This window comes from Dryobates pubescens, chromosome 4, assembly GCF_014839835.1.
Source record: "Dryobates pubescens isolate bDryPub1 chromosome 4, bDryPub1.pri, whole genome shotgun sequence".
Classification (NCBI taxonomy): domain Eukaryota; kingdom Metazoa; phylum Chordata; class Aves; order Piciformes; family Picidae; genus Dryobates; species Dryobates pubescens.
This window is the reverse complement of record NC_071615.1, coordinates 13,149,781-13,265,019: the sequence shown is the minus strand read 5'-3', so window position 1 is coordinate 13,265,019 and position 115,239 is coordinate 13,149,781. Positions and strand designations below refer to the sequence as shown.

General features: G+C 39.4%; 3 protein-coding genes across 7 annotated transcripts; 2 read left to right on the top strand and 1 right to left on the bottom strand.

Annotated features, from left to right (window-relative positions):
* Nucleotides 1–12,439: 12,439 nt before the first annotated feature.
* On the top strand, nucleotides 12,440–29,122 carry CIITA (class II major histocompatibility complex transactivator). The gene is made up of 18 exons (XM_054161344.1): nucleotides 12,440–12,572; nucleotides 12,905–13,033; nucleotides 13,465–13,524; nucleotides 15,607–15,690; nucleotides 16,247–16,306; nucleotides 17,108–17,257; nucleotides 18,437–18,571; nucleotides 19,117–19,170; nucleotides 21,173–21,238; nucleotides 21,657–23,358; nucleotides 23,473–23,646; nucleotides 24,474–24,545; nucleotides 25,074–25,154; nucleotides 26,567–26,659; nucleotides 26,990–27,073; nucleotides 27,761–27,844; nucleotides 28,314–28,397; nucleotides 29,029–29,122. The coding sequence occupies exons 1-18, from the start codon at nucleotides 12,446–12,448 to the stop codon at nucleotides 29,099–29,101; spliced, it is 3,312 nt and encodes a 1,103-aa protein (XP_054017319.1). The 5' UTR covers nucleotides 12,440–12,445; the 3' UTR covers nucleotides 29,102–29,122.
* A 4,903-nt stretch (nucleotides 29,123–34,025) lies between these two features.
* Nucleotides 34,026–41,415, bottom strand: DEXI (Dexi homolog). 3 transcript variants are annotated; one of them, XM_054180617.1, is made up of 4 exons: nucleotides 40,998–41,415; nucleotides 39,948–40,297; nucleotides 37,083–37,271; nucleotides 34,026–34,679 (listed from the first exon to the last, which is right to left on the bottom strand). In XM_054180617.1, exons 1-2 carry the CDS (start codon nucleotides 41,329–41,331, stop codon nucleotides 40,173–40,175), a joined length of 459 nt encoding a protein of 152 aa, XP_054036592.1. In that variant the 5' UTR covers nucleotides 41,332–41,415; the 3' UTR covers nucleotides 34,026–34,679; nucleotides 37,083–37,271; nucleotides 39,948–40,172. The 3 variants fall into 3 exon arrangements, with proteins under 3 accessions (XP_054036592.1, XP_054036593.1, XP_054036594.1); XM_054180618.1 differs by lacking the exon at nucleotides 37,083–37,271; XM_054180619.1 differs by lacking the exon at nucleotides 40,998–41,415 and having other exon boundaries at nucleotides 39,948–40,982.
* Nucleotides 41,416–43,151: 1,736 nt separating this feature from the next.
* On the top strand, nucleotides 43,152–96,839 carry CLEC16A (C-type lectin domain containing 16A). 3 transcript variants are annotated; one of them, XM_054180614.1, is made up of 24 exons: nucleotides 43,152–43,372; nucleotides 47,877–48,005; nucleotides 49,301–49,434; nucleotides 50,132–50,280; nucleotides 50,910–51,015; nucleotides 52,916–53,039; nucleotides 53,524–53,698; nucleotides 55,264–55,317; nucleotides 56,925–57,038; nucleotides 62,588–62,816; nucleotides 63,283–63,412; nucleotides 66,650–66,750; nucleotides 70,420–70,542; nucleotides 72,060–72,169; nucleotides 72,663–72,707; nucleotides 74,042–74,092; nucleotides 76,280–76,408; nucleotides 79,581–79,701; nucleotides 81,274–81,425; nucleotides 82,120–82,324; nucleotides 83,111–83,278; nucleotides 86,632–86,775; nucleotides 90,253–90,372; nucleotides 94,677–96,839. In XM_054180614.1, the coding sequence occupies exons 1-24, from the start codon at nucleotides 43,293–43,295 to the stop codon at nucleotides 95,012–95,014; spliced, it is 3,231 nt and encodes a 1,076-aa protein (XP_054036589.1). In that variant the 5' UTR covers nucleotides 43,152–43,292; the 3' UTR covers nucleotides 95,015–96,839. The 3 variants fall into 3 exon arrangements, with proteins under 3 accessions (XP_054036589.1, XP_054036591.1, XP_054036590.1); XM_054180616.1 differs by having other exon boundaries at nucleotides 90,249–90,372; nucleotides 94,677–94,791; XM_054180615.1 differs by lacking the exon at nucleotides 90,253–90,372.
* Nucleotides 96,840–115,239: the final 18,400 nt, after the last annotated feature.

The following is a 115,239-nucleotide window of genomic DNA, read 5'->3' as shown; positions in this document are numbered from 1 at the left end:
ACACAGAAGAATTCCATTGAATGTTTGTGAAAGACTGGCAGCAATCCTGGATCTCCCAGCCTAATAAAAGTAGAAACCAAGGTCATTTCTGCAGAATGCCTTTTGAAGTTAGTCTATCAGGATTTTGCAAAGCAGGCACCTAACCAGGTCTTTAGTTCAGCCTGCCTTGCTCCAACAGCCTTCTGAGAATGCTTGTCCAAAGTTCTGTGGGGTTGTGAATGACTGCAAATATTTGAGGACGTAATCTTTCTTTACACCTACTAAACTGGAAATTCACAACCTTTTGACTTCCTAATCACAACTGAGAAAATTATGTTCTGGAAAAGCTGCCAATATGACCCAACACCATTGTAGTGCATCACCTTGTGCTCTGTGCCATGTCTCACCTGCAGTGTTTATGCTGCACTATCTTAGCACAGTATTTGGAAAATAATATGGTAGGTGTGGGCATGGAAAGATGCTGAAGGACTGTTACACATCAATGGAAGCACAGCTAGTTTCTGAGGTGAGGCAGAAGGGATACTTTAAAAACAAGCTCTGAGGAAAGAAAAAAAAACAATTTAGCTATCTAAAACACACACCTTTTATGTCAAAATATCTCCTATAATACCACACCTGTACTTTCCTGCGGGAAGTTATTTTCATAATAGGCATACAAGATTTTAGATTAACAGCTGTAAACCTTGGCAGAATTAGTTAAGAAATCCTGTATGAGTGTGTATGTCTGACTGAAGACACAACATTGGTAACTAAAGTCTCCATTCTAAGATTTACTCAAAGTTTTGGGGCCCTCAGCACACGATACACATGGACCTGTTTGAGCGGGTCCAGAGGAAGGTCACAAAGGTGGTTACAGGGCTGGAGTACCTATCCTGTTAAGACAGGCTGAAAGAATTGGAGCTGTTCAGCCTGGAGAAGAGAAGGCTCTGGGGAGACCTTTCAGTAATGGAAGGAGATTTACAGAAAGGCTAGAGAAGACTGTTTAGAAGGGTTTGTAGCAATAGGATGAGAGCGTATGGTTTTAAACTGGAGCAGGGTGGGTTTAGGTCAGACATAGCAAAGAAGATCTTTACAATGAGAGTTGTGAAATACTGGAACAGGTTGCCCAGGGATGTGGTTGAGGCCCTGTCCCTAGAGACATTAATGATCAGACTTGATGTGGGCTAGGCAGCCTGATCTAGTTGAAGGTGTCCCTGCTCACTGCAGGGGAGTTGGATAAGATGGCCTTTGAGGGTCCTCTCCGACCCACTGCAATTTGTGAATCTGTTCCTGCAGTACAGCTTTGCAAAAAACTAACAAAGTTAGGTGATGGCAACTAGTAACTAGGTACTCACCAAGAGTAGCTTTCTCTAGTGCTCCTGGACATTGCTGTTGCTTTCAGTAGATAGTATTGCGAATGAACTGTACTTCCTTGAAAATTCCTTTCATGTTGTCTGAGCTGTTAGCTCTGTCTTTGAGCTCTGGTTTTCCAGTCAGCAAGGTGTCTTTGGCTATAAATTGGATTCAGTACCAAGATTTTTGTTTGGCATTCCTTCTGTCCAGGCTGAATAGATTTGACATACTGCTGGTTGAGCAATTTTCCATAGACTAGAAATTCTATTTAACAGATTTGTCTACCTTCCTATTGCAATGGCTCAAGTCAGTATAATGTATAGGCATCAGCCTTTCACTCCTTTGCTCCACAGATGATTTTTTGTGTTCATCTGCAGAACTTCTCTTCCTGTTCTAAGCATGCTCCTTCACTGACACACAGTTTATGTAGGTTAGAGTGATGTTTCATAGCAGCTGCATCTCTTTTTAGGGATCATCATGGTCATCTTCCTCTCAAAGTACAAAGGTGTGGTGGGTTGAGCCTCAAACAGTCACAAAAGGAAAAGAGATACCTTAGCTACAGAAAGTGCTAAGCACTAGCAACATAAGAAACAAATAGCAAAAATGTACAGGCTGCGTTAGTTCTCTTTTTCACACACATTGTTTGTGCTATGATATGGTTTAAAGCGGAAAGTGAGTTAAAAAGGAGAACCCGTGCTTTTGAATTCTCTGCATTGAGGGGAAGTATCATTTCCAAGTAAATATGATGCTGCTAAAAGTCTACAGCTAATTTTAAAATACAAATAATCTTAGTAAAATCTTAGCAATTCATTTCACTGTTTCGTCTAGGAGCAATGAAGCAGCTTTAAAAGGGCACCAATGTGTGTCAGGTTACATCCTTCAGTACCTGGCATCTGGTTATTTCATGAGCTTTAGCAGATTTTGATCTAATGTGAAGATAGTAAGACTATTTATTATAATCATTATTTATACAAATGCAAAACCAAAAGCAGAAATAGAAATCATATTAGATTATTTTCTCAAAATTGTAAATTGGGACTGTAGCAGCACTAAAGCTTGTGTCAGGTTTTCCAATCTTAAGCCATTGTAGTTTTCTTTCCCTTATTTTTGCCTTAGCTACAAGATAATAAGTTTTGAGGTCAAAGGCAGAGTGCTTCCAGCATATTATTGCTTGGTATATTTGCCTACAGCCCAGCAAAGGCTGGAGACATCTGTATAGAAACCACTCTTCTTTCCAGATGATGATCCTGCAGATCTTTAAAACATGGGAAGAATAAACCAGGAATCAACTTGAAATCTTTACGTCTTATGTAAATGCACTTTGGGGCTGTCTGAAATCTAAATGGAAGAAAAAACATTGTATTAGGGGTTGAAAAGCCTGTAACCTCCTGTTCCTGGTGAACTTTACCTGGGCACATTTGCATGTGTTAATTGCTTAATGTGTGTAACACTTGCAGAAAACCTGCTTTTCTCAAGCTTAGTTGGGAATCACAATGACATACCATCAGGTATTTGCTCACTTGCTTGTCTGCTTCTGGAGGGAGCTATCCTAAGGATGGGGTTCTTTGCCCACAGAAAGAAATCCACCATTCCCACATTATTCTATCCCCTCACAGTCAAGCATGCTTTTGCCTTGCAGAACTGAGCAAGGCTTTCTGTATCTGGCTTTTGCAGAGCTGTGGTGCAGCAGGTCAATGAGTTGCAGAGACAGGCTGAGGACTGCAGTTTAAATTGAGTTTCTTCTTTTAACACACAGCTTTTTGTGTAGCTTGAACTCTTCACCTCCCATCAAAGAGACTTCTTAGTCTGGACAGCCACTGCCTGAAGGGCCTTTGAATGTGGCTAATGATGCTGCGAAAGGTTTCTGAAAACTTCCCTTCTCTTCCCTTCCCTTCCCCTTCCCTTCCCTTCCCCCCCCTTTCCTTCCCCCCCCTTTCCTTCCCTTCCCTTCCCCCCCCTTTCCTTCCCTTCCCTTCCCCCATTCCAGAGCATGCTGATTGCAGAAGAAGCTGAGGCTGTTTCCAGTTACCCAGTCTAAAGACACCCACTCTTTGTTTTGCTTCCTGGCCAGGAGAAAAAGATCCACCTATACCAATCCTTCTGTAATGTGATAAATATGCTGTGATTGGAAAATTGTATTTAGGGAACACTTGGAAGAATTATACTGTTGTGTCATTTAATCAAGACATTATTTGTTGTTGGAAATGTTATTTCAAAGGCTTAATCAAATGAGGAAATATCTCTGCTATTGCAGGCCAAAGTCTCATAGTGGTGTTTTGGGTTTTTTTCACTTCATCTTTTTGATGCAGAGTCTATTGTTTGTTTTTTTTATTGCACCAAAACAGTTGAGATTTTGCTCATCCCTCCTTCAAACATCTCCAGATGCAGGTGTGAACCTCTTTAAGGAGATCCTGCCTCAAGTAAGAAAGGTTTTTTCAACTGCTGCAGATTCTGATGACCACGCATGGCTTAACATCATGCTGAAAGAAGCCATGATATCCAAGGAGTACCATCAAGCCTTGCTCCATGAAGAAGACAGAGAGGATCTTGTAAGGAAGATACCTCTGACATTTGTGGAAAAATGGGACCTGTGCTTGAACACTTTGCTTCCCCTCTGTTGTTTAAACCTCTATTGCAGTAAGCCTCAAAACATGACAGACAATGAGCCAACAGGAAGCAAGAACATTTCTGGTAAATCAGCTTTTTTTTTTTCTTTTTTATTTTGTTAAAGATTTACTTTTGTTTATTGCATTTTGAGATTGCGTTGTGGCATAGTGCAAAGTACATCAGTGGAGAGCAGGTAGACAAGAGAAGAGAGTGCAATACTGTGTGGGAGCAGCCAAAAAGAAATCCACCCATTCAGGGTAGCTACCAGATACCCATTTTCATAGCCAGGTCACAGTAACAGTTGTTCTCTGCCACCTTTTTGCAGGACCAGAAATTCAAAGTATATTAAAAAGATCATGTTAAGGTCAGTTCTCAGTTGACATATCAGCCATCGATAGTCTGAGTAGCATTTGTTCATGGCACATGCTGGGAACTTACATAGGGAAATCTCTTTTTTAATCATATGTGGGAGGAACACTATCCACTTTAAATTCTAGTTGTCTACAAGCAACAGAATTGCACTGTCTACAACAGACTGCTGCAGATATAAGGAGGAGAAGTACTTCATGACTTGTAAGGTTGGGTTTTTAGCAGGCAGCAGGAGGGATAAAAACTTAGACATCTTATAATTCTGAGGCACTGAAGTAAATTTTTAGTCTGAACCACTAAAGGATGAATGTATCTGTTGGAAAACAGGGATAGCTCTAGGATGATCCTAATGTTGCCCATCCTATGTAAAATGACAGAATCCCATATTAAATTACAGCATTCAGAATGACTTTCACAAAACTGAGCAACTGGAAAAGGAGAGTAGAATACTTATTAGAATAGTGGGACAGTCATGTAAAACTGATGGAAGGACTTTGAGCTGTAGTGTAGTGAGGAGTATAAATTGTTTCCTCTCTTAAAATACAGTACTGGACATCACTTATCAAGACATGGATGAGGAAATGCTTGGGGGATATTTAAGATAGTTCATGAGAGGACAAAATACCAACCCAGAAGACTTTAGCTCTATTATTATACACATTCCAATTAAGGCCAAGAATTAATATTTTCAAGGTACAATATCATAGTATATGGCCTAGTGTCTCTTATGTTGGGAGGGTATATACAGTCTGGTTTCCACTTTTAATTAAATCCCTGAAGTGCTTGAAAAGATACATGTTTCTTCTCATTTTTGTAATGATAGCACCTAACATTTCCATTCAAAGATCTTGATCCTGTCAGTTCTGGCTCTCTGTCTCAATCACAAGGTCTGCTTTTATTTCAGACATGACAGAGGGAAGCTGAAGTGCATCAGTCTTTATGCATCACATGTTCATCCATTCTCATTGTTCTCTAGAATTTGTAGTAGAGATGGGCTTTGAAAAAAAAAAAAAAAGGTTTCAAAGACATTAATCCACCAGGAGATGACTCAAATTGTGCTGGAGGCTTCAGCTTCCTTTGAAGCAAATTATTTTCTGACTTTCTTTTTGAAATTTGTTAATTTTTTTCAGTCATATATTCAATCATTGTTTCACTCTGAAGAAACCTTCCAAAGAAAACTCGGGTCACAAACAGATTGATAACAGCAGGCTTCCTAATACACCTTCAGTCTTGCAACTGTTGTACCACAGAACAGATCTTTACAATTTAGAATAGAATAGAATAAACCAGGTTGGAAGAGACCTTCGAGATCATCGTGTCCAACCTATCATCCAACACTACCCAATCAACTAAACCATGGAACCAAGCATCCTGTCAAGCCTCGCCCTGAACACCCCCAGCGACAGCGACCCCACCTCCTCAGGCAGCCCATTCCAGTGGGCAATCACTCTCTCTGTGTAAAACTTCCTCCTAACCTCCAGCCTAAACCTCCCCTCATGCAGCCTGAGACTGTGTCCTCTTGTTCTGATACTGGTTGCCTGGGAGAAGAGACCAACCTCCGCCTCACTACAACCCCCCTTCAGGTAGTTGTAGAGAGCAATAAGGTCACCCCTGAGTCTCCTCTGAACAAAAATGTCCCAGATTTTCCCCTCTTGCAAAGTGCACTGTTGACAGCAGTTCTGCAGTGCTTCCAGTACAAATCATGAATGAAGTTGGTTTTCAAGAGGTTGTTTGTCTTACGCCTGGTAGGTTCTGGCAAGGCAAGCAATGATTAGATGAATAAACATGCTGTCAGATGCTGCTACAAGCAAACCCTGACCACTATGTATAAGCTAGACAAGATATGAGCTCCTGTTTCATAGCACGTCCTACCTATAATTCTGGACCAATGGCAGGAGACACTTGCCCAAGATACCCAGCTAATTTTGTACTGATAGAGGCTGTCTGTGACATGTGAAAGAAATAGTTTCACTTCTGTTACACCAAATGGAGCTGCAAGGTAAGAGAGTCCACATGCTGCTTGCTTTCTTCTTACTGATGGATTATTTAACAGCATGAGTTTGGGACAGATTTGATCTAGAAGAATTCTGGGGAACACTGGAAATTGTTCCTGCCAGGTGTCATCCAGTTTTGGTTTCCAGTGGAATAAACCAACCTGGTCCCGACTGGTAACAAAGGCAAGCTCTTCTGAGGGGTGACAAGTGACCGGTAAAGGTAGCAGTGCTTATTGTGCAGGGGTTGCTAGAAGGGAGGTTATTCTTAATTTTTCACTTTGGAATTCCCCTTGAGCCTTTAATTTTTTCTGCAGTGACTGATCTGGTTCATTTCCTCCTTTCTGGTGTCACTTTCTATAAGCCCTGGGCAGTGATAGCGGCTCTCCTTGTATTCTGGTACTGAATCCAGAGTTGAAGAACAGGAACTGTCAGGTTTCCTAAGGTCAGTCTTTCCTCAACTCTTGAATGCATTGCTTTTGTCATGGTAAATTCATCTTACCTTACCTTCTGTACATATCGGTAACTGCAATGTTTCGGTACCTGGACATGTATTGCTTGAAATATTAGTAGGCTGACATCTGAATGCAAATGAAATTTTGGAGGATCTTTAGTGATTTTGTTTGTGGCTAGCCCTGTTCCTTGCACAAAGGGTCACTGTGGCTTTTTTCAGACTTTGTTGAGAATACACTTGATTTTTGGTATAAATTTTGCTCTTGTAGAAAGTGAAACTGAGGATCACTGAAACAAACTGGCTTATTCACAGATCTGGCAAGACAGCCTAGAACTTTATTTTCCCATTTAGAAGGGCTGAGATTCTGTCTTGAAGAATGTCTGTTTGTGCAAATGTACTTTTTCTGCCAAAGAGACTTATAGGCAAGGTGTATGCTGTGCTGCTCTATTTCATCTTGCTGGGACGGGAGACCTGGGCACAGCTGTGGCACACGAGGTGATACTGGGTCTGAAAAGGCAAGTTCTGCTCACACATCACAACTCTGACACCTGCAGGACGGTGCATTATTAAACTGCCTGAACTTGGCTGTCTCCAGCCCAAGGCTAGTAACATTTCTCCTATCTGTTGTATTGGTCATTATATAACTATCTTCATTGAAAGGCAGATGCTCCTTTTACCTGATGTTTATACATCTAACTTCTTCAAATTCATCTCTAAGAGAGATGAAGGAGAATGTGGCAGGTTTTCCCAGCATTAGCTCTGTTCTTCCTTTTTTAGACTAGAAAGCCCTTGGAAAGTAACTCACCACTCCCTTGACAAGATAAAGACTGTTGGTAAAAGTAGTGCCTTTTGTTAAACTGAACAATGCAACAGGAAAAGTTCAGCCAGCTTTCAGATGCAGAAACCTCTCAGGGATCTGAAACAGAAATTAAAACCTTCAAAGCTAAATATACATAGGGCATGAATACTTGCAGTTTACAAATAATCAGGCCACCCTTGTGAGGGAAATCTGGTAGAGGTGAAGCAGAGAAATTGTTAATGATATATTTGGAGAGTGGAAAGGAAGACAGGTGACTGCAGCATGGAGGGGATTTCATCCCTCCTTACTGCTGGCTTGCCCACTTCCCAGAGAACATTGCCTTGAAACACTGCCTGTGACAAAAGACAGGAAACACATCCCTGCCTTCTGGGGTGTGTATTGTGCACAATAATCTAATGTTTGTGGGGCACAGAAGGAGAGAGGACTTTCTAAAGTTGTTTTAAAAGGCTTTCAAATTGTGGCTGCTGATATTGAAGTTTTAGGTCAAAGTACCAGCATTTCACTGGACTCTCTTACTTAGAGTTTGACATAACCTGGGTTTAGGCAGCTTGGTCACTCAAATTCATGTGCAGCACTTAATGAGGTGTTGCAAGAAAATAATATTTCTTCAACAATCATTGTGTTTATTTTATCAGCCTCCTTTTTTTTTTCATAACAGTGCCACTCTCATATTTTTCTGTAGTCTAAGACTACAGCTGTAATGTTATGTCATCCTCTGGTTATGAAATATGTGATGTGCATGGCACTACTACCCTATTCTATGAATTATCCTCTGCTTCCTAAATTGGGACAAAATTAAATTGTGAGGGGGGTTTCCTCTGTTCCTGAAATGACTTTACATACTTTCATTTTCTTAACTTCCATACTCACATGGGAGATTATTTTATTGCCTGTCAGTACAAATGTCAGCAGTTTTGGGAAGGAAAATCCCTAACAAATCTCCTCACAAGAATCCACCTGATTTTTTTGGAGTAAATGCTACATTACTGTCTGTATAATCCTTCTCCCTTCTCTTAGATACCATTTGATTTTTAGTTAGTAGCAGACTTCATTGCCTGGAGTCTTCAACATGCTGATCCTTTAAAATACAAGACATATTAAAACAAATTGCTGGAGCTAAACAATAAATCACAACCACCACCCTCGTCATTAAAAATCTAAAATGCCCCATCTAACTCATAAGGCTTGTATGTGATTTAAGTGGACCACCTCCTCCTTCATTAACTGGTACAATGATGTTAACTACTTCTTTTACTACCTTTCCAGCATTTTTGATTCATATGCTATCACTTGGATTCTAAAAGAACACTGGAAAAACCACTGAGAGTCTTACAAGTGAACCATATTGTTGTAGTGTATATGCAGAATACAGCGATAAAACAAAGGCATCCTGAGTAGAAACCTTGCTGTAGCAGGTATACACTGGAGCACTGCAGAGGTAATAGGAATAGAATGGAATGGAATGGAATGGAATGGAATGGAATGGAATGGAATGGAATAGAATAGAATAGAATAGAATAGAATAGAATAGAATAGAATAGATCAGGTTGGAAGAGAACTTCAAGATCATCGCGTCCAACCCATCAACCAATCCAACCCACCTAAACAACTAAGCCATGGTACCAAGAGAGGAACACAGGGATGCAGCTGGATGGTATAGGCTGCTGGAGAAAGGAGGTATCATTTAAAGATTTAAAGAAAAATATTTGTCTTAACCAGTGTCCACATAACAGGGATTTGAACCTTCTGAATGGCAAGGAAATACATTTGGAAGAATATCCTGTCTTAACCCCTATCCAGCACATGCATTTTGTGCATGGAGGCTTAACACACAGGAGAGTAACAAGCATGCCTGGAAACATCAGGCCTTTATCTTTCAGGGTTGTGTGGAGTTTGTGTTCCTCCTGCTTGGAGCTGACTCTGGTGTTTGCAGCCCTAACACAGAAATTATTATGGCGTGTTTTAGTCCTCTGATGTGAAATGTGCCAAACACTTATTTTTGTCAGCATTGTATGAGACCCCAAAGGGAATGTATTATCAATAAACTAAGTAAAAATCTTGTATGGAGGGACAGAGAAAGTGTTGAGCAGTATAGAGTTTATTCATCTGTGGTCTCTGACAAGGGACAGTTGGGAAGCTGTGAGAAAAAAGGGGAAGCCCTAGGAAAGGAATTGCTATTGTAAACAAGCTTGGTAGTGTCTGGTTTCATTTTCTATGCTTCAGCTGCAACACACAGTAAAAGACTTACTGTCTCTGAGGTGTAATTCACCTTGCCTCTGGCTCTTTTGGTGCAGAAATTTTCATCTTTCAAAATCTCCCTTCCTTCTGGCACCCTTGGACAGAGTGCTGTCTATAGAGGCACTATGATTTTAATGCAGCAATGCACAGGCACTATTGAAAACTTGATGGTTCAGCTACACAAAGAAATCACAGCATCCCTAATCCAGTGTAGCCAATAGAAAGACAGCTAAATGTAGCTTTTTGTCAAACCCAAAGAAATGAAGCGAAAAGGGGGTAAGGTGATGACCATTCAGACTGGTGAAACAAAACCGACAAGTAATCAAGTTTTTAATTCTTGAAAGAGGGGCAATCTTCATTCCTTCCAAGGCAGAATGCTAAGTTTGTCTCACTGCTGTGCTCCTGGGTTATAGCACCTTTTATGTTCTTATTTTCATCTCTCTAGCTGGACCTAGCAACAGCAAGACTTTCTCCTGGTCGCTTCCCAACTTCCTGACCATTGTAGCTGAAAACATTTTGCATTACTTGTGTATTTATCCACAGGGAGATGCTGTTGAAAGGAAGGTTTAAAATCACAAAAGTTCTTGTAACTGTGCCTTAATTAAAGGTTATTGTTCTCATGAACATTAGGTAGGCCTTTTTAATCTCTTTCTGTAGTGCTTGTCCTTTTCTTTGTCTGCTGTCGTCAAGCAGTTTACCAGTCATTGAACTTGGAGAGATGCATTTGTCTGTCTTCTATTCACTTTTTGGCTTATGTCCAATTATTTTTCTGTCTCAACCCCCTAAACTATTCACTCAGAGGTAATGTTTCAACATGTTATTCACAAAATCAAGCAACCTGGCATTCTGAAAGGCCCAACTTTGTTTAGATTTTACATTAATTCAAGAAAGAACAGGACAAAGAAAAATATTGCAACAAAGTGAAAATGTAATCTGGTGTGTTTATAACCTCATCCTTGGTACTCATGCAGGTTTGTCAACTTCTGCTTTCCATTTATAGCTTGACAGGCAATAACATCAAATTTTTGTAATCTTGGTAATGTAATGAGGCCACACAATATGAAAAAGGAGAACTGCCTGAGGGTAGGTTATTTCTGCTTGTGTGAACTCTATGTGCCCACCTGTAGATTCTGATGTCTTCTGCAGCAGAACACAGAGAGGTCCATTTTCAAGATGATCTGAGGGACAGCCCCTCAGAGGGGTAAGAGGAATTTGTATTAGTTTATAGCAAAGCAGCACCTGGTGGTAAGTGACTAGGGCTACTCTGCCTTCTTTCATCAGAGCTGCAGGATTAGCTCTATTTCTTTCTTTTCATGTTGCAGGTGGACTTCATGATATAGCAGGTTGCTCCACATTTGCCCACCTTATGAAAGCAGACCTGCAGCCAGGGACACCAATGGCATTCTGCTAAAGGCAGAATATTTCAGACCTGTATCATAGCTATCCTTCACTGCAAAATAAGGTGCCTGATGCCAAGTGGAAACTTCATGGTCACGGTCTGTGGACACTCATTGTCACAGGATATGATCTGGAAATTTTGGTGGTTGTTCATTTCAGGCTGCCATCTCAATATTATGATGGAATAAATTACTTGGATCACCAGCCCAGGTGACATTCATATCAGTGATCTATAAACACTGAGAGTCAATATTTGATTTTGAAACAGTTTGATAAAGATGATGAATAGCCAACAAGTAATGTTATTCAGCTACCTGTGAAATATCCAGGAGGGATGTTTGAGCTTATTCTAGTGCCTGCTGCAGTAACTGGAAGGAAATAGAAGGGATTTAAAATGAGGTGGAGGAAGAGATAAACTTTATCAACAAATGTAGCTGCAGCAGCAGTTCAAGCAATTGTTACAGAAACATGGGTGACTGGAGCAGGTAGCACCTTAGATTGGCCAGATTTCTCTGGATACTGTATAGCATTCTGCTTGTAAAGCTCATGAGTGGGTACACACTTGAGTTCTGAGGGGAAAAGAAAATTAGTTTAAAAATAATTGTGACAGATTCCAAAATGCTAGGGAATGCCCTGTTACCAGAAACTAATTTCCAAGGTGACCAATGCTATTCTGTACATGAGCTACTGTATGGTTTGGGAAAGAATCATTAACTAAGTGTTGTACCTTTCACTGTTCCCTCTGCTGCTGAGGGTACATTGCCTTGTGTCATCTCTAGAGCTTGGGAATTTGGCGCAGCAGCTGCTTCCCCCAAGAAGAAATTGTCCTGACATTAAAGAATGGGATTCTCCTTTCACCCTCTTCATTGCAGACTTCCCATTTCCCTGATACCTGCTGGATCTGTGATTTGCATCACTTATATTCTGATAAAGACATAGGAGTTGTGACATTCAATACTTGGCACATTTGGTCCAGATGGTCACACTGCAATATCCCTCTCACCTGGCTGGAGGAATAAATAGCTAAGTCTCATTGCAAGCTGTATCTGGATCTGTAAGTCAGGGTTATAACTCAGTGCAAGACTTGGCAAGCTATACTAGCTCTACAGCCTAAGACTTCAATGTCTTCTTAGCAGAAAGCCACAGTGCAGGATTTACAGTTTTGTTTGACAAAAGCTGTGGTTTTGCCATATCTGACTGTTTTGCGGTTTGATTTCAGACACCAAGAGACAAATCATGAATTCACCATCTGTGTCTGAAAGTGGCTATCTTGATTTGCTGCACAGTGATATTGATCCATTGCATCTGTATACTCTCCTTGATCCTAAGTCATCTGGAAATGAAGAAGGTGACTTCTCTGCAGGTTAGTAAAAACACTGTATCCTGAAGAGTAAGCACAGTGGTACAGATCAGTCCAGGCCATGCATGTAGGCCTCAGTATCATAAGTTCTGGTGCTGATTTCTTTAGTAGGAGAGATGAAGTCTCAGAGTTTTGCGAAAGAAAAGCGTTGATTTCTGAGTGCCTATAAATTACTGAGAGTTCTGTTTGAGCCCTACTTAGTCAACATAAAATGAAAAGCTAAAGCCTTGTGCTGAAGTAACAAATCTGCCTTTTCTGCATGTCCTACTGTTTGTGGTTTTTACTCCTTGGTTATGGCATTCATTGAGCCAGTGTCTACTTCTTTTTAATTCTAGACCCTGAAGCTGATGCCTGCAACTGCGATCAGTTCAATAATATGGATTTCCTGTGTACAATGGAAAATGGTGAAAATGGGGATGAATTGTATCTCTGTTCCAACACTGTAGAAGCTTATGCTAGAATAGGTATAAAACCACTTTTTGATTTTTAAATCTTTATTTTCCAATGGCTTGCTACAACTATTTCTTACTAATCCTGTTTTCAGCCTAAAGCAGTGACATACACTCAAATGGCCTCATGCATGGTAGATCTAGCAAGGGCACCTAAACCTGTGCATTGTGGGGAAACAGATGAACAGTAACTTGTGGTTGTTGGGGGGAAATCTCTCTATTAATGGCTTCTTCTGCTTAATGCTTCCTGTCTCCACTTCTCCTTTCTCATGTTCTTTGTTTCCTGAACAACAATCTACAAGAAAAATGTAACTCTTCAATTTCTCTTCATCCGCAGAATTCTGTTACTGAGGGTAAGCTTACAAGGGTTGTACTGCAGAATTTACTGTGTCATTACTGTGTTCCTGTTCTTTTTTTTTTTTTTTTCTTTTCTCTTTCCTCTCTAGCTGAATTAGCAGAATATGTGCTCAAAGATCAGCAGGAGAAGCAGGTGGAAGATGCTTTTGGTAAGATTTATGTGACTAAGATTAATTTTCTCCATGACAGTGTTCTGGCTAACATCTGTGCTGTACTTCATCCCCACAGTTGGAACCCCAGTAGGGTTTCTATACATCTAATATCCTCTTCTTTCCCCCTGGGAGTTATGCCCCAGGATTTTCTTGGCCAACTTTGAGGATTTTCTGTATTTTTGTAGGCCTTTCTCAAAGATGGCAGTTTCATCTCTGACCAAGCTGCTGATCATGTCACCATGGCCATAGTGTATGTACAGCTTCACTGTCTAGTGCAGTATATGCCCACAATTAGCATCTGACTGATTCTGAGCACAACACAGATAATATACATAAGTTCAATGAACCTGACTCACCCAGGGGACTCAGCATACAGTTCATGCTCACATATTTCTGCCCAGAATGCAGAGAGCTGCCTGAGGAAGTATATTATATTTTACCTCTCTCCCTGAATGGTATGATATGCCTGTAGTAAATGATTCATTCAATGTGTGACCAGAGATAATTGCTTGGCTTTTGGTACAAAGTAATTCTTTTAGAGGTGGCACAAATGCAGCTGTTCATATTTCAGTACATGAATACATTAATGTGTGGTTGTTCTGAAATCTGTAGAATCAGAAAGCCTCGCAGAATATCTGTATACACTGTTTTATGTTTAAGTGAAGGAATTTGGAATAACTTACCAAAGATCAGTTCTTCCCTAGGACAATTTTGACTAGATGAAGCTCACATGACTTTTCAAATGTTTTTTACTACTCCCTGCTGTGTTTAGAATTTGGGGGGGGTTGCACCTAAAGGCAAAATTTATGTTGGCTTTAGCGGAAGCAGGGTACAGTATTAGTACTTAAGTATTTGCCAGTAAAAGAATGGTATGGATAGCTCCACAGTTCCTGCAACACAAAACACAACTGTTTGAACCCTTTACTCTGTCTCTTAAAGGAGCTAATCCTTTTTGTACATAAAATAACTTGACTAGTACTAAGATCACACTGTGATACAGATGTGAGGTTTTATCCTTTGCTCATCATTAGAGAATTGAGATATATTTATGTTTTATTAACCACTGAATTTATTGCAGTAGATGAATATTTTGCAGTGCTTAAACTAACACAGGGTGGCAGAATATGCATTCTGAGCACTGAGAGCTTTCTAAATTGTTATCAATCTGGGTATGTGCAACACTACAAGCTTGGGGAGAGAGGCTGGAAAGCTGCCCAGTAGAGAAAGACCTGGGGGTGTTGACCAACATCTGGCTGAGCATGAGCCAGCAGTGTGCTCAAGGAGCCAAGAAGGCCAACAGCATCCCAGCCTGTATCAGGAATAGCGTGGCCAGCAGGAGTAGGGACGTAATCATGCCCCTGTATTCAGCACCGGTCAGGCTGCACCTCAAATACTGTGTTCAGTTTTGGAGCATGTCCAGGGAAGGGCAACAAAGCTTGCAAAAGGTCTGGAGAACAAGTCTTATGAGAAGCAGCTGAGGGAGCTGTGACTGTTTAGTCTGGAGAAGAAAAGGCTGAGGGGGAACCTCATTGTTCTCTACAACTATCTGAAAGGAGGTTGGAATGCAGTAGGTGTTGCTCTCTTCTCCATAATATCAGGTGATCAAATGAGAGGAAATGGCCTGAGATTGTGCCAAGGTGGGTTTAGATTGAGTGTTAGGAAAAATTTCTTTACTGAAATGGTGGAACAGGCTGCCCTGGGGGATGGTGGAGTCACCAGTCCTGGAAGTGTTCAAAAACCATGTAGACATAGTACATTGGGACGTGGCTTAATGGCCATGGTATTGTTAGGTCAGCAGTTGGACTTGGCAGTTGGACTTGGCCAAGGTAGGGGGGTTGGAACTAGGTGATCCTTGTGGTCCCTTCCAACCCTGACTGATACTATGATACTATGACTTGATGATGTTAGAGGTCTTTTCCAACTGAAACAATTCTGACTCTGACTATCGCCTGATTTGGGTTATATATTTTATTTGGAGCATCTTTGCTGCCTGTTGGTGTGTTTCTCTTGCTTTTACCTCTTTCTGTAATCTTTCTAGGGGAGCAAAGGTTGACATTTGGCAATATTTCATGTTTTTAGCAGGAAATCTTATTTTGGATGAAATGACTGCTGAAAACACTGAGAAATTTACTGACATAAAGATGCAAAAATGTCACAAACGAAGTAAGTGAAAAACAGTGAGAGTCTGAAAGGCCATAGATTTCTAAGTTTGCATGGTGGTAGTTTGGTTTTAACACATGCTCAGTGCATCTCTCCTGCAGCTCCTCACTAATACAACCACATATGCTTCCTCTGACTTGGCTCATCCTGTGTGGGAGCACATTTTTACAGCTTGCGGAATCTGTTGTCCTGTAACATGACATTAAACATGTTATATTTCTTCCCTTTTTAAAAAAATCTATGTAACAGTGTTAGCTTTGTTTTCAGTGTAACTATAGCTTAGCAAGCATTAACTGAATGATTCCATCTTTAACAGCAAGAACAGCAAAAATCTTTAATTACTGGCACAAGAATCTGCAGCCTAACTGAACGTTCACAGTCAGAGTAAAATAATATGAGGCTCTTCACATTCATACTTCATACAATGGACCCACACAGTTCTGCAATAGCTGAATTGAAACTGATAACCCATTCTAAGTAAAGTTAAAATAAGGTACCACAGTGGAAAGTTAAAATTACCAAATGACCCATTTTTGTCTCTTATTATCCTTTCTTTCAGCCTTCTTGGCCTCTGCAGAGAGTTGCTCTGGTGCTTCAGAACCCAAATACAAGAAAATTGGTAAGTTATTGGCTGAACAGGAGAATATTATTGAACATATATTGTCTCAGGCTCCAAAGTCTCATCCTCTCTTAAGCACTGAAACTCTACCTTCTAGAGAAAGTTTGCTCTCCTAGATTTGTACAGCATCATCATGCATTTTCATGTTTGCGCTTCCACCAGATTCACTGTAGAATCCCATTCTTACACACCTTTGACTAATTCATGATGCAACAAATTCATGTCATCTCAGGAGCAGTTATTAAATTATGTGTCTTAGGACTGTTCCTTTGGGAAACCCTCTTAACACAGGCTAGTGATCCCTACAAACACTGTATTGTCCACGTAGAGAGTCAGGGTCCTCAGTTTATTTTACTTGGGCCTATCTAATCACAGAACTGTCAGGGTTGGAGCAGACCTCAAAGATCATCCCAGTTAATCTTGTGCAATATTAAGGTAACAAACCATGCTTGGGAAACTTAGTACAGTCAATGTAGGATCTTCTTGTGCCCTGTCAGTCATCTATACATAAGACTGTTTGCAGCTAAACACAGCTGAAGAACACATAAAGAAGACAGGCCAGTAAAGATGAAGAAAAAGGAAAAAAGAGGCTTACTACAGAATGTCATAAATACATTTTAGATTTTGAGACCTGGGTAAATTTCAGAAAGTTATTGTGATTGTTCTTGCTTTTGAAAAATCAAAACACAACTAATCAGAATCAAGGGGTTTATGATATCTCTTGAGATTTCTTCTTTGACCTCCTTAACTTCTTGCAATGAAATAACTTTTTCCTTTCATTTTACTTTCTTTTTTTCCAAGTGGACATCCCTGCAGTGTCTACAGGAAATGGCAGTTTCTTAGCTATGCCTCTCAACAGCCATGCAGCTAGCTCCACCTCACTGACTAGCCAGCACATGTCCTTTCTTGTTCCTGCTACCAATGCGTTGGAAAGAAGTTTTGTATTTCCTGGTATGTATGGTACAGCTACAGGCGTGCACCTGTACACAGATTGATTTATACAAAGGGGAGATTCCCTTATAAATCTGATCAGTGACCATGAACAATGGTGGGAAGACCAAGTGTGGCAGCTCTTTCAGTCAAGGGTGGCACTCACTAAAAGAAGGGAAAATATTCAAGGGAAATTAAGCTTGCATTTCCCCTATTGAAACAGAAGGAGTCTTTCATTTAATTGCTGAAGTGCAGGTTAATAATAAGAGAACAGAGTTATTTACTATATGATAACCAAAATAATTACTTATTTGCATTAAGAGTAGGAAGTTACAACATTTTCATTAATAAACTTTGGTTTAGTTCCAACTTCTTTTACTTCCAGAGGTTTGTAAAGAACTGTAGGATAATTCTATTTGGAATAGTAGAGCAAAAGCCAGGTTGGAATTCTGTTCACAAAAGCTGAGTACTAATCCAAGTAATGAGCTGTGTAGTTTCCTTGATTTGATCATGATGGGTCTCAGAAGGTTCTTATGGCACACTAGCAAGACACAGTACAACACCTTTCACTGTTAAATCTATGCTGGAAAAGAATCAAGAAGCAATAGGTAAGTTAGAAGTTCTGAAGCATCTGATGTTAGGTGAAACAGCACAAATTAGCAGAAGAAAATCTGTCACACCTACAGAAACTCAGATTTATGGCTGATTAAATTGCAAGCTATGCATCATCAAAAATATTTCCCAGCATGGATTCAGAGGGAGGATGCTTGCTAGGTGCTTGTACATCTGTGTGATGTATAGTTTAAGGGGAAATGTGTAGTGCAAAGGATGGCAAAATTAATTCAGACACATAATATCCACACATTTTGTCTTCTGGATCTCTGTTCCATAATTCACAGATTTTGCCTTAAGCCTTGTATTAGTATAATTTCTCTTTAGGCTATAGGAAGCCAGTAGTCAATAAAATGTGGGTAATTCCTTGTGTTTCACATTCATTGTACCTTTTAAGAGCTTTTGATTAATGGATTCTGTGGACCTCATGTGATCCTACCAATTCTGGTTCATAAACTCTCCACTGGGGATATATGCCCAGAAGCTGCCAGAAAGGATAAGCAGCTTTTAGAAATCTTCTTTCTTAAAAACATTTAGAAACAGGAGGCTTTTAAAAATAGAAGAGTAATTATTCTGCTCTCATTTCAGGATCTTCAGCACCTTTGATTCCAGAGTGTCTACTTGTCGGCATGAACCAAGAGAATCCAGGCTTTGCAGATCCTCCTCAGCAGATACTGAACTTTGTTCTTGGAAATGGCATATCTGATGTTATAATATATCCAGGTAAAAGCAATAATCTTTTATACACATAAATAGACAGAAAGTATTGGAAAATAAAAGCTGTCCACAAAGTAGTAAGTTCCCTCATTTCAGTCACTGATGGCTATGATATGCTGAAAAATGTCAGAGAATCATAGAATCAATGCGGTTGGAAAAGACCTCAAAGATCAAGTCCAACCTGTCACCCAACACCTCATGACTACTAAACCATGGCACCAAGTACCACATCCAATCCCCTCTTGAACACCTCCAGGGATGGTGACTCCACCACCTCCCTGGGCAGCACATTCCAATGGCAAGCAACTCTTTCTGTAAAGAACTTTCTCCTCATCTCGAGCCTAAACTTCCCTTGGTGCAGCTTGAGACTGTGTCCTCTTGTTCTGGTGCTGATTGCCTGGGAGAAGAGACCAACCCCCACCTGTCTACAACCTCCCTTCAGGTAGTTGTAGAGAGCAATAAGGTCTCTCCTGAGCCTCCTCTTCTCCAGGCTAAACAATCCCAGCTCCCTTAGCCTCTCCTCATAGGGCTTGTCATTTCTTTCTCGCTAGTGCTGACTTCCACGGAAACACTGATATCCCCAGGTTTCCCAGTGAGTTTATGTGGTAAGTAAAAAATTTATTTTATAGATATACAGTACGTTGGATTGGGAGAGGGAGCATACTTCTCCCCTCCAGACATTACTCATATTGACTTCACTGAGGAAAACAAAAAAATAATGGTATTTCCGTCTTTACATTGATCACTGGCTGCTTTGTCTAGCCCAAAATATAGAGCAGATAAGATGCTGTAGAGCTGCAGGCTCAGCTGTATATTTCCAGCCAAATGCAAATGCCTTTGCCGTTTTATTCTGGAAGAAGCCTTCTTGTCCAAATAAAACAATACAAAAGCCCAGCCTGCTTGAGCACCATGAGAAGTGGAAGTTGTGCTGGTACTGGCATGGCCTGAGCATCTTAAATGTCCAGTGCTGGAAGCCAGACTGCAGTTAGCTCACATGAAAGGCACCCAAACCAAAATGATGACAACTTATTTAAATAGACAGTACAGAAACCTATTATACAGAATGGCTGGTAAAGGAATCAGAGCTTTGGTCCCACCTGTGATAGCAAACTTTCCTGAGACACTTTTCTTTCAGCACTCAGAGAGGTTTTGGAACAGGGATTTTGATTGCAGTGGGTGTTTCAATAATTTCAGCGGCCTTGCAGTTTAGTACCAGTGGTTTGTTGCCCTCTGCTGGCTAACACCACCCGAAACAGCAACATTTTAGAGTGGGGATTAATAATAGGCAAATACCCCTGTGCTTGGAGAAGCATTTTGTAACTGCTATCAACAATTCCAACTGATTTACAGCAGTACAACATGTCTGAGTATGCCACAAGCCTCAGAATTCCAAATGCAGCAGAAAAATAGCACATATATGACCAAGCCACTCTCTTTTCCCTTTAAAAACATTATTATCACCTGATTGATTTGATCAGTGCTGCTTCCCATCTTAATACCTCATTGCAGCTTTTCTTGGGTTTCCATCTGGTTGTTTCTAGGTAATAAAATAGTTAGCAAATCAAAACCAGACCTTTGCCTGAAAACAGGCATGTGTCCTGTTTATTTAACATCGTCAGTTGATTTTTCTTCTGCAAGGAGAACTGAATATTAAAGGTGTTCTGGAAAAACAACTTGTTTATTAGAAGTTTTGTGGGGGATTCCCTGCTAGAAGCAGCTCGGGACTAACTACTCCATTTGTTGCTGGCATGCAGAGTAGGAATTGATTTCCAGATCTCTGAAACCTGAAGATTTGTATTTTTTTAAACCCCATTCTACATCAAGATAAACCAAATCTTATGGTAATACTTATATTTGTACAAATCTTGGGAGATTAACCTGGTTTATTTTTTTCCACTTCTACAATGAGACTGGATGAGGTTGGGGTTGTTACAGACTGTCAATTTAAACTCTGTCCTGTGCCTGTAAAGCTTTTCCCAATCAAACTTTTGTCAAAACTAGTTGTCATCAGCAGTCTACAGAAATGTGCTTTCTCTGAAAAAGTCCCAATTTCTTTGTATACGGCAGACACTGCTCATCTGACCAAGGGCAGAAGTCTGCAGTAGTTTGAAAACAGACAAAATGAAAGAAAATTGGACAGTGGCAGTAGTTTTTCAGGAAGAGCGAAGGGTAAATTCTGATACCATTAAGTGCTTCTCTGTGACTTTCATCCTTAATGCTTCAGTACAAGGTGTAGCATAACAAAAGGAAGCTATTAATTTTGATGTTGTAAAGTGCAATATGTGAATGTGAATTTATGCAAACCAGTGACATTTGAGAATAACAGTGGAAGCCACCTTGTTATGATAGGTCATCTGCTTCATATAGCAGTCATCTTGCCTGGTGTCATACTGCCTGCAACAGTGCATGTCAGCTGAATTCTACTTGTGTGAGGACATTTTTCCTTGTCTTTGTAAAATCCAAAATAATGACTTTCTCTCTGGATGATACATAAAATATGTTGCACTGAACTCAAAAATGTCCATTAGCTGAGCCTGTTAAAATTAGTGTAACTGAATCAGTGACTGTCTAGATGTCTTCCTCAGGTATATTGTTTTATTTCTCCAGGTTTAGAAATGTTCAAAGAAGTCCAAGTTCCTGTAACTTCTCCTGAAGTACCTTTCAAAAGACCAAGTGAGTTTAGATATCTTAAACTTAAAACTTCCAGTATCTTTTGGCTATTTTTTCTGTTTATTTCCATATAGAAAAGCTACTTGTAGGAATTGTCATTCAAAATTTGTGAGCTGCTCCAAGTGTCTGAGCACCATTCCTGGTTTTAAGATTTCACTTGCAGGTGTAGTACCTACTTAGGGCACTGTACTTAGCTGGTTTAATCACGGGCATAGATCCTTCCACAGTCTTCAATTCATAGGTCTGAAAGTGGCTGTTGTGCCTGCACTCTACTTAGGGTAGCATGGGATAAATCCAGACCTACATGCATTATGGGAACTGATGTGTTTTGACCATAGTACAATTACGTACTTAAATCATCATGAGGCAGTGTTGTAATTTGTGGAGTAGTTTCTTCAGTGTGTGCTTTTCATTTCCCTAGAGCCAGTGGAAGCTTTCTCTGCATCACTTATGGATTACTTCCGAGATGTGTGCAAATCTGTGGCCATGGAGCGTGAAGTAACTCTTGATCACCTGTTTATTGATGGAACACTTGTTCAAAGCCAAGCTGAAACCAAGATTGGGAAGAATAGTGTAAGAGCAATGGAAAAGGAGATGGTAACTTGCAGTTTGCAAGGGAAGGAAAGGGCAGTCCTTAAAAGAAGCCAACTATTTCAAATCCCAGGAGGTAAAGACTTAGACACTAAAGTAATTGTGGTGCTGGGAAAAGCAGGGATGGGCAAAAGCATTCTTGTTCAGAAGATCTGCCAGGACTGGTCCAATGGAGAGTTTTCTCAATTTAAATTTGTGTTTTGGTTTGACTGCAAGCAAATAAGCTTGCCTGAGAAGCGATACAGCCTGAAGGATCTGCTGCTTGAGTTTTTTGTAAAACCTCAAGAGGGAAGCAAAGAGATCTTTGAGTATATATTGGAAAATCCTGCTGAAGTCCTTCTGATTTTTGATGGCTTTGAAGAGTTGCATGATCATGAGACTTTTTCTCGTTGCTCAGCCAGCCAGCCTGAAGAAGACTTCTGCAGTATAAAGGAGCTGCTTTCAGGACTCATACAAAAAAAGATACTCCGTGGTTGTACTTTATTACTTACATCAAGACCAAAAGACAAAGTATACCAGTATGTGTCCAAAGTGGATAAGACTATTGAAATTGTGGGATTTTCCCCTCAGCAGAGAGAATTGTTCATAACCAAGTATTTCCAAGGCTCGCCCTACAGCAGTAATGCACTGAAATTAATCAAAGATTCTGAGTATTTGTTCAGTCATTGTCACTGTCCTGTTATGTGTAGATTTGTTTGTTTTCTCTGTGAGACAGTACTTGAAATGGGAGAAAAAAGCCTTCCTTCAACACTTACTACAATCTTCCTGAAGTTTGTTCAGCAAAAGATCATACCTAGGCAAACAGATGTTACAGCTGCACAGAATCAAGAGAGTCTCACTGCACTAGCCCATATAGCCTGGTACCTGGGAGAAAAGCACCAAAGTGTCATCAAAAGTGATCTTCCTTCTAAGAAAGTTAAAGAGTTTGCTCTGAAATATGGATTTTTCCTGCCATTTACTTTCCCAAAACATTCCAGTAGTGAAGAAGAGGAATTTGGGAGCACATTCTCTGATTTTGTCATTCAAAATTTCTTGGTTGCGCTTCACCTTATGTTAGCAGAAGACATCAAAGATAGAAGTCTAACAAAATACCTTTCCTTTCCATCCAAGAAAAAACCTCTAAACTGGTTAGATCTAGTGCCTCGATTTTTGGCTGGGTTGTTGTTCCTCCAGGATGACCCCTACTTCTGCTCCTTTTCAAAGAATGATGAAAAACATCCAACCAAGAAGCAGAAAACACTCTTGAAATATATTAGAAGGCTGCAGATAAACAGGCTCTGTCCAGAGAGGTTACTTGAGCTTTTACACTGTGTTTATGAAACACAGAGCAATCATCTTTTGCAACGTGTGGCCTTAAGGATCAAGCCAGAGCTCTCTTTTCTGGGTGTAGTTCTTACCCCACCTGATGTCCATGTACTGCACTCTATTTTAAAAAGCTCAAGAAAAGAGTTTTCCTTGGATTTGCGAAACAGCAGCATTGACATGCAAGGGCTAAAAGACTTGGTTGGCCTGAAGAATGTGACATCATTCAGGTTGGTCATTCTTTGTAGATAGTAGTGTCGCTCATAGGACTGTATGTAGCTGACACTTAATATGCAACAACAGCAGTCATATCTCTTGATTTTGTGCATTTTGTCACTTCACAGGGCCTCCCTCAGCGATACAGTCAGGCTCTGGAACTCTTTAAAGCAGACAAAAGACTATGAAATGCTGAGAGCATCAACAGAGAAATTTGTTCTTGATCCCTTCAAGGCAAAGACAATGAAGGACATCAGTGACCTTTCAGAACTTGTGGAGCTGCAGGAGACAGTGATCAACTGGTAGACTCATTTATGATCAAAAGCCCTCTTAATAGAATGGAGTCCTCTGCCTGTCCAAAGGAGAATTAACTAAGGCAGTAAAGCTCTTGTATTGTCTCAGGATGTTCTCTTAACTTTGACATGTGGTGGTTGTCACAGAAGGGAGGAGCAATGACAGCACCATGCAGAATATTTATCAAAACTGCCAATAAAAAAGGCCACCAGATTTTTTTTTTCTCATCAGATTTCTTTTCAGTCTCTGACTATGCTAGCTTGCAGTTGCTTTCACTTACAGAACCTAGGATAATTGATTGTTTTCCCTCCCTGTAGCACCTGGGCCATAAAGAAGGTCTCGTTTTACATCTGTCACAAATGACCTGAGTCAGTCCTTTAGCTCAGGAGGCAAAAGCTTGTGTTATGTGATCTATAAACCCAGGTTTTCATGCTTGTGCATGATATGGCTAGGGGACTGCTTGCAATTAAAGGCATGCATATATATTTTGATTGTTTGTTTTAAATAAAAATGGTAATTTCCATTTCAACATGGGCAGAGAATTTTGATTAAAATATAAATAAGTTTCATGTTTGACAGGAAAAAAAATTATTTGGAATAATGTCTTTCAAGTTTTAGTGGAAATAGAGCAAAGAACTGCACTATGAAAGGCAATTACCAGATTGAAATTAATGAAGAAAGGTCAGAGCAGAAGTTATTCTGGTTTTTCCTGGTTCCTTTGTTAATGCAGCAGTGGTTTGTTTCCTGCAAACATTTATTGAGAAAATTATTTTTAAAGAACTGTTTTCATTGCTAAAATATTCATCATACTCTGGTTTTACTGTGCTTTATTTAGTGTGCAAGATGCATCTGGTTGCAGCAGCTATGAAATTCCTGCTATCAAAAACCTCAGGAAACTAGAGTTTGCGTAAGTGATGGAGCTCTCTGCTGATTGATGTATGATTGCATTTAAGACTGAGAAAAGATGGATATTGGCTACAGTCATTGAACTGATGGATAGCTTGGTTTTGGTAAAGCTTTTAAGTAAACCCTATTTATTGCTCTTTTGCTTTTCTCAACTAAATTTATTAAGTTATGGCCAAAACTCCAAAAGCAGTTCTGGTCCTGCAGTGACAAAGGTCAACATGGTTCAATTTTGTTTGATTTTACTCCAATTTAACTCCTTATTACCAGATGTAGATTCTACGCCACAGGCTAAAAAATATTTTGATTGTGATCCAGCTCTCTAGGGAATATTTTTTTTCCCCACAAACTCTAAGGAGCTTCCAAGGCTGCTTCAAATATCCTGCCATAGCATGTGAATTAGTTTGGGCAGCACCATGGAGAACTCTCATCAGGTTCTTCATTTTTCTCCTGTTCTTCATACCCAGTCCAATTTTGCTGTTTCTGAGCATATGAAAAAAAATGATACATGTATGTATTTGTTTTTTTCCAGGCTGGGTCCAGTATGTGGCCTTCAAGGATTCCTAAAACTTGTGGAAATTCTTGCAGCATTTCCATCACTTCAGCATTTAGAGTGAGTAATGCTGAAGATTAACTTTGTTAATGATGTTCCTCAGCAGACCTTGATGATGTGGGAAGCTTATTTACCCAAGAAACATTTTATTTGGCAGCAAACTGCTTGCTTTGCTGAACAAACTAAGCAATAAAAACAGTCAGAGAATGTAACAGCAGACTAAATGCTATCATGCTTCATCCTCCCTGAAGACACTTGGTAGTGGTTTTATCTGATACCCCTTCAGTCCCTTCTCACATGTTTCTCAGCAGTTAAAAGCTTGTGGGAAATGTTTAGAGCCCAACTAGTTGCTTGCCCTCCCTGCTAGAGCACTGACCAACACTGCCTATGGATTACTTCATTCAAGCTCCATAGCATGCCTGAGCCTCAGGCTCCTTTGTGGTAAGATTCCTGAGTAAGTCACAGTTGTGTCTGCCCCAGGAGAGAATGGGCTCTCTCCTGAACCAGAAGCAGTGTTAAGTTTAGGAGTTAACACCAGTATTTGTACCAGTGCTGTGCACCTTCTGGTGCCAATGAACATCTTGAACTTCTGGTAGAACTTACAAGAGATTGAGCTTTGTGGATTTGATTAATATCAAAGACATAAAAAAATCCATGCTTAGCCAGTATCTGGTTTTGTTCTGCCCACCTATTTTCACAGTCCTCCCTTCCTTTATGAGAAGCAGTATTAGAAACAGAGTTTTAAGAACTCCGCTTCCTACTAATTCTCTTGTATCCATGACAAACTAGCCGTCTCTGAATTTTAAGCTTCTTTACACTAGAAACTATTGTAGCAACAATAGCCAATATTGTGCCATCACCTCTGTGGGAAGATTACTGGGTGTGAGAGGGACTTTGGCTTCACTGGCTCATCCCATTGGCCATTTGTATGTATAGTATCTGGCCTTTATGATTATATCTGAGGAAAACAATTGAGCTCTAAAATTTGAATGAGACCAATGCATCTCAGCATTATCTGTCAGATTAGAAAGAGATCCAGTACCTAAAATTATGACTATCTAAACCCCTTTCCATCTAGATACCTGAATGAGGAAAAAAATCTTTTTCTAATACTCCCTATCTGGAGAAGGAGCCATTTAGGCAGGGATTTACAGCATCTGTTGGGATTTTGTCGGTTCTGCACAGGAAATCTCATTTCAGCCTAGCTGGAACACAGCTATTTCATAACCATTTAAATAGTCTTGCATATCAAAGAAAATGGGTCAAGCCATTTGACTAGTAGGAAAAAAATAATTCTTAGGCTGTAAGTTCAGGAAGCAGAAATCTGCTTATTAGAGAAGCTGTAATGTGTGATGCTTCTTGCTGATTTAGGTTATAGCAGAGAATGAACTTCTCAAGACAGATATAGTCCCTAAGGTGAATAAACTGCAAACATTTAAAGGAAAGCTAATTCTGTCCTTGTTGTCACCCAGCCTTGATGCTCTGAGTGAAAATGGCATAGGAGATGAGGGAGCAAAGAGTCTATCAGAAGTCTTTCCAACCCTGACATCACTGGAAACATTAAAGTAAGTGCAAGGTTAACAGTTCTTGGAAATTTTGAGAAAAAATAGATTTAACCTAGAGCCTTCAGGGACTGTGTGTTAACAATCATGGGCACAACCAACCCATGGGCAAGGAGGATTAGTGAGTCTATGGACATACTGTACATTCATGAGAAATGGGTTAATTTATGGAAATGCCTTGTTTCCCATGAGAGCCATAATTTGTCTTTCTCCCTGCATTTGGTCAAAACAGACTGTCTAAATTACATAAAAATAGACATTGAAAATGAATTTTTCTCACACTGTAATAAATTGGAATAAATTTGCTCAACTTACAAAGCAATCTCACTGTAGCTTATCGCAGAATAAGATAACAGACGTGGGAGCGGAGAAACTAGCTACAGCTCTTCCTTCCTTGTCTTCATTAAAGACACTAAGGTAAGTAGTTGTATCTTCTTCAATTTCTTTATACAGCACACTTTGCTGCCCTGTCAGAAATTACATGGACTATGTACACTGTGTAGCAGCCAAGTTTTGTACTTCATTCTTGCATAAAGACTTCAGAGAAAAGAGAAGAGAAATGTATGACCCAGGATATCTCAGGAATAGAACGAGCACTGGAATGATTTTCAAATCCAATCCATAACACTCATTTCTGAATAATACCCTGCACAAATGTGCATTCAGGGGCATGATTACTGCAAGCTTAATGTGAAGCTTGCTAAGCACAGTGCTAAGCCCTAAGCCAGCAACAAGGTGGTGTGTGTTTGCTGGTGTGGAACCAGTGGTCCATCCTACTTCATTAAAACATCTGAATGAAGTGTCTCAGGAGGAAGTATAAGAAACCATGCTATGCAATTCAGGAATGATTTGCTCACCTGGAAAAGTTCTCATTAGTCATTAAGAATCTAGACCTATTTTTGCTGTAGCTATGCTAGCTGAAGAAGAGATGTGACTGTCTCACTTGATACAGAAAATACAAAACTGAGTTTTAATCATTAACAGCATAAGGATAAATTGGAAGTTAAGATATGCTAACCATATATGAAATTCCTTAATCTAATATATAATCTGTTTACATTATTCATTATTTCATTGTGACTGTACTTGTTTGGGTCTCTGCAGCTTATACAATAATAGCATTTGTGATTTTGGAGCAGAAAATCTTGCGAAAGTTCTCCCTGAGATGGCATCTCTAAGAGTGCTAGAGTGAGTATGAAATCTTCTGAGATGGCCCAGGAAAATGTACTTGCTTGAATACTGAACCTTGAAATCTTCTCTGCTGAGGGTGGAGGAGACAGGAATTGAGAGAGGAAGACAATTTCAGGGAAATTTCACAGGGAAAATGTGCTTATGCAGAGTCCAGATAGTCAGTGGTCAGAAAGGATTACAGTTCACCATAAAAAATGAAAAATGGGGAGTTGGAGAAGGACCTCAGGTACAGAGAATAAGGACTCCCTCAGATGAACTAACTTAAATTCCTGTTTGACCTTTTGAATGTTTTCCTACAGATTTTTTTAACCAAGGACCTATTTGTTTTGTTGTTGTTATTTTTCTTTTTCTCTTTTCCCCCAACTGCAAATAAGCTTGAATAGTATTTTTGTGTTTTGAATTAAATACCTGATTACACCACTGCATGATGGGATCTGGCTTAACAAAATTGTTTTTTCCCCCTCAGTGTTCAGTATAACAAAATAACTGGAGTTGGAGCTCAGCAGCTGACTGACAGCCTACGAAAATGTCCCCATATAAAGAACTTGGTGTAAGTCTCTTGATGATGCTGTCTGCTGTATCCTTATTCTGTAAACTGGGTTAGACTTCACGCTAAAGCTGTCCTGTATTTGTCAGCTTTATAAGAGGCACAAAAGAAGACATCACCAAAATTCAAAAGCAGTCACAGCAATGTTAAAAATGTTGTCTCTAGTTTCAGTGGTGTTGATCCCCAATTGTCCCAGACAAGCAAGCTTGTTCTGCAGTAAGCAGAGTTTTCATTGAGCCTCCCTTCTAACCTCCCAGAGTACCTGACCTGCTCTGTGCTGCAGGACTTGTATTTGACAGACAAACAATGAGCAGCCAACACTAGAGGTTAAATAGACTGAAGCTGCCAGGACACATTGAGGGGAAGGGAGTTTGATAGAAAGCTAAAGAACAGTTAGGAAGACAGGACTACAATGTGTACTATAAGCAGTCAGCCAGGTTATGGAGGAGTGAACTGCTTTCCTGTAAATTAAATGCATTTTCATTTGTTCCAGAGCTTAAATACTTTTCTAAAATGATATTCAAAAGGGAAAGGAACTTAAACAAAACCAACAAACATACCAAACACACCAAAAAAACATTGAAGCAAATTATGATTCTGAAAATCTCTTTCCTTTCTGAATTTGCCCTTGTAGGATGTGGAATCCCACCATTCCCTACGGCATGCTTGAACACCTTCAGCAGATGGATTCTAGGATCAGTGTGTAGACTCAGATGGTCCCATAAAGGTAACATAAGCTCCCTGAGACAAGATTTGTCTTTGTGACAGCTGTTGATTCTGGTCTTGCAGACAGCAGGCCATGAGCATCATCAATACAAAGAGATGCTGCCTTAGAGCAGCACAGATCATTGTCACAACAGGACCCCTTTTCTCTGCTGCCTTGCTTCCCCCACCTGCCTGGCACCAGCACTTCCAGACTGCAAGAGCAGCATCAAGAACAAACTTCTAGGACTCCTGCTTTAGCCCAGTTCAGTGACTGGCAACTGACCTGCTTCCCTTGTCTTTTCTGTTGCAGAAAACTAAATAGCTCTGTATAATTCTCCTGTTTAATAGATGAGTTCTTACTCCTTAGAGGTTGGTTTGTGTTGATTTTTAGTAAGTCCTTTCACTTCCTTTGCTTAATACCAATCCTCAACAGCTGCGTGCCTCACTCTGGCACTATGCCTGCACTGTATTTGGAGCAAACCATTGGTTCTACATTCCCTGCTCTCAGTCTGGTTTTTATGGCTTAGCCACTGGCAGCCACTTTTATTTCACTGATTCTGCCTGCACAATTTTAAGGATCCATGAAATAATTGCATCATTTGCAATTTGCTAACAGTTTGCTGATGAACCTCACCAGACTCTGACTGCCTTGACACTCCTGGATGGAAGGAGCTGCAGCAGGCACAGAAAGTTAGGGGTTTGTGTAAGATTTTGGCTCTCAGTTTTCTGCCATGTGCTTTCTCTTGCTCTTTAAAAAAAATTTAAAATAAAAAAAAAGGAAATCATCCTTGTGAAGAATAAGAAGGTACAGATACTAGATGCCCTCCAGAGTTCTTCAGACAGCAAAAAATACATTGCAGAGTGGTTGCTAGCTGCTTGAGCTGTGGTTTGAGTGGTCCTGGCAAAAGCTGCAGTTGCCAATGGCTTCCTAAGCCATTTGGTGAGCCCAGCTCTTGCATGGCTCTTGCTCTGAGTACAGTAACCACTGAGTGCAGACTGGGCTATACATATGCACTAATCAGGCTACAGATTGTGGAAGACTCAGGTGCCATACCAGCTTCACAGACTAGATTATACAGCAGCAGTGAAAAATTGTAGTGATCCTCAGTAGCACACAGTACAATTTACTCTTTGTCTAGTTCAATGACCATACCTGCTTGGGAAAGACGACAGGGATATGAACACTGCCAGGAAACCTTACAAAAGCAAAGCTTTGTCTTAACATCCTGTGTCTAATCCAAGGTGAGAATGTGACAAGAGTAGCTGAATGTGTAGATCAGCTTCCAAATGACTGTGGTTTTCCCTGGGACACAGATCAACGTCAGACAGTGGTAGACAGCTCCACTCTAACAAAGTCAGTGATCCTTGGACGCTGCTCAGATCTTACACCAAGATGCCGTTTAATGTGGCTCTGCATAAACTTACATCTCCCTTCACTGATGTCTGCAGCTCGTGCCTTTGGTAACAGTTACCACACTAGTATTGCATGAGTATGTGAAGAAACATTCTTCATCCTTAGCACTGAGGATTAGTAGCAGGAAAGGCTGGATCTTATCTCTCACACTTGAAACATCCAGCATCTACCAGTTTTCAAAATACATCAAATGTATGGTTTGGCAGATATTAATAGTGATTAAGCTGATGGGCATACATCTAATACTCTCTTTTCATCATTTCACAGGCAACATAAAGAAGAGGGGAAGGTGTCCTATGTGTTTTCCTATTTTCTTTATGCTTTATGAATTGGTTGTTCATTTCCATGAGTGGCAAAATGAAAAAAGGGGAAAAAATAAAAGAAAAAGAAGTTATATTTAAGCTTCTGAGTGGTGCTCAAAGTGGATGAATGATGGGATTGCAATTTTTTAAAAGGCCATTTAAAATGCTATTCAAAGACCCAGCTGTGTTTCTAATGAAGTTGAAGTGATGAAGAGTTAAGCAACATCAAGTTTCTAAGGTGGAAAGAGCAACCGCTGAAGGTGACCAGGAATCATCAGGATATTGACAGTGTAAGATTCCATCATCAGTTCATCAGAGTAGACTGCAAGCTGCTGGACCTGCAACAACTATAGTACTGACAGATCAAATCTAATTGTTTCATGGTCCCAGTGATAACTATGATCAAATTCAGTTTGATGATTTTGGACTTCCAGGGCTCAAAGTTATAGATGCCGCCTGTCTGTCTGGACTGATTTGAAGCATTAGGGCCAGAAGCATAAACAAGAATGATCAATCATACAAAACAGCTATTTTAAGATTATCCACAAGGATAGTGGCTCTTTTCTTGATGCTAATCACCACATCACTTGATGAAGAGAAAAGTATTTTTTACCACTCTCTTGTTATGGAATCTTGCAAAAAGATTATGAGGGGGGAAAAAAAAAAGAAAAGAAAAGGCAGTAAAGAGAAGAATGGAATTCAAGCTAGAAAAGCATTAAGGATTTTTCTGACACCACAGAAATCCAAATGCGGACAAATAGCTTCAGTTTATTGCACAATAATCCTCAAAGTGGCAATCTTCAAACTCTTCAAACTGTTACTCTGTTTCAAATGAGAACTTTAAATTCATGTATCTGGACTGGGATTTAGTTTCTCACTTGCAGGTAGCAGCACATAGGTACAAGTATCACTTTTATACTCCACAATGAAATCACTACTGTGTCTTATGTTTCTTTTATAGTTATGAATGCCTGGGCAATGACAGACAGTAACATATTTCAAAGTATTACCATGTGTCTGTGCTACTGGACTCAGTTATATGTGGGCCAAATACCAGTCCTGCTGACTGCCATTGCAAACCCCTTGTCTCTTTTCTTATCTTTTATTTCAGCTCTGTGAACATGCAGAGTAGAGAGACAATTGTCAGGACTAGCACTCTGGCTTCCTGTCCAGAGATAGTCTGGAGACAAAAAAAAAAAAACAAACAACCAAAACAAACCCAAATATCCATAAAATAAAAAAAAAAATTAAAATAAAATAAAAATCTAGGAATATTTGATATGCCAGAAATTGGGAAAGGAGGTCTCTACTTCATGAACAGTTCAAGTTTAGTTCAGCAACCTCCTTCAAGTCTCTTCTGCTAGGAAGCACTGACAATACTGACCCAAGGATATATGCAAACTGGAATCTCTTAACTAACCTCTCAAAAACTGTTACTGATTTTTAAAAACACCCCAGTTCAAACCCACAATCTTCATGTTCTTTCCAGCAAATCATACTTCTCTGCTAAAGTTTCAGTGCCTGCAGAATCTTGATAGCAAAGATGAAGGATGGACAAATTAAAGAAGGAAGAAAAGAAGGTTTGATTTGTTGTTTCTGTTAATCAAAGGAGAACAGGGAGCCAGACATACTGCATGAAGGAAACAGTGCAAGAGTTCAAGGTGGAAAAGTTCCATGGAAAATATGATTATAACTAGAAAATGGCTTTTTTTTTTTTTAACTATCTGCATAGTTCTTTTTTCTAGCCAAATTCTAGCCAGAGTCATGGAACATATCTCATTTACACTCCCCTCTTTCTGCTGTTCAAATGGGAGGTACTTTGAGCCCAACCTTGTGTGACATTCACATCAGCCCACGGCACTGCAGCTATGCAGATCTATGGTGAGCCCTTGTCTTAGGTTCCCTTAACTAAGCTTTGGATGACAAACACCCCTCTAGAGACATATTTTGAAGCTATGCTTCATTGTGACAGTATCTGAGAATGTGCTAAATATTACACAGACAGCTGAATGTTACGGGACTCTGTCTGGAGTGATAAAATCATGTTGGGTATACTGCTGTTCTTCTAAGAGTTAGTGGGATACGTGTGTTTAAAATGTACGGATTGTAAATTGTCACATGGTGCTTTGCTTGTCTTTATACATTTTTTTTAAGTATTAATAAAAGTGAGTATTCCCTTTTACAGTAGCTTGTAGAACTTGTTGAAAATGATATTGATTTTTCTCTTGGAAATGCTATGAAACTACTGCTGGCTTCTGAGCATGATACGCTCAGGGCTTTGCATTGCAGGCTAACAGAGAGTACTGTGTTTGAGGGAAACAGGCTGGTCCTGCTGGCACTTTACCAGTTCAGTGGTTTGGAAATGAAGAAATAATTCTAACAGACCATGGAATCTTGCAATACCAACTGACAGACTGTAAGTCTGGAATCCAAAGATACAAAAGTGCTAACTAAAGCCATTAACAGCAAAAAGGTTATTTTATCCTTTCAGAATTTTTGACCTTAAAAGTCTAAAATTAATCAAGCTTCAAAGTCTGGATATCCTTGTGACATAAAGCTCATCCAAAATGTTTTTGTCAAATGAGAGCTTTTTATATAGAGGACTGAATTCACTGGCCACCCTAAAAAAGTTGTTGTGATTAAATCTGTGCTCAAAAAATCTTTTAGGATGAGAAAAATGCTCCTCTCTTTACACCCATGCTTTTTGTTGTCAAAGCAGCCTTGTTTCCTTGTTTCTTCATACTGGCTGTTAAAAGACTCATGACATGAGCGGTCTAGATCCAAAAGCCTGAGCTGGGAGCAGATGGTAGATACATAGACTGCTGAGGACAGACATAATGCAGAGGTCAGGAGAAATGTTTTCAGTTCTGCTTTATGTATAATCTTCTCAGTACACCAACTTGGTTTAAAAACTGCACAGACATGAGAATTAGACTTTTCTTTTTAAAAAAAAAAAAGAGAATAAGACAAAACGAGTACAATACTTGCTCTCAGTAACACGTGAGTTTTTCCCTCCACCATGGTGTGCAGTTTCTGCTCTTTCAGTTCGAGTCTGATTTTTTGTTCATGAAAACTACTTCCTACAAGCTGGCCACCTCAACAATCTGGAAATATTTGTGGCTACCAAGAGGAAAACTGTCATTTTCTGGAAAGCATATTTTGGTAATTTTCTCTTCAAACTAAAAAAGAAAAACTCCAACACATGACTGCTTAACTTTTTCATGGAAAAGGTCAGTCTTTATTATATTGCTTTCATATCTGTACATAGGAACATGAGCTTAAACAATCTGCCAAGTACTTTGTGTTAAGTAATGAATCCACCTGACATATAAAATTAACTCTCTGATCTATTTCAAAATTCACAATTTAAATAAAATATCTTACTAGCACAGCTCTTGCTGTAATGCTGCCCTGAACAGAACCTCTTTGCAATCACTCATGCATATTTTCCCCTGAGAGAACACCATCTTTGAACTACTGGCTGGTAGAGTTTTCAATATGTGATTGTAAAACTTGCTTAAGCAGTATGTAGTGCATGTCCATTTGGGTGACGTGGTATTTATTCAAAAATTTATCAAATCTGAGTAACATCTTGATTTTATGTTATAATAGAACATAGCTTATATTACTTGTTCATACAGTTCATCCCAGAATTAATTACCTATGGAAGCCCAGTGCGTGAATCACTGCAGTTAGTGCACACTCAAGAGGCAATGGCCGTGGAGAAATCACAACTGACAAGGTCTGATGACAACTGTTCTTGTCCTCTTGTCCTTCTTTTCATCTCTACATCTCAGAGAATAGTTTCTTTCCATGACTTGATCCATTACCCTGGTCATAATCCATTTCACGTGTTTAAGGAATCTGTTTAAAAGAAAACACACAGAGTATGAACTGTGAAGTCACCGAGTATGGTAGATATAGCACCATGCCATTGACTTAAAGCCTTTTGTGACTATGGACAATTCTTAGAGAAGACCTGAACCTTTCAGAGAAATCAGGGAGATTGTTAGTACTCCATATCATAGATCAAATTCTAGGCTGACTTAAAAATAGCATAGCAAAATGTATTGGGCCCCCAAAGCAAAGCTGTCTAATGGAAGTTTCACATATTGCTGTGGACTGTTACTCTAAGACTGTAATTTGTAGTGGCAGATATTAAATGGTGTGTGAATTATACAATTGACCAGAATATTCAGTCTTGCCTTTCTATTCAGCTGATTAAAAGTCTGTCCTTCAAATCTCATGTGAACCTATTTTTAAGAGAAAATTTCCAAAAACAAGGGAAAACCAAAAGGTAGCTAATATTTTAACATCTCAGAACTATAGTCTTCCAATAGCTTAAATGGTACTGTAAATATTTAACAGTATGGGCACTACAGCATAACTTCAGCATCAAAAGAAGAAACTCAAGTCATGATATTTTGCTAATTCTGCCTATGAAGTTATTGCTCTTCACAACTCAGGCTGGACCAAAGAAAACATGGTGACTCTGCTCGGCATCCTTATATTGCTTTCTGCTTCCTGACTTTCTGCCAGAGTGTGTTCTCATACTTCACAGGCTATTTAGGCTCTATTCTGAGCAAGCCTTGGGTGTTTCTTTCTAGCCCTTTCAAAGGGTATATAGCCTTAAGTCTATTAAGTGAACTGGGGCTTTACCCAGCAACAGATCATTCAGTGTACATCACCATTTTCCATTACTGTTGTCTTCCATATATGGCTGCTATTAGTCTTTACCCTTTTTATCGCATATATTGGAAATGCGTTCATGCCCTCAGAGAGCGTCATTCAAACTACTCAGCTATTTTTGCCCAAGTTTGTGGCCAAAGTACTTAAAACTGAGCTGGGAAAAGACAGTTCGACAGTTTCCCTGAAGAAATGGGAAAATGTAGCCACTTCTGTGTCCCATTTAAGTCTTTGGAACAGTTGTATTCCATATAAACTACAACCATTACGAAAGAACAAATGCAAAGAGTTGGACTGGCCAAGTATACAAACTAAGTATCTCTAAACAAATTACTCTTCTGATCTCAGATTGCCAGTTACTAGATGAGCCACAGTGTCACTTTGCTCCCACTCCAAGGGAAACAAACATGGAAAAATTAAATTGGATTGGTTTCTTAATTCCTATTGACAGTTTAACACTGATATTTTGCTATTGCCACCTAAGGAAGCAAGTTGATAACAGTAAGCACCACTTTTGCAGGATGTTCCACACACAAGATTTCTATCCTAAACTGAATGTCTCTATCTTCTATGCCTCATTTTAATTCATTTTATTAACAGTAGTTCTTGAAAAACTTTTTTAAAAAAAGCTGCCTTCCCTCTTTGCATGACATAAATGAAAGCATTTGGAAGAAAATCACTTCAGACTGTCCATGGCTGTGGTTAATGAGTCTCTATGGACAGTTCATCAGCTAACTAAGATTTTGTCTTCCTTCTATTTCAGATGGAATTCCTGTTGAGAGTACAGAAGTTTCTTTAAAGCAGAGCTGTCAGGTGAGCTTGAGCACTCAACTTCTATTCAGTTCTAAAAATCACAGCTATTGCTCTTCATTCTGTTGTTAATATAACTCACAGAAAAACAACTGACTGATCTGTATCACAGAGTCAGCAAGCCCCCTTTTTTTTTAACATGGAGATTTCTACCAGTAAGGGAAGAGCATGGTGAAAAATGCCAAGATAAAATAAGTATTGGATCACTGTCCTTACTATTTTTAAGATTCAGAGTCTGAAAAGAAAGAAGTGATGAGGTGGATTCTGACATATTTATGTGTATCCTGACATTGCTAGTGATAACATTCTATTCCTTTCTGTGGCATGTTTTAAAGATGGAACAGAGACACAAGAGAGTTAAGCTCACAGAAGACATCAGGGGCAGACATGGGAAGGAGTCCAGCACTGAGCCTGCATTTCTAATTGGCATTATTTTGATGAGCTACTGAGTAAAGCTGTTTCTTTGATTCAGGATTTAGATCCTGGCGTTGAGCAGAAGTGCTGAGTCACAAGGTTTTGAGTGCTGGATTCTTCTCACTGAAGACATTCATCATAATTTACCTTGATGAAAAAATACAGGCAATGCTTGTACTGTACAATTAAACAAATCCAGTCTTTCCTATTCAATTTTCATTATTGATTACTTTTGCTCATTTTCTTTCTGATTACTTTGTGATGAGTCACATCTGATTTTAAGAAAGTACAATGAGAACAGTTTGATCACCTTATTCCAGGGGACTCCAAATATATTAAAGAACCTGGCACACTCACACTAAATCAGCTGATGACACAAGCAAGCACAATTCTGCTCTGTTTACACAGATGGTTTTCTTCATTTGAATAGGGTTAAGAAGCTTATTTCAGCTGCTCAGTTGTCCACGTTCAGTCTCTGCCACCAGTTATGCTCAGAAACCTGGACATAATTTTGCTCCTGTTGATTTTTTTCAAGTAGGGGTTTCACTGCAAGAGAGAACAGAGCTCCTCTGATCCACATGTTCTTTTATTCTTACATCTAAATTAGCCTTTTCACATTCCACAGAATCACCTCTGGGGATTTCTCCCCTTTGTTTTCCTGTCATGCATGCCATTCACCTCCTGGGTACAAGGCATCACTTTCTAAATTCAAGGAGCACGCTGCAAGGTTTCACCTAAGCCTAATCATAGCATTTTAGTTGCTCTCAGTAATCACTGGTGAGTCACATGAACACTCCTCTTATATATAATGCAAAGATTATGTCTATGTATTTTTCATCTCTGTAGGTAAAACTGAGACCCATTCTTCCTGCAGTGTCTTATGAATCCTCAGCACTTCAGGGTGTAAGTACATAGGGGAGGTGGGCAGACTTCCTGGGCTTTTAGAGAGTATGGGCCAACACAAAGAGCTTGGGTCACTGCAGACTAGACACCAAAGGAATTTAAATCTTCCCTTTCAGTGCCTTCTGCTCCCAAAGCAGAAAACACAGCTCCAAATTAGGTCCCTCTTCTGCCTGTCTTGCTAGGGAACTTGTGAGGAGGAATGGCACAGAATGGTGAAGAAACCTGTAACCAGGATATTGACACAAATTCCTTTTCCAGGCAACATGCTGAGTCTTTGCCTCGTGGCTAAATAATTCCACAATTTGTAGTGTGGTTGCTGCACATATGAATATAAATATATAAATAAGAGATTTGTGATTTGATTCTCCATGGAAATTGCCATCTAACGTGACAACTTACAGTTAAAGGATGAAGGCTGGAGCTGGTAACTGCAGAGCTCCATTAGCTCAAAGTGAATATAGACCGAGACATACTTGGGAGCTCTGCAACCTCTTGCATTTTGATTCCTACATATAAATGTCACATGGTTTTACAGTTAAAATACCAAGATGTGTACAGAGCTGTTTATCCTCTTAATATGAAAGAAAATTTTAAGAAGCCCATTTATCTACACTGAACAGAACTCTGCTCAGATCCCATGCTTTGTCAAGCTAGGTGTTCAGGAAAATTATTTCTGTTGTTCTTATGTATTCCTAGATGCAACCCACCATGACAAATCTTAGTCAGCAAAAAAGTGATTATAAAAAATAATTTATTTCCTAAATTAGATGGTGTTGGGAGTTAGGTTTGGGGTTTGGGGAAAGAAAATGGCTAGGGCTTTTTGCACCAAAGATTTTGCTTAAATCTTCATTAGTTTTTATGAACTTCTTTTCTGGAATACAGAGCAAGTGTGTTATTTGCCCAGCTGAAAAGGGTTTAGGATACAGTCACAAAAGTACCCAACACTCTTTTGTGGGAAGTTTAGTTCTGCTCCAGACCTTCTGTTCTAGCAGAAGTGATTCTAATCCAGCTGCTTGGACCACCAAGTGCTGGCACAGACACTTCCATTTGCAGTAACTATGTGCAGTGAGATTTCTTCAGTAGCAAAGATCAGTTCCCTCCATCGCCCCACACACTTGTTATGCTCCCATGTGCCTTTGGCCAAGCTTTGTTCAGCTGTGTTACTGCAATCAATGTTGCTCCAACACCAAAAATTTCCATTTTTTCCTATTAAACTATTGTCCAAAATCAGCTACTATTGCTTCATATGGAATCTGAATAGAAATATTTAGGAAATATTTTTAACCTGTAACAGGGCCAGCACTACAGGAAAGGTTTGTTTGCTTTTTGATTTGTTTCTTTTCGATTAGAAGACTGATTAAAATCACTTGATGTCAAATAGTATTTGTATAGTATGTTCTCCAAGCTTATGTTTGTAACTTTACAACAAAATTTCCTATCTCATAATTTCAAATATAAAATGAAAAGACATCCTGAATAAGATTTCAGATTTACAGACAGTATTTTGCTTAAGAAATCTGCTACTGGCAGATTTGCCAACACATTTTAATTTAAACCATGAGTGTTTTCACTAACACACATTTGGCACAGAAACTCTCAGCTAGAAATAGTGATCTTCTTCTCAACTGCATTTCAGTGTTTAAAAATGATAAATCCTTATACAAATTTTGGTATCACTCACAACTACAACTATAAATTGATCAAGCAAAGCCTCGTGTTAAAATTAACATGAGGAGAATGGTAAACTGGATAAGTTTCTGATTATCCAAGATAGATATTTTAAAGGGCTTCTGATTAAGATGTATTTCTGGCTCAAATGTTCATTTAAATTCAGAGCTGCTTTCCAGACCGAATTAGCAAAGTTGTTGAGCAGCTGTAAACACAACACCCAGTGTAACTGCTGCAGTGGCTCAGAACTGTGAATCAAATTAGTCCTTAGGGAAGGCGTTCTCATTGCTGCGCGGCAGAGGACACAGAACGGGGCCCTACCATCCCTGGGCTCTGCGCAGTGGTACCGGGCGGGGAAAAGCGCCGCGGGCGGCCGGAGAGCGCCCAGCGTCCGCGAGCAGCCCGCCACCGACTTCTGCACGCAAAGCTCGCCTGTGCTGGGAGCTGCGACGGTGTACGTTCCCGGTAATGAGTCCGCTCACGTCTGGGGAGGGCTGTCTGCAGCCCTGCCACCGCCCCCGCGGGGGAACGGGTCGGCCGGGCGGCCGAGCCAGGGCACGGCGGGCCCGCAGCGGGAGGACGGGCGAACGGAACGGCGGCGGCAGCACCACACGGACCGCTGCCCAGGCCGAGCCTGAGGCCGTAACTTACTTCCCTGGCGAGCCCTCTGCGTGTCCGCGGGCGGCAGCGGGTCCCGGGGCCCCCAGCTCGCCCCTGCGCCGGAGGAAGGGGGCGCATTTGGAAAGGAAGATGCTGCGCAAAGTGGCCGAGATGCAGCGAGGGCATCCCGAGGCCGCGGCGTTCCCTGAGCTACGGCCATGCCGGGACACCCGTCCCCAGTGTCACCCCACGGTCGCTTCGGAGCGCCCAGGGGCGTCACTCCAAGTATCCATCAAAGACATCCACTTCGCTGTCCGTCTCGTAGAGCACAGAGCCAGGATCGGAAAGCACTCCCAGATCCACCAGAGCCTGGTCCATGTCCTCGGGCAGGAAAACGATGCCTACATTGAGAACGATGTACTCCATCAGGAAGGCATAGTACAGGATCAGCACGTTGACAAAGAACAAGCCCACGTAAAACATATAGGGCAGCACCAGCAGCGCATGGAAGGCCCAGGACTCCAGGGAATCCAGACGTGCCGAGACCGCGGCGGGCATGCAGCCGTGTGGGGCCGCGGTGGGGGCAGCGGGCACTGACCTGACCGGCCGGTGCAAGAGGGGCGGACAGCAGCGGCGGACGCCGACGCGATGCCGGGAGCGGGACGTGCAGGACGGCACTCTGCAGCCCCGCTGGCAGGACAGGGCAAAGCCCGAGAGCCAGATCCCGACCCTGGGAAGAGGCGAGCCCCGCAGAGGCGCGGGGGCAGCACCTCCGCAGAGCGGCCGGGTCGGTCCCTTCCTTCCCCGCAGGAGGAGGCGCCCGGCAAGGGCTTCAGCGGCTCTGCCGCAGCCCCGCCGCTGGCAGGAGGTTCCGCAGGGGCATCTCCAGTCCGGCTGCGGCAGTCTGGTCGCGGCTCCCCTCCTCCTCCCGTCCGCAAACTTTGCGGAAGGAGCTCGCAGGCGCGCTGTGGCGGTCGGCAAGGAGCACTTGCCGCCGTCACCGTGCCCGGCACCCCGGCGTGCACCGCAGGACCCTCTCCCGCCCGCCCCCTCGGCTCCCCGCCCCGCCGCCTGCCCCCGCCAAACGGCGCGGCTGTTTACCGGCGCAGCGGCCTCGCATACCGCCGCCCGCGGCGCTGCTGTTCGGCCTGGGGTGGCCGTGAGTCACGGACACCGGCAACTCCGCCGCCGACTTGACTGTCAGCCGGATCCTGCTCCGCCTGCCCGCCAACGGCTCGCGTCGGAGTGGAGGGGACAGGAGGCGCCTTGCGGTCCCCGAGCAGCTCAGCACCTCCGCAACAGCCGGGCGTACACTGTGGGCGGGTTGTCCGATTCCTTGCTCGTGGGAGTGGTTTCCCGTGCCTCTCTTGTGGAAGAGGGCCCTCCTGGAGCAGCCGGGCAGGCCCTGGGGCCCTTCTGATTTTGGTGGAGCCATTTATTTGCTGACCAAACTTTTACCTATATAAAAATGTAACCAAAAGCGTGATTTTAAAGTTGGGCTTTGAGGGGAGGTGTGGTGTGTGCTTTTTTGTTTGGTTGGGTTTTGGGTTGGGGTTTTTTTGGTGGTGTTTTGTTGTTGGTTTTGTTGTTGTTTGTTTTGGGGGGTTTTTTGGGGTTTTTTTACGCTGGCTGGCAAATCTGTCACTTTTTACTTTAATTTAATTGTATGGTTAAAGGAAAAAAACCACCATGACAAAACCCAAAAACCTTAAAACCATCCCACAACAGACATTAATGGTCTTGTTCTCTTGGTTCTGCTTTAGCTTAGTTTTTAAACCAAGTTTTAAACTAGTCAAAACTAGATGTGCAAAAACCTTGGCAAAAGGAATGTCAGCAGAGGAATTTCCACAGCATGTTGCTCTCCTGCTCAGAGCTGGCCCCACCAGAACTGGATTTTGAGTTGTGGAAGGTGGAAAAAGGATGTCAGGGCAACGTTTTATCTCAAATGACAATGTGTTTGAGAGGTATGTGGACATGCAAAAGGTTGGGTTTGATTTGATGTAGGCTAAAATTAATCTTTCACATTCTTAAAAGTCCTCTCATGACCTGCCAAGATTTAACTCCTAACTGCCAAAGAACAGGAGGGACCTGTGTGTTCTAATCAACAAACAGCAGAATACAAGCCAGCAGTGTGCCTAGGTGTCCAAGAAAGCAAATGGGATCTTGGCTTGTATTACAAATGCTGTGTCTAGCAGGAGTAAAGAGGTGATTGCCCCCTTGTACTTGGTGCTGGTGAAGCCACACCTCAAGTACTGTGTTCAGTTTTGGGCACCTCAACACAAGAGTGCTTTAAAGGTGCTGCTGTGAGTGCAGAGGAGGGCAACAAAGCTGGTGGAGGGCCTGGAGAATAAATCTTATGAAGGAGGTGGGGCTGTTAGGTTGAAAAAGAGGAGGCTGAGGGGAGACCTCATTGCTGTCTACAACTACCTGAAAGGGCATTGTGGAGAGGTTGGTGCTGGTCTCTTCTCACAGGTAATTAGTGATAAGAGAGAACAGCCTCAAGCTGTGACTGGGTAGGTTTAGACTGGACATTAGGAACAAGTTTTTCACGGAGAGTGGCCAGGCGTTGGAATGGGCTGCCCAGGGAGGTGGTTGAGTCACCAACACTAGATGTGTTTAAAGGTTGCTTGGATGTGGTGCTTGGGGATATGGTTTAAGAGTGAACCTTGGAGAGTAGGGTTAGCAGTTGTGCTTGGTGATCCCGAAGGTCTTTTTCAATCTGAATGTTTCTGTGATTCTGTGAATTAAATAAAAAATTATAAAAATGCAAATAGGAAATAAGAACAAGCCAAGTGCTCCGGCGGCAGGAGCTGCACGTCCCTCAACCCCCGGGCCCACCGCTGCCCTCCGGCCCTTACATGCCGCTCACGCTTACATGGTGCCAAGCTCTGCCGGATGCTGTGTACCTCCAGCAAAACTGCCCGGGCTCGGCCCTCGGAAGGGGGCGGCTTATGGCAAGCGCTCCCGGTCCCGTGCAGCAATCCGTACAGGAAAGGAGCAAGCCCCCGGCTACCGGGAACTCGCTCGTTTCCTGGCAGGTGGGTGTCAGGCCGCGGCAGGTGCCTTTTCCACAGCGGGTCTCGGGAGAATAGACGTCCCCAGCAGGACCTGACTATCCCCCAGCAAACGGAGACAGGAACCTGAGGTGTGCGCACAGCGCCCGCCGCGTTGCCTGCTGGGACTCGCAGTCCTCAGGATGAGAGGGTGAGAGGCTTCACTTCCCATCGTGCCCTGCCCGCGCATGCGCTGGGCTCTGGTGTGCGCCGGGGCCGCCGCTGCTGGGTTGCTTCCCGGTCCTGTGCGCGTCCGGGCGCCTCTCGACCCCGCGCCTGGTCTTCCCTGCAGGAATATGAAGCGCTAGAGTCCCGCAGGCCCTGGAAACCGTTCGCTGCCAGCATGTTCGGCCGTTCTCGCAGCTGGGTGGGCGGTGGACATGGGAAGGCCGCCCGCAGCATCCACTCCTTGGACCACCTCAAGTAAGCGCAGAGCCGGCCGCGGGCTCGAGGAAGACTGTGAGGGGAAGGAGAGTCGGGGCTGGGGGCTGTGGCCGGGAGCCGTGCTGCTCTCCCTGATGGCGAGGACACTTGGAGGAGTCAACGCGGGAGGCACTAGGCAGACAGGCTCTCGCTGCAGAGCTGCTCGGGGCAGGGTTTTCCTTCGCAGCAGAGGGCTGTGAAGCGGGGCCGGGCGGCTCGGCGACTTCCCTGAGGAGATGGGGTGAGGAGACAGGCAGCTTGGCAGGTGACGCTCCCCAGGCGCTCGCTCTGGCTTTGGCTGCGTGCTCTGGCGCAGCTCTCCGCAGTCGAAAGCTCCTGGAGCAGTGCACCAGCGGTGAAGGAGGCTCTGTGCGATGAGGGCGAGTGTCTTCCTCAGGGACACCTGCCTCTTCATCCCCAAATGCCTTCAGAGCAGACACAGTTCCATGGTGGTTGACGTACGTGTTTGCTTGATTGTATGATATCACAGACACTCAGTGGAGTAGAGTGTAAAGGGTGATAAATGCAAGAAAGATGACATTTCTCTTGAGGGAGAACTTTGATTGTGTACTGCTAGTGACTAAGGCAGGGACCAGGTCCTAGCCTGTAAGCATAACAGAGCTTTTGAGGGGTAGTCAGGATGGTGGTTTTGCAGCTCCAGGACATGCACCCTTGTTAAAGGGCTCAGCCGCTGACACAGAAGTAAAGTTGTTGAGCTTGAAAATTGTAATGTTAGCCTCCAGAGTCTGATATCCTTGTGTTACTGCTGACTGCAGAAAGTGAGATCGTTTTTTCTGGCTCTGCCACTGGAGGGTTGGAAGGGTGGCAAGGGATGAACCAATTTTAAATTCTCTGCGCCATATTCTGAGAAAAAGGAGATCCACTGGTACAGCTGTTCTTCCTACTGAACAGGAAAAGGAGGTCATTAAGGGGTGAAGTATTTTCTGAATGAAACCACTGTGAATACATAGCTCATTGAGAAATAAGCATCTGGTAGCTTTCAACAATTAGTGAGATTACAAAGAGGACATGAGTGGGGTCCATGAGTAATGAGGAGGGTGCACTTATACAAGATTTGGATCTTGCAATCCCTTTATCAAGAGGACTTCTGGGTTCTGGCCCTTGTCTCTAAGCTGGAAAAATGTTCCAAACCAGCCAGGCTAATTTAAATATATTATTTTTTACCAGAGACAGGGAAAACAAGTCCATAAATACAAAGCTGATGAGGCAGTAGCACTGCAGAAAGTAATGTTGAAGCATGGTAGGTCAAACTAGTAAGTCAACATGATTTGGCATTGCAGGAAAAAGGGGAATAGTCATGCTCAGATACAAGTACAGGAATGTTCTATTTAATCTACCAGGTGTAGTCACTGGGTACTACTCGGTGCTAGTCGAGCTTTAGATCTGCCTGCTTTTGATACTACACTTGAATATTATACAGGAATGCTAATGCATGATGAAATCCGAAGAAGCAGTTTAAATTTAGAAAAAGTAGGCTGGTGAGAGGGAGACTTTAAGATGTTAGAATCTTTCAGGCCAGAAAAATGTTCTCCTGGGTCCACAGAGGAGGGGGAAAAAAAAAAGTGATAACCTATTTGATTTGTAGCAAAAGAAAATTAGGCTATAAGTGTTGTGGCTTGCACTTGACTTCTTATCTGAGAATTGATGTATATATTTCTCTACTAAAGTATAAGCTTTGGTTTGTTTGCTTTTTTCTGTATGTGATTAATTATGAAATCTAACATGGTATAAAGGACAGCAAAGATCTTTCATCTGTTTAGAACATGCATATTGTAAGTGTTTGTTTAGCCAGACTGTATGAGTTTCAGTTTATACCTACATGCCAAAAGTAAAGACTGATACAGTCTTGACTAGCTCACCATCTTGTGCTCTGTCTGCATTCTCATCTTTTCAAATCCGTGTTGTGGTCCATATGAATGAGTTGAGTAGAACACACCAACCCTGCTATTGTAGGCTAGCTTAGCCTATAAAAGGTGTATTATGCTATTTTACAAGAGGTAGATTGTTCTTTCTCCTGTGGCCTGTCTTTGGTTGTAAACCAGGTGTTCTTGTGTAGGTCAGAGTATCTTACACTTATCTCAGACACTGGCTGTGGTAGTCATTGTATTCTTCCTCTGTTGCTCCTCACTTTGTGAAGTATGGTTAACATACAAAAAAAAATGTATTGTATTGCACAGATGAGGGTAGTCTAACCTTAACAGGTGCATGCTCAACTCTCCATGAGAGCAGCATAGCTGTGTCATCTTCCCCCATCAGTCTACCAACTTTGACTTTGGATTGGAATGGATCAGGAGGATGTATACATTTTTCTAGTATTTCAGTGGTTATGTCTTAACTATTCCTGATATCTCTGGTGATCCTACTGAAGTGTAGCTAAGTTGCTTTAGTTCTAGATGCTAATATTTTTTTCTACTTCTGTAAGACATATTTTACATAGCCCTGTTCTTATCTTCAAGTATGTTTCCCATTGTTGCCTCTGTGCTTGGTATTTTAATTGCATACTGACTACACACAAGGATTTATAACATTAGAGTTGTGTGTTGAACATTTCTCATGGCTTGGTCAGATGAAGTGTCCATAAATGTGTATGGTTGAAGACTTGTTTCACAGCTGATTCATTTCCTGAAGTACTGTCCCTGAGATTCCTCTGTGAGGACAGTACATAATTACATAGTTACAAGCAGCATGGAGGAGCAAATCTGTTATGGTTAAGTCTGGCGTTCTTAAGTTAGAGTGCTTTGACTTCCTAGTGTACTTCAGTGAGTAATAAGTAGGAAAATCATTAATACATGCATTCTATATTAATGAGTTACTATGTGTAGTCCCTTTGAGCATAGTCTCTTACCAGAAAAATGTGCAGAATTTTGTTTGCCTTGTTAAGTTGCTGACAAAATCTCCCACTGATTTTGATGGCATCAGGTGCATTGCTGCTTTCTCTGTGTGGGTTTTTGCTAGGCTTTTGTTTGTTTGAACCCAGTCTTCAGATACAGAGAGACAGAGATGACAAAAACCTCCTCTTTGAGGATTTAGCATTTTGACTTAACAATCAGCATTTGAAGATAGGTTTATTAGGTTTATTTAAACATGAAAATACTGGGTTTGTATGATACTTTATATTCTCATGATATGTTGCATGTCTGGTGAGAGAAACAAGTATATACAGACAGTATCACCAAGGTTGGAAGAGACCTCAAAGATCATTGAGTCCAACCTGTCACCACAGACCTCATCTCTAGACCATGGCACCAAGTGCTGCATCCAATCCCCTCTTGAACACCTCCAGGGATGGTGACTCCACCACCTCCCTGGGCAGCCCATTCCAATGATGAATGACTCTCTCTGTGAAGAACTTTCTCCTCGCCTCGAGCCTAAACTTCCCCTGGTGCAGCTTGAGACTGTCCCCTCGTTCTGGTGCTGGTTGTTAGAGAGAAGAGACCAACCCCTTCCTGGCTACAACCACCTTTCAGGAGTTGTAGAGAGCAATGAGGTCACCCCGAGCCTCCTCTTCTCCAGGCTAAACAATCCCAGCTCCCTCAGCCTCTCCTCATAGGGCTTGTGCTCAAGGCCTCTCACCAGCCTTGTTGCTCTTCTCTGGACACATTCAAGTGTCTCGATGTCCTTCCTAAACTGAGGGGCCCAGAACTGGACACAGTACTCAAGTATTCAAGTAGATAAAGGAATAGCACGAGAATGAAGTCCAGGTTTTCTCAAAGTGTATCAGTGTGTTATCAAATCAAGGAACTTTGCAGTCATGATGATATTAAGTATGTTAATTTGGAGTCAGTGTATTCCTGACTATTAAAATTTCTGTAATGCTTTGTGTTGTATAGACTCCCAAGGTGAGGTAATAGTGTATTGTTCTTTCTGTTGCTTCCCATTCCCAGAGTTCTGCTGCTGGAGTAAAGTCCATTCCCAAGTTTGCATACTACAACTTATTAATGGGAAAAATATGTTCACAGGTGCAATAATCTATATATGAAGTAGTGCAGTATTAATTACTCTCTTTAACTCTCTCAGGAAGAATACTTTTAGAAAGATCTGGGAGTTCTCACAGGTGGTCAGACATAAACTGAGCTGTCTTCACTCTGAGCTGTCACATTGTCAGTCCCCATAGAAGGAATCTAGAACTCTGATCCCCGGATTAGTTGAAGAGGATTTGCAGGTGCTCTTTGTGTTGCTGTTTAGTGACTTCTCTGATGGTATGACACGTGACCAGGCAGTTCTGCCTGTAGGAGATGGCTATGAATTAACCTTTTCTGGGACAGCTTCAATCTGAGCCATTTCTATTCTGGGTTTGGGAAATGAGTACTGTTTCATGATATGATTTATTTTTCTTTCTGCACCTGTATTACAAGGAAATGTTGAGATTTTTAAATTGTGCACTGATTAGACAATGTCTACATTTTTACAGTGATGAAGGACAAACACAGCGCGTGTGCAGCTGACAGGGTGGCTTATTATTTGACATTGTGTTTTGTTTTAGGTACATGTATCACATTTTGACTAAAAATACAACTGTAACAGATCACAACCGCAACCTGCTGGTAGAGACTATTCGTTCTATAACAGAGATCCTTATATGGGGGGATCAGAATGACAGCTCAGTATTTGAGTAAGTACTTCTAAGCAATTTTGACTCTGGGTTTGGTTTTGAAGAGCAATTAGAGTGGCATAGAGATCTAGTTCAAAAGGTTAACTCTTCCAAGACTGTTTCATGAATGTATGTAGAAAGCTATGTCCTATAGAAGACAGGTAAACAGGATCATATTCTTGTCATACAAAGAAACTTGCTTCTCTTAACAAAAGAAGTGTTTCAAGTTCAGACCCCATTCATGTACCACTTTTGTTTTACTCTGAAGTTTTTGATTTAAACCGCAACCTATTTTAGGGCCCAGATTGATTCATTGCATCTATTAATAACATATTACTTTAAATGTTCCATTTATGTGACACTACAGATAATTGGTTTATCTATGACATATAGGGATTGTGTCCAGATGTTATTTTAATCCTTATAAAATAATGTGATAGAAAAACTTCAAAACAGATATTCACCATTGCAAATCTGACTTAGTGCCAATTGCATGGCTGTTTGCTTCAAGGCACTTGCTCTTTTATAAAGGCAGTTTTAGAGAGAAGTAAAGCTGAAGTGATCTTTTTAATTACTTATTTAGAGAGTGAGTTTTATTTCTACAACATAATTTCAACATCATTGAGTTATGATGTGGACTAAGAAAATTGTTCTGATGGTTTGTATCTGTACTGTAGCTGTGTCACATTCCTTACTGTCTTCTCTGCTTGGGAAGATTTTAGGAATGATTTTTTTTCCACAGTTAATGTAAAAAAACCTTGTGATGTCCTGTTTATTTTAAAATTGCATGGATATCTGATTTATAAACATTGGTAGCATTCACTGCTGTTTGAATTGTGCAATAAAACATGAAATGCTTGCTTCTAATGTGGAAAAAATAATAATGAAAGTGGATTAAAAATAAGGTCTACAGTGTCCAAGACAAAACAGTCTGTTAGCTTAAAAGGGACAAGTGAACAAAATGTATTCTTCATTCAGAGGCTCTTCCCTTCAAAATTATGATTGCAAGGCAGGGAAGGGGCCTGATAAATTGAATATACTAAAAATAACAAAGGCCCCGATTTCTGGACATCCCTTTTCTGCACTTAAATGTTTAAGTGCCTTTGTTAGTATTTAAGGGAGGTTGTTAGTATTTAAGGGAGGTTAGTATTTGGAGGGTATTCTTCTGTGATACAGATAAAACTTTCCAAAAGCATTCTTCATAAATGTAAAATGTACTGTTTGCCAAACTTGCCTAGTATAGTCCCTGCTCCTCATAAAATTATATTTGTGTTAATTACAGTAAGTGACTTAATTACACCTCTGTTTTATTACAGCTTTTTCTTGGAGAAGAATATGTTTGTTTTCTTCTTGAACATCTTGCGTCAGAAGTCTGGGCGTTACGTGTGTGTACAGCTTCTGCAAACTTTGAACATCCTTTTTGAGAACATCAGTCATGAGACATCACTGTGTAAGGCCATGCTTTTAAACTGCTAGGGCTTCAGCTGTCACAATTGGATTGAATTATTTCAATTCTTCTTCACAGAAGAACTATATGAATGTCTATCAGTCTTTTAAAATGAAAATTACTGCAAATACCTGTTAATCTAAATTTTCAGTTATGTGATACTACTAAAACACTGATTTAATGTGTTTCAAAGGTTTTTATAAGTCCACAAATTGTGGTCTGAAACGTTCACCTTGCTGCTACAGGTATGTGGTGGAACTCTGTTGTGCAATTTGTACTGAAACCATTCTGACATCACTGGGGCTGGCATGCAGTCACTTGGGTTTACTTCAAGGATTTTAGAAACACATAAAGACAACAGACAATTAATAGTTAAAGTACTCCACAGCTATCATGAAGAGTAAGTTCTTATACAATCCTTTGAGTGTTTATAACTTTTGGAGGAAAGAGAGTTTGTTTGTGTTAGTTGCAAAGCCCCCATAAATTGAGGGAAACGAAAGTATGTTCTCAGTTGTCTTGCCCTTTTGAGCAGAGACCTTTATAGGGAACAATTCCCTTATGTTACTGCTTGAAGCCATCACTTAAGTTGTTTGGCTAAAACTTTGGATCTTCAAGCATGAGGTAGTTTATTGCTAGCTTTAAATACAGCTAGTTAGCATAATAATTTTTGTTAACCTCTGTGATGTGTCTTATTTTTCAGACTACCTGCTCTCTAATAACTATGTAAATTCTATAATTGTCCACAAATTTGACTTTTCTGATGAGGAGATCATGGCATATTATATATCATTTTTGAAAACTCTTTCCCTGAAGCTCAACAATCATACTGTACATTTCTTTTATAATGAGGTAAGTGAAGAAAGGTTGCAGTATCAGAGGACTTTAACTAGAATGATAGCAATTTGACATGTATTTCATTTAGTCTCTTGTCTCAGCATGTCCTGCATTTATTTTTATAATGTTAATGCCAGTGATTGAGAATTCCTTTGTGGTGATCTCTGCCAAAGTATGAGAAAGATCTTTGACTTCATACGACCATGAAGTTAAGTGATACATTGGACTCTTTCAGTAGTTATGAAGTCTTCTTTTCTGAGAATTCAACTTGTTTATGGCTTGTTTTCATGTGGTTTATATAAGCAGGATCTTTTCCGTTGCATCACTTGTTTCTAAGAGGCTTAGTCAAAGTCTAAAAAGCCTGAGTAATCAAAAGCCAGAGTTAAATTGGAGTTTTCCTTGGTCCATTCCAATTTCTGCCAGAAGAGGGCATTAAAGAACTGAATATGTGCGGTGCTAACATGGAAAGCTCTGACGCTTAAAGCAAGTTTATTTTAATGCAGAGCTACAAATACAGCCGACTGTGCATTGTAAAATAATTTCAGTTATCTAAGATGTAAATACCAGTAATACATGGAGAACGTTTTTCGTACAGAATCCCAACAAATATTCTGTTGTAATTACTTTCTTTCCTCTTGTTACAGCACACTAATGACTTCGCTTTGTACACCGAAGCTATTAAATTTTTTAACCACCCAGAAAGCATGGTCAGGATTGCTGTTAGGACTATAACTTTAAATGTCTACAAAGGTATGCTTTTTATGTATTAAAAAAGGCACATGTCCACAGTGCTTGTTTCATTGTAGTTTAATTTCATTATTTACATCTGATGATTTTCTGACTGGTTTAGAGATTGAAAAGCTTAGCATATTGCCATGCTTCAGATATGCGTTTTGGGTTTTATGAACAGACCCCCAAGCCTACAGTGTTTATTTGTCAATAGTATTGTTTCCTCACAGGTGAAGCTGTGTTTAAAAACCCAAACCAGTATCAAGCGTGTGCAAGAAACTTCAGCTTGCCTTTCAACACAGATCAGAATGTGTCTGTATTTATGAAACAAACCCCACACCACAAAACAACAAACAAAAAAAAACCCAACCCAAAGTGTTTAAGAATATAAAGTATTTTTTACTGATGAACTTGAACTTTATGATGTATGAAGCAGTAACCTTCCTGGCTGCATCACTTCCTTTTGGATTTGAAGTGCATTAGAATATGATCATAGAGCTCCTACGTGTTGCAATCACTCCAGTTAAAAGAAGAGCTAGACCATTCCTAGAGGTGCCCATTGGAGGCCAGAAGGCTGCAGTCACAAATTCCCATCTGGACATTCCAGCAGCACATAAGGGAAAAAACCCCGGAACTTTGCTGTGAGAATAGTTAAGCATTGCAACAGATTTTCCAGAGAAACTGAGACATCTGTGTAGTGTGAGATCTTCAAAATTCAATATGGCCCTTAGCAGCTTGATTCAACTTTGAAGTTAATGCTACTTTGAAAAATGGGTTTGGGTATTGTCTAGTCCAAACCCCAAAGTCACTTCCCCCTAATTTTTTCTTGCTGTCTATGAAATACGTAATAGACTGAAAATTGTAACGGTGATCTCTGTAGAAGAAATGGTGCATATTCAGAATGCCTGCCTCTGAAATCGGCCTGCTGTAAGGTAGTATGTATTATGGAAAATGTTCATGCAAGACTTCTTATTCATTAGTCCATTTTAAATTAAATAATATTTTGGATTTCTACAGTTTACTCTCTTTAAAGAGAAGTGACTTAGTGGCAGTCTTCATCATAGACGAATGTAAAATCATTTTTAAACAATGAACAGTTGGATTGCCCATAACTGGGTAGCCTGCATAACAGGGTGGGTTCTTCATAGCGTTGACTGCAAGGGGCAAAATGTCTGTCTTTTGTATGTTGAGAATGGGCACCTGATACCTGTTTTCTGCATCAAGGATAAATAAGAGCTCATAAAAAAGAGCAAAGTGCAGGCTTCATCTCCTATTTGTTATATATTTACGTAACTAAGTATTTTAATGTTAAAAAAAGTACTTGACCAGTCTTTTTAAAAAGTCTTTTATAAAGGCTAGAGTTGAAAAATCACAGCTCTGATGTTCAGGTTTCATAATTTTCTGACTATCTGTTTGCATATGTTCTGATCTAACACCTACCCTGTATCTTTTAGTTTAGATGCTTTGTGCTTTAGCTTTTTAAACCCATTTGGAGGATGTCACTATCCCGGTTCCTAATCCTGTTAACTGTTGTCTGTTTCTTTTGCCCTTCCTTCACTGATGATTCCTGTGTTCCTTAATGCAGTGTCATGTAAGTCTAACTAGCTTGGCTCTCAGCATTACTGCTTTATTCTTGCGCTTTTTTTCTCTTCTTTCTTATTGAAGAATGTGCTAAAAAAATAATCTGAATTCCACTACATTTACCTTCAGACCTATGTAAATATTGGGCTCATTCAAGTGGAAAAAAAGAAAGTGATGTGATGCTTTTTTAGATAATTCATTTCATGCATAAGATCATGTCAGGTGTATACTCATATGAAAAGCTAGCATGTTATCAAAATTCAGAACATCCTTTGTGTTTTGTAACAAGGAATTTAAATAAATTTGCAGCTCATTGTTCTTTTTAACAATTTCTCTTCAGTGGACAACCAACCTATGCTGCATTACATTAGAGATAAAACTGCTGTCCCTTATTTCTCCAACCTCGTTTGGTTTATTGGAAGCCACGTGATAGAACTGGATAACTGCGTGCAGACTGATGAAGAGTAAGCTCTTAAAACTGCTGAGTGTTGAATGGAAACAATTTTCCCAGATGTTGATGCTCTACTTATTTTGGTTTTAGCATTCCAGTTAATTTAGTTTCTGAATACCTGTTCTTGCTTTTCATTCTTGCAAGGCCTTTTAGGGATTCTTTGAATTAATAAGAGCACAGACAGGGCAAACAGCACTGGCTAATATCTGTACAATTGGTGTTTGGCAACATGCCTTTTCTTCATCTTTGTTTTCATTATGTTAAATTTAGTAAGTATCTGAAAGACACACAAAGTATTGGGGGGGGCAAAAAACCAACTTGCCATGTGCATCCTAGGGCAGGTACAAGCCTGAATACTGTTGGCTAGCTGTATTGGTTGACTGCTGAAAACGCCTTTAGACGGCTAATCTGCAGAAGGGATGATCTTTAATCCTTGCCTTCAGTTTTCAAGGCTTTGAGAATTCATTTAATCTGAGACTTTCTGCTCTCTCTTTCAGGCACAGAAATAGAGGCAAACTGAGTGATCTGGTAGCAGAACATCTTGATCATTTACATTATCTTAATGATATCCTTATCATTAATTGTGAATTTTTAAATGATGTGCTGACAGACCACCTACTTAATAGGCTCTTCCTTCCCCTCTACGTGTATTCGTTAGTAAATCAAGATAAGGTAAGATAATACCTGCAAATAATAAAGTCTTGAAGGTGTTACTTATTTCACTATGCATAATGATTTGTGTAGCAGGTGGATTCTGTAGTGAGATTAATACCATCAGTATCTGCATCTGTTTTACATGCAACAGCTTAATTAAGGTGACTGTAAGGAAAGTATCCTGAGGCTGAATTTAACAGCAGAATGGATGAAACTGTACTCAACAAGCACACACTGTTTGGATGACATGGTTGTTAAATGCTAGCAGTAATGGGACACTGGGGGATATGTGATTATGTTTTCTGATATGGTAACTTGTCTCCTGGCAAAAGCAGATTAAAATACCTTTTCTTGGTATACACATGGATTTTCCATGGCTTAAAAAAAAAATCCACTCCAGGTAGAACAGGTGAACAAGGGAAAAAACAGGTTGATTCTTTTATATATATTTTTTTTTTATTACTTGATTCTTTTATTTGCAGATAAGGGGTGTTTGAATTTTGAATTTGTTGTTGAAATTACTTTAAATTCGGTGGAAAGCTGTTTTTTAATCAAATAGGAACTGTACTTTTAAAACTCTACAGGTTCCTGTATTTACTGTAAAAAAATAATTCACTGTGCAGTTTGTTTCTGTTTTGGTTATCTTTTCCCCTTTATTCTTTTTTTTCCCTTTTTATTTTCCCCTTCTCCCTTTCCCCTTTTTAATCTTCTGTAGTAGTGTTTGCTGTGAAGAAACACAGTGCTCTGTGAATTTCTTTCATTAACCAAAGGTCAGGTTTCTTGCAAGTTAATGCATTCAGTGTATTATGTGTGCACTGAAGATTGAATAACAATCAGCTTCTTGTCTTACCATTGAGAAGCAGACTTCCTGACTTTTTTCTTTGCTTCAGCTCTTCTATCTCTTCCCATTCATGCATGTACAAAAATCTACTTGTCCTCCTGTTTTCAGGCAGGTGTGTGTCTATTATCATGAGGTCAGAGATATTTGCAGTCGTAAAATTGGGCTATTTTTACCTCTTGAGATAACTGAGGAATTGATTTGCTGATGGTTTTTAAAGTATCACTAATTTATTTTTAGAAATATTTTAATTACCAGTATATAAATTGAGCATTGTGTGCACAATTTATGCTTCAAATATTTTAATCCAATGTAATTTACTTGATTTAGAAAAATGTCTATCAAGAGCATGTTTTTATGTGGGTAATACTGTTTCTGAACAGACAGTGTTTAGAGGAGACTTGAAGGAATGTTAACTGGGAAGTACTTTTTGAAGGAATAGCAAGATAGTGAAAACCAACATCTTTCTCAGACACTCAGCTATTAAATTTAAGTTACCCAAGTTACCATAAAAGACAGTAACTGATGAGCATCATGATGAGTAGGGGATATGCTTACTCAGTCTTCATTTGAAATAGTTTATAAGAAGTGAATGTTAAATAGCATGATGCTTTCTGAACACTTTGTAGAAGGATGTAGAACAGTACATTAAAAGTTAGGTTTTAAATACTATATTAAACAGTATCAATGCTTTAATTTTTTATTTTTAAAAAATCAACATTTTTTACAACTTTTTTTTCTGTAGGGTGGAGAGCGTCCCAAAATAAGTCTCCAAGTTTCTCTTTATCTTCTTTCTCAAGTAAGTATTTGAAGTATGTTGTCCTATTTCAGAAAGCGTTTTGCAGCAGTGTTATGAATTATAAATTACTGTATTCTTGTCGTGTTTTGGCAAAGCCATTAAAGAGAATTGCATATGTTGACCTCTCTTAACCTCTTGGATTTCAGCGGAAGCATTGGCTGGGTATCACATCAAGCTTTGCATCTGTGTTCTTTGTTGCTTTAAATAAAGAAAATGGAACTTTTAACCTAATTGTAGAGAACTGGGAACGAATTTTGTTTGTCAGAATAGCATGTGATGTAGGAAATCAAGCTAATTTTCCTCTCACTGGCAGAAATGTACCTTTCCACTTCTTTTTAACCTAGTGTCTGTCTTGGGAATGGAATCTGAAAATTTGTATGCTGACTACCTTAAAAATGCTCTTAACTGCTTTTGACACCAGGCACTCACTTCAGGCATTACTTGTGTATTAGAGACAAGGGCTTGAGAGACTTCATACTAGCAGATGAAAATTTCTGCTATGGGTTTTCATTCACTGTTCTCAAAGTGAGCACATAATTATGCCAAACCATGCTTGTGTGCAGCTGTGATTTTTGGGGCTGTTCAAAGTATTTTTGAAGTGTTGCAACTTCCCAATGTTTTACACAGGTCACCACTGTATACTAATGTGCTTATTCACATCACTTTTGAAAGTCTGGAATGGTTTAGACTTAAATCAGAAAATCCATGGAGATCATATTTAGATAAACATTGTCAAAACAATTATTAGGTTTACTAATTTAGAAACTGTCTAGGGATTTTTCAGCTAGAGCCACATATTGGGGATCCAGCTTTGATATTTTTGTGAAGAGAATGGATATAAGTTGAGATAAAGATATTGCAGCAGGACCTGATTGTTTGCTGGCTGAACCTTGTAAGCATTGCCTCAAAACAGAGTAAACAAAAAACTCTCTTAAAGAACCAGAGCACTTCTGGATAAGTGCTTCAGTATCATAGGCAGTATGGTCTTTGTTGTTGTGTGATGAAGCTGTTTTGTAGCTAGACTTAATTCATTGAAATTTCGTAAGCAGAAAAGCTGCTTCTGATCCAGTTCAGCCTCTTGAATGACATTTACTCATGAATCACTGCAAAGTAATTGTGTCACAACACAGAGCTTACTGGACTCCTGCCAGTTGTTGGCATACCAGAAGGTCAGTGGATGCTCTGTACCCTAACAAGTTTGTGTAGCTTCTCGGGAAAAAAAAAAACACCAAAAGAGGAGAAAAAAAAAAAAAAAGGCAAAACAATTTTCTGGAGCAGTTTTAATTTGTCTTTCTTGCTAGAATATCACATGACTTTTGTCTGAAAGCTAATGAGGAGAAAGAATTTGCATTTCTCAGGAGGAGGGAAGAGTATGAAGAATATTAAAACTGGGTAATATAAACATCAAATACCTATAGAGTGGATTATGTTCTCCTGGTTTGGAGTTGATTTCATGAACTATCAGTGTTACCAGTTGTACTTACTGCATATGTAAACTCAAAATGCCAGTTTAACAAGGTCAAAGAAGTATGTTCAGTTACTGAAACTGTGAAGCAGTATGTATTCTGTGATATGTCTAATATTTCTTTCCACCCTTCTTTTAATAGGTTTTTCTAATTATACATTATGCCCCTTTGGTGAACTCCTTGGCTGAGGTTATACTTAATGGTGACCTCTCGGTGTTTTCTTCTAAAGTTGAGCAAGATATCCAGAGAAACTCAGTAAGTGGCCAACTAATCTTTAATTTTTCAATTTTGTGGGGAAGGCAAAGAAAATACTTAAAAATCAAAATAATGTGTGTAGAAATTGGTAAGCTAAGGTCATTGTGTTTAGGAGAGAAGAACAGCAAGAGGAGATTCTGGCTTTTGTTGTTGTATTTGATAGCAAAGAAACACTCCATGCAACTTAGAACATTAAGTGCTTGGCATCCATATGTATCATAGGTGGCAATGCAAGAGTGGGTAGGACACAAATTAGAATACTTGACTGCTTCTGTAGGAATCAGACACTGCAAAGCTTTCCACCATTTTGATGGGATGCTTTTGCAATCCAGTCTTGTGTTCAGTTTCTGTGTTACCAGGTCTTTGGTAGTGGAATAGAGCTGAATCGTCACAACTGTCCTGTGAAATTATTTGTGAAAACACCTGGCCTTATGCTAAATTCTTTGGATATAGAAGGAAATAAAGGTTTTTGTCTGAATATTCTCAATGTTTTAGCAGTAGAAGTGTGCCTAGGAGAATATAGACCAGCTAAAAATAGATGGGAGTGCTATCACTTTGTGATTGCCCTTGAATGTTCAGATTTATCCTGTGTAGATATTTCAAGATGCTCTTGCTACTGTTTTTTTTTTTTTTTGAGTATTTAATTAATTACTACTTTTTCCCTTTTGTTTTGGGTTTCACAGTTTTGAGAAATGCTGCTTGTAACTTTTTAAAGGCCTGTTTGGGTATGGTAATAAAGGTCTGTGGTCTTACTTTGATTACAAGCCTTCTGACTGAACTGTAGTTGTGTCTGAAGATTGAACGTGTCCCCTAGTTTCTTGACTGGTCAGCAAAGTGTAACTGACTGAATGTTTAATTTATAACATGCAGCAGATAGGCTCTCCCAGTAGTGGCTCTGAGAATTTCAAGGACATGTGCTTCAACTCTTGCATCATACAAGTCAACTTTTCCAGATTCTTCCTATTGTGCACTGCAAGCTGTGTGGACTGGTCTTAGCCAGTAGCTTCTGAGTTCTGGTATTTGGTACTGTTGACCTTGATATTTAGAATCTAATTTTCTTTAGAAAAAATTCTGGTGGAATGGTAGAACTGACTGAGATAAAGCAATCTCCTTCTTGTGCTAGCAAACATCTGACCTTCTGCCAGCTGCATGCTGAGTGTCTTGTGTGTTACTTGTGCAGAAACAGCATTATTACAAGGAAATTTGTGGCAAGAGGGTGGGGCATCAGTTGTTGCAGAACTGAGATTTTCTTTTCCTGTCCAAGTTACTGTACAGAGTTGTGAAAGATCTGTAACGTATGTTTGTGTGCTTGCACTAATGTTAGGAGTATTAAGTGTTTCCTATAAACAACTGCTCTCATGTGTTTGTAATAATAATACTTAGATTGTTGCTTGTAACTGTTCTTAATGGTGTGTCCTTGTGGCACGTAAATTGGGAGTTGTGTCATATCTGGTAATAAATTGGAAGGATACTGGGTTTCTGGGGCAAAACTGCTAGATGTGGATCTTTATTACCAGGGAAGAAGAGTAATGGCAATTTTGGTTGAAAAGCTTCCATGGTTTTTAGTAAATTCAGCCATATCCTTCAATTAAAACTTGAAGGTGGAAACCTCTAATGCTGAAAGCCTTCTGGTGGAGGAGGCTGGTTATTTGCAGAAAGATCAGTGAGGAGGCCCTGGTTGGGCACGGAGGTTGAACTAGATGATACTTTGAGATCCTTTCCAACCCCTAACATTCTGTGATTCAGCAGAAGAGCTCCATGCCCTCTTTACAGTGAGGTAAGCTATCAAGTGCTCTCAGTTGAGTATGAAGAGCTACTGCATATATTGTGTGGTATTTTCTACCGATCCACAATTCAGTGCAGTGAGTCAAGTGCTGGTAATGGAAGCACAGACATCTTGAGTAAAGGTGATGCAGTTTCTTGTTGCTCTCTGGTAGCATTTCTCAAAGCAGAAAGATGATTTTTGAGCGTTGTTAGCCATTTTAGGGGCAGTTTTTCAGACCATAAGGTGTATCAGGATCTTTGCAAAGTCATTACTGTGGTGTTCCATTGCAAAGACAAACTGTTGAATCAGGGAAGCTATTTCAGAAGGTTTCTTCTGGGGTTAGTAGAGAAATGTAGTGAATTAAAATGGAATGTGGTGTTGGGAGTATAGACTGAGATTACCAGAAGCAGGACCATGTGTCCTCATTATAGGAGACCAAATGAGAAAGCAAAATAAAACCTGAGAAGAGTTACTGTGTATAAATGCAACATATCTAGAGTTAGGGCAGAAGAGCAGTGGGAGTTGTCATGATGTCAACAAATGGTAATTTTTTCTGGAAATCAATTTGTGGGGGAAAAAATCACCACCAGATCTAAGTGATGTGAGAGCTTATGAATTGGCCATAACCTAATCAGGGAGTTCTGCTGAACATCACAGAGCAGTACTGACTGCCCAGCTTCCATGGAAGAGGTTCTCAACCTTGAAGTATAGATATACTTTTTTTTCCTGTACTTTTTTCCCTGTATTTCTGGCTTTGGGTGGCAGCAGAAGAAATACTGACTATGTGTAGCCAACAGAATCTATCTAAACTTGTTAGCAGCCATCAGACTAAGGTTTACCTTACTTCCTGTGAGATCTGCTTTCCTGCATAATTCGGATGTGGGCCAGTTCTGCAAATTTCATGTTTCTTGTTTAACCTACTTTCTTCTTCCCGTAAAAGTTGTTACTGCTACTGCTTTGCCAGCACACATTGCACAAGCTAAACCATAATTGAAAATATGGGTGAAATACAGTTTTAAAGTATGAATTAGCAGTGCCTCACACTGTATAATTAACTTAGATAAACAACACCACCATGCAGTGCTACAGGCTGGGGTCAAAGTGGCTGGAGAGTGGCCAGGCCAAAAGGGATCTGGCGGTACTGGTTGATAGTAGGCTGACCATGAGCCAGCAGTGTGCCCAGGTGGCCAAGAAGGCCAATGGCATCCTGGCCTATTTCAGGAATAGTGTGGTCAGCAGAAGCAGGGAAGTCATTGTGCCCCTGTACTCAGCACTGGTTGGTCCACACCTTGCGTACTGTGTCCAGTTCTGGGCCCCTCAGTTTAGGAAAGATGTTGAGTTGCTGGAACATGTCCAGAGGAGGGCAACAAAGGTGTCGAGGAGTTTGGATCACAAGCCCTATGAGGAGAGGCTGAGGGAGCTGGGGTTGCTTAGCCTGGAGGAGAGGAGGCTCAGAGGAGACCTTATTGCTGTCTACAACTACCTGAAGGGTGGTTGTGGCCAGGTGGGGGCTAGTCTCTTTTCCCAGGCAGCCAGCACCAGAACAAGAGGACGCAGTCTCAAGTTGCACCAGGGGAAGTTTAGGCTGGACGTTAGGAAGAAGTTCTATACAGAGAGAGTGATTGGCCATTGGAATGGGCTGCCCAGGGAGGTGGTGGAGTTACCATCACTGGAAGTGTTTAAGAAGAGACTGGATGAGGCACTTGGTGCCATGGTTTAGTTGATTAGATGGTGTTGGGTGATAGGTTGGACTTGATGATCTCGAAGGTCTTTTCCAACCTGGTTAATTCTGTTCTGTATACTATGTACCTTGATTTTAAGTCTTAAACATGCAGCCTTGTTATATTTAGCAGAACAGAATACATATGTTGACTTTCTCCTCATTCATTCTTGAGAGGGACTAGACCCCAGGTCAGTGTTTCTGAGCACATTGCTGTCTGGTCTCTTCTGTTATTTTGCTCCTATGGCTAACAGCATATTAGAAATGCACGGATGTTAGGTACGTGTGTTCTTCATGGGGAAAAGAAAGTGTAACCACAGCATCTAGGAAGCACTTTTAAGATCTGAATGCAGGAAATTATATTGTGCAACTTGCATGCTGCTTTCCTTTTCCCCCTAACAGATAAGACTTAATGTGTTCTTCCCTTTTCTTATAACTTTTCTGACCAGAAGCCATCAGTTGTTTTAGAACCTCCTTGGGTTGCAGTTTGATCGGACTGGTTACTGGGGGAGATCATTGTTGGTAAATTTCTCATTGTGGCTTTTTGGTATTGTGAAAGATTCCTCCCGTTGTCTGGTTTGTTTCAGTGACAAAAGTAAGATCACTTTTGCAAGATTTCTCTAAAACCTTTCAAGAAAAGTTAGAGGATGCTGAGAAACATTTTGGCCTTTTGACTTACAGGAGGCTTCTTCCCAGATGTTTTTGAAGTATTCTTTATTAAGGGAGGGATTTTTTCCAACTTCTTTCTCTGAGTTCTATTTTGATGCACACATCATCAATACTCATTGTACTCAAGTCCCCTGAGGCAAGGAATAGAACCAGTTTTGTATTTAGTCGTTTTTTTTGTTGATCGCTCTCTTACTTTTAACTCTTTAGCCAACATCAGCTAAATTTGATGGAAATATTGAGATCTGAAATGTAATGAAGTTTCTGTAGCAGTCCTGATCAGCCATGTACCTTTGTTGGCAGGAAGCCCTCAGCCCCTGGGTTTCACTTCTCAGGACCAGATAGGTTTGGCTGGTCAATGTTTATAGCTCTAAGAGACAGAATGTGTACTCTGGTAGTCCAGCTGTCAGGCTTAACAAGTGAGAAAGGAGTTTAAAACACCAGAGCTCAGGAGCAATCTGCAAAATTGTAGGAAGCCAGTCCTGCTAGTCGCAAAACCTCTTGTAGTGCCTTGTGTCTTTCTGTAAAAATGTGTTGTTCTCTGTTCTTAGGATGGTACAGGCTCTTGGAAATTCAGATTTCCACTGGGATAAATTTGTCACCTGAATTTATTCTCTTCATCTGTAAATACTCAGGAAAATAAGGCATTTATTGAATACTGTTTGAATTCTTGTCCAAAACCAGTATTTTGATTTGGAAGATATACTTCTGATATGTTTGGGTAGTACACAAAATTAAGTAGTGTTGGTTTTCTGGACTTGGTAAGTCAGTGTCTGGAGGCCCAAAAAGAGGATTAATTCAGTTGTGCTCTGGCAGAGGAGTTGGATTAGATGCTCTTTCTAGGTCTCTTCCGCCCCCTAATATTCTGAGTCTGTGACTTGTTGCTAGTTGATACAAGGACTAGTATGCTGTTGAGAGAAGCTTAAGATTCAAAAAAAGCTCATGGCATGGAGCATTGTATCTTGTCCTTTTTACTGCCAAAGGCATTGAAAGAGTGTATCTTCTATTAATACATTGCTATCAACACACTTTGGATGTTGCTGATTTTATTCTTTATACAAAAGGTGTCTTGATTTTCGTATGTACTAGCAGACCCACCTGTTTAAGAAAGGTCAAAATAGGGGGAAAATGAATAAATTTTTATTGATGAAATAGTTGTGTATCTTCTTGTTTCATGATGGCATACTTTTTAATGATACATCTTTAGCGTATGTTACTTTGGAGACAATTGTTCTACTGATCTGATAAAACTGCTTTCTTGTATTTTAAAATGAATTTGAGTTTTGTGTCAGGATAATTTACATTCTAAAACCTCTTTTATGTGAACTGAAGTTTCTTTTATCAATTTGAGTTAAAAATGTCTTGCTGTAACTCGGTGTAAACTCTTCAAATTTACAGGTGAAGTCAAGTATCAGATGTTTCATAAAACCCACAGAAACACTTGAAAGGTCTCTTGAAATTAATAAACAGAAGGGGAAGAAGAGAATGCAGAAGAGACCCAACTACAAAAATGTTGGTGAAGAAGATGAAGAGGAGAGAGGATCTGAAGATAACCAAGATGATCTAGATAAAACTAAAGGCACAGAGGCAAGTTCAAAGGGTATCAGAACAAGCAGTGAAAATGAAGGTGAGTATAGCAGCAAATAAAAATGATGCTTGAACTTGGATACTTTTATTTACTGTATGAACCTAGTCATGATCTCCTACATGACTTGTTCTGTTGTTGCGCTAGATAATGTGAGACTATGAATTTTGTCTCAGCCTTTGGCTGTATTTTTTGCTTACGTAAATCATTCTGTCAGAACATGTTTTAATATCTTCCAGTAGTCTTCAGACCTTATCACAAACATATGCCTTGCACTTGGGTGTACATCGTTATGGGGCACTTCATAAGTAGACCTCACAACTTTGTAACTTAGAAGCAAACTTCTTCATTGGAAAAAACATTGCCTACATCTATTCATTCAATTACCTTTCTGAGGTTATAACTTTTATAGATAGTTGCATCAGTTGCTTTAAGTGCAACATGGAAAATAAGAGAGTTGTCATAAGCTCTTCTCTAAAAATGGTGTGGTTTTTACTTTTGTTTTTAGAAATAGAGATGGTAATCATGGAGAGATGTAAACTATCAGAACTGTCTATTTCTGCTGTGACAGAACAGAATACAACAGATGAAGAAAAGAGTGCAGCTGCCTCTGGGAGTGAGATAACAAACTGGAACAGGTATAAAGGAACTGTAATAAATTTTGCTGGATTGCTTCATTCTGTTAACTCCCTCACTTCTCTTAAGGGATGTTACAGATCTGCCTCCAGTTAAAACTACAGGAGTTCTTCTGGATCACATATAAGTGAGGCAGCAGAAAAGTGGGATATGGCTTCTCTACTGATCAGTTTTTAAAATGGTTGTGTTCCTTTGTACAGTTCATGCTTTCCTTTATTACAGTTATAATGCCTTAAGTTGGTATATTTAAATTACACAATATTAACACAACAGAACCAGAATATAAATGTTTTTATTTCAGAATTTTCTAAACCTCTAAATTAAGCTGGAAGGGTTTTTTTCTTAATGATATTTATGGTCACATATGCCAATTTTGCATACACCCATAGGGAAACAAAGGAAAATTCCTTAGTTCAGGACTGAATTTTGCAGAATTTTAGTAATAGTACTAACCTAGTTTCCAAGGCCCAAGTGTATCTTGGGATTATTGAAAACTTCTCTTGGAAACAGAGTTTTTAAGTGTTTCTTGGAGCAGAAATTGCCTTGATTTCACAATTTAATCTTAAATAGGTTCGATTCCCATAAGATACTTTCTCAGTAAGAATTTTACATCGTTCTTACTAGAATGCTAAAGAAAAGAAACTGGTTGTGCCATCTCTGACACAAAAGTAATTGCAAATGTGTCCCTTGGGGAAATGCATATGTTTAATAGAATTTCAAATTTATTTTTAAACTTGGGAAATGCTGCCTGCTATTCCCAGAATTTCATTCTATCTCCATTATAGCTTTGATGTAGCTTAGGTTACATTCATTAATAAAGATAACATTTAATTTCATTGTAAAAGTGAAATTGAACCTTGACTTGAACTGGCTTTAAAATACATTGTTCTAGATTATTGATATTTTGACTAAAATATGTGCCAAATGGCTTTTAGAAAGTAATTGGCAATGACTTCATCGAATACTAGAGCAACTAGGATGCTCAGGTCTCAAAAAGTGCTAAATACTTAGATGTGAAATGCTGGCACATTTTGCAGATGTCTGCATTTCAGGACTCTTGATCTGCAGATATGATCTGTGCCCTGCATCTTTTCTAAAAATAAACAGCATCAAAGAACATGCAGAGCTACAGATATTTGTAAAATAAGGATAGGACTTGGGCAGGGTATTTCCAGCCTTAGTTTTGTACATGCATTTTTGAAAGCATAGGGGGATAAAATGCTGTAGGTTAAGATTTTGTGTTATTTGTCAGATATATAGGAAACAGTAGCTAAATCTCTCAAGAAATATGCTCAAGTGTGTATTGATTGGAATCCCTATGCCTTGTGGACAAGGTGCCACGTGCTAGTGGAAAATACAGGGATCTATTCCGTGCATGAAGAGGGAGAAACTTGCATAACTGGAATAATTATTAATGGTTGTGATGATAGTGATTCTCAGTGTGTTGCAGTCTTCAATTGTGGACACACTGCACAAGAATAAACAATTTGAAGACTATTTATGTAGCATTTGATATGTTTCTTCTATCAATTCTCTTGTAAAAGGCTAGTAAAGGAAGAAAGTGCTTACAGAGTTAGAAAATAAATTTGAGTACTTGCCATATACCCTTTAATATGAGAAGATTATTTTTGAAATTGTCAAGTAATCAGTGAAAATAAATGGAAACCAACACAGTTTTCAGTTAAAGGTCTATAGCTGTAAAAGGTGAGGCAAGTTTTCAATTTCTCTTAGCCATTTAACTACTCTGAAGAACGTAAAGTGAGTACTTCTGGTGTAATTTTATTTTGATGTGCCTCGCTACTGGGAGGTTAAAGCCTAAAGGCTTATTTATAAATTAGCTTGATTTTATAATATGCTACACAGCAAAGTTTTTTTTCCAGAATGTGAAACCTTCATGCTAGGTTGTACTTTCTATTGCTACTTTCATACAGCTGGGATTCATGGAAGTTGTTTCCGCTTCAGGTTTTTGCAATTCATACTTTGGTAGTGCAGACAGATGCTGTGAAGAAGCATCTAGAATGAAAATTCTTTTTTTCACTGCTGTAATAATATTTTTAATTACTGTTTTTTAAAGCTGCATAATTTCACAAATTTAAGTAGTATATGGGAGGGGAAATGAAAAATGCGTTGGAGATTGTGGAAGCTGTTTAATAGCACATAGTATTAGCATTAGGTCTGAAGCTAGAAAAACATGTCTTTTTATGACTTTGGATGTTAAAGTATTTTACATGGAAGTACTCTTAGGTAATGTAAGGCTTTATTTTTTTTCTTTTTACTGTTAAAAAAATACCTTGAGAGCTAGGAATTACCTCTTTCCAATCAAAGTTCTAAACTCATTTCTTCTAGTGACTCTGCCACTTCCCCAGTTTGATGGTGGGGTGGGTTGGTTGGTTGCTTTGTCTGTCTGGGCCATCTGTGAAAATGGATTGAATTTCTGCTTGTTCTCTGAACTGATTGGGTGCAAGCCACTTTTAAGACAGTAAGCCAAGTTTTTTTGCCATCAGGCTTGTGCTCTATTATCAACTTTATTTGTGCCCTATCTGATCTGCCCAGTTACAGGATTACATTGACTTTCCTGGTCTGTTTGGAGTATAGGTGAAAAGTGAACCTGACACTGTAGCTTCCTCTGTGTGTGCTGTAGGTCACACTTGCTTAAACCCAGGAAAACAAAACTCATCTGTAGTCTAGAGCTTTTTTTCCATTCAAATGTTGCCTTCTTATTCATTTGTCTTTCCTGTAACTGTCCAGTGGTAAAGTTTTGGAGAGTTTTAGAATAATCTAGTTTCCTCCAGACTTTTGGTGAAAACTGTTCTTGCAATAGTAAGAAGTTTTTAACTCTTAGTGCATGAGTTTTAAGGTAGGTTGTTCTTGTTTGTTTGTTTAAATGTGATAGGGATTGCATCTTCTTGAGTTAATTTTGTATATGCTTTAAACAAGCTGTGCAGTTCTTCTGCATATGCATAAATGTGCTACAAATAACCCTGTAAATGTGTGAACAGTCAATTCCTAGAAAAGTATTATCTAACAGATCCTGTTACAGCATCAGAATTTATGTCAATAGGAATACAAGGCATGGCTATAATCTGAGTACTCTTAAATGGGTCAATTTTTGTTTAATGCCTGAATACATGCATTACTGTAAATACACATTTCTGTTGGCTACCTGTAGAACAAGATAGTTACTAATTTTTCTGTAGATATGGTCATCTTAACCATTTAAAAATTACTCCTTTCCACAGACCTTTTCTTGATATGGTCTATAATGCACTAGACTGTGCTGAAGATGATTATTATGCACTCTTTGTGCTCTGTCTCCTATATGCAATGTCACACAACAAAGGTAAGCAGTTTCTGCTTTTTTTCCAGAGAAAACTAAATGAGACATGTGCTTTTAGAAAGGCACCATCTGTTTGTAATGTATGTTTATGCATGCCTGAAACAGTGAGATAATCTTTCTGTGGGGAGGCAGAAATAAGTATGCTGTAACTAAAAGGAGTTGTTAAGGATCACCTTTTTAAGAGGAGCTTGGTAGAAAGCTTTGTAAAACTTCAGATTACTTTTCTTTTGTACATTTCTTGGAATTGGAATAAGATTATTGCATCTCATTTTTAGTCTCTTAGTTTCAGCTGAAGCCCATTATATTTAGTCTACATCTATAAGGGATCCAGTTCTTTCACACTTTGTATATTCTGTGGTTGCTATGAGGAAGCCAGGTATAAAATGTTGAAAACTTGACCCTGTATGTTAAAATTAAACTTTTGTGTACTTTAAACATACAGATAATATAGAAGGCCTGAGAATCAGCTGTAATTATGGAAGTCATGTATTGCCTATTTCTAGGCAGCTTTGGCAGTCCTTCAGTAATTGTTTTTATACTACACAGTTCCTCGACAGCCTTCTCATCCGTTGTGCAATAACTGATTGAAAGCTTAAGTTGTCAGTGTTCTATGCCATGATACATCTTGCATGTCTTGCCAGGAACCATGTTAAATGTGTACTAGAACTGAAACATGTTAAAAGTGTACTTCATTGTAATACAGGCAATATGAGAGTATGCAACCTTTCCTAAAGGATGGTTGTAGATTTTTTTGCTGTTTATCTTTCTGTGTGTTTCAAATGGATTGCTCGTGGTGCAATAATGTAAACATCTGATGCACATCACATGCATAATAATCATGTGTTTCAGGAATCAGGAGCTGAATTTAAATTATTGTCTGCTGATGAGCTTCTGTTACATTCTAGTAATTTAGATTAATCAAATGCTACAGTAAACTGAGCAGAAGAGCATCAGGTGTGATAGCATGCTTAAAAGAATACTCTTCCAGCTTCAAGGTACCTCTAATGGGCAAGCAGAGTGGAAATGAGTCTTGAGGGAACTAGCTAAGCTGAACCCCTCCTGTTCTCTGCCATCCTCTTGATGGCTTTATCATTTTCCAGGAATGAAGCAATACTTCTCTGAGTTTATAAATTTCAGACAGTGTTAGGGCTTTCACAGTCTCTTATGATAAGAGATAATAAAGCAACTAATACCAGTAAAGACATCACCACAGCCTTGCTATCCTGTAAGCCCTTTGTGACTTGCATTTCCCACCCCCACCCTGCAGCCAGTATACTTCTTCCAGAAAATGTCTTTCCCTGAGGGATTTACGATCACTGCTGTGTTAGAAAACCCTGATGTCAGAGATGGTTTCTCTTCCAATAAAATTCATCAGTTGAAGCTGTGAATAGCCAGAATAGTTGTAACTGTTGCAGCTTCAGAAAGTCTCCAGAAGCTTTTCAGTATCATTGTAAAGGAGTAAGCTTGCACTCTAGGGCTGTATTGCCTAAGAAATCTTTTATTAAGACCATAATTCTTCAGTCTTGCTGTATTTGTTTTCTGTCTAATTAGGCACTCTTCAATGTCCTGGTTCCAGAAGAAATCTGATATCCCTTCCTGTGTCAAAGATTATTTGTTTACTTCTATAGCATTGCTGTAAATCATGAGCAATGCAGCAGATCCATCCTCTTGCTGCTTCACTTCAGCATTCTCTTGGCTGTTTATTTTTCATCCAACATCCAGCAGTGCCAAGACAAATACAACAGGCAGTGAAATATCTACCTTTTAAGAGACTAAAGTATATCCTGTCCCTAAAACTGGAGATACCTTTTATACATTTAAGGGGTCAGAAATCTACACTTCATTCTTTGGTGGTCACATCAGCCCTCTCTAAAGGAAAAAATTCTTCAGGCTGTATTCATTGCCTTTCCTGTCAACTATTTACATTAGCCTGTTGCTCTTTGGAAGGTATTTTCTGGTTTCCCCTAGCCTTGACCCTAGATCTTGGGTGTTACACAGATAATGGCATCCAGTTTTGGTCTTCACTGTCTTTCACCAACCAGTTCCTCTTGTGCCTGCAATACACTGCTTTCAGCCCTGGGGACTACAAAATCAGTGCCTTGAAGAGAAGGGGTGCTACAAGCTGCTGATTTAGTGCCTGTTTGATGTTCTTTAAAAGCTTGGGAATTGTACAGCTGCTCCATTCTATACCAAATTCGTATCAGTCATGGAAAGTGCCTCAGGACTGAGCTGGAGCCCATGCTTTTATATTAATTCGCCATAATGCAGGAGGTCTGTTTGCTTACAGACTTTATCAAACTACAGGTCTTGTTTTTTGCCAGCAAGAAATACCCATGTGAACAGGGAGAAGGAATCTCAAGGTATATACTTATGCAACTGAACAGATTTGTTGCAAACTGTGTATGAGACATCTTTAATGTCAGAAGGAGCCCTTCATCTGTGCTGTATCTCAAGAATCCACAACTGCATCTTTGGCACACAGACAACCAAATGAAAGATGCTGAATATTAATTCATTGATTGTGATTTAATTTTGACCGCTTCATTCAACACCTGCCTCATTCTTCCCTCATTTTCGTAGTCCTCTTAATAGTTTTCTGCTGGCCAATGACCTTAATGACCTTGTCCATTCACGAAAGCTTAATCTACATATAGATAGATACTCTCTAAGAAATGTTACTTATAAGTAGATTTAATTTCCAGAAGGAAAAGCGCAGCTCTTCAATAAAGTATTAGATTCTTGTGAACTCTAATACTCTCATTACTCTGGTTTCTTAAACACTTCTTTCCCCTGAACCTCTTTCTTCATGCTCATCACAAGGGAGCACAATTGTATCATTGTTATTAATCTTTAAACAGACCTTTATTAACTCTTCCAAATACATATGCTTAGTGAAGAAATAAATCAGATATCATAAGCAGCATTGTTATGCAGAGTTAACTACAAGTTCAGGGTCAGAAGAAACTATAAACTACAATGTAGTCATCTTCTGGTTTATGGGGTTGTTTATTGCCATTCTTTAGAACAAGGACAGGGAGTTTCTCAGCAGTCCATAACTATGTTCTGTTCTAAGAGGTCTTACAGTAACCAATCTTTTCTGAGAAACAGCTTTGCTATTTTAGAGGAACAGGTTGAAGAAAGATGTGGTTAGTCTCCTTCTATAACAAGTTAGCGAGACTCTCTGCTTCACTATCGGGAGGGTATTAAATAAGAGGGTGCTAGTTACAGAATAAAATCCCTATTTTTTAAAAACATCTGAACTGATCACTTGATCAAAGTGGAATTCTAAATGAGACTTTTGTCTTTTTGCCTTTAGCCTTTATACTTTTCAGATACATTACTTGTTGTTGGTTTCCTTTATTTTATTTTACTTGTGTAAACAAATAGCCTTAGAATTACAGATACAGCAAAATGCTTTGTATGTCACCAGCCTCTTTGAGATTTGAATGTCTTCACACAGTAGGCTCCATTTATGCTGAGACTTTCCAGTGATAGAAAAGATGTGGTTAATTTTTGTTGTTCCTCTTTTTCCTAGTAATAGAAATTTAACTTGCCCAGTCTTGTATTGCTGATTACACTTTTCTGAGAAAACTGCTACAGTCTATTAAATACTTACCTTGAGCATAACCCTGTTTTCTAATTTACCTTTCTTCCTTTATCTCCCTACCAAAGGGATTGACCCAGTCAAGCTGGAAAGAATTCAACTTCCAGCTCAAAATGCTGAAGAGAGAAATTCATATAATCATGTACTTGCAGAAGGGCTCATCAGGATAATGAATTATGCTGCACAACCAGGTATCAGCTTTCCAGTATTTGTTTTCCTGCCAAGCTGAGATTTTTGAAGATTAAATAAAGGCAGGCTACCTAGCCTATTCTCTTTGAAGGGAAAGCATCTGTTTAGCATGCTCTTCGATCAACATGAAATATGTGTAGTATGTGGTATAAAAGACAACTGTCAGGTTTTCCTTGGTTGTTGAGGAACCAGAAACTCTGTGTTTCTGCTGAATATTTGAGTTTATACTCAGAACTATACAGGGAACTGTTGTCTTAATTCCTACTTTCTGTATTTTTGAATAAACAGAAATGATGAGATCCTACAGCTTTTAAGGTAGGATTTCATCCTGAAAATATGGCACCTTCGCTTGTAAAAGTAATTCCAGTGGAGTCTTGAAAACTATATTGTGTTCTTTGCTTATAGCGCTCTTCTAGAGGTGCCAACAAATTTTCCATGATTATTTTAATCACAAATTGTATTTTGGGTTCTGAACTGGTTTGCAGAAAATGTGGGGGGGTTTCCAGGCTGCCTTTTTTGTGTGTAATGAGGGATACAAAGCTCAGTGACTTGTTCCATGGAAACATTCTTTTGTTTGTTTAAGCCACATCTCTTCTGCCTGCACTTCCCCTCTTTGAAACTTCATATGAGTGGAACTGGTTTTCCCCTGAAACTGACATGCTATCAAATTCCTGATTCTCTGCAGAATAAAGTCTGCTGTTTGTTTGACTCAAGTCTGTTCTGCAGAGTATGAACTTGCCATGCTGAGTACCAGTCACAGATTAAAAAACGTGTTTATGTATAAGAGTTTGTACATACTGCAAGGGAGGAATACAAGATGAAGAAATGCATTTATTTAAACAAAAACATTTCAGGAGAAGGGTCAGAATTGTGAGGTTTTATTAAGCTTGCTAAATCTTCTTTTGTCACTTTTTGGGTGTACTAACTTTGTGTGTATCTTCAGTTTCTGCCAGCATAGTGCAAACTTGGAAAATGGTAGATGGGAGTTGGGGTGCAAAGCTTTCTGTCTCTTGGAATGTATTGGTTTAGGATTAAACACTGAGCTCCCACTGTGCATTTCTAATGCCTTTTTAAACTTCTGAAACTGTGAGCTTAGAAATGTCAATACACTCTTACTCCAACTTCTTCAGATTCTCACATACAGACTGTATCTGAATCCTTTGGACTATAAGAAAAAGCTATTCCTTATCAGTATGCTATATGCAAAGCTTCCTTTCATCTTGTAACTTTCTATGCCAAATGTCTCTGATTCTTTTGTCATTTTAGTGCAGTATAGCCTGTGCTTCAGAGTTGATGAAGGCAGTGGTTTGGGCTTCTTTTCTAATACTATTCATCCTATTGCCTTCTGATTGCATAGTTCTGCTTTAAATTTTATTCAGTTGTAAATTGCTCCTTCAGGTTTAGGGGGGTTTGGCTTGGTTTTGTGTTTAATAGCCAGCAGCATTTAAGAACATCAACTAATGAGAAGAGCAATACTAAAACTGCTGCTGTTTTGTGTAATGAAATTTTCTTTTCATAGATGGAAAAATCCGTTTGGCAACTTTAGAACTTGGCTGCCTATTGCTGAAGCAGCTTGTGTTTTCTAAAAACAGGAGCATCATAAAAGATGTTCACCTTGCTTGCCTTGAGGTAACTGTTTTCTTTCAAATTACCAGTCACAGCATTACTTGTCTTTGAGGCTTGTAGTGTAGTTGAGTAAATGTGTTTAATACCTGATTTCAGTAAGCATAAGCATGAAACCGAACTTCAAGAACATTCTTCTGTTGGTGGCTCTGTGTACTGAACATAAAGAATCAATACCCCATGTTCTGTTCTCAGCTTGGTTATCACTATTTAAACTCTTAACTTCTTAAGCAGAGTTATGTTTAATTTTCTGTCTGAAATCTGTACTTTATCCATCTGAACCATGTAAAGAAAAGTGCTTTTGAAACTAAGTTCACATAGGCTGTATTTTTTTAAGTGCAAGGACTGTGTTCTATAAGATTTTGGGCTGAAGGTTTTAAGTGTGAGGATGCTAACAGAAGTCTCTTCTGTATAAGTTTGGGTGGGTTTGGTTTTTTTAATGTGGCTTTTAAACAAACAGTGTGTTTACTCCATGAAACAGTTATTTTATGTTTTCTAGGGTGCAAGGGAAGAAAGCGTTCACCTCCTTCGTTGCTTCTATAAGGTATATATGCAAAATGCTGTAAGAAAAAGAATCCTTTACATAACATGGAGTTTATTTATAAGTCTGCAGCACAGTCTGTCCATAGTGCCAAAGGAAGCACTTTTTTTAAGATGGGCGCTCCATATTTGTGATGGAGAGCAAAGTGTTTCATTGGAGAATTCCTGTCCTTTCCTGCCCTTCCCATATCACCATGACATACATCACAAAAAAGCTGTTAGCAGCCTCAATGTTTGTATTGGAGATCGAGTTGGTGTGCTTTTATTGCAACTCCTACGAATTTCATGGCATGGAGCCACACTGTCAAAACATTTCTGGGATTTTGTCATTTGAGCTAATATGGAACGCGATTCTTTTTGGCATTACTTTTTCTTTCTGTCTTATCTGAAGCGCTGATCTAAAATTTTACTTAATCTTTGTCATTGTTGTTGGAAAACTCTGCAGGGTTTTGCCTTTTTGTTATCCCTCTGAATTCTAAACAATGAGAGAAATAAAATTTTTAGCCCTGGGCATTAAGTTCTATTTAAGCAGCAGTAAATCCACAACAGATTTCAAGTGTCAAAAATCTCTTCCTATTCGTGTTACAATTCCCTTGAAAAGTGTGTTCTCATTGTGGTTTATGAAAAGAAGTAACTTGTGGTGGGTTGCCCTTGGCTGGCTGCCGTAGACCCACCCAGCTGCTCTCTCCTCAACAAGAGACAGAATGAGTATAAGATGAAAAAATTCTTGTGGTTGAGATGAAGATGGAGAAATCACTTCACAGCTACCATCATGGTCAAAACAAACCCAACTTGGCAAAAATAAATTTATTGCCAATTAAAATAAATATAGATGGTGAGAAACAAAGGTAGATCAGAAAAACACCTTTTGCACGCACACACCCTCCCCCCTTTTCTCAACTTTGCTCCACCTTTGCTGAGTCTTCTGGACTCTTATGCTTCTGACTCATTCAGAGGGAACAGAAAATGGGAGTTTGGGGTCAGTTCATAACAGTTCATCTCTGCTCTTTTTCTTCCTCACACTCCAGGGCTCATCCACCTGCTCTGATGCTGCAGTGTGGGGATCTGCTCCAGCATAGCCCTCTCCATGGGCTGCAGAGGGGTCTTGCTCCCTTTTTCACACACTTTGTGCCCTAGGTGCTGGCAGCCTGGCTGAGGGGCTGGCCTGTGTCCAGCACTGGGGTGGCTGAAACCGGCTATGTCCAGCACTAGGCAACCTTGACCCTCACAGCCCTGCAGTCCACAGTTAGCACCTGCACAGGAGAACCCAGTAAATAATTAACAAATCCAAACAAGCCATAAGGATTGATCATCTGTCCATATCCCTCTTTTTGAAAGGGAGAAGAGATTTTTCTGGATATGTTTGAAGATGAGTACCGGAGTATGACAGTAAGTGACACCCACACCCCCTTCTGCCCCACCAGCCCAGACACAGCACAGGAGAAAGAACAAGTGCTTACTGATAGCAGCAGAGAATGCTGGTGTCTCTGTTTCTGGGAGTAGAGTAACAAAATATGGGTGATTTTTTTTTTTTTTGGTGTCTCTGTCAAGTTTCATTTACACTTGCATAAATCATTCATGTGAAATTTCACAACATTTTATTAAAGAAAAGCTCATTACTTTCTGAAAGAGAGTATGCAAAAATTATTTTATCATAGGAAATGAGACACTGGATTCATTTTTGTTTTTTTTCCTAATTGTATAACAATGTGAAAAGCTTCCTGTGTCTTTCTGAAGCCCAGCAGGGGTTCAGTTTTGAGTGGTGCCACTTCACTTACCAGTAGAGAGCAGGATTCTAGCAAGCAAATAGCCCCTCCAGCAGAAGTACTGCCTGTGCCACAGTACTGGCTGTGAAACTTGTAACAGATTATTAAAATTAATCTCTGACAGTTCATATTTAACCTATAAACATGTTTTAAAACTAATTGTCTGTTACACCTCTTAGGTTAGAACTCAGATTCAAAAAACCATTTTAGGTAGGAAAATAATCTGTGACTTTCTCCACAGTGGTGCTGTTTGGGAAAGCACAATCTACAGCTGGTGTGCTGCAATAAGCCTTTTAATATGGGAAGCATTTTGCATACCAGTTAAATGGAAGTATCTAATGTTATGTATATTTATTTTAGTTAAATACTGCTGTACTTTGAGAGGTGGCACCACTACTAGCATGATTTTTCTCTTGCAAGTTCAGTGTACATCTAGGGGTTTCTGTTGTAGCATGATTTCTGCAAAAGTGCTTTGTACTTTTTTTCCTTCTTTTTTTTTTTTTTTTTTTTTTTTTTTTAATTTCCTGTAAAGGATAGAGCTACACTCTGGAACTGGAAATTTGTTTTCTTTAAACCATATTTATGTGCCTAGCTAGCAAATGATATGCTGGGCAGGCTGATTTAAGTGCTGAGTAGCACTGATGTTATCTTGTCAGATGAGTTCTGTAAATAACATGGTATAGGACTTCTAGAAGGCAGAAGTTCTCTCTGAATGACAAAGAAAGGAAAAGTGTTTTCATTCATGAGAGAAGAAAACAAGAACAGAGGAGCAGTTAAATTGAACACTGTAGGTCTTAATATTTTTGCTTTCATCAATGATTTTCCTTTTTTAATATTCTTCACTTTGGTGATGTAAAATTCTGTTTAAAACCAGTGTGCACTCATGAAGTGCATCTGAAGTAATTTACTTGTTAGAAATTTTAGTTCTGTGTTCTCATTTGTTCTCATTGTCAGTGTAGATTTTGTTATCTTTCTATACGTTAACTGAATTTATTAATCCAGTGGTTTAGACACAGAGGATGAATTGCTCTGAGATCAGAGCAATTTTTTGAGTTTATGTTCAAGACTGCATTGTGAAAAATGTGGACCTTGTTTCATTCTGCTTCTTCTATGCTATCTGACCATGGCAAAGTGATCAGGAATGCTGCTGGATAGTTGGCTATTTTGGAATGCCCACATGACTGCCTTTTTGTCCTATGCAGAATATTGTACAAGGGCTTTTATGTGTTTTATCTATTCCAGCTGGTTTTTGGCAAAACAAAGCTCATGTTTCCACTGCGTGTGTATATAATAGAAGTCAGATGAGATTGCCCAAGGGTACAGAAGGATGGATATTTCAGACATCATTTATTCATGAAAATAAGTAGCCATGTAAGGGAAAGACTGTTATTGGCAAGACCAAAGGGAATTGTCTGGTGTGGAAATTCCTGTATTATTGGAGACTAGAGAGTCCTTTTTGGAGAGAGAAACTTTCTTGTGATTGAAGTAATTACAAATTTGAGTCAAAACTTAAAATTAAACATAATAGACTTTGAAGTTTAGTACTCATGAATCAGCTTTTCCTCTGTAGTCTTTCAGAGCTTTTCTTCCTGTGTTTTTTCAGTATGGGAACTTAAACAGTCTGTTAGGGGATAAGCAAATGTAGAACAGAGATTGCATGGAAGGATCTTAAAATAAGGTGAAGGGTGTTAACAGTTCTCAGAACTGAATTAAAATTCTTTCCTCTTACACTACACAACTATGAGTTGCACTTGAAAGACACAAATGCTTACTGTTCTATGTAGTAATCAATGTTAAAATATTTTTATAGATTAAACCTATGAATGTAGAGTACTTGATGATGGATGCCTCAATCTTGTTGCCTCCAACGGGGACACCACTGACTGGTATTGATTTTGTGAAAAGATTGCCTTGTGGAGATGTGGAAAGAACACGAAGAGTAAGGCTGTTTTTCTTACATTTGCTCATGACAAAATGAGTCCAAACAATTCTAGGCATGCAAATGTTTTTCCTTGAAAGATGCTTGATGGAAAGCTTCATCCATAAAGACTTGATGAGGACAGGTGTTTGTGGAGTACATATAATATTTACCTGTACTGGGGTTTTAATTTTTAAACTGTGGAGACATCTACAAAAAAGATATTTTGATCAATTGTCAATTTCCTTTGTGATCTGATGTCTGTTTCATTATATTTCTATAGTAAGAATCTCCACTGGAAGACTGTTTGGCTTCATATTGCTTGTGTGTCTAGGCATAATGAAAAAATAGAATTCCACTCAGAAGTGTTTATCTTGCTGAAATAATTAATGATGAAGATCTTGAGTGAGGATGAAAATAGAAATAAACCTATTTTTGTGACTGAAGCAATCTGTAGAGGTGATACTAAGCTGAATAATGACATCATTATCAGCATTCTTGGGATAATTAGTTCTTGTCCTTTTGCTGACAGTGTCCTGTAAGCCTTGCAATGCCAGTATGTCTTAAGGATGTATTGCTTCATGACATTGTTATTTGAAAAGTGGTGTTCCTTGGGTAGCTTTGCATTTATTTAAGTGTATATGTAAGTATATTGAAGTACTCATTGAAGAAAAAAAACAACACATTTCCAGGAATCTTCTGAAAACTTTTGTTTTCATTGCTTGTTATAAACCACACAACTTTCATTATCACAGTAAGTTAAGTTTGATAAAGTACAGTGAATTGTCTTGAAAGTACTGTTCCTAGAAAGCAAAAATACTTCCTAGAATTCTCTCAGAGACATTTAACAGAATGATACTTAGAAATGCATGTTAATGGAAACAACTGCTCCATTCAAGGCTACCTCTCTTAGGCTGAACTGCCATAAAAATATGCTGCTGAAATTCAGTCTATCTTGTAACATTGCTGCTACTGCTTAGCCTGCTGGAGGTCCTTTTTGCTGACAGTTTCAAATGGATAGTGGTTCAATTCTGAGCACCCCACAGCATGATTCTAAAAAAGTGCTCGAGTTTTAATTTACTAGCAAGTGAAAAAATCATGTATTTTGATTATATCAGGAGTTTTTAGCTGTTAGAGACCAGGTCTTTTTAGGCTTCCACTTCTTCTTTTACTGTAGAAAGTCCCTGTAAGTGGCAATTCCTCTTAACAACTTCAGGAGGAACTCTCAGAAATCGGGTATCTCTCAAGTTATCAAAGGCACATTTCCAAAATCCAGACAGCCAACCCCACTGAGTTAAAACATCAAAATGAGCAGAAGTTGTAGAGCTGCTTGCTGAAATCAGGTGCTACTGCTTGATCAAGCCTTCTACCTAGAATCAGATGCTTTCAATTTTGCTGTTGTTGTTAATTCAGTTACTGCTTGTTGGTTGTATCTCTTCTTCCTGACTTCTGTAGTCCTAAAGATGGTACTGCTTATGAGTACCCAGAATAACACAAACTCCTTTATGTGCTTATTTGGGTCTTGAACTCTGCAACTCGGAGTATGTAGCAAGCAAAGACTTTTGAGAGGAGGTTTTGAACTAGCTGTAAAACACTAATGGGAATATAATAAGATTCTGGTAGGTTTTCCTGCAAATTGCTGTTTCTTTGCATATGTATATAAATGCAAGAATCAGTGCAATGTTTACCTCAGCATAATGCATGGTTCTTTAATATGGATAGCAATTCATTTATGTTGCTACTTAAAACAGAAGCCAGCTGAAAATAATTCTAGGCCACTGAACTACTCAATTCTTTTATTGGGATCTAATAAAATGTTATAGGAAATCACAAATCACATGCTCTTGGGTTTATATTGGTATTACCAGCAGCTGAGGACTATTGGTATTGGAATGCAGTCTGCCTAAATGGGAGAAAGCACTCTGCTCTTATTCAAGAGGTAGTGTTAATATCATATTTTCATTGATACTCTTGATGTTCTTTGCTCCAGATAATCATATTGGCATATTAGATTTCAACAGAATGCCAAGTTCATCTTGCTCTGCTGTGGATTCTTGGAAAACCCAGATACATGAGTTCCCTTCTTTCATCCCAGTTCTGACAGAAGTTTCTGAAAGCAGCACTAGTATGATAGCTGGCCAAGCACTCACATTTCTGGTTCACAGGAGCCACAGTTCTGTTGATTTTAAAAATAAAAGGGTGAAGGGATTTACTTTAAAGCAATTTAGATTTGTTTTTTCTAGTACTTCCTGCAGTACAGGAGTTCCTGGGCACTGCAGCTGTTCCATGAATTCAATGCTTTTACTGTAAGACAGCAGTTAATTTACAGTATGCCACAGAATTACTATGTAGGGAACTGCTTTAAAAACAGAGCACTTGGAAGTAATAAAAAATGATTTTTTCATTTGCTATACTGAAGGTGCAGTTCTTTCAGTGAAAGAAAATTATAAATGGTGCTCTTCAAAATATGGCTAATAAAATGATGATTGTTCTTTTGGCACTATGTAGTCTTTGCGTACCCTGTGTCATTAATTTCTAAATCAAAACAAGAGTATTAATTTCACAGAGCGGCTGTTTGAAGCTGGTGCAGCTTTCAGAACACTGTGTCCTGATGCAGACCTTCTGAGAATACAGATAAGGCTCTCTGAGAATACACGTGGTTAGCTTTGATGAGCACAGCAAATGAAAACTCAGAAATCCCCACTGTTTTCTCTTGTAGACATCTTAGCTAAATTCAGCCAGAAAAGTTAATGCTGTTGTAAATTCAGTGTGATAAATCTCTGAAGGTTGGTTGTGTAGCTGCCTGTAGTGTGCAGGTATTGTAAATACCATCAGTCTTAAAATAATGATTAAAAAGCAGTAACCCAAGATTGTTCTTGCTTAAACAGCTGCTGTAATCATTTGCCTGTCAGTCACAGTGCATTTATGTGTGCCAGGGGGATAAAACCTCTGCTACTGCTGTGTCACTGAAAATGAATAGCGTGCTTCAACTTCTTTCATATCCTTTTCAAACTAACTTGGAAGTTACATTATACGGTCTCAATTTAAAAAAGGAGATTTACTGCTTGACAAATTCAGGGGCTATAAAAGCAAGATAGTAAACTCAGGGGCTGTAAAAGCAAGAATAGGTTCTTAAGATCCTGTTAAAACATGCGGTATTGAGTATAGCAATGTTCTTATTTATTTATTTAAGGCAATCAGAGTCTTCTTCATGCTCCGTTCACTATCACTGCACTTGAGAGATGAGCCAGAAACTCAGTTACCACTCACAAGGGAGGAAGATCTGATAAAGACAGATGATGTTCTTGACTTGAGTAAGTAGTCTCTTAATATCCCAAGAAGTCCGTCACAGAGCATTTCCGGGCCTTTTGAGTTAAAAACCCAAAAGAATTGTTGGTGTAATTCATTATCAAGGATTATTGCATAAAGTTTATCTTCTACTGGAATTGGAAAGCTTTGTGTTTGGTTTTCTGTGGTTGTTTTTTTGTGGGGGGGTTGGTTTTTACTTACTCAAATCATGAAGGATGCTATTTGTCCACAAATTCAATATACCTGTGTTCATTTAACATCAGAATATATGTCTCTAGATGACCTTATGTGTTACTGAACAGTACAGACTCCAGAGTAGTTCTGACCTAAATCATAAAGCTGTAGTTTTACTGTCTCCAGCGTTTTACAAAATTGAGAAGAAAGTGGCTGATAATATAAATATTTTTAATCCATTGCTTGTAATCGAGACCTAGAAGAATTTGACGCAGTGGCATTACCTGATAAGTAGTTAACTTCTGTTCAGGCAGTTGTCTTACTAAGAGCTTGCAGGTACCATTCACAGCTTTGGAGGGCATGTGGTTGCTAAAATAGAGTGTGTATTTTCTAGGGTTTTAATTTTTGAAGCTTCTTTTTTCTTAAAAGGAAGGGAAAGACTGCTTCATGTTTCAGCAATTCATTATTTTTTTTTCTAATTCTCTGTTTAACTGTTGAGCATCTTGTTCCAATTAAAGAAACAGTTGCCCTGGTTGCTTTAGTGGTTGTTACAGGAATATGTTCAGTATCTCAGAGACTCTTTGTGCATCAAGACCATTAATTATCTGACTGAATTGAGTCAAGCTAAAGTTTGCTGTGCAGCTAACAGAGCTGCTGTGCAGTAGCCCAATGGATAAAATGCAGATTAAACCTCAAATGAATAGATTATTTTTCAGAAGTGTTGCTAAAAAATTACTAATTTTTAGAGAGTATATTTGCCTGCAATACTGAAAATGACAGAGGAACTCACTCTGGCATTAAGTCTAAGGTATGCACCTTGGAGCAGTGGAAGGTGACAGGGATAAACTCATTTATCTCTAAATGTGGGAAGAATGCTAGCAAAGGAGGTAACTGAACTTGTGAAAATGTGCGAGCTGTAGGATGTGTTCTTCCATAGTTATAGTCTGTCCTCTTCCTGCTGGTATTTTTTGGGCCTGGTGAATTAAGCAGAATGAGCTTAATGCAACTCCTGGCTTTTGATCTTTCCCAAAGAGAATACACAGCACAAGATGTTAATTACGTTATGCAATTAGCAGTTATCAGCTAAAAAAGATGTCCAGAATTCAGTTGTTGTTGACTTGCTAAAGGATTGGTGATACACAATTCAGTTTCCTGTTTCAAAAAGAATTAGCTTTATACTGTAATGTTGACTCTTTTTCAGCAGGTGAGGTGAAATAAGCTGCTGCTGCCAAAAAAAAATTTAAGGGTGAATCTGAGCCTGAAGTAGCTTAAGAACATACTGAACAAAACATAGATCTGATTGAAATACTGTTTCCAAATATCATTTGTTCCTCCTATAAAACAAACCCCAGAACCCTTAAATTTCAGTAGCTATGTAATTTATTTATTTTTTATTCCTTCAGATAACAGTGACCTTATTGCTTGTACGGTCATAACAAAGGATGGAGGCCAAGTTCAAAGATTCCTTGCTGTGGATATTTACCAGATGAGTTTGGTTGAGCCAGATATTGCCAGACTTGGATGGGGAGTAGTTAAATTTGCAGGCCTTTTGCAGGTAAGAGAAGTTTTAATTTGGGTGGTTAGTTTTTCTGAGCTGAAAATCACCATTTTGATGGGTAAATGGTAATGCCAATGTTCTCTCTGTACAGTGCTTACTCATGTCTTCTTACTAGTTGGTTTTTTTTTCCCTAGTTCCTGTCTTTAAGACCATTATCTGTTTCTCTGAAGTTTACATAGTTTACATACTTGAAAATGAGGTAGTTTCCCCAGTATATGTTGGGCTGTGTTCATTTGAACAAAGAAATCTTGTACCTTAGGATTGATTCCAAAGTACTCTCCTTAAGGGGTACAGTAATGAACTCTTCTAGAGTTCTGATCTTCCTACACAGGTGTGGAAGGTGACATGTTGTAGCTTCAAAATGATATGTGTTTATCTAATTGATTTTGAAAGCTTGAAGAAGTTTCTCTCATTTGTATCTCTTTCTTGGCATAGCCAACACTATATCATCTGAAAATTACTATGCTAAAATAACCTAACTGAATTGTAAACTGACTTAATCCCTTGAGTACAAATTTCTGAAGAACTAAATCTAAGGTTGTACAATTTGCATAGTCTTTTTGGCTTTTAAACACAGAAACTGTTTTCTTAGGAACTTTAGTGGACCATTCATGGTATTTCCTTTAAATGTTGATATTTATTTGTAGTTTAAAATGCTAACTTTTTCATTAGCTACTTCTGTTTCTTTTAGGATATGCAGGTGACAGGAGTAGAGGATGACAGTAGAGCTCTGAATATAATAATCCACAAGCCTGCCTCAAGTCCTCATTCTAAGCCCTTCCCAATCCTTCAAGCCACATTCATTTTTTCTGATCACATTCGCTGCATTATTGCAAAACAGCGTCTTGCGAAAGGCCGTATCCAGGCTCGGCGTATGAAGATGCAGAGAATAGCAGGTGAGCAGCTGTTTTGAAAGGATTCTGGAAAACAAGACTTCATAGCAACTCACTCTGTTAGCATTTTGTGTTTAAAAAAATCTCAGAACTGGTGGGCCACAGAAGACTCTTAACCACAGTCTACTTCCCAAGCAATAGTTATTGCTGGATTAAAATATGTGTAAACATGTATAAAATATATGCATCAAAGAAAGTGTGAAAAGGAGGGACTTCTGTCTTATTACCACTAGCTACCAATCATTTCACAGAACTCAGCACTTCCCTTTAAATGTGATGGCCTGATTAGAAAGCAGATCTTCTACTGCCTTAGGGCTAAACTTGAGCTCACCCGAGTCCTGAGTTAAAGGTGATTTGATGGTTTGATAATGTTTAATGCTGGGATGTGGTGATGATGAGCAATCCAAAATGTTAAGTGGAGTATCGGCAGCAGCTAGATTTCTGTGTTTAGAGGAAATGCACACAAAGAGATTGAGTTCATTTGTGTAAATAGCAAAGAATGATTAAAACAATGCTTGAATATTGAGTGAATGAAGGATAAATTGGAGCTAATCAGTAAACTGAACAAATCAGTGAGTATAGGAAAGGAAGCTCTGAAATACAGGAAGGGAAATAAGTGGGCAAGTGGAAAAACACACCAGCTATCTTAGCTTGCTTCTGACACTCCAAGTATGTTAAGCAATCTGGTTTAGTCTTAAGGTCCTGAACAAACTGTCAATTTTATTTTCACCTACTCTCCCTTTTGTTTATTTTTGAGTAACAAAAATTATCAATTGTGGTTAAACATAGCTCTCCTGGATCTTCCTGTCCAGCCTTCAACTGAAGTTATGGGTTTTGGACACAGCTCTACAGCTACGGCCCAACACCTTCCATTTAGATTTTACGATCAGTCACGTCGTGGTAGCAGTGATCCTACGGTACAACGCTCCGTTTTTGCTTCTGTTGACAAAGTTCCAGGTAAGATTAGCATTCACTATCAAGTGAGTTTTGCTTGGTGATTTGTATCTGCAAAAGCTGAGCTCTAACATGGATCAACAATGAAAAGTTTACTGTGATACATTTCTGAACACACCACTCCAGGATGAGGCTTATGGAAAAATTTACTTCTAGAGAAACAAGTAACAGCTGGGTGTGTATATTTCAGGTATGTTGTGAGCAATACATCCATGGCAGTTTCTCCAAATACACTGCAAGTGTCTCAATACTTTGCCTTCCTTTACAAATTGTGTTAGTATAGAATAGAATAGAATTAACCAGGTTGGAAGAGACCTTCGAGATCATCGTGTCCAACCTATCATGCAACACTACCCAATCCACTAAACCATACAACCAAGCATCCTGTCAAGCCTCGCCCTGAACACCCCCAGCGACGGCGACCCCACCACCTCCTCAGGCAGCCCATTCCAGTGGGCAATCACTCTCTCTGTGTAAAACTTCCTCCTAACCTCCAACCTAAACCTCCCCTGACGCAGCCTGAGACTGTGTCCTCTTGTTCTGGTACTGGTTGCCTGGGAGAAGAGACCAACCTCCTCCTCACTACAACCCCCCTTCAGGTAGTTGTAGAGAGCAATAAGGTCACCCCTGAGTCTCCTCTTCTCCAGACTAAGCAACCCTAGCTCTCTCAATCTCTCCTCATAGGGCTTGTACTCCAAGCCCCTCACCAACTTTGTTGCCCTTTTCTGGACACGCTCCAGCAAGTCAACATCCTTCCTAAACTGAGGGGCCCAGAACTGGACACAGTACTCAAGGTGTATAACCATGTTTCACGTACTAGATTAGATAGTTATGTAAGAGATTAGTCAGTTGTGTATAGTTCTTCCTTTAATTTGGTTATGAGTATTTTTTTGCCTGTTAGTAAAAATAGCTGTGATGCTGTGCACTGTTTTGTTCACTCAGAGCTAACAAGACAGAAAAAGAACCACAGGGCTACTACTAAAACATTAGCTTGGAATTGGAATTAAAGGAATTACCCTAAATCAATGAGTTCTTCACTCTTGTCTGTTTATGCTCTGTTCCACAAATAGACTTCTCTGCAGAGCTTTTTGTTTTTCCTAGGTAGTGAATATTTCTCCTTTTGAATCATTGAGTCATTTTTAAAGTTGAATCTCATACTTCTTGCAAAGTAGTTAATTTTGCTGTATCACGCAAAAAGATAAAATCTTGTTACCACTAGCTGCCAGTCATTTCACAAAACTCTGTTTCTTTTTAAATGTGATTCAGTCATTCAAAATTCTAATGCCCCACTTATAAAGCAGATGTTTTACTGCCTTAGGACTAAATGAGAGCCCAACGTGCTGGAGTCTGGGGAACAAATAAAAGCATTTATATTGCCGGTCAGGCTTTTGAGAAGACAAGTATACGTTGTGTGGGGGGAATGTATTTCCTCATTTGTCTTCCATGGAAAAGGTGTGATTGGAAGAATGCCAGTGTTGCTGTTCAGTGTCAGCCTTCTCTAAGAAGAGTGTACTTGTGTTCATAACAAGTGACTCCATCTACTAATTCCCTTTTTGTTGGGTGGGGTTGGCAGGTATTGGAAGTGGTTCAGCATGGTAGTTTGTTCAAACAACCACCTACTTACTTGCAATTCCAGGAAATTGAGACTACCACTGTATTCAGAGAGAAAATATGTTAAGATCATATGTAAACAAATGCCTCAGTGTAAGGGCATGAATCCGTGAGCTCTGTTGTGCAGAACATTTAGGCAGGCAATCTTGCTGAATCAGGCTAGCTTCTCCTATGATAGTCACAGTAGACAGTGTTTACTACTTATACTAAGTCTACTGTTTTGGTGTGGATGGAAGATTTCTTCCTTGAAGTGCAAACCTTTTCTGGATATAGAATGCCTTGAAAGGGTATAACTTTTTCCAGAACCTTAAAGGAAACAAATATATTGATGTATACATTTCTCCACCACCGACTCAGTAACAGTTTCAAAAAGAAGCTTCATTCACTTCAACAGATGGCTTTGCCTGACTTCTGTGGTCACAAGTCAATTGATTATTCCTTGTTTCTCATCCTAACTGGTGTTTCAACATATGAAGTATGTATGAGAAACCTAATGCACATTTGGTATATTGGAAACTACATGTATCAGAAGTCTTTCACATATGAGGTATCTTAGTTTGTGGTTAACGTTTTGCAGACTATCAGGCATCACTGTAACCTCAGTTTAACTTACCTAAATGATTGCAAAAGATCGATCAGTTTGGCTTCTGAAATAAAACTCATGGATTTGTTAACATTTAGGCAATAATTTCGTGCTTAATTATTTTAAACTTTCAAGTGGTGTTCATCTTGACATCATGAGTTGTAACCTAATAGAAGTTAGAAGCGTTCACCCATCTAAAAGTGTGATACAAGTACTACAAAGTGTCACTGAAGAACTTTTTTTTCTGATAACCTGGCAGAAGGCTGATGTAAGAGTTAATTAAGCATTCTGCCTTTCTTGATCCGAAGTCTACTGAAAGTCAGAGCATGCTTACTTGCTTTTGTACCAGCAATGATAGACTCATTTTGTTGCTAAAAGAAAACGTAAACTTTAAGAAAAGTCCTTAACAATCACTGAAAAACACGAGGTGTTTTAAAAAAACAAACAAAAATATGTTTGTCAGACAGAACATGACTAAAGAATGAAGAAGAAAAAATCCTTTGTCAGTGTAAGATGCTTTTGAAACACTGAGCAGGTATTTTGGTTTTGTTTCATGTGCTCTGGATTCTCTTGTCAAATACAAACTACATTCTTACAACACTGATACTGTGAAGTGTTTTAATTCTTCCAAAGACACTTCATGTATTTCTATTTATAGGCTGGAAAAAATTTGACTTGTGAGAAGATGGATGAAATGCAATTCCAGGATTAGGTTTGATTCATTAAAATTTTCTGAAGTTACCTCTGCAGTAAAAGTGTAGTGCAGGCTTCCTATCCAAAAGGCTTTTTGTTCACTTTTGGCATAACCACTTTCCTTTATCATGTTCAGGTCTGTGACCCATGGTTTTGTTGAATTGTATCAAAAAATGAAAAAAAATTGATATGTTTGACTGTGTGCAAGCTCTGAAGTTTTAAAATACTTTGAATCCCTTAACCTCTACTTTCTTGTTCATTGGTCAGTGTTTGTAGTATGTTTCCAGTAAGATGTGTTCAGATTTTCAAACTTCCAAGATGAAGGTGGAAAAAGGTGCATCCTCTAGGTCACTGCACAAAATCACCACCACTTAGATGCAATATGTACTCTTACTCTTTCTTGGTTTGTTCATGTAGGTTAACACTTTTGAGCTAATTAATAACTTACCTTTATTGCCCTGTTTTACAGGCTTTGCTGTAGCCCAGTGTATAAATCAGCACAATCCATCACCGCTCTCATCACCATCACCTTCCAGTGGCAGTGGAAGTACAGGGCGCTGTGATTCAGTGACAGCAAGCTCAACATCCACTCCTGCTGCACTGAGCCCATCAGGTATTAAGTCACGATTTTCAACCTAGGAACTAAGGGAGGTAGAGTAGTTACAAAATTAAATTACTATGTTACTGGATGAAAACCACTGGGGCTTTGTTTTGAGATCGTTTGTTCATTCAGCTTCCTAGAAGTCTAATAAATACTTGGCGTCTTTTAGCAGTAATTTTTAAGAACTGATGAATTAATGTCCTAGTTGTCTGACTTGTCTCCTGCCACATACAATTTAAAACTCTGGGATTTTGTGTTTCAGATTTTTTTTTAAGCTGAAGTATTGCATTACATAAGCTTAGCCTTTCACTACAGCAGATAAGTTGATCTTCACATGCAGCATCTTTTTTTGTACTGAGTGATGTTTGCTGTTGTGTGTTTGATGTTCAAGTTAGCTTGTAATAATGGGTCATATATGAAATATTTGAAAATAGTTATTAAGGATGCTAGTCCTGTAAAGCTTCTGCAGGAACTGTTCTGGTTGAACACCACATTTGAAGAGGCCTTTCATTAGTGCAGATGAAGCTACTGTATAAATAGACAGACTATGACTTTCATAAATGTAGCTACCAGGTGTTTGTGTTGCACGGTACATTTAGTGGGTATGTTTATAGTGGGATTTCTTGTTGCTTTCATTCCTCTTTTTTTTTCTGTTGTTTAGTATTTTTAGAGAATCTTGTAGTAGTGTTTGTTATGATTGCAAATTATGTGTTAGTTAAAGCCTCAAGCTGGAGACTAAACAAGAATTCCTGCAAGAGGCATACTGAAATGCTTCCATGCTGAAACTGACCTACTCTGCCTTATTTGGCTTGTAAAACAATAGAGGTACCTTGATTCTCAAGACCTTTTCAAACGGCCCCCTCATTTGACAGTCACTTCCAGTGTTTACTACTACTTGGAATATTTTTTCCGCTTCCTCCTTCTTAGGCCTTTCTTTTACCTCCATTTATAGGCCATAGATCTAACCTTTTTCACAATCCTACAAGAGATTGTTGAATGTTTGTTAGGTATTTAGTGTGTTCTAGGCTTTACTGAACAGTGTCAGATCATCAGTGCACATGAACGTCCAGTGTGACTATCTCTGCAAGAAATAGTCCTGTAAAGACTAAGCAAAGGCTGCCTGTGAAGCTTGTAAACGTTACATAAAGCATTTTAACACCAATACTCTAGATAAAAAGCATCTATCACTATGACAGACTAACATAGTAAAAATATTTCTGTAGTGTGTGTAATTCTAGAATAAAATCTGGAATATTATTCTAAATAGGTTATATTAAAAGCTTTGGAAGGACCTAATTTTATTTTTTCTGTTGAAAATTGCTCTTACCGAGTCTCTTGAGGACCTAGATAATGTGTGGTGCTTACACAGAGAAATTATTATCATTTGTCAAAAGTCTCAGTGTGGATTTGTACTACAAGAAAACATTGGTTTGACTGCATGTTTCTCCTTAGTGTACAAAGGCTCATGTATGGTGGCCTTTGCTGTTTTGAAATACCCAGTTTCAATCTGCACTTTGCAAGTTGGGATGCATGTGTTGTCCACACTTGGTGTGACCTTCATTGTAGCTTAATCCTGAAGTATATTCAAAGTGCCACATGTCACGCAGGAAAAACAGGTTTTGGATGGAGTTTTGATTTTTTGCATAGGATCTAGGCCCACTGAGGTGGATTGCTTAGAAATTCTAGTTGTGAGAATACAATTCTGTGCCCTACCACTCTGAACACAGTAATGTTCAGCAAAGCCAGTGGAAATGAATGTGGGAATCATCTACTTCAGTCCCAAGTAAGCAGCTTGGATTAACCTGCTTCAGGGATTACTTTTTAGCTCAGCTCTTGGACTTTGTTCTGCTAACTCTACCCTAGCAGTAGCAAAGAGGAGAACAGTAACTGTATGTGCATGAGCAGGTAATTAGGTGCACTACGACAAGTCAGAGTTGGTACTGAGGAGCATGCATCTAATCTGCATGTGACTTAATGATTTTGATGTGGACCATACTTACTCTGACCTTTAGGATGAAGCATTCTCACCACATATTTGACTGTCTGAAAGACCAATTATTACTTCAGATATATATTGCTATTAATATTTGAAGTGTATTTGGTTAATAGTTGCTTAAAATTAAAAAAGTTGAACAAGTCATCCCTAGAAAAAGAAAGCAGAATCCCTAGCAAAACGGAAAAAGCAGTACCAGGATCTGCAAACGCTGCTATCAAGTTGGGTTTTTTCCTTTGTATTTACATGATTATTTTTTCATTATTGACGTGTTTGAAGGAATGCTGTGCATAAAGTAAAAATGTTATTTTGCTAGGCCAATTTTAATCATCAAGCTTCTGAGCTTAGACAACTGTCTTTTCTTGGCTACACTTGCTGGAACCATGCACTACTTTAAAGTGCTTATTTTTATATATGCCAAGGACTAAGATAAAGAAGCTCTCTTACTGTAAGTTAGCAGTCTTCCAGAATTATGTCTGATGTCATCTATGCTGTATTTTATCACTTTTTAAGTTGTCTTAAGCTTTAAAATACAATTGGCTTCAATACTTAAAATGTTTACCCTGGAGCAATGGATATTGAAGACTTCAGAAAACGTTGATCTTTTATGCCATTTATGCTGTGTTTCATATTTCTGGCAGATATTGATGTTAAAAGGGTTAAAATAAGTATGCAGAGCTGTCCCTTGTTGCAAAGAATATATTAGATTCCAGTCTGTAAAAATGTATATATTCCATGGAGAGGATGATTAATCAAGGATGGATTCACAGAGTCTCCATCCTTGTTTCTTCTCTCTACAATCAGTAGTGTTCATGTGGTTTGATATTTTCTGTTCTATGATGCTAGTAATTTTTTAACTAGATGAGGGAACTATTTTTGTTTCTAGAAAGCTTCTTTTCTAGAAACTTTTTATGCACCAAGCATCATCATCTGAACTGCTGCTATCTTTTAAAACAATGTTTGGCTTTGTTATAAACCAAATCTAGTATTTCTCTCTCTATCATAGAATAGTAGGGTTGAATGGTTTGCACAGTACTGCACTTCTTAGAATTTTTTGGCCAGTGAAAATCAGAGCAAGTCTGTGCCACCAGAATTTGTGATAAATAGCTTGTCTCAAGATTTCTAAAGCATGTGAGTAGACTGTAATGTGAATAAATGCCTGCCAGGCCCTCCTAGTATAAGTGCAGTTAGTATTGCCAGGCATAGCCTGAACTGTATTATGGACATTCCCAGATAGGTAAGCAAAAAATTAAATTCAGTTAAACTTGCTTGTTTCTAAGGAATGAATACTTCAGCTTCAGAAGTATTTCCCAGACTTGCAAGACTCTTGGTGTGGTGTCAAATTCTATTCAAGATACCAGCAGTTATGGATGTGTCCTTGTCACTTATTCTTGTTGCTACTCTAACATTTATCCTTTGTCTTCATTCCAGTTTCCCTTGCTTGTTTCATTGTTAAAGCCTTCATATGATCTATCGCTGTGTTTTCCTCTAGTAAGGTCTGGCAGGAAAGGACGTCGGCGGGTGTTTAGTCTGTCGGAGGCTGACAGTCACGGTGGACACTGGGTTTAGGTCTTCAAGCAGCAGCTGCAACAGAAACTCACGCAATATCAATTCAGGCAGGTTCCTCCATCAGATTTCAGAAGCCCATAACAGTTAATAGAACATACTTGATTTCCGTGCTGACAGCAATGACAGTGGGGGGGGAAGCTTAAGAAATCATCATATTTGTCTTTACTGGGTATTTTTGGGAGAAATATAATGCAGTAATTAGCTGTTTCTGAAAAATTATCAGCAGTTTCTCCCATGTTTCTTGGCTCTCTTCTCAAAGATGAAAAGTTCTGCTATCAAGCCTCCAGCTTCAAAGCAGCTATGTCTTCATTTGCACAGGGGCAGTCGTGGCTGTAGTGGAATTTAGTAAGCACAGGCTCCTGAATGGACGCTAATGCAGATACTTGGCTAGCAGCAAGAAAACTATTCATAACTTAAGTAAAATGGACAAGTATTCAGCATAAGGCTGTCCTTGGACTGTGAGCTTAATATTTTTATGATCAAACTCGGGCAGATGGCTTTATGGACCTTTGATTGCTATGGAAGCTGAGGGGAGGAAGCAGATGCAAAAAAAAAGATGGAAATACACTTTAGGCTAGCTTCTTATATATATAACCTGTTTTAACTGACATCTAATTTCCCCCCTCATCTTTTTTTTTTGTTCACTATTGTGGTATGAAGGTATTTTACTCTGTTTAAACACTCTTTCATCTTTAAAGATTTTATTTGCATCTTTTCACTTAATGTCTTACTTATATTTTTGTTATCTGTCCATAGTATATTGCTGTACAGCTTAGGACACTTCTCCATAGACGATACTATTTCCTTTTCATGTTCTTTTCTATCTTATAATCATCCTTAACATAAGTTAACAGAGTTACTCAGTTTGGATTTTGCTGTAGTGATAATCTTGGTATTCAGCATTATAGAAATGCTGAAAAATATCTAAGGTTGCTGAAGCCACTGCAACCAGGGAGAACTAATACCACTCAGAAACTTGCAAAATGACACTGTTTTCAAACCTTCTTTGGCACTTTAATGTGGAGGTTTGAGGACTGTTTACAAGTAAATGTTAACATCACAACTGTTGTAAGAAACTGAATTCCCTCTCCCTAGTTTTGTTGCAAATCTGGCTCTTGCTTAAATACCTGGGGGTTGGGGAGAGGTAAATAGAGGTGCTGTTTTCCCATATGAGATGGTAACTTCTTGATATTTCAGAGTAGATAATATCTTTGTGACTGGTGGTTTTATACAGGTAAAAATAGAAATATTCTTGCTTTTTCTATCCAAAAGTTAAATTTGAACCAAATATTAGGAGGTTAAGGGTTTTTAAAAGCCAGACATCCTTGTAGCAATACATTTGAGGTGCATCTTTTTGCCAATTGTTTATTCCAGTTCCAGAGACTTTAAGAATTAAATATATATATATATATATATATGCATCCTTGGATCCCTCTCTGAATTGAATATAGCTTCAAAAGGCTTTGAAATTTTGAGCTTCAAAGATTTCATCAGTAATTTCTGTCCTGAAGCCAGGTATTGAATTAACTAGGAGGTGCTATGTGAGAGGATCTACATCATGAGAGTGGCCTGAGTTTTCATTTTAATGTCTCTTCTTTAGCAAATATTCATCCCAAGATGCTGCATCTTTGTGTTGTATTTTCTATTTCCCTCATCTGTAGTGTAGTCTAGTATTAGTTTTCTCTGTCCTTGTATCCAAAATATTGGGGAGATACCATGCTTAAAAACTTTCCTATTGCAAGCTTATAGTTGTGATTTCAAGTAAAGTGCACACCTCAAGTTGCCTATGGATTTGAGAGCTTGGTCAGAAAGATGTAAGTACCACTCTCACAGCTGTAGTTTATAGCTGCCACTGAAGAGTAAGATTTTTAGTTAAGTGTTGGCCGAGGAAGGATAATGTATTGCAAAACAGTAGTGAGAGCTGTTGACCTTTTCTAGACAATGTTAAAATTTCTCCCTCTCCTAGTTAAAAATTATGCCCCTTCAGTTACTAGTGGCAGTTTGCAAACAGCCAACCAGTCATTTTGGCAGAAATGCCATGCAGAGTTACAGCAATCTGTCACTGCTGCCCTTAAATATGGTAACAGAGTAACAGAAGTGAAGCTCTGACAGTGACTAAAGAAATACTGAAACTTGCTTCCATCAATAGTGATAAAAGCAGAAGGGAAGCATAGAAGCATCTACAGATGCTGCAGCTAAAAACTGGACTGAAGATGTTCTGTTTACATTTTCTGATACTTTTTCATTTTTCTGAATGATTTTTCAGACTTTTGGATAGAAAATTTAAACTTAGTGACTCCAGATTTTTTAATTATTTATTTTTAAATGGAGGGTTGTGGTGTTTTGCTTTTTTTAAAATACTTCCTTTGTGGCATTAAGAAGGGAGTTGCCTCAGCATTAATTTTGATGCTGTGTGAAGGGACTTGGGGATAATATAGCATAACAAAAGAATATGTGTGGCTGTCATGATTTCAGTAAATGGAGGTATTAAGAAAATACATTAATACTTTGTTGGTAGATGGGGAGGAATAATTTAGGAAATGAACTGCAGGATCAGAAGTGAAACAGCAGAAGTTCAGTAGAAATGTGCTGTATATAACACTCCTGAGCAGAATGCCTGGATACATAGTACTTATATACCAAAATGTCTTTTAAGTTTCCGAATCCTGAATTTTGGTGAATATTCATACTATAATGAAGATTTAAAAAAAAATCTTGGCAAACAACATCTGATATCCTTTTAAGATATTCTAAATTTGGGAAGTAAAATCACTGCAAAGAGCCTCACTGTTTTGTGCATACTTACTTGTTAATATTTACCTTGCAGCTGAGAGAAATTAGGCTTTATTTCAATGTTATTAGCAGTTCATTTTCCATGCAAGTCTTGCATCACTTCCTCTGTTATCAGTCACTACATTCTCACTAAAGCTTCTTGACAGCTAAAAGAAAATCTGCAGAGTTGCTTGAATCTGTCCCTTGCCTTTCAAAACTAAGCTTTGATGTCCCTTTTATTTAAAAGGAGACTTTTTTTACAATCTGTAAATTTTGTTTTTATTGAAGCGAGAAGCTTTAGCCATCGATTCAGCCAAAAAGTAAAATTGAGTGGTTTTCGGAAGTGACAATACACCATTGTTTGGGGTTATCTTACCAGAAAGGTAAAAAAAATATATAAAATCTTACTGTTAACCCACTGATACCTTACTGATATCCATTCCATTCTCAGCTTTTATATTATTTTAATTTTTTTTTTTTGCCTTATGTTCATGCTTTCTGTTCTTTTGCAGGATTAGTTGGGATCATATTGAAACTGTTAAAAATAGAACCTAATTCTTAGCTTCTATATTCACTACATTGCCTTGTAGACTTTTCTGTACACTTGAACACATGCTGTTTCTTACAAGAGCTCTAAAAATTGTCTGTCTTGAAGCTGGATACCTGTTACCATAATGACATCTATTACTCTAGTCTGAAAAGACAAAAAGTCCTGAGTTTTTGGGCATGCTTGCTCTTAAGAAGTTGCAATTGCCTCATCCCCTCCCTTCACTATATCCATCTGAGCCAAATGAGCAGTTCACTTGATAGGTCAGTAGGATTTTAAGAGAGAAAAGGGAAATAGCTGTTAATGTCTGGGGCTTTTTGTATTGTGTGAGCACGTGTAGTAGCATCTCAGTTTTCTGTGGTATGCTTATTCCCAGTTTAATCTGTGTGGAATGCTCCATGCTTAGGAGTGCACAAGGAGCGGGGGGGAGGGGATAAAAAATAAAATTTAAAAAAAAAAAAAGTAAGACAAGCCTGGATAAAACCAGACCAAGTTTGCAGCACCTTTGAATTACCATCAGCACATGGTTGTGCTTTCTGTAGTTAAGGGTGTCACTTAAATGTGAATCTGGAGAGCGAATGAGAGAATTACTTCCATATTTTTGGAAGAAACAACCCACCTCTTGGAAGAACTAGTTGTACAGGGATTCCTTTTGTATTATTTCTGAAGAGTTTCCTGGTATGGGGTGGCTGTTCCTTTTATTCTGTACTAAATACTGGAGAGGCTTTTCTACTCTTCCCTTCGGTTTCCTCTCTCTAGGAATATTTCTGACATTGCTGCATATTCTAATAGTAAATGTGTAAAACTTCTAGTTCCTAATTTGAACGGATGCCTAGTGGCATCTTGTGTTAAGCCTCCATAAGGTTTTGGGTTATTTCTAATTACTAAAAAGTGAATGTGTAACAATAGTGCTTCAATGAACTCATTTTCCACACAATTATTCTTAAATATTAATAAATAATAGTATACTGTTAGGCTTAATATACATAATAGGTTAAATATTGATTGGGTTTTGGTGTTTTCTTTCATTAGATGACACTTCAGCTCCAGAGCAGCCTCAGATGACCATTTCTGGTCAGATGATGACTGATGAAACTCTTTCAGCTGTTGCAAAGTCTAACAAGAACACTGTAAAAACCAGTGACATAGAAACAACAAACCTGTCTCCCAGCCTGATTCCTGCACAGCAGCCTACAATATCATTAATAACAGATGACAATACGGATGCACTAAGTGTAGAGTCGCTTACCCTGGTGCCACCAGTCGATCCACACAGTATTCGGACATTCACCTGCATTCCTCAGTCCTCTTTGCAGTCTGAAGGTGAAGTTTGCAAGGTGAAAGAGGTAGAAGAAGAAAATTCTGAGTAAAGCCAACCTGTGGACTGTATTAAACAGTGAAGCAATTGCAACCAAATTCTTCATTGTTTTTCCTTTGGGAATGCAGATACTTCTTGAAGCCTGGAAGACCAACTGGTCCACAAGAAGAGACCCACTAATGAAAGGAAGTGTGAGCAGCTTTTAGAGTAAAATCAGATGCTCACTGTATTTAAACTGGAATTAAAACAAAAAAGGGCAACTTTTTAGTCTAGACTGGTTGTTTTCCACCCATTTCTGTTATAGAAGAACATGGAAGTATTCAGAGCACCTAGTTTCTTTCTATTACACAGAGTTCCAGCTGCAGGAACTGTGATAATTGTATTAACAGTGTTATGGCAAACTGAAGAAAATTTTGGATACCTGGATATTGTATCATTAACTTCTCTGAAACTGGAGGCATACCATTGACAGGAAAAAGAAATACTTTGTAGTACAGAGATTACGTTTCCATTTGAGACATGATGTGTTTTTCTGTTTGTGTTTTGCTTGGGTTTGTTTCTGGTTTGGGGGGTTTTTTTGTTTGTTTTTATTCTGATCTCATTCATTTTTTGGAGGTCTGCATGATACCAGCAGGCTTGGCCACTTTTGGGGTTGTCTTTGTAGGACTCCAGAATTCATTATTGTGTTTTCCATGTGCAATATTTATTTCAAGGTTGGATTCAAAGCAAGATATATATTGAACTATTTTTTAAAAGGTAAAAGTCTGTAAGTTAATGATAAATGCCTATTCAAGTTAACATAAGGGATTTTTGAGGCTACTTTAGTCTTTGCTTAACCAGCTACAGAGGAATGTGAAATATTTTTAAGAGATTGCTATTGCTTGTTTGTTCGCTTCTGACAGTCAAACTGCTACACCTCTGAGGAGTGATGATACCCTTTCTACTGAAGGACAACTTCTAGAAGCAGACAGAAGAGGCTTTTTAAATTTTTTGTCTTCATGTAGGAAGAAGGGTCACTACATCTAACTGGTAATTCCTTTGCAAGTCTGAAACTCAAAAGGAAAGGTATTGTGTAGGGGTTTTATCCTATCTGGGCTAGTATCACAGTTAAACAACATTGCTATACAAAAGTGATTCTTTATGCTTTTCTTACTTTGCTTCCTAAATTCCAGTACCAAGTTGACAGAAGGTAGTGGAAAAGTGTTGATTAAAGTTTGGAATGTTCTTTGCTGATTTGATACATAATTTAACATGAATGGTATTAAGATTGCTCATCAATTTCCATTTATGTTGATTTAAATTAATGTTAAAATGAGTAGATTGTTGCTATTCATCTGCTGATCACATTGAGTGCTTTCTGGCTCCCAAAGACTGAAGTTTACTGTTTACTTTACTTGTTATTGTGATTTCGGTCATCAGTGCGATGTCTTCATCCCGTCTATACTAACATGGATTTCAAATCAAGTAGATGAGTCTGAAAAATTTTAACCTACTTCCCAGGCTCTAATTGCACCTTTTCCTAGCTGTCAGATGGAGTAGTTGAAGTGCTTTTAAATGTTATATTTGTATATGAGATTGAGTAATCCACAAGTAGAATTTTGCTCACTTTTTCCATCTTTTCCTTCACGTAATGATCTTGTGAAGTCCTGTATACACCATGTCTGCTACTCAACGTCAGCAATTTCTTTTTCTTTTTTTCTTGTATGCAGTTTTGTTGATGTCTGGTCTTCCTGTGACTTCTGCTTTGTCTCAAATTGAATTAACCAATATTCTGACCATTCCAGAATGGCCCAAACTCTAAATGAGTTCGGAGAGCTAGGTGTCCTTGGCAGTGCTGTGAATACCCTGTGTTGGTTGAAGCTTGGGGGTTTTGTATATGTTTTGGTTGGTTTTTTGTGGTCATATGCTTAAAGTGAGATTACACTGTTGCAGCTAAGGCATGTGTACCTCAACCAGTCTAGACATAAATAGCAATTTGGGAACAAGGACCACATGAATTTTTATTAGCTGAACTGATTGCAATCTAGGCTTTCTTTAGTATGTTTCAGTGTTACACTGTAGCCCTAGTAATGTTCTGAAGATCATTATAAAAAGGATGCCTTACTTAATTTGAAAGCATTAGTTAGTTCTTAACTCTTGACCTAGATTACAGGAACTGACACTGTGCAGGCTGAGTTCCCTTAAATAGAATTAATTTTGGACAGGAAAACCTTGATCTTTATTTATCTGTGTTCAAATTCAGTTGTAGCAAGATTAGGACCCTGCACAGGGAGCCTTTTAACGGGTATGCATAATTTCATACTTGAGCTATGCTGCACAAGAAATGGGACAAAGGGAAAGAAAGCTGACTTCGTGCTTTTCATTCCCTTTGAGTGGCTTTTAAATCTCATGCCCTGTTTTCTACTGAGAGCTTCAGAGCAAGTGACTGAGATAGATACTATTATTAGGAAAGTAGAAAATAAGGTCTACTGTGCAGTCCACTGCTGGATGAGAGCCTTGCTGGTCGGGGGGGTAGTAAGCAGGAATAGATTTCAGCAGTTCTGTCAAGAGCTGTCAGTAAACATGTAAAGCTCTTACTGTGCCAGCTCTGCCAATGTTGTGTTGTTATATAAATGCCACAACTGGTACGGACCAACCTAAATCTCTGAATGGTTATGCCACAGAAGTAATTGACTTTTTACTCGTTACTTCCAATATTAAGGCATGTGTGTATACAATTTGGCTGTGGTTTGTGCTGCATTAAGGGACTTCAGAATGTAAAAGCTCTGGAGATGCTGAGATAATCTGCTATTGGCAGTCTTTTATCTCTACAAGTATGGTGTTACTCATCTACAGTTCCTTGAAGAATATCATATCTCTCCCTTATCAGAAAAACTCAAGGGCTGTTTTCTTATCCCCCTTTCACTGTAAAAAGGAAACTCAACCAGGAAAGCGTGAGCACATCAGCCACAAATGTAGGTTTTTTCCTGAACAAAAGTTGATTTAGGTCAGTGTAAAATCAATCTTTTTAACCAAATTCAAATACCAAGATGCAAATACCAGCCATATTCTGTTAACATAAAACAGTTCTGTTGTTCTCATGAGAAGCCAAAGATGCCAAGGCATACCGAATGTTGCTTTGATACTTTGTGGTTTAAGTGTCTCATTTTATGTTTTACCAAGATACTGCTTGTATAACACAACTATGTGTTGCCTTCACTGGCTCTTGCAGGTCCCCTTTGCATTTCTGTCATCTGGTGTACAACAATGAACAAGACTCAAGTTTTTGATTTATGGAGAGTAATGGCAGCATACACTTGATAGTTTGGTAAGGAAAGGGAACATAGAAACATCAGTGCCAAAATCTAATGTCTGCTTCACCATGGAAGTAATGCTTGCAGTATAAAACTTGTGTGCAAAAATGGTTTTGTAGAAATTCTTTGACATGGAAAAATTAAAGGCTAAGTTTCTTGCACTTCATTTTACAAGCTGTGTGAATTAAACCAAATCCAGCAGAAATGTGGTCACATATATTAATTTAAAAAGCTGTATTTTGTGTGTGAAGCCATGAATTATATACAATGTGAAAACAGAGATCTTTGATATTCACCAATCCAAGATAAACTAAAATTCTGACTTTCTTTAATTAAGCTGAGTTAAAAAAAAACCAAAAAGATAAAAGAACCTGTTAAAGAAGCTTCTCAATGTTCTTCACTTTACAACACAGTTGAAATTTTCTTTGAAGTCACTTGATGAGGAAAAGTTTGGATTATCTTCCAGAATTCATTTGTTCTTTTGCACTACTGTTGCTAAAGGACAGGTATGTGACATTTAGAAACTCTTCTGTATCCAGAATGTAAGACTCAAACCTTGATCAGTATGCAGAGTTTAAGTCAATGTCATATGAGCCCTTTGCCCGATAGAGACAGAATGCAAGTGGGCATGCTGCTCCTTGGTGGATTTGAAGTATTCTTGCGTATAGAATTTTGAAGTGGATGGTTAAAATTGTTTGTTCACAGCAAAATCAGCAGTCCTTAAGATTTGAAATTACTGTGTTTGGTTTTGGTTTTATTTCTAATCAAGCAGCAGGACACGAGCGACTATAATTTCCGCACTTACTGGAAGTGACCTGGCACTGGAAACTATCTGGATACTTAGTAGCGTCCCTGCAATTTAATGTCATTTTACTAGTAGTAAATGAAGCTTTAAACTATATGCCTGCAGACACAGGTAAGCTATCAGACAAGCAGGTTAAACTGTAGGTATAAGTATGAAGCCACTTTGTAAAAGTAAACACTTTAATCACATGGTGCTGTCAGTGCTCTAGTGTAATCACTTTTTGCTGCACACATTAGAGGTAAATATCTACAGAACGACCCTAGTGAATAGCTGTACTAATCTGCATGTATTACCAAAAAAACCCACCATGCTAAATTTTCTGATGTTGTCTTCACTAACTAGCTAAAGTTAAATGGGGAGTTGCTTCTAAAAGGACATTGCTCAGGCAGTTGTCTTTTGGGAAACTTAAGTGTTTCAGTCCTGTAGTTGAATCAAAGATTTGCCAAGAGGCATCTGATGGGGGTGATCAGTGAGACGTAGTTTTGCCTCAAAGGTAATGAGTCTCCTTGATGATTCTCCTACTCATCCAACTAATGTTAGGCATCTAAATATGTTGAAAATTCTCTTGGTAAGTGTGACTGTCATTCTTGAGTTTAGTATGTAACTAATAATCATTGGCCTACCCTAGGGTATCACTAATCAGCGCACTGCTCTTCTATTATTTAGAAGTCTTTGGGGTGGTTCTCCTGTCCTTGCCTGTTCTGTTGCTCTCAATTTTCTCAACATTTACAGCATGAATTGGAAACAAATACAATAATTCTTACTGTCTCCTGTTGGCTTCTGAATAGCAGATGATGATCCAAGCAGGACTTGCTAGGGTGGGATGTTTTTAGGGGATGGGAGGAGGGAAGTGCTAGGGAGGATTTGCTGCTACTCAAAAAGTCCTGAGCAGCAGGAAAGACATAGGAAATACAGTTCTGGGCTGTCTCTCAAACAGAAGGTTCTTTCATATGGAAATGTATTTTTATATAGCATTTGTACAGAATTTTCCCTATTTTGGTCTCACAAAATTTTTAGATTTGCACATTGCTCAGGTTTGCTTTCTTTTGCAAGGTGTTATAAAATATGCCTTTTCTTTTGGTCATTTGTTGATGTATCACAAATGTAAAGCTAAATTTTGGTTGTCTAATAAATGTGCACTGTGGTGATAACTGGTTTGTTGTTTCACTAGTTGGAATTCATTGGCTCTTAACATGAAAAGGAAAACCTTGAGTCATTGTTGTGCAGTGCATTTATTTTTTTAAGAAGTACCTAAAAAGGACTTAAGAAGCAGGTAATGACTAAATATTTGTCAATGACAAAAGTTCAGTGACATCCAGATTAGTATATAGTGTTCTCAGAAGTCCTCTAAGATTATAATCTTAAAATAGAGGAAGCATTTTTTGCCATCTTGTTCCCCATTACTTTTGGTTATTGGTAGTTGTGCTAAAGTGAATTTAAGACATAGTAATTGCAATCTGATAATTAAAGTATATACGAGGAGATTAGAAGGTCTGAGCTTTTCTGTTTGTGCTTAAGGACTGAGTGTAGCATAAATAATTACAATGAACATGAAGGTAATTTTGAAAAGGACTGAGAGTAGATTCAAGTGTGTGGATTTTATGGACTGCTAGAATTTCTAGAAGCTTTGTTTAGCCCAGCAAAAGCACTGCACTGTTACAGCCATAGGGGACTTGCTAGAAGCATTTTAAACATGAGAGGATAACTTTAGGTATCTCCCACTTGTGAATAGGAATGTTGATATTTTTGTTGCAAACTTTTAACTTAATTTTGAGTTGTTTTGTAAGTTTGATTGGTTTAAGTGCAAAGAGGGGGAAATGTATTTTTCTAGAATGAGCATACCTGGGATTTAAACACTGCATAAAGCATTTAATGAGTAACCTGGCATCTGTCCTCCTGTGGAATATATTTCAATAAAGTTGTGTCTGAAATGTACTTTATTTGGGGGGGTGGGAACATGCACTTATATTTACATGGAAAAAAAGCCCAAATGTGGGGTGACTTGAAATATGAAATGTCTTTCTACAGGCAATAAGTAATATAAGTTATGTTAGACATTTGGAGTAGATGTGACAATATCTTAATTTAAAGGAAAATTTAAATAATGTCTGGGAAGGGAGTGAAATTAGGAAATGTTGGTGTATGTTACTGAAATCCAGATTTCTATAGCTGAGTGTCTTATTTGCTGGCATTAATCATGTACCATGGCTATTGAAAACCTGGACAAGAATGACCAATAGACCTTTGTAAATGGAATTTGGCAATAAAAATGGTATTACTAAGAAGGCTTTCCCTTTCATGTTCTGTTGCTGGATTTGATGGACAAGGATGTTTAGTAACAGTGAAATTTGCTGGAACTTTCTTTTGTTAGTAAGAGTAGTGTGCATATGTGAATGTCAGGCAGTTTCATGTCTGAGCTAAAAACTGGAATAGCTGAAGTATTTTTGCATTGTGTATGCATGGAAGACATAGCATGAGAGAGCAGAAAAGCTTGTAGAGGTGATGGAAAGTTGATGAGACCAAGGGTTAAGAGTGGCTGAGCAACACTGAAAGTGTCGATAGACCACTTTGAAAGTGCTTGTCATGTGTGATTTCTTCCCTGAATATATCCTTGCACCCTCTGCCTCTCTCTGGTGTGTGTTGCCAGTTCAGTATATGGATTAAATCCAACTCAGTTATTAGCCGGATTCCTGTTAATTAGCCTCTCCATCTATAGGAATTAATTATAGTCAATACACATTCTTTGTGAAATGTTATTTCTCAAACTAGGCATTGCTCCAGAAGCTTTCTTAGGAAGAAATTAAATCACATTGTACTGTGGAATAAGCAAGCTAGGTATCAGGGGTAGGTGACAACACTGTGCTTTACTGTAGGATGCAACTGCTAAAATGTGGTGTGGTTACCGAATACAGCAGGAGAGCTCCCAAAGACCAATGGAGCGTTAGGGAGTAGCATTTCTTTATCTCAGCACCGCGCACAGGGGGTTGCTCCACCTAAGTGTCCCAGAGCCAGTAAAACTCAGAGAATATCTGCTCATGGCTCACACGTAATCATCACTTTTTCTTAGAAGTGATTAGCATATTCATTGTTACATATGTAAATCTTCATTATATACTGTGGTGGTACCCAGGTGGTCCTTTGGGCTGTCCACTGTCTTCCTCTCCATGGCTTTTAGCTGAAAAACCTTTTTGTGCTGCTCTCTAGGCTGGCTGATACAGTTGAGGACAGACTGATCGCAGTCTAAACCAGTTTGGTTTTCTTAACAACTTCTTTATCAAGCCCACAGTTACAATTTCTTATTGTTTACCCAGTTAATGATTCTTAGTATACACAATAGATATATCTTATAGTCTCCCTCAGCAGCTGGAGCTACCAGGGGTTTTCTGAAGGAGAAGAGGGGCTGAACCGCTATAATGTCTTGGAGAAAAGAATTTCATGTCAGCAGATGGACAAAGGACAGAAAGAGAAAAAGAACAAAAGTAGTCTCTTGCTGAGGGAACCTGATTGTAATGATAATGTGTGTGTGGACACTTCTCCTGCCCTGAATAACAGTGAAAGCATTGTCCAGCCTCTAATAATGAGGGGAAATTGCTCGCATCTGTCCTATCTTGAACAAAAACAGTAAAGAAGCCAGTAGACTATGCAGTGACAATCAGACTTGCTCCTGGCTGTCACCTGTGAATTGAAATAACTGTACTCACACTTACCCAGTGTGCTTTACTACTCTGACACATCTTAATAGACTACTAATTAATACTATACTGTTGTTAATATCCTATTAAGGCTAGCAGATAAGGTCTTTGAAATTACATATTACTGGGAAGAGGAAGAAAGAAGCCAAAGTCATCTCAGTGTATGATGACAAATTTTGATAGTCTAAAAGTTGTTTGCAGGTGAATGTGCTTTACCACCAAATGCAGTATTTTGCTGCCCATTCCTTCCCAGTCACCTAGATGTCCTTGTTCAGAGTACAGGAGGTGGAGAGCCAAGAGGTCAAGGATGATTCTACAGTGTCTGATCAGTAACAAGATCCCTTCCAGCAGTATGAATTCACTCAGGGATTGTAGAGTCCTTTTTATTGATGGTCTTTTTCAATCTCAATTTTTCTTTTAGAGTAGATTTCCTTGTTTTTCTGAGCTGTCACAAAGGCTGGAAATGGTTTTTACTCGGTTAGAGATGATGTTCTCGGGTAACACTGAGAAGATTGTTAGAATTCTAAGAGCCTTCCCATAGTTAAAAGATTCATCATAAAATCACAACAATTAGCACCACCATATATCCTGCTAGTGTTCCTCTTGAGGTGTAGGAAGGATGCAACTGTGTATTACTTTCTATTTGCAACAGATTTTATGCACTTGGTAGGGCAGAGTTCTTGCAATATTTGTCACACCTGGTAAGATGAGTAACGATGTGCACAGGAAATTCTACTCAGTAACTTGTACCAAGCAATCAGCTTTGGAGGTCAGTTCCTCAGCAGGGAGATGTCATGCTTAGGACAAGCTGTTTGAGTAGTGGGTAGGACTCATGAATTATGGACATTCATAAATTCATAGATTGGCAGAATGGTTTAGATTGGAAAGGACCACAAAGATCATGTAGTTCCACCCACCCCCCCTTCCATAAGCAGGGACACCTTCCACTAGACCACATTGCTCAAGGCCTCATCCAACCTGGCTTTGAACACCTCCACGGAGGAGGCATCCACAACTTGTCCTAGTGTCTCACCATCCTCACTGTAAGTAATTTCTTCCTAATACCCAGTCGAAATCTGCCCTCCTCAAGCTTCAATCCATTCCCTCTCGTCCAATCATTACAAGCCCTTGTAAAGAGTCCTTATCTGGCTTTTTTGTAGGCCCCCTTTAGGTACAGGAAAGCTGCTCTAAGGTCTCCCCAGAGCCTTCTTCAGGCTGAACAGCCCCAACTCTCTCACCCTGTCCCCGAAAGGGAGGTGCTTCAGCCCCCTGATCATCTTTGTGGCCCTCCTGTGGACCCACTCCAGCAGCTCTAAGTCCCTCTAATGCAGGAGGCACCAGAACTGGACACAGTACCCCAGGTGGGGTCTCAGAAGAGCGGAGCAGAGGGGCAGAATCACTTCCCTTGTCAGGTTGCTCACATGTCTTTTGATACAATCCAGCACATGGTTGCCTTCTGGGCTGCAAGTGTACATTGCCAGCTTGTGTTGAGTTTCCCATCAGCTGACACCCCCAAGTCAGACTGCTCTCAAGCCAGTCCTTGCCCAGCCTGGATTTGTGCATGGGTTTGCCTTGACTCAGGTGTAGGACCTTGCAATTGGCCTTGTTGAACTTCATGAGAGTGGCTTGGGCCCCCCAATCCACCCTGTCCAAATCTCTCCAGTGTGTCAGCTGGACCATGCAACTTGCTGAGGGTGCCTCAGTCCTTCTGCCCATGTTGCTGACAGTGCTTGCTTTTTGAGTATGCAACAGCCAGTATATTTCTGTCAGCAGCATTCTCAAGTTGAACTGAGATACTGGCAAGTTTTAGCTTACTGTAGAGGTCTGCTGTGGTTGAGTGGTCTAAAAGGACCCACTGCACTTGGTCACTACTAAAGCTGTCTGCAGCTTGATCTGTCTTGTCCTTGTAAGAGTTTACAAAGCATCAAAGCAGTCATACATAGTTAAAAATAAACTTTAATGCCCTGTTTAGGGGAGGATTTTCAAGTAAGACAGCAATCAGATTTTAATTAAATTTATTTTTATCTATTGAGATCCATGTGCAAATGGAACACATGAAATAAAAGTAACTGAAAGCAAAGCACCATAACAGATTCTAGCTGTCCAGTAATCATCTAGCCTTGTGTTTCCAGTGTTTGTTACCCTATTTAATACATCTGTTAATCTGTATGAATGCAGTTTGGAATGCATTGTGATTTGGGAACACTTTCTATGCACGTCTTGTGATTTTTGCCTGAAATCAGTGATTTCTGCATGGAATCAGTGTCTTACAGAGGGTTGTCTTTGAATGTGTGATTTACCTGCTGCTCGTTAGCTATCACATCCCTCTCCAGCTAGTTCAACTAGTGGCACTGCAAACTGTAACTGTTGGCAAGATTTACAACACCTAGGACTGCATTGGTTAAAGACAGAACAAATGGCTTGCTTCTGAGGCTGTATAGAAAATGAATAATCACAAAGAATAGAAAGAACTAGACCTTTTTCTATCCTTGGATAGGAAAGGTCCCAACAAGCAAAAATGGGAATTGTTGGGTGAGAGAGACAATAACCTGAGAAATAATTCTGTCTTGCTTGGTGCTTGCAAAACAAAGGCAGAAAGGAGCAACTTCAGAAAGTTCACCCTGTGTGGTTATTCTGTTCCTGCCTCCTGGTAGCTCTGATTATTGCTTTTGTGCTCTCCCCAAAGATGGCAATGTGGAGATATGCCATCTAAGGCCTGAATGGTTCTTGTAGTGCTGTGTACCCACTGGTTCATTGTTTAGCTATTCCAGAGTGATTTCAGGAATTTATACCAATAAATTCCTGGCTCCATTCTGTCTAATTGTGGTAAAACAGAAGAGTTTGGTGCAAAATTTGAAGTTAGCATTTTGGGGTCTTGTGTTCTCTATAAATAGTCCAGGAGGTTTTTATATACATTTCTAGTAGACAAGAGATCAAAAACTTTCTTTTGAATTTAAAGACTCATCTTTAAAGTAGTACAGTAGTTTCCAGTATCTTTAAAAAAGCAGACACATAGTGTTGCTTATGTGATTTTGAATGGTTAGGACTCCCCACATCTCTGATAACAGAGATGTTTTCCCCAGTATAACTAGGGGTGCATTTTTCATAGTATGTCATACCTTAAGCTCAAAATAAAGTCCCTTTGCTTTGTCTCTGGTCACAGACATTGCTGTTCCATTTTTACTTCTCACTGGTTCAAAAGCCTTTGTTAAGTTTCATGTAGCTAGGTCTTCTTTCAGGTATTAAAGTTTTAAAGCTTTTAGAGAGAAGACTTCCAAGTCATACAAAGAATGAACATGGTAGCCAGTTTGACAGGGCAGTCCCAGAGCAAAGAAACATCTGTATGTAATTTTTTTTTATATGTAATCTTGATTTCTGTTCAGGACACCTGTTACTTTAACTGATATATAAAACACATAGTCTGTAAGAATGTGCTCACATTTAAGCCATACTCTTTTCCCTGGTGTGTGAAGGGTGTAACTTTGGTCCAAAGTTCTCGGGAACAATATGTCAGCAGCTTTGCTTTGCTGCTTCTCCCTCATGCAGTTCACTTGAATTTGTTTATCACAGTTTATCAGCTTCAAAGCTTTCCTGTGAAAGTGTTGTTTGCAACCACTGTCTGCTAGATAATTTGTAATTCTTACACAGCTGCCAAAATGCTTCAAAGGAAAGTAGGTTTGCTTGACTCAGCTAACGTTTGGTTAAAACAGGTCTCGCAAGCTTCGTTGTGAGGCTCTGAACAGATCTTCCTATTAGATGTTTTGTGGGGGAGGGAAACGTCACATTCTTTAAAACCACAGATCTCTTTAAACCACAGTCTTGGAGCTGAGCTTCCTCTGGTTTTAATTTGAATCTGAAAAGAAAATCAGACCTGTTATGGGAAATCAGACCTGACTTTTCTGTGGCTGCCTTTAGTTTGGTTCGTATTTGATGCACAATGTGTGTTATCGTGGCATCAGCAGGCGTCGTCTTTGCTGTAGCTTAATAGGACTTTGGATTAGGTCATGAGCCTGTCTCTTCCTTAGTTCACCCTTTTCAAATATATTTATATCAAACAATTAATGATGCACTTGTGATTGGTGTTGATGCTAAGCATTTATCTTTTTAACTCCTTGTCACAAAGGAATATTGTTAAAATTTACATTCCAGTCTTACTGCTTGCTCCAGGTAATGTATTTCCTGGTGAGTATCTCTTACTTGGAAATTCAACACAAAGATCTTTTGACTTTTTGTCTGCTCCATAACTGAGCATTCTGAACAACTTCCAAATGCTGGGGGGGAGAGGGAGGGGGAAAATTCCTCTTAATTTCTAGGGCTGATTGAGCTTTTCATCATAATTTGCAATGACTCACTGTTGTCCAGTCTGATTAGTAATCTTTTCCATCCTTCCTGTTTCTTACTAATAATAGTAAGGAAATTGTTTATCCTCTAAGATGTCAAACTGAACGCCTGAGTCAGTCTTAGAATGTTGAAACTGTTTTAGGAGTCTCTTTGTGTATAAGCTAGAAGTGTGAAAACTTAAGAAAAAGAAATTCATAAGAACAGCAAGATACTGTGGAAGGTTTGCCTTAAATTCAGCCACAGCAGTACCAGTATGAGAGTACAGGCAGTCTCTGAAAAAGCCTCAGTTATTAGTGGCAGAATTACTTTGAAAATAAAGAATTGCAAAAGCAGCATAGTTCAAGATACTACTGTGCAAGCCCAAGAGTCAGTGGAAAAGAAATGTGACCCCAGTGGCAGTCAGATGTCTCAGTGGCACTGATAGGAAGTGTATTTTGATCTAATATGCAAAGGTTGGTGTAGGTGAGTAGCTCTCAGACATTCCCTTTTGCTCTTTCTCTGAGTTAAGACTTCCTTCTAACAAGGCGCAGGAGGAAAGTCTTAAGTGTTGGTAATCTGAAGAAATCTTTGACTGCTTGAGCAGTAACAGGACAAACCCAGAATGACTGTTCAGCCAGTCTGGATGTGGATCAACTGGAATGTTGCCTCAGCTGCCAACACGTGTTGATGAAAGGGCAATCTTCTATCTCCTCTGTAATCTGAAAAGTGCAGAGAAATATTATTGACACCGAGTGTCCTTAATCAGTCCAACTGTACTTCTGCAGAGCCTTATCGGAACAGTAGCTGAGAAATCATCGTACTGTTATGATCGTTTGTCTACTCTGTCCTGTGCAGACTATGTAGTTTGTGTCATGCAGTGTCGCCCGGAACAGTGCTGTGCCAAAAGGGAGCTATAGATAAGTTTCAAACATGACTCATGGTTCGGTTATATATGAAGTCTTTAAGCCAGGTTTTAGGGAACACTAACAAAATTTACGATTTCAAGCTTTTTAACGGAGAAAATGGAAATAAAGGAATTTCAGGGGGTTTAATGAAACAGTATTTCATTGAAAGTGTATTAGGCAACTTGTATGCAAGCCTGATTTAGCCAAAATTACTCTACTAGAGATCTTGCAAGAAGTTAGCTTTTCTGTCCAACCAGACCAGAGGCACAAGGAGTTCAGCAGGATACACTTTTCCTCTGAAGTGTGTTGGAGGAGAATGGCAGACGTACAGACAGGTTTAGTTCTGCTAGAGACATGTCAGTGTTAGCTCTTGTTACTGATTTACACATGGAGCTGTCATGTCTCTGAACTGCTTCTAGATTAAGCAAATGATAGGAAAGAAAACCACAGTATTTCTCAACTCTGAAACTTGAAGTATAATTAGTTCTGCAAATGGGCCATTCTCAGACATTGCAGTACAAGCAACAATACCCTGCCTATGTCAGTGTTTGAGATCCAGCTCAGGCTTGAGTTCTAGGTCAATTATTAGTTCACTGTTGTTATTTTAATTATTTTTTGTTTGTTTCAGTGTAAGAAAGAAAAACAAAAGAACACTTCCACAAGCACTGACTTCAGCCTTAGTAAAAATAGCACTTGTGTGCTTCACGCAGGTACTCCTTTGACTGACAGAGCCAGCCAGCCTTACAGATGTTTGTGTGGAGAGTTCCTTTTGGAGCAAATCCACCGCAGCATGTTCCTGTAAGGTGCTTTGTTTTATTTTTAGGTGGTAGATCAAATAAACACCTCTGTATAATGAACCAGGAGGATCTCTAGCAAGCCTAACCTGGCAGGCAAGAAGGAGCAGCTATACCTTGTTTTGTTAGCTTTCCTCTTCCATTGCTGGAGACTTGGGAAGATGAATTCTTAGCTCAATGTACAAAGTGTAATCCTGCTCTTAGTATTAAAACAGGCAGTGAAGAAATATACTCAGGCAGTGTGAAATATACTCAGTATGCAGTGGAGATAGTTTGTAAAATGAGAGGGGATTATCTACCTGTGCAAGGGTATCACAGTGCTGAGCAGCACTGCAGCAAGGTAGAAGCATCCCAAATTTTGCACTCTGCCATGCCAGGAAACTCCTTAACTTTGCTGCTGCTGCTTCTTAGGCTTTGATTCTTCAGAGTAACCTACTTTTGTGGCTAGTAGATAAATTTGTGTATGGTCTCCTGATTACAGGACCTAAGTGTGCAACTATTTTGCAATCTCATTCATGGGACCTAAGCATGACAAAAGTATTTTACTATCTCATTCACTGAGCATTTGTTGCCCATCATAGAGGAGCATGTTTGGAGTGGTTGATCCAATACTGAAACTGCTGAGCCACATTCCAGCTTCCACATGATGGTCACTGGTCTCTAGTGGAAGATCCAGTTGTAAGATTTATGTGAAGATATAAATTTCAGCATGTAAAATAATATAGACTATTTATTTGTGTTTATATTAGTGCACTAACTCCATATACACACATCCCTGCCCAGGGTAGTATACCATTTTGTGCGCAAGATTACAGTTTGCAGTGAAATCTGCTTATCTTCTTAAAATAAAAATCATAGAATCCTAGAATGGTTTAGGTTGGAAAAGATATTGAAAATCATTGACTCCAACTATTATCTAGGTATGGGGTTTTTTTAAGTAGATTAATAAGGATGATCACAAGTACATGTGTACATGCAGACTCAGGAATGTTCTCTTTGTATCTCTGACTTCATGGAAGTCAACAAGAGCTAAAATAGAAAGCTGAGTGAGAAAGTAAAGCATGACGTGCTTTAGGCATTTGAATAGAATTGAATAAACCAGGTTGGAAGAGACCTTCAAGATCATCGCATCCAACCTATCATCCAACACCACCTAATCAACTAAACCATTCAACCAAGCACTCCATCAAGTCTCCTCCTAAACACCACCAATGATGGTGACTCCATCACCTCCTCAGGCAGCCCATTTCAATGGGCAATCACTCTCTCTATGAAGAACTTCCTAACATCCAGTCTAAACCTCCCCTGGTGCATCTTGAGACTGTGTCCTCTGAACAGAACAGCACAGACTTCAGTGCAATGACTGCAGAAGGGAGCCCTGCAGGACTGATCAATGAGCCTGTTCTGCCTGAGCAGATATCTAGAGTTTGTTTCCCTTTTTTCTTTTCTAGCTCCTCTAGGATGTGGTTAATCCTACAATGTTGCAGTGTGGCTACAGGGGCAATTACTGTTTGTGAGAAACTGGAGAGAAATGGGTGGTTAGGTTTGCTTCAGTGTAATTAAGTCTGAAACGTCTCAGCGGTCACATTAGAAGCACTAACTTTAAGCTCTCTTACTGGTTGAGGCCATAGCCATTTATTATGTAAGGAAGCAAAGGGGTTTATTTGTCCTCCAAATTATTTTCTATGGGAATAGGAAAAAACAGCATCAAGACAGTAATACCCACTACAGACTCCCTGTCCTGCCAAAATAAATTAGTTAAGAAACCCCAAACCACTTTTTGAATGGGAAAAAATTATCTAATCATCCTTTGTCCATCAGCAAAGCAGGTCATGCCTGCAAGTTCATCCCATGGGTGACTGTTTCTCTATTTGTGAAATGTGAAAGAAGTTGAGAGATGGGATTTTCATGTCAGGTTAGTCATGCAGAAGCTTATATTTAAATTTCAGTCTAAAGTATGTCATTTTCATGTATTTTTGCCTTGGAGAAAATGGTTTAAGAAGTCTGGTTTATGCATTCTCAGCCAGTGATCTTTGGACACAGTTCTTATGTCACTGAAGTTTGCTGGTTCCATCACAAAACACATGTTTTTTGCATGTGCTGATCCATTGCAAACAAGAATAGGTGTGGATGGTCAATGTCCTTGCTTTTCTTCAAGAACCTGGTAACATTTGTGATGTTTAAAAACATTTCTGGGCAAAGTGCGGGAAAAGGTGCTATTGCTGAGAAACGGAAACTGAGCTCCTCCCTCGGTGATGGATGCAACAGCTGAACAGAATGAAAAGTGAAACTGTCTTTGTCATTTCAAGGATTTCTGCAAAGTCAGTGCTAAACAGTAATCTGAAGTGTTCCCTGAGTTTGAACTCGGAGCTGGCTTAACTCCTAAAATTCATTATTCTGCTCATCCACCCTCTAGCTTTCTGCTGATGCATCTACATCAGCTAATGACTCAAAACACAGGAGTCAACAGGTGGTGAAAAGCCTGTCTGCAGACTGTGCTGCTGCCTGCCCACCACTGAAATAGGTAGGTTTTTTTCAGTTCAAGGTTACTTTTTTGTTAAATCACCTGTGAAAATGTATTAAAACATATGCTTATTCCTTTGTAATCTGATGTTTGAGTTGTCAACAAACTAGAGACCATTTCTATTACCTAGCTTTGAGCCTGAATGAGTTATGCTGATATGCTAACTTTGATGCTAACTAAATGGCCTAATTTCTTCTGCCTTGCAGCCTTCACAGAAGTTGCTTTCTCCTTTATATGGCACTACAGGCTGAAGTGGAAATACCAAAAATACTCAGTTGACACAGACTACAGAAGAACAGCTGTTGAAGCTTTTCAGAAAACAGCTCTTTGACATCCTCAAGGTGCTTTCTGAAGCTGCCATGCTGATCACGGTTCTGTTTGAGCTGTTTGGTGGTCTGCTCTCTCACTCCAACCCTTTGTTTACCTAATGTATTCTGACATTTTTTTCCCAGAAAGGATTTAATCATAAAACCAAAAAGTACTTGAAGCACTTGGGCAGCATCACATTGGTATAGATCTGTTTGTCTTTTGTCCCTTCCCAAGCCTGGGTCTCTTCTGCCTGCTTAGATGTGGCACGACTCCAACAGCACCTAGCAGTGACCCATGTTGGTTTGGAGTCTCATACCTTCTCTAAGAAACAGTGCTCCACGTGATCAAGTGGACAGGGGTGGGATGGAATGGAGGAGAAGATTGACACTTCTGTTTCTCTTTGTTTTTCTTGTAGGTTTATGGGTGTGAACTGATTATAGCATGGAGCACTAATGAAGGAGAGGACAGAGCAAAGGGCCTTAAGGGCAAATGAGAGTGGAAGCAGAACAGTAGGAGAAAAAGGACAATGTCTTATTTAGAGCAGCCAGAATATGCAGGTTAGTGTGGGAAGCCCCCCTCCTCCTATGTGTTCAGTGCACACAGAAAAGGGAAAACAGGTACTTACACTAGACTCAAACTCATCTTTGAGCCCAATTCCCTCAGGTTGTTTGGTATCTTGTCTTCTAGTCATTGGAAGATCAGTCACAGCAGTCTTGGGAGAGTCACATGCATTGTATGTTCAGCTTTCAACACAGAAGGGGAAGCCTTAGTAGCACTGAGAATGGTTAAACATATGACATTCTCTCCTAGGAGTAGAATTCATTCAACTTCTCGCTCAGGAAACGTCCGTTTGTGCCCTTTGCTCAGGCAGGTACCTCCTGAGGGCACCGTTTCAGCTGCTGCATGTAACCAATCACATGCTGTTCTCTGTGGTAGCACTTGCTCTTTATCAGCCCATTAAGCATGGGCTTTCAGCCAGTGAAAACATCACATATTTGCCAAAGCATTTATAATTAGTAAGTGTTGTGGCAGAATAATGGAATCTGAGGTCTCGGAAACCATCAAGTGTGTCTGTTTGCAGCTGATAATCCCGTGGAGGCAGCAGAATGGAAAGTGAAAAATACCAAATTGAAGAAGACAGTACACAGAGTCTGGATTTGCTGCAGTGTGTCTTACAGCAATCCAGACTATTTCCAGCTTGGTACTTGGTGCTGAAGACTTTGCTGAGAAGGGTGTTTTCTCCCCCCCTTACCTGTGTTTTACAAGTGTTACCATGCCATCTTGCCCTTATCATTTGTCCCTATGCTGTTCTGTGTTTTGACAAGGTGTACTTGGGGAACACATTCTCATATCTTGAAATAGTTTGATATTAAGGACACGGTCACATTGTTGGGTGGGAAGGAAGGCAAAGGCTTGAAGTATGTTTTCTCTAGGCACGTCTGGGCCAATTTCCACACAGTCTCACCATTTATAAAGTGGGAATCTCCTTAATTTGTTCTCCTTCATATGTTTTGGCTGGTGATCTTGGATCTTTCTGGCCAGCTATCAGCTACTTCCTACTCTCAGGCATGGGATATTAAGACATGGCCACTTTGTCAACAATGTTGTCTTTTTCACATCTCCTGTCATGCATTTGACAAGCTTGCTTTGGCCATCATCCCTGTCTCTCAGACTATTGCCTAAGAACTGGCTTCTGAACTTTTGACATTCTCTGGCTAGATGTCTTCCTCCTGTAGCATAAATTCTTCTCCCCTCACATCATTGTCCATTTGGTATTCAGAGTTAGCCTATAGAACTCAGATGAAAAATTTTTCTCACTCCACTTGGAGAGTCTGAAGAGAGTGTGCTCCAGTGGTTCAGTGTGTTGAGGCAACAGTACCCCTCTTGAGCCAAGTGTTGTCAGTGTTCAAGATTTAGTTTATTTTATACTTTGCCTAGAAGAGTACAAAAAACTGAGGAAAGGACTTTGTGAATTTTACTAGCAAAAAGGTTCCATATTTCCATTGACTGAATAAGGATCAAATGATAGCAGCATGACTCTGTCAGCTTCAACTCGTCTGCTGTGGGTCACAGAATCACCAAGGTTGGAAGAGACCTCAAAGATCATCAAGTCCAACCTGTCACCACAGACCTCATGACTAAATCATGGCAGTAAGTGCCACGTCCAATCCCCTCTTGGACACCTGCAGGGATGGTGACTCCACCACCTCCCTGGGCAGCCCATTCCAATAGCAAATGACTCCCTCAGTGAAGAACTTTCTTCTCACCTCGAGCCTAAACTTTCCCTGGTGCAGCTTGAGACTGTGTCCTCTTGTTCTGGTGCTGGTCCTGGCAGCCCTTTCTCCCTGGCATCTGCTGTGCAGCCCTGCCTCTCCTCTCCTCTCCTTTGCATTTATAATACTGGTGAAACAGCTAACCTGCCTGAACTGGAAGGAAAAAAAAATCCAGAATAATTTCTATCTTTTTACTTTGCCAGACCTTTTCATTATGGAGCCACGTGAACTTTAATGCTGGCACAAGAGAGATGAGGAGGAAGGGGAAACAGGCACAGGACCACAGCATCTTGACTGAGATTCAGTTAAACTTCCATGAAATCTTCCTCAAAACTCTCAGCATGTCCCAGGCCCTGAGTGCCAGATACATGCTTTTTCTGAAGTACAGCCTTAACTACTAGTACTGCTGCTTTCTGCTGCTTTATCTCTTTAATGAAACCATCCATTCATTTTGAAACTACTGCATCAGTATCCAGTTTTAAGAAAGCCCTGCAGAGCAATGATTTAGTCCATGCCAGGATTTGGTATGTGTACCAGTACTGTGGGCTGTAACCTCCTTTTGTCTTTATCTATCAAGCAAATAGCTGCATACAAAGGGAGAGGATTACTTCTGTTCTTTGTCAAGTATTGAGTGAAAGGTGTTGAGCAGATCTGAGGAATTTGTACTGGCTAGGAATCAAAACTATCCTATAACATAACAGTATCCTTCCTATTTAAAACAGAGGCTCAGATCACATGAAACGGATTTCTTCTAAATGCCTGAGAGGGAGGAAAGAGAAAAGCAGAACATGTTATTTTTGAGTCATCGTATCCAATGTCAGAACAAGCAGAGTCTATACTCCACATTTTGCTTTGGTTTGATTTGTTCTTTGGAGCATAAAGGATAGAAGAGGGAAGATACTGGTTTGGCAAATGTAGGCTATGCAGTCCAGGCACTCAGTATCATTTCTCAAATGGTCACTTCTGCGCTACTGTAACAGGCATGAGTAGGCTGTGCGGCTGTGCACTTGCATTTAGGCATTTCCCTCTGAAGTCCAGACACTGTCTGCATCTGTCTTGCCCACAGAATCCAGGCCCAGTGCATTACAAGTGTGCTGAGGTACAAGCACTCCCAGGCTATGCTGCCACAGCAGCAGTAAATAAGTTGGAGTGGGCTCTGGAAGTGATGTCTGGCAGGTCTCATGAAAATTTTTGCAAAACTTGAAATTGCAGGAGCGTCAGTGTGGGCTGAGTACAGCTGTATCAGACTAACACAGGTGCTATGATTACAGGCCAGCCTTATAGCATTGTGCCCATAAACTGCATTTAGTGCTTTTTTTCGTTACAAATGAGGTGAAGTTCTCCTGGTCAGTATTTGGCCCA

Bases quoted from the DNA above. Each gene is read 5' to 3' on its own strand.
- CIITA (XM_054161344.1), top strand. From the start codon at position 12,446: ATGAATTCACCATCTGTGTCTGAAAGTGGCTATCTTGATTTGCTGCAC. The intron at 21,239-21,656 runs GTGAGTTTAGAT...TCATTTCCCTAG, and splicing joins AGTACCTTTCAAAAGACCAA to AGCCAGTGGAAGCTTTCTCT. The intron at 23,359-23,472 runs GTTGGTCATTCT...GTCACTTCACAG, and splicing joins AAGAATGTGACATCATTCAG to GGCCTCCCTCAGCGATACAG.
- DEXI (XM_054180617.1), bottom strand. From the start codon at position 41,331: ATGGCTCCACCAAAATCAGAAGGGCCCCAGGGCCTGCCCGGCTGCTCC. The intron at 40,298-40,997 runs GTAAACAGCCGC...TTCTCAATGTAG, and splicing joins TATGCGAGGCCGCTGCGCCG to GCATCGTTTTCCTGCCCGAG.
- CLEC16A (XM_054180614.1), top strand. From the start codon at position 43,293: ATGTTCGGCCGTTCTCGCAGCTGGGTGGGCGGTGGACATGGGAAGGCC. The intron at 63,413-66,649 runs GTATAAAGGAAC...TCCTTTCCACAG, and splicing joins GAGATAACAAACTGGAACAG to ACCTTTTCTTGATATGGTCT. The intron at 76,409-79,580 runs GTAAGGCTGTTT...TATTTATTTAAG, and splicing joins ATGTGGAAAGAACACGAAGA to GCAATCAGAGTCTTCTTCAT.